General features: G+C 28.1%; 1 protein-coding gene and 1 pseudogene across 1 annotated transcript; both read left to right on the top strand.

Annotated features, from left to right (window-relative positions):
* Positions 1 to 37,001: 37,001 nt before the first annotated feature.
* LOC145834534 (laminin subunit gamma-1-like) lies at positions 37,002 to 86,317 on the top strand. The gene is made up of 27 exons (XM_082941979.1): positions 37,002 to 37,559; positions 47,994 to 48,148; positions 50,395 to 50,541; positions 56,486 to 56,616; positions 60,311 to 60,477; positions 64,515 to 64,700; positions 65,391 to 65,508; positions 66,161 to 66,265; positions 66,481 to 66,617; positions 67,811 to 67,927; positions 69,093 to 69,286; positions 69,623 to 69,773; positions 70,515 to 70,733; positions 71,012 to 71,209; positions 74,692 to 74,925; positions 75,819 to 75,905; positions 76,923 to 77,132; positions 77,335 to 77,472; positions 78,965 to 79,168; positions 79,725 to 80,172; positions 81,394 to 81,598; positions 81,879 to 81,980; positions 82,198 to 82,312; positions 82,523 to 82,722; positions 83,215 to 83,373; positions 83,678 to 83,777; positions 84,221 to 86,317. The coding sequence occupies exons 1-27, from the start codon at positions 37,172 to 37,174 to the stop codon at positions 84,475 to 84,477; spliced, it is 4,872 nt and encodes a 1,623-aa protein (XP_082798105.1). The 5' UTR covers positions 37,002 to 37,171; the 3' UTR covers positions 84,478 to 86,317.
* A 21,951-nt stretch (positions 86,318 to 108,268) lies between these two features.
* LOC145832910 (peroxiredoxin-2 pseudogene) lies at positions 108,269 to 109,345 on the top strand (annotated as a pseudogene).
* The last annotated feature ends 34,834 nt before the right edge of the window (positions 109,346 to 144,179 follow it).

Genomic DNA, 144,179 nt, shown 5'->3' with positions numbered 1-144,179 from the left:
AAATAAAAACGTAAGCAAAACTTACTTTTTTTTTATTTATTCGAAGCTTTTTAGATTTTTTTGTACTGCAGTGTTAAAAACATTTCAGATATCGCTATTTACCATATTTAACTATTTTGCTGTTTTAAATTATTTTGCAAGTTTTATGCTTATTTTGAAAAAGTTCTTACTTTGAGTACATACAAGACAATTAAATTTTTTCGTTCGAAGTTTAAAGTTATTCAATACATGTAGGTTTACAATTTAGCTCCGCTGTTTTATTAATTTTGAAATCTAGCGAATATTCTAAACTATGTTTATAAAACAATACTTTAACTTCAGTTAAAATGAAATATACTTTTGTTAACTTATTATTGTTTCGTTTTCTTGAGTTAATCGATGTACATTAAAGTTTTGTAAACAGTAGAAATATTTTTTGTTTTGATTGTGAGCAACTGCTTTCTTTAAAATTTATAGAATTTGCAGCTGCACACACAAACTAAATAATTAAAAACATATTTTTATCAATTTTTCTACAAAATAAAATATAAGTTAGTACAGCATGCTATTTAATAACTTTAACAAACCACCAAGTAAGTTTAGAAAAATTGTACATATTTTATATTTGATTCAAATATACAATTATAAGCTAGAACTAAACTGAATGATTTAATAGCTATACACTAAAAAGCTAATATTTTTCATGAAGTAATATTTCGTTTTTGTTTTTTAGTTAAAGTTTTAATTTTTATTAAATTTTAAATAATTAAATAAAATACTTTGTATTTTTGTGTGTTTCTTGTTAAACGTTATACAAATAACTATGATAAGCTTTTTTTACTACCTACTATAACAATCAGCTAGTATGGTATAAAAAATTATTAACTAAGCTTCTTTGTCAAAAACTAAAAAATAGTTTTTCAAACAATTAATGTAAAATATTTAAATTTTTACTTATTTAACCTAACATCATGCAAAAAAAAATTAGAGCTTGTGTTAAAAAAACGTAAAAATTAAAATGTTGTTTTACTATCATTAAGTTCTATGGAAATAAGTTATTAGAAAGGTAACTAACGTTTTGTTATTTATTTAACGATAAAAAAAACTTTTTACCTAGCAATGAACTTTCTAAAAAAGAAAATACAAATTTGGTAACAATTAATAACATGTAAGTTTTAAGACCTAGTTTATGAAAAAAGTTTAGAAAAAGTACATTTAAGTTAAAATCGTAAAAAGCTAACTTATTCAAGTTTTATCTTATAGAAAATTATAAAATTAATGATAAAGCGTCATTCGGTTTAAATAGTTTTAAGGGTAGGAGGTGGACAGAAAATGCTTTAAGTTTTTTATATAATAAACTAATACAAAAGTTTTATAATATTAGTATATAAGCCAGTTATAGTAAATAAAGACTTTTAATTTTTTTTATTTCTTTGCTTATCAACAACTTTTGGGTTTTTTCTGCCAGTTGAAAATTTAAGCTGATTAGAACTAGTTAAAAAATCTAACTTTAATTACGTAGTTTTTATAAATTAGTACTATCTTATTTTTTTAGAAACAACTTTCTAATAATGGTTTTAAATATTAAACCCTTGTCAAGGGCGTGTTCTAATCGTTTTTAAGAGCTTGTTTCAATAAGCTTGGTGCAACTTAAAAAAAATAAAGTTTAGAAATAGCACTAAAAACAATGTTTAAGAAAAATTTTCACATGTTGCTCCAGTTCTATTGTAGTAATTATTTAAAAAATAAACTTTAAACTCAAAAAAGTAAGAAATCATTAAATTATATTATTTACTAGTGCTCAGCTTGTAATTATCTATAACAATTTTAGATAAAATTGCAATGTGATGTTTAACTCAAATTAAACCTTTTGAAAGTTTAATTACATATAAGGAAGTTTTTGCTTAACTGCATAAAACTTCCAACTAAGAACGAAAAAGTAAAGAAAGGATAAATTTGCATTGTTTTTAACTATAACCCTAATTTTTTTATTTAATTTTTAAGTTTTATTTGTTTAAGTTTAATTTTATTTATTAAGTTGTAGAATTCAAGTATATGTGAAGCAAACTTTTATCTGATAGGATATAAATGAGTTGAAAGTTAAAACATATTTAAACAAATTCTTAAATACTTTTTACTAGAAATATATACTTTAGTCTTTATTAATTGTTAGTTTTAATGTTGAAAGTTTATAGCTAACAAAAATCTGAACAACCTATTTTAACTGCTCGACCACGAGGTTTATTCAACATTATTCTATTAACATTCAAAATAAACTTCAGGGTTGCAACTGATGTAGACTAAGTTTAGATAGTTTTAGCTTTTTAATTTTTTTTGTGAAACTGTTTTATTTTTAAATATTATTTAAATTTAGCAGTATGTAACTTGGTTAAAAGATTTGGAAAAATGTTAAGGGTATAGACTGGATTAATCTTGTATACATCTTTCAGTAAACTAGAAATAAATTTTTCAAATTTGTATAGTATTGAATCAAAAGTATATGCTATTAAGATTATTGTAACTTTTATAACATTAAAATTTTATAAAGAAGTTATACATATATATGGTATGTATTAAAAATCAAGTTTGTTGTACATTAATTTTTTGAGTAGTAACAGTAAACCGTTAAAAAAACTTGTATAAAATCGAAGATAGTCTTGAAAAAACTTACCTAACTATTATAAAAATAATTAGCTGATATACCAAGTTATTCATATAAAAAAAATTTTATAGTTACGTAAAATCTAAACTTATACTAAGTACTGCAATATCCCTTTTATATGACAATGATAAAAATAAAACAACAACCTCAGATTTTGAGATGGCCTCTTTATTTTATAGAAGTCTTCAAAAAGTATTTAAAAAAGATGATAACTACAAAAGTTTTAAGCTAGGTCAAAAAAAATATAGTAAAATGAAAAGATTTTTTTAAAGTTATGAAAACACTAAAATTTAAATTGACTTTCTAAAAGATAAAATCAATAATACCCCGCCCTATTTTTTAGGTATGCAACTCCATCAATAATTTTTCCTCTTTCATTGATTTTCAATTGCTCGATGGAACTAGCTGAAGTACCAAAACGATGGAGAATATATTTTGTCTTTCCAGTCTATAAAAAAGGTAACAAACACAATGCATTAAACTATAGGCCAATATCTTCAACTAGTAGCTTTTCTCGAGTTTTCGAACACATTATATCTATAAAAATTCTTAACCATCTTTTTGACTATAAGTTACTGTCTGATAAACAATTTGGTTTTTATTCTATTAACATGCTTACACTCATCGATAGTTCCTTATCTCAAAAACAAATGTAATAAAATAGTTTACAGTGATATTAAAAAAGCTTTCGATTCAGTATCACACAAACGATTATTTAAAATATTGAGTCTGTATGGACTACATTAATCCTTAGTGAAGTTGTTCAATAGTTTTTTAATTGGGATATCACAAAGATTGGTAATTAATGATACGCTGTCAGGACCTTTATCGATATACAGTGGAGTACCACAGGGTAGTGAAGTTAGTCCCTTCTTTTTTTACTTTATGTAACGGATATTAGTTTCAAACATTGATATTAAAAGAGATATGAACTTATTTGCAGATGATACAAAAAAGATTTTAATGGGTCAAATATTACATTCTATTTTAAATTATATATACAAATGGCTAAAAACAATAAAACTCGATTTAAAACCTTAAAAATGTAAAGTTCTAACAATTAATTAAACAAACCTTTTGACCCGATTGACCTTTTAATCAATAACACTAAGATACAAACAGTTAAGGATTTAGGAATCAATATCTCTGAAAATTTAAAATGTAACGAAAATTGTTTATATAATATTGCACAAGTTTCATCCTATCAAATGTCAAAAAGTTTTAAAGATAATTCAGCTACTATTATGACAAAACTATTTAAAGTATACGTTCGTCCTAAGCTTCTATTTTAAAAAACAATTACAAAATCGAGTCTATGCAAATAAATTTGACCCGTTTGATATGTAGATGTTGTAACATATCCAATACATCGTATAATGATAGATTGGTTAAACTTGGATTGAAATCTCTAGAGTATAGAAGATGGGAATTTGGTTTATTTACGCTTAAATAAAACTATTAATGGCAACTTTAAGGTTTTTTCAGTCAATTTTCTAATTTTTCCATAATAAATATCTTTTAAGAGGAAATATTATAAAAATAGAATGTAAACACGATCTTAACAACAGTCAGTGACAAGGTTCATTTTTCACAAAGCAAAGACTATGTGGAACAAATTACCACAGGATGTAGTAATGTGTTAGAGGGTGGAACGTTTTCGCTAAAAAGTAACAATATGTGATTTGAATGGTATAAATATCAGTAAAATTCAGTAAGTTTCCACAAAAACAATACAGAAAAATAAATAAATAACTTATTTATAATATTTTTCCTATCTAAATTTACTAGTAATTTCTTCAACTTTTCTAAATATAATATCAATTAGTTTTTATTTCCGTGCACCTCCCTCCTAACAGACTATTAATTTAATTTTATTAGTTTTGTGCAAATGAGTTTTATGAACTAAATTATCGCTTTTTTTATCAAGCTAATAACTTTAAACTTATTAATGACTTTTTTTATAATTTTAACTTTGTTTATGTTTATTTTGTGTTGAATATTTATTTTATTTTTTCTCATTGTGTGTCCTATTTAAGTGACTTAGATTTTGATACCTGAGTCTGACATTGCACAATAAACAATATAATACTACATTTGCATAAGATATCGCCAGTTTAATGGTAGACTATCGCAAAAATTTTGAAGTTAACGAAAAAAAATTTTTTAAGTATTAAAAAAAAAAGACTTATAAGTCAAGCACAAATTTTTATTCGAAATAAATGCGATTAAAGATCAAAAAAAGAAAACGATACAAAAAAACGAACAGATTAAAACTGCCGACGATTTTTAAAAGATTTTAGAAAATCGGATGATTTTTTTAAACTTAGGCTACAGAGGAAATTGCAAATAAAAATCAATCCAGGTACTAATATAAAACTGTATTGTAAAAAATATCAAAGCGAAAATGAGAATAATTTAAACGTATAAGAAGTGAACTAGAAGTTTGCAGGGCCTTTTAAGTTGCTGAGTATTTGAAAAGCTTTTTTTGAAGTTTAATAAACTATAGCAGGGGCGTGTCTAGACTTTTTTCAAAGGGGGTTCACAATTTTTTTTAGTTCTTAATTTCCCGCTTAAGTACGCATTTCTTAGGTATGCACTGCCAGTTAAGTACGCAATATTTAGCCGAAAAATGCTTTTTTCTGCTTAGAAATTAGAAAAAACATATAAGAAGTAATGGGAAAAAGTTATATATTTTTATTTATTATACTGTACTAAATTTAGATAAATTAAAACTAAAAGAGCCAGAAAAAATATATTTATAATAAAAAAGATTTTTTAAGTAATATAAACTATAAATATTTAAATTTTACTAAAAAAATGATTAATTACCTAGGATGATGTCGCAGCAATATCAAGCTGAATTTATATTAATTCAATGTTATTTTTTATTAATTATAGGCTTAAAACTTATATTTTATAGATACATAAATAAAACTTATTCATTTTTAACCAATAAAACTTATATATAAACTTAACTTCTTTTCATTTTAAAACAAAGTAAATGATACATAACTTATATACATTACTATACTGTAAATTAAAATAAATTAAGTATTTTAGTTTATAACAAATGAATTTAATTCTAACTATGTATTTATATAGCTTGTTTAAAACGAAGTATAATTTTAGATCAAACATACAAGGCTTAAAATATTGATTTTAAGCCTAAAATTATGGTTCAAAAAGTTATTAAACACAATATAATTTCAGCTTTATATTGGTGGAACATCATCCTAGGTAATTACCAAAAAGTTTTAAGACTTATACAACTAAATTAAAATATCTTTAAATTATAATTAAATATTTGTCTGATGGTGCAGGAATTCTAATAATTATTTTGAAATCTCTCTGAGTTAAAAATTTCAAAAAATCAAGAACAAAATTTGTGGCTAACACATATACAAAAATAAAACAACCTAAACAAAAAAATATTGAAATAGCAAAAAATGATAAAAGAATAAATTGGCAGGTCTAAAGATAATTTTGAAAACTCTATAAATTGAACTTTTCAAGGTTTAAACCCAGTTGGTTGACACATAAACATAAAATATAAATTTTAAAGTACAAAAGCTTCACACAACATTATTATATACAACCAAATTAGTAAAATAAAATATTAGTGATTATATTGTATTTTTTTTTTTAACTAAAATTGTACTTACTAGTTCAAAAACAATACTGTATTAGAAGTTATTTACATTAATTAACAATTTTTAGTGGAAACTAAGAGCATCATAGTAAAAAGTTTCCTAGAAAGAAAATGCTACTTTAAAACTTTTACCTATAATGACGTCACAGTTGAAATTTTATTTAAAATCTAATTCAGCTGGGCAAAAAAGATCATTTTTTTAAGGAAACTTTTTTATCTTTCAATGTTATAAATTCAACATTCATTATTCAAAGTTTATTTTTTAATTTATTTATTTACAAAGGCTACAATGTTTCTCCCCTAAGGGATCTTCAGGCCTTATTCAATATTTTTTAAATATTTTATTCAAAGTTTATCAAATAACCAAAACAAAGTCAATAAACAACGTTTTTAATGATATTCTAAGATTTTTTTTTCTTTTTTCTTTTCTTTTTTTTTATGGGGTTCACTGGAAACACGAAACCAGTCAAAACACGCCCCTGAACTATAGAATTTTTAACTTACAATTATATTTAATATAAACTTTAACATAGTTAATTACAGAGATTTCGAAAACTTTACAACAAAAATAGCCACACTATAAGCAATAATAGTCATTAGTAGTACAATTTGCTTTTTTTGCAACTAAATATAGTACAAAAGTACATATAAATCTTGTAGAATATTTTAAAATTTGTGGTAAAAAATTTTCAGTATATTTTTAAAATAAAAAACAGCAGTCTAAAACTTTTGCATTTGAAAAAACCTAGCCTTTATCAGGTTATTTTAAAAACACCATTAATCTTGGAAAACAATTATTTAAAGTTAGTTTTGATAAAAAATATTTTTTCACATTGTAGTAATTTTAATGTAGTTCTGCAAATTATTGTTTTAGCTGATTAAAGTATCAATAAAATAGTTCAGTTAACATGTGTGTAAAAGCATAAAAGAATGTGAAAGTTTTAGTCTAATCAACAAATATGATGACAGATTTGTTGAAAAATAAAAGAATAAAGCTTAAATAAACAATCAAGCTTAAATAAGAATAAAAAGTAATGCAATTGAATTAGAATATACTAGTTGACCAAACTTATAGTGTAAATTTCCTTATTGTGTTTAATAAACTTCAGCTTTAATTACTGACTAAAAGTGTTGTATAAATAAAAAGTATAAAAATAGAAGACTGAATTAATGATGTGACTTAATGAGATATATAGGTATAGGTAATATAACTTTATAGGTAAATATGTTTAAATGCAGATTTTTTTTACATATTTTCTTAATGTGCTTTTTTAGAATTTTTTCCGTTTTTTGACCAGAGTAGCGTATTTAAATCAAATTTGTTTTTATTTTTTATACAAAAAAATAACAAAAAAAACATTTTATTCAAAAATTGATAACAACCATTTTGTTTACATTGATTAAACAAATTATAGTTTGTCTAAACTAAAAATAAAAAGTCCTTTAGTTTTTTTTTGATTTACACTGGGAAGTTATTGAATATATTTAAAAAACTTAACACAGTTTAATCTGCTATAATGTAGTTGAGAAATTATGTTGTGGTACAATAATAAAAAAATCAATTTATTGAAGCTTATATCTTCTATGTCCGATTAACATTAAATTCTAAACTTTTGTGAAAGTAGTAATTAGTTTACAGTTTATGTAGCAAAATATTGATTTTAATGTAAGCGGGTAAAATTTACAAAATAATTAGGTATTGAATAAAAAATGGTAATTAAGTGTTGATTATCAATACGTTTAGTACTATTTTTTTTCTATTAAATAGAAGTTATATACACGTAATTTATTTTAATTAGCAGTTATTTTTTATAATAATTGTAGTTTTTTCTTATAATAATGTGAAATGTCTAGACATTAAGGGTATATAAATAATAAGTAAACTACATAAAGTTAACAGCTTTTGAAGTTTATAATTTTTTTTTCAAAATAAATTGTTTGTCAGCATAATTAAAAAAATAGTTAGTTTATATAAAAAATTAAACTTTTATTAATCTAATAAAAAATGATATAAAAAAATATTAGCTAAATAATAGTATAAGATTACTTTAGTTCAAATAATAGCAGAATTACAGATGATAATTTTGTTTAAAGATAGTTAACTTAGATCTTTAACTGTTATCATTTAGTTAAATAGTAATAAATCACCTAAATAGAGTTAATTTAATTCTGCTTGACAATATTTTTTTGATATATTTAACAAATAGAACTACTTAAAGATTATACAAACATGAAGTTTTCGGTAGTTGTATCAATTCTGTTCATTTTTGTTTGTGGAAGCAATGCTGTTGAAAGTAAGTTTCGTTTGTTTTAAAACCTATTATATAGATGTTTTCCTACATATAGTAATATGTTTTCTTTTTTTATGGCATTTGTTTATTAAATAAAATTACAGTTCTTTATACTTTGTTAGTAACTACTTGAAACTATTTTTAACAAACTCGATTTCAAATACAGGAGGGGATGTTTAAGTTTAAAATACCAATTAAGAGAGATACACATTGTAGATATTTATATTATTAAACAATTTTGACAATGTTTAGACTTTTCATCAGTCATTTTCAAATGAAAAGCTATGCAAAATAACTAAAAATTAGTGTTAAAACAACTAGATATATGAGATAACTTAAATAATAAGGTTAATCAGTTGTATAACAAAATTATAAACTACAGTAAAATTATAGGTTACATATTTTTTTTTACATTTTAAAGGGAAAATATACATAATTAGTCTAAAAATCTTAGTGTGTGGGTAATATCCGGTTTAGTTAATTGTTTGTTCAAAATTAGATTATAAGATTTGATTAAAAAGCTTCGCTGATCAGGGTCTCAAGTTTGTTTCTACATTCTTTTAAAGCATCAAAGTTGTTAACAGTTATATTTTTTATTTTTACAAATGTTACAATTACTAATGTCGTCAGATACAGCTGTTTAAACATTTGATGTTCTTTGACTTTTTCTACCAGTGGTCTCGATGTAAATCCAATGTTTTCTTTGAGCATTTATATTCGTAGATCACATTGGATTTCAATTCGTGAGGTGTTTTGTCCTTGTTGCTGAAGTAGTTACCTATTTTGCTTGTGTTAAAAATAACTTTGAAGTCTTCAATATAATTTTTTAATAGTTTTTCAAGTTTCTTTTTATACTTAGTACTTGGTTTTCCAATGTACTAATTTTAAGCTTAATAGTTTAAACTTCAAAAATAACCTGGAAGTACCTTACATAGGAAAACCAAGTACTGAATATAAAAAAAACTTGAAAAACTATCAAAAAATTATATTGAAGACTTCAAAGTTATTTTTAACACAAGCAAAATAGGTAACTACTTCAGCAACAAGGACAAAACACCTCACGAATTGAAATCCAATGTGATCTACGAATATAAATGATTTAACAGCTGTATCTGACGACATTAGTAATTGTAACATTTGTAAAAATGAAAAAATAACTGTTAACAACTTTGATATTTTTAAAGAATGTAGAAACAAACTTGAAACCAAGATCAACGAAGCTTTTTTAATCAAGTCTTATAATCTAATTTTGAACAAACATTAAGTAAACCGGATATTACCCACACACTAAGAATTTTAGACTAATTATGTATATTTTCCCTTTAAAAACGTAAAAAAAATTGTAACCTATAATTTTACAGTAGTTTATACTTTTGTTATACAACTGATTATATATACCTTATTATTTAAGTTATCTGGTATATTTAGTTGTTTCAACACTAATTTTTAGTTATTTTGCACAGCTTTTTATTTAAAAATTAATGATAAAAAGTCGAAACACTATTAGAATTATTTATTAAACTATAAATCTACAATGTGTATCTTACTTAAATGTTATTTGATAACTAGAACTAGCTTTAATTTATTCAAGTTTGTAGTTTTAAGAAAAGATAAATTTTAAAACTTATACATTCTAAAACATTTTATAGCTCTTCAAAAAAAAAAATAATAACTGGTTAAACTTTTAAGTCTATTCTATCAGTATTAGAAAAAGCATTATAAACTTATCAAAAACAAACCAACTTTACTTTTAAATTAGTTGCAGTAAAATCTATAACAGTTATAACTGTTGTGTGCCTAAATAAACAAAACTTAGTATTTTTCGTTTTAGGTTTTTATATTTTTCTTGTAAATACTAAAGACAAAAATTAAACGAACTGAAATAAAAAAGGGTGAAAAATAATTATCTTAACAAATTTTTGTTAATACGCATTCAGTAAATACTTTTTTGCAAATAACTAATAGCTGAATTTTTTAATACATTTCAAGCTTTAAAAAGTAAAATAAGCAGTTTATAATTTACTTTCTGTATATATATATTTTTAATACGGAAGAAAAACCTTTAAGTATTTATTTTGATTATAAAAAAAAGTTGCTTAAGCATACATTTAAAATGTACTAATTATATACAAAAATGTTAACTCTTCAACTAATTAACAAATAGTTTATAAACTTTTATAACACTTTTACCAGTAGATCTAGTTATTTAAAAACTGTATTTTATAAATAGTAAACCAAACAAAAATCATTTAGAATGCATCGATGGTACCAATAAAGTTTGTACTCCTTTTGAATACGAAGGAACAGTATACAATGATTGTCAATTGTGGATAGGTTACTGGTGTTTGACTAAAGACCAAATTCCGTATAAAGTGGGTGATTACAGCATATGTGGAGAATGTGTAAATAGTACCAGTGAGATTGAGTATGAAAACGACCAACCAAACATCGTTGCATCTACTACTTTAGCTGTACAAAATACTTCGACAACAAAGGTTTATACAAGCAAAAGTTCAAACACAGTTTTTGAACAGGAATATGAAAGATCCGTAGCAACCCAGAAAAGTGAACAAAAAACTGAGGAAGTTACTGCTAAGCCATTAAGCTCTGCTGAAAGTACGAATACTGTTCATGCATCTACAGAAAATAATGAAGCGACACATATCTCGACTACAGCATTGCCAACAAATATATTGCATAGCACTTTGAAAACTTTATTTTCTTCAATCAATAGCGGAACAACCTATAAAGACTCTAAAATAAGGTCTTCAGAAAACAAGAAAACAGATATATACCCTCGACTAACCGAAATTGCAACGAATAAATCTAATAAAGTTGGAACTAATGGTGTCACAACAAACTTTACAATTAGAACAAATGACACTCAGTCATCTAAGGCTACTGTTCTGCAGCCTTCACAAGAAAGTTCTTCAACTGACAAAAACCTTACTAAAAAAGATACTACAAAAAGTAATGTTTAAGTCTTTTTTAATCGATAGAATAATATAATGAAATAGAAAAAAAAAAGTTTCAAAAGCGTGTTGTTTGTATATATAATAAAAAAAACAGTTAAAGTCTTAACAAAAAATCACTTTTTTTTAAGTTATGCTTACTGTTAGGTTTTGTTCTTTTTTCTCATAAGTTTTCGATATATTATAAATAGTTGCTACGTTTTTAATTTTAAGTAAGAAAATTTTATTTCTTTCAAGCTAGTATTATTTAAAGTTGAACCGTGTTTAATAACTTAAACTCTTAACTTAATTAGCTAATAAAACTGTTTCAAAAGTTCAAAGTTAAAAAACTACAAAGATAATGAAAATAAACAGTCAATGTAGGACCTGATGGAAATAACTTTTGTTAACAAAATAAAAATAGTATGATATATGTAATTAACTACAACATAAAAATTTTCACGATAAATTTTACAAAATTTTAAAGTACCTTTTAATTGGTACAAACTTGACATAGTTTTATACTGTGTATAAAAACGATAAGTTCTTTAACCCACATTTTACATTCATTCATAGGTTTGTAATTATTAACTGTTTTTAGCCACATCAAAATTGACCAAGGGACAGAAAATAGCAATTGGTGTATCTGTTGGAGTGGTATTTGTTATTGGTGTGGTTTTTGTTATATGCTGCAAGTAAGTTTCAACACATTATTTTATTGTTTTCAAACAATAATATTTACACAACTAGCATGAAATTTATAGCCAAACAATTTAAAAAAAAATCTTTTTCAAATTTCATCAATAAATTGTAATTTTTTAGATAGGTTACCATTAAACATAATAAACATACCCTGTTATTTAACATTTTATCACCTTTATTAAAAATCTTTTTATTGAACGTTAATAAAAGACTTAATGTGTTTCAACAGATTTGGAGGGAAAATAAAATCAAAGTTTGCAAAAAAAGATAGTATTTATGCAAACGTTAGTATTCATCTTGATAAAGAACTTAAAGAAGTTAACATGAACAGATTATCTCATTTAAACAAGTAGTAGTAAAATATTTATTTTGTTTTTTGTCTTAGTTCAACTTAAAGTTTATATTAACTTTTTTAGACTTTTTTTATCTTATTGTCTTATTTGGTATAACTTACTATTGTGTATAAGTTGTTTGTTGTTTTGAAAATATTGCGCAAGTTTTTTGCTTTACTTGATAATATTCTTATTTCGTGTATGTAACAAACAAACATATATTGTTTATTGAACAACAAGAAAAGCGCTCAAAATACTTTTCCAAAGGCCTGGTGCACGAAAAAAACCTTTCGGTTGTCGAGTCATACACCACGATAACTTTAATTTAATTTATTTTGATCACAGCTTTAAATTTATTGAAATCGTTAAGGTCTACAAGTTAGCTTCTGTAATTTATTAGTTTTCAAACTTAATAAATTTTCTTAAGTTTAATGTTGTTAGAATAATACTTTTCTTTAAATTACAATTAAATATATACCTATATTATTTTATCTGTTTCTTTTTCTTCAGTTATTCAATATTTAATTAAAGGCTTGTTAATAGTAAAACTGTATTGTTTTTAATGTGAGCAACTAATACTAAACATTTAACTGTATTTTTGTTATTTTTTTTACCACAAAATAAATTATAAGCATGTACAGCACGCTGAACATTTTAAATGTTAATTAATAAACTAAACAAACTATCAATAAACTTAAAAACAAACATAACTGTATATGTATTTTTTTATTTTAATTCAAATATACATTCACAACCTAGCACTAAATTTTAATGATGTAACAATTATGCCTTAGAAAATCTTAATTTATAAAGTAGCTCTGAATTAAAATTAAAAGTTTTATTTGGAAAAGTAAAAGACTTCGACTAAAAAATAAACTATAAAAGTAATTTTTTCCAAAGACTACGTACTATAATAATCAGCTAATAAAGCATAAAAGATTCATCAATTAAGCTTTGATGAGAAAAAACAAAACTTATTTGATAAATAATTTAAAACATTTAAACTGTTTCTTATCATACCTTCTTATTTTCTAAAGCAGTAAATAAAAGTTTGGTTTATGAATAGTGACATGTAAGTTTAAGAACCTGGTCTATGCAAATTATTTAGAAAAAGTACACTTTAGTTAACACTGTAAAAGGCCATTTATTCATGGTTTTAATTTAAAGAAAGTTAATGGTAAATACTATTGACTTAAAACAGTTGTAAAAGAAAGAGATAGAGCTAAAATTCTTTAGAATTTTTTATGTGTTAAATATAAGTTCATAAGTTCTATAGTTTTATTAGATGAGCTAGTTATACTAAATATATATAGTCTTTCAAAAGGGTTGATCATACCAGTTCGATCATCAGTCTCCGGTAGACTGAAAACGGTTTCATCCCGATTAGGACTCATCAGTCAGAAGTCTACCGAAGGCTTGTGGTCTGATGGTCGAATGGTTATGATCAGACACTTTGTTAAACTTGAGCTTGTCTCACGGCATACGAAAGTGCAGGCATCTGCTCTTCAGATTTTCGCTGATGTTTTCGTTTAAAGTCTTTCAGACTTTTATTATTTAAAAAAATTACTACTTTCGTGCTTCCAGCTAATTAAAACTACTCTGAAAGCCCTAAGCAAAGATATAACTATTAAACCTCTAATTACTTTTAAATAGTTTTTTTTTAAGTAGTACTATTTCGTTTACTTGAAAATTATTTTATTAAGTCGTGTTAAGATATTGTCCTGTCAAGGGCGTGTTTTGATTGGTTTCTTGGGGCTTGTTTGGATGATCTTGGTGCAGCTCCTGAAATAATTTAAAAAAAAGCTTAGAAATAACAATAAAAATTTTGTTTAAGAAAAATATTTATAAATTGCTAGTACTTTTTGAATAGAATTTTAAAAATTGAACTTTAAACTTAGAAAATATAAGAATTTGTCATAATTTCATTATTTGCTGGTGCTCAGCTTGTCACCGACTGTAATAAATTTTAATAGTTTCAATAAAAAGTTCAATATGATGTTGAAGTCAAATTAAACCTTGTGAGAGCTTATTCGTATAAGGGAGCTCTTAATGAGTTGCATAAAGCTTGCAGTTGGAAAATAAATAAATGGTTATTATGCACTGTTTGTTAATTTTACCCGAAACTTTACTTCAAAATCGTTCAATGTTATTACTGAAGTTCAATTTTATTTAGTTACTTGTAAAATGTAAATTTATGTGAAGCAAACGTTTGCCTATTATGAAGTAAAGGAATTTAAAATTAATATATATTAAAGCATACTCCTAAATATCTTTAACTAAAAATACTTATTTAAACCTTTGATTATTTTCTTTTTTTTAATTAAAACTTGACAGTTTAATAAAAGCTGACAATACCATTTTTACTCCACAATATTTGTGTAGTTTAAGTTAAACATTCTTCTAAAATGGCAACTTACTAAAAACTAAAATTCAGGGTTGCAACTGATGAAGACTAGGTTTAGACAGTTTTAGCTGTTTTCTGAAATTGTTTTATTTTCATATTGTCTTTGTGTATAGCAGTGTGTACGCTAATCAAAACAAGATACTAAGGGTATAGACTAGATTAGTGTCTTTTAAAAAACTAGAATGACATACTAATAAAAACTATGCACTATTGAAACAAATGTATATGCTTTATTAAATTATTATAGTTTGTTTAATACTTATGCACTATAAAAAAAAAACCTATAATGTGTTCGTTTGAAAAAATAAAGTTTGTTATAGTATTGTTTATTGAACGACAAAAAATACGCTCAAAAAATTTGGTCCAAGGACTTGGTGTACGAAATAACCTTTTAGTTATCGAGTCGTACACCAAAACAGTTTAATGTTATGTCCAGGACATAATAAATTTAAGTTATAACAGTGAAGCATTAAAAACTATGTATACAATCAAAGAAAGTCTTAAAAAATCTTACTTAGCTATTATACAAATAACAAATAGTTATACTTCATTTTAGGAGCACAGATGTTTTTTTTGAATTTAATGCGCTTAAATATTGGTGCAGAAATTTTTTAAATAAAGCGATTTTGGAGAACTATTTGTGTTTCAGGCCAGAAAAACGTATTTACACCAGTCTTATGTTTACTTTTTATATAAAATAATTATTACAAACTATATTAAACTAAAACTGATAATAATTATATTGTTTACTTTGATCAAACAAATTAAAGTTTGTCTTAAACTAAAAATCAAAAGTAATTTATTTTATGCTTTAGCTATTTGCTTTGGAAAGTTATAGAATATGTTCAAAAACCTTAAAATTTTTCAACTTACTATAATGTATTTAAAAATTATGTTGTGTTACTTTGTAGGAAACTTGTGCAAAATCTTACTTTTTTGCTTTAAGTGTCCAAATTCAATAAATCTTTTTTTTTTTATAAAAACTGTAAAATTATTAATTTAATTGAAGTATCAAAAGTTAATTCTCTTTAAGCAAGTTCTTACAAATAAAAGACAGTAAAAGCTAAGTTCATTTAAATTTTATTTTATGTACTAAAAATATACTAAAGTAAACTTTCGAATAATTCATTGAAAGTATGTAACTTCTATGTTTCAGTTAACTTATATGCGCCGAACATCATTATATATGGTCTCAAAAAGCGTAATACTACACAATGATCAAACAAGTATAAATACGCTCAATCAGAGCGGGAATAAGTTTCCTCAGCAAGAATCGTTACCATATCGCTCTCAAATGTGAACGATTGTCGCCATTTTACAAAGCTGAAGCTACATCATCAATCCTCTACAGAGTCAAGATATTATTTTCTAACGAATCAGCCCACGCACCCGGTGGCACCAGTCCAGCTGAGTATCCAGCATCAACTTTTGAGCTCCATTTTCCTGCCGAGTGAGCCCAGCGCTGACATCAACTTTACAACAGACAAGCTGTTTTTACTCAATCTTTTTGTCAGGACATTTTTTTTTTTTTGTTTTAGTAATGTTGTACATTTATCTCAACTTATCGATTACTGACCGGAACAGCCAATGGACTAAGTAACAGATGTCAACACGAGCGAACCACTATGAAGTCGAGTGCGAGAGACTTGAGCAATCAGCCCGCAGTAGCGCAACAAGGAGAAATCAAAGAGACGTTTCTTTTCCTTGTTTAGTTGTGTTTACTATATTGTACGAAATAAAACTATAACACTCTTATACTAGACCTTCTAAGTATATAATAACATATTCAACTATACATATTGATAGAATATGTTGCTGAAGCCCTTAAAAATGTTTTGACGGTCAAACAACTCCTCGAACCGAAGAAAGTAAATTAACTATCAATTTTGGCTCCTACGAAACCACCGGGTCCGAGACAGTTTCGAAGGAAACTGGTGACGTAACTGGCCACAGTAGCAGTGACACTAATAAAAATATTTTATTAATGTATATTTTATTTTCTATGTCGATACATATTATTTTTTTAACTTTGTAAAAGTAATAATTAATTTAAAGTTTAAACAGGAAAATATTGAAACTATTTTAAACGGATAAAAATTACTAAATAATTATTAAACGTTCATTAGCAAGATTTCTACAACTAATTATTTATTTATAAAATATAATTTGTTTATACATAATTTATTTTATTTAGCAGTTCCTCTAACAAAAAAGCCGCTTAATTAAGTTAATCCTTACAATAATGTTAAGTATTTAGACATTAAGGATGTATAAGTTATAAATTAACTGTATATTGTTAGCAACTTTAAAAAGTTTATTTACTTTGAGCTAAATGACAGATGTAAACGTGTATGAACTAAACAGTAGGAAAGTATTAGTTTAATTTGAGTAATTACTAAGAAAGGATTTTAGTTTAGTTTTTAAATTGTTAACTTAAATATTTGACTGTAAATCACTAAGCTAGTTTGTTAATTAACAAATTAATGTTAATTTACTACTGCTGAAAAGTATTTTTTATATATTTAGCAGACAAAAATATTTAGATACTATATAAACATGAAAGTTTTGGTAGTTTCAACAATACTGTTTATTTCTATTTGTGGAAGCGATGCTGTTAAAAGTAAATTAAGTTTATTTTAAAGAAAGAATAAGTTTGAATATTTTTCACCTTAGAATAAAAAAATGTTTTGCTTTTCTTGTTAATATACACATTTTTAAATTATTTTAATTTTTTTTTTATTTTTTTTAATTTTGTTATAATAAAAATATACATAACTAAAGTAAAAGACGTTTTTTTTAACTCAAATTAGGTTTGTTTCGTTTAGCTTTGTAGTATTTATAACATTTATAACTCTAAACTTCTGAACGTTAAATAGATTTTGCTAATATTTTTTAAAATGAACAATTGATTTTTTTTATTAGATTAATTTTGTAGGTATCAAAACAAAACTTTATTGTTTTATCAAAAAACTGAACAAATTTACTTTTTTTAAATAGCAGCAACAGATTATAAAAAATCAACTGTATAACTAAACATTCAATAAGTAGTATGTTTTGTTTTTGGCATTTTGCTTTAATACTTGAAGCTTAAGTTCAAGAAACTTGAATGAAACGGTTGAAAAAAAGATGTCTTAGTATTTTTTTAGCTTATAAAGACACTAATATTTTTGTAAACAACTAAAATCTTTAAAACTAATTTAAACTTTTGAAAATTAAAAATGAGTTCAATTTATAATCAACTTTATCTTATTGTTTTATAAAATATACAGAAACAAAAACTTTAGTATTCTTAATTTAGCTAACACAAAAGATTTTTTTTAACCATTTAGGTACAGATTTATAAAGTACAAATTGCAAACGAAAAAATTAGATAAATTATTTAATAAAAAGTTGTATAAAAATTTTGAAAAAAAGTTATATAGTAGACGTAGTTATTAAAGAACTGCATTTATTTTTATAACTAACAAAACAAACAAAAACTATTTAGAATGCGCCGAAGGTACAAATAAAGTTTGTACTCCTTTTGAATACGAAGGAACAGTGTATGATGATTGCGAACCGAGCTGGGTATATGGAGACTGGTGTTTGCTACCAGACCAGATTCCGTTCAGAGCTGATACAAGTTATAGCTCTTGTGGAGAATGCGTAAATAATACCATTGAGATTGAGTATGAAAACGACCAATCAAGCACCGTTTTATCGGCTACTCTAGCTGTACAAAGTTCTTTAACAACAAAGATTAGTACAAGCAAAAGTTCAAACACGGCTGTTAAACAGGGATATCGAAAATCCATATCAACCAGAAAAAGTAAACAAAAAACTGAGGGAGTTACTGCTAAACCATTGGGGTCTGCTGAAAATACGAATACTTTACATGCATCTGTTGAAGCTACTGATTTCACAAGAAACTTTACAACTCAGAAAAATATAACTCAATCATCTAAGGCCACTATTCAGTATTCTTCAAACAAAACTTCATCTACTGACAAAAATACGAAAAGTACGAAAAAATTTACAAAAAGTAAGCACCTAATGTTTTCACACCATTATAAAAAATAATGAAACCTATGAAAAAGTGTTTAGTAGCGTGGGGTTTATGCATTATGTTAATAAAGTAATCAAAAAATTCTTTGGTACAAAACTCAGACGGTTACTTATAGTTAATAATTTTGTTAATTTTGTAGCAATTATTTTTCAAAATAAGAATCTTCATCTTAAATTGACAACATTTGTTAATTTTATTTCAACCACATAATTAAATAAACTAATCAACTATATTTGTAATATACTATTAACATATTATTCATTAATATATTAAATTTACTATTAGTTTTCGTTATTAGCTTTTCTCATAAGCTTTTGATTTATTTTGATACATACAATACTTTAGTTTGTTAACTTAAGTAAGCAAAGTTTTTTTTAAGCTTCTATCTTTAAAAGAAGAACCGTTTTTATTAGTTGAAATTTTTTATTTGTTAAAACAGCAAAATTTTTAAAAAAATCCAAAAATAAAGAAGTAACTAAAATAAAGGAGCGGTTAATGGTAGAACTAGTTATTAATTATAAAAAAAAAGAGTTTAATAACTGTTTTTAATGAATTATTAAAAATAATAAATAAGTTTTATAAAACTCGAAGTACTTTAAGTTTGAAATGTTTTATTAAGTATACAAAATATATAAGTGGTTAAATCTTTGCTTTATACTATTCAAAGTTTTTTTTTATATCTATTGTTTCTAGGCACATCAAAATTGAACAAGGGACAGAAAATTGCGATTGGTTTAACTGTTGGAGTTGTATTTGTTATTGGTGTTATTTTGCTTACATACTTGAAGTAAGTTTTATGTATAACCTATTTGTATTTGAGAAAAAAAGTTAGATAACTAGCATTAAACTTTTGTTGAAACAGCTTTCAATAAAGAAAAAAACTAAAATCTCTTTAAAATTTAATCAATTTTTGGTTATTTTTTATTTAAATTTGCACAACAATTTACTATAAAAATACTCTCTTACCTAATACTTTATTACCCTAAATATAAAAAGTTTTTAATGAGACCGTATTAACTGTTAAAATTTATTTTAAACAGATTTGGAAATAAAATTAAATTAAATTCTACCGAGAAAGAGAATATTTATGAAAATGCTAGTATTTACCTTGATGAAGAGTTTTAGGAAATTAATAAAAACAGATTATCTATTTTAAACAAGTAGTAGTAACTTTTTTGATGCTGGTTCAAATCGTCAGCAAAACTTTTTAAAATTCAAAATGATTTATTTACACCTTGTTTCGTTTTTGTTGTATTGTAAACTTTGAAATTTTGTTAGATATAACTATTTACCATGTTTATTTTTCAATTTGTTTTTATTTTATTAAGAATTATTTAACTTTAATTTGAAGTTCTCGTAATTGTGTATGATGAAAACAAATTTAATATATTTTGATTACAACTTTTAAGTTATTCAACACAAAAGTATAACAGTTTTGCTTTTGTATTTCTTTAATTTTTGAATTGAACAAATATATTAAAACTAAAATATATTGTAAGAGTTTTTTTTTCTTCAGTTATCAATGCTAGCGAATACTATAAAAAATATATAAGATTTTTTAGCAATTTTCAGTATATTTTCGAAAAGTGTTGTGCAAATTATCTAGTGGGCACGATAAATTTTTACGAGCTGGACTTTTAAAATTATAGAATATCTGAAAGATAGTGATACTAAAACAAAACTTGTTAAAAACTATAATACTGTTAAATGTTTGTTTAGTAAGCACTTTTTACGTAATTAAAGTCAAACCATCAGCACATTTTAAAGTAAATATTATTAAAAGCTCCATCTATTTGAAATGTAGATGGTGTTCTGTAGCTAATAATACGTCGCTAGACAGTTATTTTGCTAGGCAACCGATATTTTTTGTTACTAAAACGTTATTTAAGGAGTTAACTTTGTGTTTATCCTCTTTAATTGTATCTTTTATGTTGACTCAGTTGTAGTTGATGTTGTTTTAAAAGTTTTAATAGAGTATTAAAGTGGTAAACTGCTATCAAACAAGTTAGTGTACAGCTTAGTTACGCACATTGTGTCCACAGAAAAAATGCGTAAAGATATGAGAGGTACCAAATATACTTACTATAATGGCTGTTTTTTGATATTGCTTCTACTTAAAAGCAGACTGGAGACTTTTCCACTTTTAAAAATTCGTTTACTTTATTTATAAATATGAAAACGAAAGATAAAACTATACACATATTTAAAAAAAATAATTAAAGCTAATATAAAATATTAAATAATACTTGGAGAAAAATTCACTAATTTTAATTATAAGTAGATTTTTAAGAAATAGAAAACTAGTGAAATGTTTACTAAAAAAAACAACTGAGATTTTTGTTAAGTGTAAGCTCTATATTTAATAAGTATCACTGCTACTTTTTGCTGGGAAGTTTCATTAGATTTCTTTTTTAGATGTTTATTCATATCTAGGGCAAGGGTGCTGTATTATTTATTAGTGTTTTAGACTCTCATTATTTCATTATACTTCCATTATTTAAGACAGTCATATTTATTTCATAATTTTATATTAATCTTATATTATTAACACAACTTCTGATATACAGAGGTATAACTAAATGTTTATAAATTAGTAAAGGAACATAAATTTACAAAGTCTAAAGATATAAAGGTGAGTTAGCATTTAAAACCATTTTTTAAATTAAAAGTATACATCAAACCTATTTTTTGCAATATAAAAAATTAATTAAAATTCTATTTTTTTTTTTAGAACTCTAAAATGCGTAACAAAACAAAAGTGCGTAACGTCATAAGTGCGTAAAGATGCGAGAGGTTACTGTATAGAACAAAATTGAAATTGATGAATGTAAATAATTGAAACTATTTTATAACTTACCTAAAACAATGCGTTCAGCAAAAGTCACTTCATACCAGGAGCTTTGCACAGTTAACTAATTATAAATTATTCTGAGTAGGAAAGAACAAAAGTGCATGCGAATTTAATACTAAATCAGTTATTACTAAGTTTAAAGTATTTCTAAGATTTTAGAATCTTATAAAACTTACAAAAGTTTGAAATTAGTTATGATAAATAGTTATTAAAAATTTAATATTTTGCTTCAGCAGTTTACTTTGCTTAAATAACCGAAACTGGTAAAAAGTATTGAGTTAAGAAATACAACAAAAATATTTATCTAATTTATAAGAAAAAAAAAACACACTTATAAGACTTATAAGCTATTATAATCACAAATAGCTTAATATATCACTAACTAATTTACAAAAATACATTTATGTACAAAGTATAAAAATTGTCGAAATTTTGTTAAAAAGTAAAAGTTATTACACTTAAATATATCGCTCGATTTAGAGCAATACTAAAAGTATCTAAATTAGTTATGAGTTTTTATCTTATTTGTTTTGATTAAAAACTTTTGCTGATTTCATAAATTTCCATTGCAAGTGCATATAAATGATATTTATCGTTTTTTATGGTTAGTCAAAGCATGATGGTAGTGATAAGTTTAAAATCAGTTTCACTTAAACAACTGTTTACAACACTCAAAGAACATTTGCAATAAAGGTGCTACAGATTGAAATTTAAAATACGTTTAGTTATGCAAAAAGACATTTTCTTAAATATACAAATTAATACTAATCAAAGATTAAGTTTTAGTAAACGTTCTAATGAGTACGAAACTTGGTCCTGAATGTGGGTTGTTGTTGATCGGCTCCTTGTGTTATTGGTCGGGTGGTAAAGTTTGAAAAACCTCAATACACTAATCATCGTAGTACAATTATGGACCAGGTTTGTTGTTTGGATGCAATTCCAAAGCCAAAACTAGGTTTGTTTACAAAGTGGAAGCAAATTTAAAGGCAACTAAATTTATTCCTATAAACTTATAATAGGTCGAACCATATTAATAACAGTAATCTAAACATCATTTTTACTTCAACTTTTGACAATACTAAGTGAACAAAAATACTAGAACATTTTCATATTAATATTAATTAAACGACAATAAAAAAACGCAAAAATGTTTGGGCCTAGAACCTTTCAATTGTTGAGTCGCACACAACGGAGTGGCAACGTCTTGTCCAGGAAAGATATAAAAAAGTATTTATTTATATAAAAACTTAAAACTTAGACACATTATTTTTAGAAAATAAATGACACTAGTAAATTTGACGTTCCTACGGTTAGTTATAAAGGTGATGAAATCTGCGATCTAATAAGCAAATAGCTTATTATTTGATTTACATTTCGTGAACAGTTTATTATTTTTTGGTCTGTATCTTGACGATGGTCTGGCTGTTTTAAACAGGTCTAAATGCAAAAACGAAAGAAAAACAAAGAAAAAAGAAGCATATCTAAATCCCACGGATTTAAGACTTCTCTGAAATGTAAATTAATCTGGACAGATTTTATAGATATTAGCATAAACTTGAGTAGCAACACTTTTGCACCATATAAAAATAATAATTCTAACGTAAAATACATACACAATGGGTCTAATCATTCTAAAGTAATAAAAAAAGGTATAAACTCAATGATTAAAAACAGACTAAGCAAACTCTCTAGTAACAAAAAGATATTAAATAAAATTGATAAGAATTATAATGAAGCATTAACTTCAAGCTGACACGATAAGCTTATAGGGTATGAAAAAAAAACGGTTTAAATTTTAGTTATAAAAAACTAACATATTAATAAAAATCATATATTTTAATCCTCCGTTTTGCAATTCTGTAAAAACCAATATAGTAAAGGTATTTTTTAATTTTGTTAGTCAAAATTTTCTTAAAAACAATAAATTTTATAAAGATTTTTAATAATAGTACAATAAAATATCGTACAGATGTCTGCCTAACAATTAAAACATAAACAACTCACACAATAAAATTATTTTAGAAGCAACAAACAACACAAACAAAATAAGCAAAAGAATACTAAGCTACTAATGACTAAATTCAATAAAATGATATTTAAACAAAGTTATAGAAAAAAGTATATACAATCGTCTGAATAAGTTCATAAATAACTACATTCAAAATAACGGGAACCGCACACAATTCCTGTCTGCCGATCAAATCCGAGAAGCGCTTACCAACCATGTGTAAGGGTTAGGGGTAACAGCAATAATAAAAAATAAATAAAACAAAACAAGTTGATAATAAAAATAAAAATAATAATAAGTAAATAAACAGAGAAAAAAGTAGGTGGGAATTGTGCGCGGTCCGGAATTGTGGGTATAGTAAAATAACGAAACAGCTTGCAAGTTAATGTATTTTGTACTCTATTGGTTGTTACAATGAGGGCTACCAGAATGATTACCAACTAAACATAAATTCTTCATAATCGTTAGTTTGTTGTAACTTAAAAAGGCATGCCGAAGTACTTTTTTTTTATTTTATAATATTGACAAATGATATGCCTAGTTACATACAACACAAACATTACTTTTTTATAACTAAAATTCAAATCAGGTTGGCGTTAATACTTTGAGTCCTAGAAATATGAGCTTTTTGAAAAAAATCCTGGCGTTTTTAACAAAAGTAGTAAGAAAACCTGAGATTTACTTTTTTTTTAACAAAAGTTTTTTTACAACCTTAGACCCCTATCTTTAAACAGAAGCAAATATTTTTTCAAACAAAAATGTTTAAAAATTACAAAACACTTTCTTTTTATATTTAAACTTAATTCCTTTTTTGGTTTCTAAATGTCTTAATATAGAAAAAAAAATATTTTACTGCTGCTATTGTAGTAAACTTCAACAATTTTAAAGTTTTTTGCTCTCTAGCGCTACAAATTTTAAAACAAATTAGCAAGATCTTAGTGGGAAATACAGCAAATGTGTAAATGCATGAATAATTTGAAAATATTACAAAAAAATAAAAATTAATAATGCAGATAATGAAATATTTTTGGACATCAAGTAAAATTTTAACTCCACAAAAATTTTTCATAAGTTTTTTAAAAGTTTACTATTTATTTCTTACTTTTATAAGAAAATTACACTAAAGTTTTATATCAAATATAGATTTAAACAGATTTAGTAAATGTATTTTACTACTCATTAACATTAAACTGTTTATTTATCTTCTTTGTAAAGTAGTTTTTTATTGTTTTTTTTTGTATATAACACACAATAAATCTAAACTAGTTGCTACTTGAGTATTACATTTTTAAATACAACTTTAACAATATTTTAGTAGGATTTACCTACTAAGATATTTTTCTTTTTTTTCAGAAAACTGCTGAGCTAAAAAGTTATGCAAAGTCAATATATTTATACTTAAAACAATCTTTTTTAATAAGTAAAATGTTCAAGATCTTTACGTTTTTATTTCATAAAACTTGTATTTAATACTTTTTTGCCATATTATTTTTAAAATAATATAGTGGAAATAAATCAAAGTAACCTTAGACTGAAGAAATATAAGTAGTAGTTATAAAAAATTTTTACTACTGTCATAAAAAGTTTACTAAAATGTTTTTTGTTTTATATGCCATACTATTTGGGACTGCAGTCTAACTAAACATTACTTGTTGTTAGTCAAAGTTGACTGTAAATTTTTGTCATTAATATATATACAAATAAGTTAATATAGAAATTTAGAGTTTGACTTTTCATTTTTTTAAAAGTTCAAAGTTTTTGATGAAAAAAAATTAATACTTCAAACATTTCTTCAGATTTAAAAAAGTTTTCTCACTTTAATTTACATATTAAAAAAATAACATTGATGTTAATATACTGTGTGATAAAACTACCATTTGCTTTGTTCACTTTTAAACTATTTAAAAATTAAGTTGAATGTTCCCAACAAAAAGTTATTGAGTGACAAACTAACTAAACCAGCGATCTTCAAAGTGTGCACCAGTGACAACAAAATCTATTTTGGGGTGCATGAATCGTAACTTGATATATCTTATACTATGAAATTTTTTCTTTATATTCTAGAGTTGATGATCAAGAGCAAAAACAGGTCTTAAACGGTTTTTATGGTCGTGTTTTAAGAAATTTTTTGAAAACCCTGCACTAGATATTACTGAAAATTTTAAACTTAAACTAGATTTTCGCACATTGGGTACACAGAATTTTAATTTTGCAACTTAGGGTGCACAGATTTTGATAATTAGAAGATCATTTAACTAAAAAACTTCTTATTTAAAGGTAACTTGTTTATAAAATGAAAAATAATTGTAAAAAAAAAATTATGTTGTAAAGGCTTTAATTTAAGTAATTTATTAGCTCCCATAATAGCTTGTTATGAAAAGATTTATATAGAATAACTAGAAACATGATTTTCAACACTAGTTTTCTCACTTTGTTAAATATGAATTATAACTTTATAAGTTTATTTAACTCTTTTGTAACATTTTTAAATTTCATTCATTGCCTAAAAATTTCACCTATTTTAAGAGTAGTATGTATACAATACAATTTAGTAATCATCTTTACAAGGTTGCCACTTTACCTGGAAATCTGGAAAAACCTGGAATTTGTGAAATTATGAAAAAAAACTTGAAGTACCTTGAATTTTGAACAAAAATCACTAGAAAAGCCTGGTAAAACTTGAATTTTAATAATTTTCATATGTTCAGTAGTGAAATTTCGATTTGACTCAAAAAATATATCATATAAATAAAAAAAAACTTATCATCGTCAAATTTTTTTATCTATAAAAAACATATTTAAAGTAGCTTTACAGTATCTTTTTAAAGTTTTTATACTATTTAACACAGTTTCTTACCTTAAACTTAATTTAAATTCAAAATACACCAAAAATTGTGTACTTTTAAAAACCTGGCAGAAATTAGAAAAACTGGAAAAACGTTTTAAAAAACAAGTGGCAACCTTCTACTTAGATGTATATTTAATTTTAAATTACAGCTTTAAAACAGCAAAATAACTGTAACTTAAACATTTTTCAAATATTAACAAGATAATTATAAATAACTAGCACTCACATATGATTATTTATCTTTAACAGTAATATTAATAAGAAAACTTAACTAGGATAAAAATCACAACCATTTAAACAGTTTCTTATTTTTGTAAAAGATGCTGACTGCTGTAGGTAAATATTACAAATATTTGTGAGTAACAAATTAGTTAATTTTAAATTCGAAAATTGCGTTTCATCTGAAAGGTTTTTATTAGAATTGGCCAACCTTACCTGTTTTAAGTTTTTTTTAAATATTAGACTTATTTGAAAATTTATTTGAAAAACTCAGGCTAGTTAAGATTTTTACCTGAGTTTCAGCTAGTTTGGATGATTTTACTTAAACTATTTTCATGAAAAAAATTATCTTACAGAGTAGGAAGGGACTAATTTTTTAATAGGCTGTCCAAAATTGGAAAAAATATTCCTTGGCGGGCCGGGACATTTCAATTTTGTTAAATTTTAAAATTTATCAACTACCCAAATCATTTTTACATAATGTAAGCTTTATTTGAGCTTTCTTTACTATAACTAGTGTAAGTTTCTAATATCCCGTGCAATGTACTTGGATTTTTTTTTTTGTTTGCCCTTCATTTTAAATCCCACATTAAGTAGTGAAATTTTAAAGTTCGGTTCAGGAGACTAGATTTACATTATGGTGGACCGCAGTTTTACCTCTATCGCGGGCAGAATTGTACTTAAATTTTGAGAACATTAGCGGTCTGGTCATTTTTATTAAACGGTCCGTAAATTGTTAAATCCTATACTAGAGTGTAAGTAATGCTGTTTTTATTATACATTAATGTGTTAAAGCTTTATTTTTAGAATATACTGTCATATGAAATACAATCCTTTATATTTTTAATTTATTTTTTAATATATATTTAAATTTATAGTCAACTCAAACTGACTCGGAGTAGTTTAAATCGCTCAATCTTTCTTTTTCCTCATAAAATAACAACCCTGTGTTTAGTACTCTATTCGTTTTTGTTAGAAATATGAAGAAACTATTTTTTTAAAAGACAAGTATGTATAGCATGCAGTTGTAGAAAATTAGTTTTTTTATTTTAAAGTAAAGTTTTTAATCACATATTTTGAAACAACGAAGTTGTTTATGTAAACTGAGTATTAAATGGAAAAGTTTAGAAATATTTCATTCATCCAGAACAGGGTTTTCAAAATTTTTTTTTCAAAGGGCCCCTTTAAAGAAATTAAAAAGGCTGTGGCTCCCTCCAACAAGACTACTTACAAAACTAACATTAAAATATACATAAGACCTTTTTTTTTGTTCTTCATCAACAACTCCAGAATATCTCGAAGTTTTAAAATACTAATAAATACTTATAACCTTTTTATTTTGCTCTTCATCTGTAACTCAGGAATATCTACTGTAAGTTTCAAATTATAACCTCATGGCCCCCCTGTGGCTCCTTTACTTCTCATGGCCCCCCTTTAGCCTTTTTACTGCTCGTAGCCTCCTGAGTATCTGTCATAGCTCACTTTGTGAAAGCCTGATCTAGAATCTTAGTTCTAGAAAAAAAAGTTCTATCACAGTTATGAATGCTAATGACTTACTAACTTTTTCTTTTTCACAACATTTTGAAAGATATTAACTTGATAAGTATCATAAAATGTTTCAGACATCCACTAATATACGACTAAGTGTTATAACTAATTATACTACTTCTTTTTAAATTATGCTGATCAAATGGAACACTAGTTTTAACTAACGTTTAAATTTAATTTAGTTCAGTGTTGTCACAAGTTCAGAAAAGTCAGGAAAATCAGAAAAAGTTAGGAAAAACAAAAAAAATGACAAAACTCAGGAAAAAATAGTAAAAACTGGGTGTGTTTGAAAAAAAGTCAGGAAATTTGACAAAGTTTGAAAAGGCATCAGACTTGGTCAGTTTATATTTACAAAATTCCTTATTTTCCAAAGCCATCAAATGGTAGAAAATTAATTAAAAATCCTTATAGTCAGACTTAAGTTGCAAAATTTACTTTTAAATTTTCTAAATAGCCTAAACTACAATGCCTTATTCTGGTAAGAATTGATAAAATATCCGTTATGAAACTACAAAATTTATCTATTAACATATTGAACAACTACTCTACTTTAACAAGAAGTTTTTGTATGCTTTTTAGTATCGATGATCTGTGGTAAGGACACTTCCATGTGTTTTATGTTAGAAATACATGTATTTTGCTGGTAAAGCTGTTTATTGCAAACTCATCAATCATACACAGATAGTTCAAGTGATGTAGTGGAAGTTAGATAATTGAATTCAGCAAAAAAAAACTGTTGTTTTAAACTGATTAGAAATAAGATTAAAAGCTTTATATAGTTTCAAGTGTTTGGTTATGTATTTTGGAATAAGTTTAAATTAAGAGTTTAATTTAAAAAAGTCAGGAAAATTCAAGAAATTTTCTCAGCTTGACCTGTAGCAACCCTGTTAATTAACAACTTGTTCAATTCATGTTATGTTTGAATAATTTCCAAAGAAATGAACTTAACATTTACAGACTAACTAACAACTAAATGTCTAAACTTTCAACATTCATCCTGCTGTCCCTTGCTTTCTGCACCGCGTGCATGGGTCAGTCTTTTGTTGACCACGACAACCCTCCGGTGCTGGTCACCCCTTGGAGATTGGTCCAATACGGAACGTACACTCTGGAGTGCCGTAGCAAGTTCCCTGCTTACCACTACTACTGGTTCTTCAACGGAAACCTAGTGGACTACATGGCTGAACTCCATTTAGGGGTGGAAATAGAAGGAAATTTGCTGCACATAAACCACTTCACCACCAGGGGTAGGTGGCGCTGTTACGCGAGCACGTTTTTCGGGTTCGGTTTCGGTGTCCCTAGCAACGAGGTGGAACTGAACTTTTCCTTCTTCACGGACTGGGTCATCGCCCTGCTGGTTCTAGGGGGCACCTTGGTGCTGCTGCTAGTTTACTTTTTGTTGCGGTTGTTGGTGGCCTGGGTTTCTTACAGATGCAGGAATAGAGGAGTGAGGTATTCGCAGGGTTTGAACTCTGGTTTGAAAAGGGAGCTGGCTTGATTAGTCTTGTTTTTGGTAAAAAGGTAAACAATACTAGCTGAATTTAAGGAAAGTTTTTATGTAAACAACATATTCATCATTTTAAACTTGTTTATTTTTCTAAATAGCTCAAAGACTACTTGAATTATTTCTTAAGTTTACCTAATTTAATTAAATTGTGTATCATTTCTAAAAGTATAACTAGTCTTGTTATATTTAAAAGGTTAAAAAGTCTAAAGAAATTAAGAAAATGTTTTTATAAACAGTGTGTTAATTGATAGGAAAACTATAATAGCTAATTTAAATTTCATATGCAGTTTGAATTTATTCCTCATTATTTTTTGATTTTAGAAAAACTTATTGTATGTTTTGATTTTTAATATTTCTTTTTCAAAAAATATTTTTCTATTCAAATTACAATTTTAAGTTTTTAGATACTAAAGTGGTGGTTTTTAAATAGTACTTAAAACCTCTGTTGTTTTATATATTTATTAAAATATTATTTTACATCAAACTAAAACATTTTAGTTTTTAACTTAAACATTGCTGGAAAAGAGTTTAGATACCAATTCCATTTACATATAGACGTAAAATATATATATTTGGTTTTATTTTATTGCCTAATTGCCTTCGTTGGTTGATTTCGTGTTCTAAGTTTATTGGAATGCTGTTGTATTATAATTTTCCATGCCTTCTAATAAAAAATTATTTTAGCCTAAAAGTATGAGCTTTTTTAGTCAATACATTTTATTTTTTGTAGTTTCAAGCTTAATACTAATACAGGATCTATAGTTTATCTATCATTATCAATTTTATTCAAATTAGAAATGCTAGCTTTTTAAAAATTAGTACTAAGGTTGAAAAAAAAAGTTAATTTGAATGTATATTAAAATTAATTATGTGTTTACAGCAACAAAACGAGAAAAGAAAACCAAAAGAAACTTGAAATACTTAAAAGACTAAATGAAAAAAAGATTTTTTTCAAATCTTACTTAAATGTGTGTTTTGCTGGTAAAACTAGACCACTATCTTAGTTTTATATTATTTTATACTTTTACACTCCTAAGATAAGTATTTCATTTTAATATATAAATTTTTGTTGACCATCAGCACAAAATAATATAAATTCAATGCTATCTTTTGTAATAAACTTAATCGGAAATACAAAACACAACAAATTAAGTTAAGAATTCGTTTGTATAACGAATCAAAACATATTTATCTGAATTTTATTTCAAGGTTGTGCGTAAGACATAAAAATGTTTTCATAGTAAAACAATGAGAAAGCTAAAACTTTTGTTAAAAGATAAACGAAAAGAATTCTTTAATAGATAAATATTTAGCAATTCATTTGAGTCACATAGAATGACCAGATATATATATATTCTAAAACTATCAGACTTAATCTTAGTGTAAAATCCAAACTTGGATACAGACTGTCCGACTTTTTTACTGTAGAACAGTGGTTCATAACATTTTTGTTTTTACCTTTTTTTGGAAAGTAATTACCTCTAATAAGAATATTTTAGGTAGTTTTGAGAAAAAAAATGTTAAAACTTAAATTTATATTAAACATGATAAATTAATAAGTTAGTTTTACAAAAAAAAAACAAATAAGTACTAATTTATAAATGAAAAATACAGCTAGAAATTTTATTTTTACATAACTTGTAATGAAGAAAAATTACCTTTTGAAGTTAAGGAGTTCACCGCCAGGAGTAAATTTACCCAAGGTTAAGAATTGCTACAGTTGAAGGTTCATATTTAAAGATCATTAAGCTAGCAAGTTTCGCTTAAGTTTTATGAAGATATATTAAATTGCCAATATGCACATCTATCATGGTTTTTACTTGAAACAAGTACTGTGTTATATTGATTTTAATTAAAAAACTAAAATATTTGTTTAAACTAGAACTTAAAACTGACAGCATTAAATAAAAATACCATACTTTTGGGAAAAGCAACGGATGTTTTTGATTTAAACTAAAACTGTGTAAACTAAGCTGTATACAGTCTATAATATTGGTTGTTTTACAGTTTGCAATTAGCACTAGACTAAAACAGAAAATAAAATAGCGGAGTTCTCACAAAGAATAACTTTTGAGAAATAGATAGCTATATTAACTACTAAGTTTTTAACTCTGTTTTAAAACTTTATGGTTAAGCATAAACTATTAAAGTATTTATGAACTTTTGTTTAAAGCTACTACAAGTTGTTTTTTTTTTATATAATTTAAGTTTTTACTGTTTTTTAAAACAATACTAACTGTGTACCTTAAACGTAAGTATGTATTTTGTTTTTCTTCAAAAATATTGTTAGTTTATCTGGAAAATGTTTTAAAAATACGAAGTTGGTAAAACTTAGTTATATATTTAATCCAAAATAAACTTGATACTATTTCAAAATAGATAATTAGTTTTAACTAAAACAAAAAATTGTGTGTTTGATGTATAAAAACATATAATTTGATTCATTTGTATCTAAATGTTTTGTTTACTTATATAAATGTTCAAATAAAAAATAATAATTTGTTGTTTTATAAAGTAAATTAATATTTAATTACTTTAAAAAGCATCACTATAATTTTAATTTTTGCCCAATGATACTTTTTATTATTTGATTACTTAAATCTTCAAGTTTATAAGAAACTATGCGTGTTTTAAAACTACATCATAAAATATAGCAAATAAAATTTGTTCAAGGTTTTAGAATTTTTTTTGATTCGCATAATAATCTTACTTAGTATTTATTTATTAAGTTTATTAAATTGTTAAGAAAGGGTTTTGTAAGATTTTTTTAATTTTACTATACTGCTGTTAGTTATAAGTAATTTTTAAGTCTTTAAGTATTTATTTATTCGATAACAAAACTTTTATACTCCTAAAATATAAAACAAATCAATGCAAACTAAAAATTTCTCATGTTAACTTTAAAAGTTCGTTCTTGTGTATAACTGAAAAAATCTGACGTTGCTAAAAAATATTTTTATTCAAGCTAGATTTAATTACCACTAGTATTCTGCTCAAGTTGAAATAATTGGTTGAAAAACAAAACTAAGTAAAGTTGATAGTTATTATCAAAATAAAAGTAAAACTTAGTTCAAGTTTAGCACTATTAAAGTAAATTTAAAGAAATTTTAAATGTCTTTAACCTTAAAAAATCAAAGTTACTTGATGAAATAATAGTAATCAGTGAAACTTTATGACTATAAAAATCTCAAGCTACTATTAATACTTACATTTTAATAAAATAATAATAAATATACAACCCTATTAAAATAAATGTTTTCTTACTTAACATTAACACATCAATTTTTTATTTTCACAAAAGTTTGATTTTAGAAAAAACAGTTTTACCTCTTTAAAAATAGATGTTTAGTTTGTTTAGTTTTAGAACTCCTAAAATATTAATGAAATTAATTACTTCTTCATCTGACATTTTTAGGGTTTACGTTTTATTTTCAGTAACACAGTATTTCGCTTTTATTTAAAAATGTTATTACATAAAAGCTTTTTGTACCAAAAAATTCACTGTTGTTATTCAAACCAGACTATAAACTTTGTTTTATAAAGCTGATAGTTTTGAAGTAAGTAAATTTATGTTAAACTTATAACTTTACACGAAAGAAATTAAAATCAGTCTTCTGTTATAAAAAGCTTTGTTAAACTTCAAAATAATCATGTAGACTAGTAATTTGCTACAGTCATAACAGCCTTTATTGATGACTTTTTAAATAGCTTCCAGATGATGTCGATATTTTTTCTCCTAATGGCGTATTAAATATAACTATAGTTATTTAAAACTTTTCGCGTTGTTATTTCTGTTTTTATTGTTACCAATATCTATATCCTATATTTTCGACATGTAACACAAATAGTTTATTCAAGTTTTTTTTTTTCTTTTAAAGCTTACTATTAAGTTAATAGATTTTTTTAAACAATCTATAAGAAGTTTTTTTTTTTTAATATCAAGGATATGTTAAAACACATCTTTAGATTTTCCATTTTAAAACTTAAAATAAGAGTTCAACTTTTTTGCAAGAGTTTTTTTTATACAACTTTACTTGTTCAAAATTATTATGTTTGTTTTTGTAATTTTTAATAAACTTACAGTGATTTGTAGCAGTGATTTCCTTTTTATTATCTTTTCTTCAACACGTTTCTCTTATTTATTTTACATTAACGTGTCTTAATTCTTCAAATTAAACTATCAACTTCTAAGTTTTAACCTTTGTTACACTTGTACAAAGCTAACAATGTATGTTTTATTCAAAAATTATGTTTAAGTTGATTTACATCAAAACTGTTGTCTTATTTTACTGAATAATCATAACTTTGCTTATTTTCTAGCGGAACTGCTTTAACAATAACGTTATTTCTTAGTTATACTTTTTGGGTTTTATTTAGTTTTTTTTTTGAGCTTATAATGTTTTATGCTAAGATTATCTAACTTTTTTAAAGCTTTTATCTGCAGTTAGTAAAAAGTATGTTAGTCTTTATTTTAATGATAATAAAAGAACTTCTAAGTTTTTAAACTAAAAATATTTTTTTATGTTCTTTTAGCTGGTAGGTTTTGTTTAAAAACTACAATCCCTTACTCTGAAACCAAATCGTACATTTAAATGTCTTGTTTTTAGATTTCATAACCAATAACTTTTCTTTAATTATACTTTTAGAACCCAAGGTTTTATGATTAACATAAGTAGTTTTAAATCGTTTTTTAAATTTTTTATTCAAAAATAATCACAATAGTTTATATTGCTAATAATATAAGTCATATCAAGTAACTTGATTAAAAGGGTTAACTTAAACTAACAAAGTTTATTAAAAAGTAAGCAATTAATTTTAAAAAACAGTTTTATACGTACAACTAAAAGTTTAATAAATCGTTGTAATTTGTGGCAGCTAGTATAAATATACTCAAAAGTTTAAAAACAAGTAAACGTCTTTTATAACACTAAAACAATAATTTACAACAAATTGCTAAACTGTAAGTATATTTTGGTATTAACACGAACATAAATACATCAAATTGTCACATTGTAAATAAAACTAATGGAGAAAGTTTGTTTTTAGTTGTACTTAAAAACATAATTAGTGCATTTTTCTATTTTTTGCAATCTTAATGAGAATAGTTAAACTGCTTTCTGACTTTAACTGTTTTCAACTGTAATCTGAGAGAAATTTAGTAGTCTAACTGAAATCTAATAACTTATGTACTAATTTTGTTCTTAAAACGTTCAGTAATTTAAATTTTATAAGTTAAGTAATTACAAAAACAAGCTCCTTAAATAAAAAGTAGTTTTATTAAACTTATAAATTTCTAAAATTTTAATTTTTTTAATCTCTAAAAAATTCTTTAACAGAAACGAACAAAACTTATGTTCGCTAACACATAAAGTAGCTACAAACTATTACTTACACAACTAATAAAAACTTACTCGTAAATATTAATATTAGTACTTTAGGTAGATTTTGTTATAGAATATGTTTTTTTTTCATAAACTAACTTCTTCACTACATATGATCTTTTTAGTAATGAAAAAATGAACGTTTTGAAGTTTTAATGAACTTGATACTTTATTGTCTGATAAAAACTAGTATAATAAATAGTTTGCACTATACAAATTTTAAACAATTAAAAAAATTTGGTTTACAACTATATTGCATTTACTGTTTTAACAAAGTTCAGAACTAATTAAACAACCAATTTTTGTTTGTTCAAAGTACTAATAAATATTTTATCATTGAACACATCAAATTTCAACAATTGTTTTGCAATATTTATTATTACAATTGTCTGTAGGCGCCTGTGATCAAATTAAAACACAATCAAATCCGACCACAGGAAAGTTTCATTACAGCCGATACAGTTCGGTTGAAATAAAGTTTCATTGCATAACAGCACCGCAGTGGATGAATACACAATGTGTGTAAATACCGAACCATGTATATTATACATATGCTTTGCGTATCTAAGAATTTTTTGGTTCTGTTTCAAAAAAAAAACCTACAGTTTAATCATCCTTAGTAACAAGAAAATTTAAAAGTATTCACGTTTGATAATTTTTCCATTATAATTTGTTTCTTTCACTCTTTATTGCAAATTTATGTGTCATGTGCTTTTGGTTTCTGAAAGCGTCTGAGAAACAAAAAGAAAATTGAAACTTTTTTTTTCTTTAAGAGAAAAAACCGACGTCTGACGGCGACGTATTTATTCGAACACGATGTTTCATGAAAAAAAATTCTGCGGCCGAAATTCGCCAAATTCTTCCTGCATTTGCAGCTCCTCATGACGTCACAGGAACGGTTTCCTACATCAAAGTTGAAAGCGAGAATGGAACGGAGATTAGAGACCGTTTTCTTATTTTCTGCTCTCTCCGTGCAACATCAAATTGGCCGCAGGGTTGGATTTCGTTACTGTTATTTTCTGTGCTTTTACTTCTCTGGTTTCGTCCGATATTTTAATATAAACAAACGGAAACTGGTCAAAGTGCAGATCTAAAGTATGGCTTTTTGTATATGTTTGTTTGGTTTGTAATTCACCACCGTAAAAGCTTATAAGCACCGAATATTCATACACAGAATGTAATGAATTTACTTTAAATTTAGTATTATTTATTTTTATATCAAAATAAAATCCAATCAATTCAAAAAGGCGACGAAAGAAAACCTTAATCAGCGCGGCGCTGGCAAAATTATCGCGAAAGATAAATAAAATATTCGAGAGAATTGGAAAAAAGCGCGCGCGTGAATTTAGAGAGAGCTCGTTGTCTCTTGGTCGAGAAAAAAGGCGGTGACCACTGAAGCGTAGCAGGCTTCATTTCGGCGACATTTAGGCTGCCGCGAAGCTTCAAGTGATTTTTGTTTCTGGTTGTGAGCGCAGTTATTTTTCTTTGCTGGCACGATTTTGTTGTGTGAGCAAACAATTAGCAGTGGAGCTTTGTTTTATTTTTAGCTGCGTTTTTATCTGTTTTTTATTATTATTTAGCATTTTGCTTATTTTATTTTTAAATGTAATTTTTTTCAGAATTTTTTAGAGCGTTACGCCGTGACAACCGTAGTCAGATCGACGTGACATTTTTCATTTCAACGTGGAAAGTCGTCACCGGTGCTTTCAGATAGAAGATTCGAAAAAAAAAAGGCGCCAACCAAAAATCAGAACAAAAAACCCACAAAAAATTTTCACCTTGAGAAGCTCGAGTATGAGGCTGAGAGGTTTTCAACTGCTCGCCGTCGTCCTGGCAACGGCCCTGGTCCGCGCGACCCGCGGGGAGATGAGCAAGTGCGAGGTGCAGGGCGAGGCGCAGCGGTGCATGCCCTCGTTCGTCAACGCCGCCTACGGACGGCTGGTGGTGGCCAGCAACACGTGCGGCAGGCAGGCGGAGGAGTACTGCCTGCAGACGGGGCGGCAGGGCGTGACCAAGTCGTGCCACATCTGCGACCAGTCGCGCGAGAGGCTGAGCCACGACGCCAAGAAGCTGACGGACCTCAGCGAGGAGATGAACGCGGAGGACGGCACCTGGTGGCAGTCCAACTCGATGATCTACGACGTCCAGTACCCCAACACCGTCAACCTCACCTTGGACCTCGGTTAGTCGCGCTTTTGTGAGATAATGTGTGAGTTAATATTGTCTGAAAGGTTTTTGAACTTGTGATTTTTTTACGTTTGTAATCAACAAAGTTTTCGTTATTTCAACGTAAAGTTGTTTTGTTTTATGTTTGCTTTAGAATTTTTTTTGACTTTTTTAAACAATTGTAATTGATTTTGCTACTATTCATTTGTTGGAAGCTTTCTGTTATTTTCAACCGTGTTTTTAGTATTATTTTTGAACTTGAAATTCTAAGTATTAAAAAAACTTTTTGATAAAACACTTCCACTGTTAACTTAACTTTTCAAACATTCATACACTTCTCGTTGTTGGCTTGAATTTTTGCTGCAAGCCTCGGGCTAGGTGTGGCCTGTAGAGCTTGTATATACTCATTGTTTCATCTCTGCCTGTTCTAGTGCATTCTTGTTCTTAATTTGTTTTGTAACGGCAAATTTAGAGTCGATTTTTGCTTTTTTGTCGTTTATTTGTGTGTGTGAGTAATAAGGTGTTTTTTCTGAGTTAAGAGCTCGTGAAACAAGCTAAATAAGAAATTATGACAATTTTTCTGAACGTTGCGCAAGCAGTAATCTTAACGTTACGAAACGATTTCTAACATTCCTCGAATTATTACTGCCCTCAGCACTGTAAATTCGAAGGTTTTTTATCAACTTGTGCTATTCTGTGCAAAATCGCTTCAATTTTTTGTTATCATGAGACGCCACTAAAGCTCTCAACAAATCGCCGACGACTCTGAGTCACTGATGACGCGAAAAAAAGTCTGAAATTTTTGTTATCTTTGTGCTAATGAACGCTAAATTGTGTGAAAATTTTTGTTTTCTGCTCAAAATTGTGTATTTTTTATGATGTAGCAGCTAAGGAAAAAATTGCAGTTAAAATTCACATGTTTCCGTTCATCTATTATCAAATTGGTCAAAAAAACAGCGTTTAAAATTAATGTGATGTTTGCAGTGTATTTTTGAACTTTTAGTTAATGCCTAAAGTGTGGTGATTAAGCTTTACTCTTTAAGAATATTTTTTGATCATGTTTCATACTTTATTAAATCATCTAAATTAGTTTACTGTTTAGTTTGTACAAATTGTTGAACAAGAAAACTGTTGTTTGACCTTTTAAGTTTACCTTTGTTAAAAATAGTTTGAATACACCAATAAAATGTTTATTACAAAGCAATTGAAGTACGTCATAGTTTTAAAGTTCAATGCTAAGTTTAAGTTGTTTACCGACCCACGAGTAAGTCAAAAAACAAAACAGTTTATAAGGTAAATTTTTGGCTCATACAAAAAACATTTTCTATTTTCGTTCCCATCAAAAACAGCACTGCCACAAATTCCCTTTTTGAAAACTTCAATTTGACTTGAAGGGCCCACTAAACGTCAATCGCGGCAGTAATGGAGCTCAAATCGCAAAAATAAGTCGAAATTGAAGCAAAGTGCCGTCGAATTTTGAGCTTTTTAAGAAACGAGCAGCTTTTCAAGCGACTGTTGATACGCACTTGAGTGTACAGTTGAATTGAAGACGGCTTACTTTCGAATAATGGATGTGGTCATTGTTTAAAAAAGCTGCTTATGCAATATTCAGCCCCCCCTATTATTTTGAAATTTGTATCTGCTCAAAGCAAGTTGTTTTGTTCTGTGTTAAACTGACTTTATTTTCCTATTTTAACCTAACTACTGAACTAAAAAACTATCTCAGCTTCTGACTGTGCTTTATTTAAAAGAAAATTTTAGAAAGCTTATTTTCTGGTGTTATAAATCAACATTTTTAATATAAGATGAATGAATGTTATTTTATACCTTCTTTTCTATATTGAAATTGACACACGATTAATTTTTAATTTCTTGTTGAATTAGTTTAATTTATAACCTTTGGTAATCTAATAGGATGTTGCTATTAACAACAAATGCTAAATTATTAAATAATGTTATAATGTACTTATTATCTAATTCAGTGGAGATTAAAAACTGTGTGTTAATTGTACACAATGAACTTTGCTACCTATTGCTCTTTTACTCAATACCACTATTCTGACTTAACTTTTGATTGAAAGTTTAACTGTGACATTTAAAGTTAAGCTTGTTTATTTTTATTATCCTTTGCTGTATGAGAATTGAAAAATATTATGAACTTTTCTGCTATCTGTCACAAAATTTGATTAACTACTGAAAGTTTAGCCTTTACTATCAAGCTTGAACTTATTTTCTGTTTTACTATACACATCTAAAATAAATCAAAACCTATAAAAAAGCTAATAGTTTAAAGTTGTTTACTAAAATATTTTGTAACAGCGAAATAGATAAGGCTTTCTAAAAGTCTTTTCCTATAGCTTATAGATTAGATTAATATTTTTTTCAACTAGATATTATTAAACACTTTCAGCATTCACAAATTATCTAATTTTATATATTTCTCATTTTAACTATGCTTTACAAATTTTACAAACAATACAGTATGATTTCATTCAAAAAATTTACTAAATGTTGTTTTAATTTACATAAGCTAAAAGCGTATATGATCAGTTTTATTTAAACATTTTTATCTTAAAAATCAAACTTAAACTTACATTAAAAAAATACAGCTTACTGTCTGTTACAAAATAAATATCTAAAACAGTATACTTTTGAAGTTTATACTTTTTCCTATCCATTTAACAATCTGCTTAATTAATAAATTGTTTTTAATTTGTCAGGATATTTTACATACTAAAGTAAGTAAACACCACAAAGATTAGTTTTAAAACTGTACACTGTTTCTCATCCATAATACAATCTTTTTGATAAAATAAAGGTTTTAATACTTTGATGCTTCTTAATTTAAGTAAGTAAACACCATAAAGTACTTGGAAAGCAAGCTACACTACAGACTATGAAAAATTAGAATTTGTTCACCTGAGATTTAGTTCAGAATAAGTTGCTACTCGAGTTTCAAGTTATTATGACGTCATAGCAAACGAAATACTTTTCAAAGAAGCGGCGGATCAAAAGTCTCGAGCTTGACGGATCCAATGTCTTTTTATGACGTCACAGAGAGGTTTGAACTTTGAAGTGCCACCCAAGCTTTTTGTCTGCTCTGTCGAGTTGAGGCTTTTATTAGTTTTTGCGGTTTGTATGCATCAAATTTTTTCCGTCGTAAAATAAAACGTCAAGCGCAACATAAAGAGTTGTGTGCAAATTGAAAACTCTCTTTTAAGTGTTGGAGTTCAAAATAGTACATTTTCAACTTGACTTGAAGTTGATTAATATTTGAAATTAGTTTACCATACTTTTTATATCTTGAAGTAAAAGTAGTTATAACTAAGTTTATTATTAAGGCTTTAAAATGTATTTATTTAAAGTCCAAAGTCCAAGAAGCTCTCAAAATAGCTTAACAACACAAAAACAAAACCGATTTTGATCTAATTTAAAACTCAACTCTTAATTAAACCGCTCAAATCTCTTACAAAAATTCAAAACCCCATTTTCCTAGACAACCCGTTTTTCTAATGCCTCGCTGCGAACGGAAGCCAGTTGCAAGCAAATAAGCGGTTTAGAAGGGCCAAAACAAAAATTAGCAGCCGAATTTCACGGGTCGGTGGTTTCACCTGAGAGCGAAAGGTAGTAGTAAAATTAGTTGGAACCTTCCAAACTTTTGTGTTGTTTTTTTGCTCTCAACTGCGCAAAGATCACCGGAAGTGGCGAGGATGGCCGCGGGGTGAACTATTGCCATGCAAACCATGTTGCCATGCAAACAAGCGAGCGTGTTGCTATGCGCTGCTATCACGGCAACAACATACCCTGTAACCCCAAGTTGAAGTTTCAGGGTGCTAATTGTGTTAAGATGACCCTTTTTAGCTTTTTTAAAATAACTTCATAAAAAACACATGTTCATCATTATAATCAATTCTGTAAAAGTTCGAACAAAAACTAGATACGTAATTTTTTTTGTAAGTATTAACTAACTTGCCTTTGATAACTAACTTTTATTAACTAATGCCTTTAATGCCAACATGTTTACGTGAAAGACACAACAAGGCATGTAATCCCCCTTTTAATTTCATTTAGTACTTCTCTAATCTGTTTGTTTGCTCAAAAGCTCGCCAGAGAAAGTTTCACACACACGAGCACAGAAAAATCCTCAAGTTAAAGGCTTCAAGGGTGAGTGAGCCTGGAGACCGAAGAATCTCTGTGCAGTTCTGGCCGGTAAGAGCCACTAAAGCAGATTAAGGCAGACCTTTGAAGTAGCAGGCCAGTTAATAAGTTAGCTTTATGAGCGGCGAGGGTCAAGCAAGTTGTTTCAGTTGGCAAGTACAAGGCAAGGAAGGAGAGATATCTCTTTTAAAGGAGAGAGGTCATTCGAGATTAGCTTTGATTAAATTGCTAAGTGGCTTGAATTCTATCACATCGCTTCTTGAACAACTTTGTGTTTCGATTTGTGGACGATAGCAGATATAATCGAGGGAAAATTAAACTTTTGTTAACAATAATTATAATGAAAAATAAGTTTGTTGAAGACACTACTTTTATTGAACTTTTTTATAGTGTTAAAAATTGTTGCTTAGTATCTTAATTTGTATTCAAAGCAATCAATACAAATCACAATCTGCAATTGTAACGTGCCTCTGCATTGGTTTAAAGTGCCACCAGCGAACCCGGCATCGACACACTTGAAACAAGCAGTAACAACACTCGAAAACAAAATAAATACCAATAAAACTCAAAAAAAAAAGAACAAACACAAATAACACTCGAGCACATGACGGAACATTTTCAAAGGTCGTGTTTGTTTGTGCTCTTTTTATTTTGTTTTTTTTTTTTCGCGGGCTTCCAACGAGGAAGTGAAATCGACAGCGAGACAAAGACTCTCGAGAAGCGCTTTCTTCTGAGAACACAACCGAAGTTTGACGGAAAAACAAAAAGAAAACCGCCCATGACTTCAAGTGAAAAGTTCACGCAGGGTCGACTGGATGGCAGTGTTTAAATCAAACTCTGGTTTTGTTAATAAAAATTTACGGGGAAAAAATGTTTACGACCTTTTTAACCTCAAAAGAAACAACGGAATGTTTTTACTGCAAAGTAAATAAATCAAACAAAATGCTGCAAATACATTTAATTGGGTCGTGCGTCGAACTTGACACTTGGGATCAGCGGGGCACGGCCCTACCCGCCCCCGTAATCTCCCCGGTCGTCGTAGTAACTACGAGGATGTTGTCGTGACGACCTCTTTGAAGTAGCCGCCGCCCTTCTTCATAACAACCATGCATCACGCGCCCGAATGCATTTGCGACGAAAAATAGAAGCTTGTGACGTCATAATGCAAAATCTGTGGCAGCTGCGAGGTTTTTTAGTTTTGTGCTGTGAGTCAGAAATGTTTCTGCCGTTGATTGAAAATAAGTGGTGGTTTTTTTTTTTTTGATTTAAAAATAGTTCTAAAGAACCTTCTGTTGTTATATGGTGCTATAAATAGAAAGAAACAAGGAAACAGCTTTTAGTAAACAATTTCATAAAGAAGCTTCTTGAAAAGTATTTGAGAAAAAAATTAATCATGCTTTGAAAACATACTTTTGTGTTTTTAGTTGTTTTTCTGTCTGTGTGAGTATTTTTTATTTTACACTTTTTCCTTATAAGCACTTTTCATCAAATGTTCTACAAAAGAGTTTAATTTTTTTATACTAGATAAGTATGTGTTGATGAGGTATTGCTTTCGAAAAACAAAAGAACACTTTTTTATATTTCTAAAATGGTATTAAATACACTAAAAAATTAAACTATATGTACAAATGGTCGGTAAAGCAACAGCTACAATCAACCGCTAAACAAATGAACTCAAACGCAATTATTCTGTTGCAAACTCGAGCACAAAAAAATCAGCGAATTGTATATGATAAGATGAAAGCTCTGTGCTGCATAGCGATTAAGTAGCCAATAGAAAAATAACAGCTCAATTGCTTCCGCTGTGTGCGATAAAAACATTTGAAAAAATTTCCTTCCATCCCTTCAAACTGACTTTTAATTTTTTTTCTGTAAAAACCAACTGCGTAGCTTGAAAAATAATAATTGATATGATTTAAATTTTGTTTGTTTAAGAAATTAATTACTTGATTTTCGTGCAGTCGCTTTCTGCTTGATGAATTTATAATTTAAACAATTTTTTGATATCTTGGGTGGAAAGGCGTAAACATTTATGAAAACGTTCTCTTTTGCACAAATATAAAAGTTGGCATTAAGCTTAATTTTTTTTTCAAAAACCCATGATTAAAATGTTTTAAACCAAGGTGCTGGATTTATTTTTTTCAAGATTTTTTTTCTTAAGCTATTTTTTTTTTTTTTGATTAATTATTTAATTGAAGCAGTGAAATGTTCTTTTCAAATATTAATATTTGTTAATTTATTAATGAAAATACATGTATATATATTTTTTTTAAACTTAAAAAAAGCACAAAAGGGTTTTACTTATTTTTAAACAAATATTCAAAAAATTTGACTTTTTTCATAACTATATCTTGTCTAAACTTTTATTAGTCGTGTAAGCCAGCAAAACCATTTTATAAAAGCAAGTTAATTAGAGCATAAACAAAACAAAACCGAATGTAATCCAAAAAAATACAAAACAAAAGTACGACCCAATAATTAACAGAGTTTAAAACGAGAAAAAAAACGACCCAAATTAATCACCAGAGCGACCCTCCAAGCGCGAAGGTGCTTCTACTTTGGTATTTAGGAGAAACTCACCGTCGGCGCAGACACACAACTTCCTGTGTCGCGTGTTGCCTCCAAACTTGCTCCTGCTCATCGGCCCGCTCCTAAACATTTCACCTGCGCGCCACCTCCCCACACTCTGTTTTCGCCAAAATCGCTTGTGTTTGCCGCTGCGTTGGTGCTTGAAAGCGCCTGGCGAGTTTTCGTTGCGCGTTCCGGACGCATTTCGGTGTTTCGGAATCAGAGTTTGGTTCGTGGTTTGTTGCGCAACCGTGGTGAAACTTGATATACATGTTATGCTTTAAAAAAAATGATTTTCTGTTTTTTATTCAAGTAAATAGGTTGATGTTTATACTTATTGGTTAAAACAACTTCAACTTTCGCAGTACTTGCTTGAAAAACGTTTGTTTGGTTTTAAATTGTGTGTTCAAATAACTTTTGCTCACCATTTTTAAAAGCTAATATGATTAAGCATTGATTAAATGCTGTGGTTTCGTAATTAGTCGAAACATTTGTTCGTTAAAGTTTTCATGTCAGCAAGGTATTTCTGATAAATTCTTTATTGTCTTAAATTTACAGAAATGTTGCTGCTTTTTACCTGGTGTGCTATTAAAAATAATTAAATTTACATTTGACTCAGAACTTGACTTTTTATATTTGCTAAAGTATTCAAAACAAACTAAAGTTTGTTCTATCGGTTATTAATCTGTCAAACTAATTAATTAGCATTTAAATAACTCACAAATGTGAATTTTTTAGATTATATTTCTTTTAAAACATTCAGATACTAATTAGTTTTTACCAACCAAAATAAAACGTTTTTAATGGTATTTTCTACCATGTTGATTTGTTTTTATAAAAATTTGCGTCTTAAAATTAGTTATTTATGTTTTATTTAGTTTCTATTTTACTGATATTACCAACAACTAAGTATTGGAAGTGCTAGTTCACATAAATTTTGTTTGTTTTTCATTGAGTTCATTCAAGTTAGCTTCTTTTATGATATCCTAACAAACAAGACTTAAACCATAATAATTTTTTCTCCAAGTAACAAGACAACGAGATACTCTGAAAATTCTTTTTTTATTTAGTATAAATCTATAAAAAATTCTAAAACATATAACTTATATAAAACCAACACAAACATTTGTATAATTTTCTTTACAACTAGTTTGTATGTATGTATGCATATACATATATATCTCTTTCCTCAACGGCTGCATGACAATACAAAAATGTTCGCCTCGTGTGTCAGGCCGGCAAATAATGGTTATAAATGACCTGAATTACAATGAACAAAATAACAAGTGTGTCAAACCGACCGATTTATGAAGAGCAAAGAGCCATTCACATCCTTGTTGTTGTCATTCCGTCGAGGGCCTGTTTCGTTGCCAGGACCCGATTTGACCTTGTTGTTTCGAAGAGGGTTGGAAAAGGGGTTTATCAAAACTCCAAAGATATTTTCTTTATTTTTAAGATTCATTCAAGCTTCGTTCAATTTTTTTTTTCAATATATGACCAAAGTTCGTTTTGTATGTTCTAAACCTTCTCTTACAAGTAAATGCCATGTTTACGTTTATATTAAAATTTTGACATAATTTGAAATTTTATTGTTTTTAATATTAACTTTGATCATGATTAATTTCATACTAATTACCTAACAAGCCGCGCAAAACATTTTTAATATAAAATCCCACAAAATACTTGCCAAAAGAAACAACCGCGCATAGCTATCAACTATTTATTTGTTTGACAATTGATTAGCATTATTGATGAACAATATGTCGGATGTTGGGAGACTTGTCAGCTTTTAACAAAAGGGCTGGGGGCAGATAACGGTGTTGTGGCGAACAAAAAGGAAAAGTTTAATTGAAAGTTGTTTGCCACTGTTTTGTTGTTAAATGTTCACTAAAGTCGTTTAATTTTTACCCTTCTCTACTTGGAGGTGTCTATATTTTAAACTAACTTTTCTGCTTTAAAGTATTATTTTGTCATGCTGTAATAGTCTACAGGGCTTTTGTCAAATGAAAATGTTAATAGATTTCGAAATACTATTTAAAATGTACATTCAATTTTCTTTGCACACTCAAAAAGCTAGTTTAACTTCCTTTGATGTCAGTTAACAAATCAGTTTAACTAAAGCAATACTAGTTTATAGCAAAGCAAAGTTTTGTGTTAAGTTGTTCGAATATTTAATAAAAATGTTTATATATTGAGTGCAAGACTGTGTTCGTAAAACTATGCTTAAACATGAAATAAAAATCCATTTAGTTTTTTTAGCTGTTTCAAAACTTATAACAAAAAAGTTTTCTGTAATTAGAAACATATAAAAATTAATAATATTGGCAAAAATTCTGTAGCATTTCTCTTTCTTAGTGTTATAAACTTAAATGAAATTTATTTAAGTTTTATATTACTTAACTTAAATTTTATAAAATAGGCATGATTCATTTAACTATATTTTCTCATTTCAATGTCCACTAAAACCATTTTACAAAAGATTGATGAAAACTTAAACTTTTAATTCTATTTTGAAAAAGAATTAGCTCACTATAGCTTTAAACGTAAAAATAAACAATCTACTGATGAGAAACAATTTTTAAAACCAATATTTGTTAAGTCGGTAGGCTCATTAAAATTTTAATTGTCATTGAACTTAATAAAGATTCTCAAAACAAAGATTTTTTTTAATATTTAAAACATTTAACATTTTAGCTTCAAAGGTTTCTAGAACACAATAGGTTTTATTAAAAAATGAAGCCTTGTAGATTACTCTAAAATTTATATGCACATGTATACAAATGTTTCAGTTCAAGTACTGTTAATTAGACACTAGCGTCATTGTTTTCTAAAACTTTCAAAGCTATAAAACAATTGTTCACATACTCAACTTTTATTCTTTTTTCAACAAAACAATTTTTAAGATAAGCGAAAAAATTAAAATCGCCTGATAAAGTGTTTCCGCTGAAACTTTTTTCAAAACAACACAACCAGCAGAATCTGAAAAATAATTGGTTGGACCACACAGCGAGCTTTAATATGACAAATTGTCGGATTAACTGACTCTGCCTTCCTCCCATTACCAACTTTTCAGCGCCTTTCTTTTGCTTTTGAAAGTTTGTTGTTGGGAAAATACGAGAAGGTGTTGCAGCTAGTGGATACAGTCAAGTGATTAATCGCTGTTTGTTTACAATTCGCATCAATCACCACAAATATGAAGAGCGTTTTCTGGCTGTGTAATTTTGTATTTTTTTAAATCTTTTTTTTTTTGGAGAAATTTTTATTCTGTAACGGCTAAAATGCGATGATGATTGTAACTTTCTTAATTGACCTTGGCGATCTTAATTGCAATGTTTTTTTTATGTATATGTGTTTCCCCACCCAAAAGTGTTATGTTTTTTATTAAATGTATTTTGATGTGTAATTGTCTGCTACAATAATGTTTTTTATTAAATTTAATTTATCACTTTTTCTCACAGTTAAGATAATTTAGAAACTTTAGCTACAAAAATTTACTATGCAATTAAAGCTAGACTTTAATTGAAAATAAAAGAAAGTTTAATTTAGTTTTGGAATGAACACTGTTTTATTTATATAATTTTTTTTTCGTTTTTGTAAAAATCCAAACCTTCAATTTCAAGTTAGTTCAAAATTTTGATTAAAAAAAAACAATTTTGGTGTAAAAAGTCGTTTTTATAAATAAAACAAATGACAAGTTAATTTGTTATGTTATAAAAATTTGCAGGCAAGACTTTCGACATCACGTACGTCCGATTAAAGTTCAAAAGTCCCCGTCCCGAAAGTTTCGCAATTTACAAGAAGAACTGCTCGACGTGCGACTGGCAGCCGTGGCAGTACTACTCCGGATCCTGCTTTGCCACCTACGGAATCGACAATGAGGTTAATAATTGAGTTAATTAGAAACTTATCGGCTGTCTTTGCATCATGTCCCTAAGGAGCTGTTATCTTTTTTTACAAACTAAAATTGCTTAAACTTGCTCAAAATAAAATTTAATTATATTAAGAAATAAGTTAAAACTTAGTGTCAACAAATTTTTTACAGTTATTTGATTAAGTTCTATTTAAAACTTTTATTATTTTCTATATAACAGGTTATTGGTCAGTTGTAAAAATTCTACGTGTATGTTATTTTTTTTTGTAATTACATTGTTCAATTTACAACCAGAAATATTTTGCCTAGTCTTCAAATAAAATCACACTCTGCTTTGCACACCTTTCGTAAGTTTTCTTGGTAAATATATTCTTTAATTAGTACTACTTTGAGATTTCGATCTGCTTCCTGCACTTTAAGCTCAAAAATAACTTTACTTTTAATTAACTGAACGCTGCGATTCTTTATCTAAATAGACTCCAGTTCAGCTTTCACAGAACTTAATCCAGCGTCATTAAGAAACTCTCTCAATCTTGCTTACGCGGGATTAACCGGTTCCCAGTGACTCAAGGAAAACTGTTTGTTTTGGACTTAACCAAAAACTGTACAAAACTAAAAAAGGTCGGTGCAAAAAAAAATCAATTAAACTTTTTTCTGCCACCCGACACCTTGATGGACTCACCTTCTAGGTAACCGGATATTAATACAAACAAAAAAGCAACAGTCACTGCTAGAAAGGGGGAAGAATTTTGTAAGTGGACCCGCGAAATACCCGGCGCTCCTATTCTTTGCATACAAGTGGTATTATTGTTTTGTTTCGGATCAAGTTTTTCTTTTATTTACCGGAGAAACTCACGGCAACTGTTTCAACACAATGAGTTGCGATAAGAGAGTTGAGATAGCGGTAGCAAACAATTAGCATTTTCACGGACAATTAGAAAGAAATGTAAACTTTTCCCAGATGCAATCTTTAGTTTTTAGTTTTATACTTGATGAATAGACCTCTATATTTTTATTATATAATTTTTCAAAAGTAAAAGAAAAATGAATATTTAAACATTTTATTTTCTCTTAAACAATAAATATGTATTTTAGATGATAAATTGCTACACATATATCAAACTTTAAGAAAAATTATAAAGGCGTTTAGCTTTTATGTTAATGCAAAAGATTACTTTTAAAATTGAGTAGTTTAATTTATTCAAAAATGTATTCCAAAACTGTAAATCTTTTGTTCTATATTTTTGTATAATTAATTTAAACATATACAAAGGTAATAAAACTTTTTTTTTTAAATACGTATGTACTTTAGATGATAAATTACTACACATGTATCAAACTTTGAATAATTTAAGTTACTACGTGCGTTAAGTTTTTACATGAAAGCAAAAGATCACTTAAAAAATGTGCGTAGTTTAAGTTCTTATTTAATTTATCATAAAATTGTGAATTATAACAATTTCTTATAGCGTTTTTAACTTTATTACCAAGTTTAGTAAAAAAGATAACTTTAATCAGCGTTAACTTCTTTTAACTTGATCAATGTGCAGAACTTTGATGGAACTTTTTCGATTAATCAGCCGAACCATGAGTCAGGCGCAATTTCGATTATGACGCAATAAGCGCGGGGATTAGTGTCAAACGAAGCATCTGTTTTCGCAAACAACGAATTTCGCACCTGGTTCGCGTCTGGTCAAAAAAGTTGTACTTTCTGAGAACTTGTTAAGAACTGATGTAGTTGATTTTGATTGGCGGCTTTTAAAAAAAAATTGCATCTAAAATTAAAATTCTGGTTTTGAAAACGTTCCTGTCTTGACAAATTTGTTTTCCGTATTTTTTTGTTTGTTGATAAACTCACGATTTAAACTTTTCAATTTTCACAAATGCCTGGTTTTCGTCACGTTTTCCATTCTTCATGAACAGCTTTTTACGTTTAAAAGTGGTTCAGACAGAAACGATCCGAGCACGAATAATCGTGAAAAAGACATAAACTTCATCTCGACCGAGATCGATTTATCTCGACACAATAATCTGTAATACATAAGTTAAGTAACCCCAAACTAACAGATTGCTACACGATTTTTTCTATTGTCAAAAGCCTGTTTTAAAGTTTGGAATAATAAAATATCCATACGATCATAAATAGGCAAGAGCTTTTAACTTCTATCAAAAGATATCTCAATTCAACATTTTGCAATGAATAAGCATGACCTAGTTGAATGTATCTCGATTTAACATTATTATTATTTCACAGGAAATAGTGACCGCTGACGACGAGCAGAAGGCCCTTTGCACGGACAAGTACAGCGACATCTCGCCACTGACGGGCGGCAACATCGCCTTCTCAACACTAGAGGGCAGGCCGAGCGCCTACGAGTTCGACCAGAGCTTGGAACTACAGGTTAGCAATCTTTTTAAAGTTAAAAAAATAAATAGAAAATTTTAAGACAAAAAATAATACACGAGTCTGAGACTGCAAAGTTTTATTTTTTTTTACTATGTATGTTAGATAAAAGAGTAAACACTTTTTTAAATAGTAAGATACGAATTTTATGTTTGTTTAAAAAAAATTGTATAAACATATTCTAAAAAAAGAGATAACATACATTTTGTAAATTTATTTTAGTTTATAGTTCACTAGAGTTATTTAAATATGTTTGAAAATTAGTTTTGATGTGACAAAATTTAAATCTTAAAAAAAACTATTTTTGTTTGTAAAAAATGTCTATCGCCAGTATATTAGTTTTACTTTACTAGAACTATAAACACAATAAACAATTTTCTATAGTCTTTTTTCGAGTAAAACTTGTTAAAAGATATATTTTATTTCTTGAACTATTATTTGTACACAATCGATTTAATGTATACGAATTTCAGTTTACAAAACTTGAAAAGTAATATTTTTTAGCAAATAAGTCATATAGAATACACTATAAGCATTTTTGTGTTCTTTGTATAAAAAATTTTGAAATAAAAACTATAACAAAATTTAGTCTATGCTTTTTAGCTCGCCTCTTTTTGCTAGTTCGGCCTTTCAAGTAGTAATTGAGTGCCGAATAACGCTTATTAAAAAGATATACCGCCGCATAGCAAAGTCTACAAATAGTAACTAGTTATAAGCAGCGCAGTGACGATGGTGCTCTTAATTACTTTATTGCTTTCGTCAAATACTTTAATGGACCCAACTCATTCATGTAGTCGTAAAACTTTCTGCCGTTTTTTATGGCATTTAGCAGCAGCAGTAAAAAGCAGTTTCACTACAGAAGCAGGTAACAAAAGAGTAGATAAAGCAGTAAAGAATATTGCATTACCCATTGCTTTCACACACCGCTTAAAAGGGTTTTATTTCACAAACATAAAGGAACGGTGAGATTTAAATTGGCTAAATTGGTTACCCTTATGGGGTCGGTTTGATTAATGGTTAGTTAAGTTAAAGAAGCGTTAAATCTCATCCATACAAAAAGTCCCCTGAAATCTATAAGTAAGCCTGGTTTTTTCTTTAAAAGCTGCCCACAGTTTGCGACTAATAGACGGCTGATAAATATTTACTCTCCAATACATTACAGTGCTCTTTTGCCCGGGTGGTCCTCATTGTCTACTCGCTTGACTTGATCACACTGGCCAGCCATTAGTTAGGAATTTTCAGCTGAAAGGGGGCAATTGATAAGTTAAATTCAAACATGTGCTTGATTTTACAAACCAATGCAGTTTCAGACTGGTTTTGTTTTACGGCGTAACTTAAATAATTAATTAGCCATACGTCAACTAATGAATATCATGTACGTTTTTCAAGGTATTTAAACAATCGTTGTAAGTTCAAACGAACTTATGCGAAAGTAACTTCCAGAGAAACAATCTCTGCCTTACTTAAAAGAATGTAAGACAATTAGTATTGTTGTTTATGAAAAAAACACAAAAGACAGCTGGTTCTTAGTATTTTCAGCAGCAAAAAATACATGTAATAACAGCTGGAAATGTAGAGCAATAGTTGCATTATTACGGAATTAATTGCTTGTAATTACTTTGGATAAAAGAACACAAAATCAAAATCGGAAAATAATTTTCTTGTAATGTTGAATAATCATTTTATAATCTACTGCGGTTTACGTTTTTCTGCACTACACTAATGTGATGAATTTGTTGATTTACATACTCTTATCAGTTAATTTTATTGCGGTCTTCGGTAAAGTTAGATTGCGTTAAAGATATATCAAGTTAAACATAATAAGCAGTTTACAACTTTCACAAGCTTTTTCGCACTTTCTTTTGAATATTTTACAACGCTAGTAATGGTTATTAACTTCCAATATAGTTATAAAGCTCTTGCTGTTCTGGGCTGTTCCTACCATTGAAAGTTTGTTTGTCCAAGGAGTGCTATTAAACTTGGAATATTATACAAATACTCTGTCATGTTATATAACAAATGATTTATAGTGGAAAACTAGTTTAATTTGTATATTTTAGTACTGTAAGTTGTAAGCTTAAGCCAGTCACAAACTAATTTACTTTCAATAGCATATAAATGCTACAGTTAGGATTTGCAGTTAACTTTTTTACAAACTAGTACGTTTTAAGCTACTTGATACTGTCTTACATGTGTATTTTAAAGAAGATACCTGTAACTAGAATAGAGATAATAGTTTTTAAGGCAACTAATTAAAGAATTATACCTAGACTACCGTAATACCTCAAATCCTGTTTAAAATTTGAATTATGTAGAGTAAACACTAAATACTAGCCTCTATGATATCAGTTGAGCATTAGATACAGAAGTTTTACGTAAATCAGGCAAAGTGCTAGAGTAGGAAACTGGTGAAATATATAACAAAAATACACAGAAACTTACTGTATTCAACACAGACAACAAGTAGTTAGTAAGAAACTGATAAAACGAAAACACAAACTTACTATACACCACTCCACAAACACTCAATTCATAGTATCTTTCATCCTTTCATCGCCATTCAACATTCAGCTGAACAAGCGGTTTATCGAGGGAGTGAATGGAACTGTTGATTGACGCATCTACACACACACACATTGTGTAGCTTGATGCAGAAAAGTCAATGAAAATTTTTCAACATTCTGTTTATCAGAAGTAACATTTTTTAGTCGGTGTGCAAAGGATCAATTGGCTGAGCCGATGATTAGACAATTTCGTAAGATTGTTTACTAAGTGTTAGGGGTATAATTGATTAGTATAACAAAAGTCATGAAACTAGTTTTTGCTGAAACTTTTTTTTTTAATAAGTATGCAAAATACAAACATTTAAATATCTTTAAAGAACAAATTCTTCATTGTCAATCACCATTCAAGTTATAATATAAACATGTAACATCCTTCTAAAGCACTAGAAACTAAAAGTGTTTGAAATAAATTGTGCTAAAATAAATTGTCTTTTGTTCAGTAGCACTTTATTTATAATTTCAACTATCTAAAGGAAACAGTTGTTGAAAAAATAGCCATAAATAATACAACTATGTTTTTTTTGTAATTTCAACAAATATCAGTTGGATAGAATAGAATCCTTAAAATTCTCTGATATTCATAAACTCCTGCAATAGACAAAAAACATTTTTGAAATAAACTAAAAATTTCAGAAACCTCGCAAGTTTTCACTTTTTCGCGAGAAGCAGTCGATAGAACATATTTCAAAAAAAAAGTGAAACTTTTCAAAACAACCGGAAGCAATCTTGCACGCTCGTGGCCATCAAAACAACACAAACAAAAAAAAAGTGAAAGTTTTAGGTCACGGCTGCCTTTATTGGCCATCTATTGATCGTATCAATTGCCTCACTGAAAACTTACCTACTCGCAGTTCTATATTTGTAACCCACCAGTTTCTACCTTCGATATTTATTTTGAAGTTTTCGGTCAAAAAACTTTTGTTCATTTGAGATTATTTACAAACCATGGAAAGCTCTAACAGAAATAAATTTACGACACACCTTATTACAAGTCTTACGTTAGTACGTTTACATAAATTCAACGATTTGACACTAAATATACTTTGTTTTTTCGGTCGAATATACTTAAAGATTTGCAAATCTGAAGTTAATTAAAGTTGTGAGTTCTATAAAGCTTATTGAGCCACAAACTAAAAGTAAAAGTCATAATTTCACTAAACTTAGCTTAACAACTAGTGTTTTGCCATCTTTAGCATATTTGTTAAATTTTAACCCTTCTTCGAATTTATTTATTAAGAACAAGAACTAATCAACAAATTAACCGAGAATTTTGTCTCCCCCGTAGAAATTCAAAACATTACTAGTTTACTTCAGCTCAAACCTCATTAATTCCAATAATTTTACGGAAGCTCCAAGCTCGGTCAAGCTATTTTTGAGTTTAACACCAAACGTTCAAAACAACAAAAATCGCAGCCACAAACCCATTCATAGCGGTCTGCAATTCACACAACAACGACTAGTTTCCTTTTCCAACAAAAACGAAAAGTTTGGAAAACGGCGCTTGTGTTTTGACAGGCGCTCGGGCCAGCCGAACGAAGCACAAAAACAACATTTCGTCTCCTACGAAGTGTATATGCACAGGCGCATCTTATCTCTTCTCTTAGTGCAAAAATACCTGAGGTCGCTTTGAAAGCGGCAACCGACATCAAAGGCAGGGTTTCGCGCAACACGGAGAGAGATGTGTAAGTAGGGAAAGTGTTGGATAATGGCTTCGTGTAATTTTAGTTTTTGTCGCGCTCTTTGTAATACTGCTTTGTTGGATTTTTGCGATTTTTATAAATTACCAGATATTTGTTTTACGGAGAAATAAAAAGTTGTGCGAAAGCGACTGTACCTGACCTACTTTTTCACCAGGTATTTGCATAAAGAGCACCAGAACTATTAATTATTACAGAAAACCTATTTGAGTTTTTCAATTAGACTTTTTGAACACTCCTTAGAACTTTAAATAAAACAAGATAATCAGTTTGTGCAAAGTGTGCAAACATCCACGGCGCTAAATTAAGGCGTTACAATGTATCGGCTCGACTGATGTGGTTTTCGCTGCAGTTGAATAATTGGCAAGTGCTGGCAACTTATGTAATGGCGCAAAAGAAAGCCGTAGCACATCTCGTTCTTGAAAAACATCCGACTTTGGCACCTCGAGCTATTCGCTCTCCAACATAAAACTTACCGGAAAGCTCACGTTAGCGACACTATAAATACTTTGACACCATCAATAAATGTTGCCTCTGACATTTACGCGAGACCTTCTTATTGTGGCGTTAATGCGAGGGCCGTCGCTTTGACAGGGTGCATGCTTTATTATTTCCTTTGTCGCGGAAAATATCATCAACAAATATATCTAAAAAGAATTTAATTCGCTGCCGCGGTCGCCAATCTTTTTTCCTGCTCGCGGTTCACTCTCTCTTTCTTCTGCCCCTTCGGCGCTCTTTCTCGCGCGCGCACCTACCTGGGTGTGGTCTCCGCTCTGTTCTCGTCTTCGGTGGCTTTGCACAGGCGAACTTGAAAGTTCCTTTGTTTAATTCTTGATGTTTTTCAACTTTTTCCTTGTTGCGATTTTTCTGTGTGTTTGCTCCAAAGACCCGATTAGCTCTCGAGTGCTTGGTCCGCTCACAGACACGAGAGATGAAAGCCGGCTAATCGAGGTGACTCTTTCGAGTATTTGCCTTCGTAATTAAGGCCTTCGAGCATTCACCTTTTCGATTGTGATGAAAAGCCAAACTTTTTTTGAGGACAATGACGCTCATTCTCTGTTTGGTGAGTCATTCGAGAGTTGTTTAAAGTCGGAGCCGAACAAAAGCCGTCTTTCGAAAAAGCCGATCAGCCTTCAATTCAAGCTGTAGTTACTTCTCTGTTGAAAACCGGTTATGTGTGTGTAGAGAGGTACGTCGAGCGAAGTGGGTTACATTTGTTGTGAACACCAATAGACTGATTTACAATGTTTTGGGTGATCTGCATCGTGAAATTAGAGATTCGCTGTACATTTTAAAGCAAATTAAAAAGAAGTCGGTCAAATATTTTGTTGCAGCAAAATGTTGTTGGCAAACTTGTATTTGATGTTAAACATGCAAGTTTTACAGATTGAGGTAGTCTGTAAGTTTCATTAAATAAAAACTGACTTTTTTATTTACACACAATAAAATAACCAATTTTTAATAGTATATAAAATTAACAATGTTTTTATACCAATTAATTAATTAGTACAGAAAACAAACTAAAGTGTCAAAACTTGACTCTTTATTTGTTATGTAATTTCTACATATAAGAAATCAATTTTAAATGGTTTTTTCTTTACTTTTATTTTAATTTTACCTTTAGAACTGGGTAAAAGCTGTTGCAATCAGAATATCTTTTTATTTTAATTTTACCTTTAGAACTGGGTAAAAGCTGTTGCAATCAGAATATCTTTGGATCGTCTGAACACTTTTGGAGATGAAGTCTTCAAAGATCCTGAAGTCCTCAAGTCGTACTTTTACGCCATCTCTGATTTGTCCGTAGGAGGAAGGTAAGATAATTTGTTTTCTCAATAGCTATTGTCTTTTAGCATAAACTTAAGTAACAAATTGCCATTACTGAGATTGTTTGCACGCCGACAACACCAGAGATTGTTTGCTTGCTTTGAAATCAAAACTAAGTAAATATAATGTTATAAGTTATAATATTTAGATTAAGTGAATTACTTAAAGCAAAATAAGCTGATAAATGCAAATACAACAAGTTAAGAATATAGTTTCTAAAACAAAAACAATTTTATTACATGGCGCAACGTAATTATCATCAACTAAAATATTGAATGCTGCTTTGCATTGCGTCTCAAATACCAAGTGGCAGCTACACGAATGTCAGTTACGAACGTTCAAGGCTTCTTAATGCGAAGATGCGAAGTCTTCATTAAAAAGCTGAAACAAATCACGCGTGACGATCACCAGGTGTTACCATGACAACGAGCTAGTTGCTGGGTAACGCAGTGCTCGATTGCCACCCAAAATAGCTGGGATTGCTGAAGAATGGTTGAAATATGAGATTATGTGTGAGACGAGAAATTTCTTTGAAAAGTATAAGTTGAAAAAAAGCGTATCTAACTTTTAACAGTTTTACAAGCTTATTAATAAATTAAAAGCTTATAGTTGAAATATAGTGGTTTCTGAGAACATTATATATAAGCTTATTCAAAGTATAACATTGTGTGAAAACAAATTAAATCGAGAAGTAGTAAAAACTTAAAAAATTGCAAAAGAATGACTGTAAAACTGCAACTTGCACACACTTACTGTTTGCAACACAACTATTTTCAGCAACAATACTGTTTTCAGCACAAGTTGCTCGCTTTATACACGGCTTTGATGGTCTCTCTCGAGGATTAAACAGACAAGAGCTAAAACAAACAAACTCTCAAGTGTGTCTGCGTTTGATAGCAAACATTTTTACGATGTTGAAACCGTGTTTGTAGGCGGCCTGGATAACGCCAGCGTGTTCAAAGCAAAAGTTTTATCGGTGTTTGCTTTATCCGCAACAAAGGTATCAGTTTCATATTGAGTTGTGTCATAAAAATTTTTTGCATCTACAATATCAAAGAAACTCGTTGTTGGATGTTATGCAAAATTATGATAATCAAAACAGTCTGGTTTTGATTGCTTATGTATTTTTAGATGCTACAGTAAGTATGTACGTTTTCTTCTCTTATTAAAAGAAAATACTTTTGTTTAGTTTTACAAACACTTGCACAAAGGTCTGAATACCTTATTGTAATCACACACAAGAACCTTGAAATAAAAGCGGAAACGAAATGGCAATTTCCCTTTTAAAATTTCTCGTTAACCCCGTAATTACGGTTTTAAGGATGCTGAAAAATTTAAATTATTGCTTAAACGGTCGCTTCGGTCAGTTGTAAGTGCAGCGCTCATTTTTCTTATTTTTCCTCAGTATTCCTCGATTACTGCAATCCTTGATGGAACGAATGACGCAATACATAGAGCTTACGCAGTCATTGTGACGTCATAAAAGGTTTTTCAAATCGTGCAAGGAAAGGGCATTCCAGAGTTCCAGAGGTTCACACGAGCTGGTGCAAGAAGCTGCAATACACGCAGCGAATTCCTGTGATTGCAGTGTACATGCAATCTCGAAAAAACTGAAAAGCTCACAGTGGTGATTAATGAGCCTTTATTTAGCGCGTGATGCAACTTTTGCGCAATGCAAGGCACAGACAAGCGCCGCGTTTGATTTCAACACGACATCGGTTTGAATTGAGCATTTTTTCTGATGGTTTTGACCTAAAACACAGTTTTTAGGAGGTGTTTGATTTGTCAAGGAATTCAGAGCAGTTGGGCTGTGAAATTTTATAAAGCTGAAATTTATTTTAAGTCGTTTTTCGGCAAGGTATTCCTTTGGTGTGGTTGGTCTAGCGTTCAAGTTTTTATACAGAACTGATGTAAAACCTGGCTGTGATTTTTACTTATGCTTATATGCTAACTTTTATAAAGCGGATAGCGAGTTGTTTTCCTTGCCTAACTACACCTTTTAAAACTTTTTTTCTTAAAAAAACATATCAAATTATACAACCTGATGTTTTACTTGATATTCAAACAAGTGTGCGTGCGACAGTGTGTCGTTTGAAGTCGCACCGAAGAGAAGTGTAAAATAAGAAATGACTGCAGCGCGTCAACAATGCGAAACCGCAATGCTACAATGCAAATTACAGCGACAATGTATATTCAAGGGCATGTATCGCTACTACAATGTTGCTACTTGTGAGCGGTCGCATGTAAACAAATTGTAAACAAACTCTTGCTTGTTTGCATTTCGGCGGTTTTCGGTTCAAAACCGATTTGTTTGCTTTTTGAGCGGTTTCAAAAACTGGGAGCACTTTTTTAACTTTAAGTGCTACTTAAATTTACACAATTTTTTACATTTTTAAACTTGTACTAATATTTACAAATAATCTTAAACAAGGTTTTTAAGATAAGACTGTGCATCAATTGAAACGGTTTTTTATAGCATAAAAATGCATCATAATTTTCTAATTTTCTCTGTGAGAATTTTTTGTAAACAAAATAAATTAGCTTTTATTGGTTTTTTGATTTTTTTACACATGTTTTTTTTCAATTGATAGACATCTGTGAAAGTTTAAAATTTCAATGATAGTTTTAAGTCATTCAAGTTTCTCAAATATCACTATCACCTATTTAAAAACATACAAGTTTGTACGTTTCAAACAACTTTATGCTATATTTGTATGGTATTTGTGTTTAGAAATAAGCATTTTATAAATATGATTGACGGCAACTAATCATAGCTATTGAATAATTTCTATATAAGTCGATTTTGTTTAACTCATTTAAAATTTTTATCGTATTAACTTTTTATTTCACGTGGTTTATTTTCACGGTTAAAGTTGTTTTGTTTTCAACTTATTTTTATTGACTAGAAAGATTTTACAGCAATTTTTTTCTCTCAACAATGAACAAAGGCATTGTGTTTTTCATGTTTGAAGCAAATAGGTTCTGTAAATAAAATTTCTCAAAGCTTATAAGATTTTGAGCTTTTTTCATAAGTTGAAAAATGTGTTTTATTTTAAAACTCGTTAACTTTATTTAAGGCATGTCAATCTTAAGTTTTAATTTTAGAATCGTTAATAAAATACAATTTTTTGTTTATAACGACATCTTTACACAACGTTTACATTTTCATACTTGTAACATTATTTACAAATAATCTTGAACAAGTATTAAAAAACTAAGTAAATATTTTCTCACAGAAAGTAACATGTTAAAACTTGTTTACATGTATCTTGTTTAAGTAACTAAAAACTGCCCTAAGTAATTAAAAAGTTTCGAAACTAATAGTTGCTTACCAAAACAAAAAAAAATCCTTTAACAAATTTATTTGAAAACTGGTCCGAAAATTCAAGAACTTTAAAAATTATTGAATTTAAAAAAAATAAATTACATATCAAATTTTTTATTTCATGTAACTATTCCTATAACATTTACTTTAATTTTATATTTTTAACTTGTTTGTAAAATTTTAAAACTTATACAATTGCCTAGCTGAATACTGAGCATATAATGGTTATAGTTATTTAAAACAATTTATGGTTCTACAAATTTAAAACCGCATTTGTCTTTAACATTGAAAATCAAAATCAAAGATTTTACCAACTTACATATAAACAACTTTTTAAATTTCTTGTTTTTCAACAGGTGCTCCTGCAACGGTCACGCGAACCACTGCTACCTGAGCGCCACCGAAGTCCTGGTGTGCCGATGCCAGCACAACACCGCCGGTCCGGACTGCGACAGGTGCGCCGACGGGTACAACGACCTCCAGTGGCGAGCGGCCACCCGTGACGATCCCGCCGTGTGCCAGAGTTAGTTTGTCTATTTTCTAAGAAATGCAAGTTGAAAAAAATTGCGTTTTCTCTGTATACCAGTGGATAAAATAATCGAATAGTTCTTAGAAAAAATGTACAATTTTTTCAAGACTTGAGTATTATATTCGCTTTATAAGTGTTGTTTGTATAGCAGTGAAAAATTTATCTTGGATTTTTTGTGCTGTTTAGACAATGAAAAATGTGTATTAGCGATAATCTGTTGTTTGGTACTAAGATTAAAATGTAGTCTTTATTTTTTTTTAACTTTAAAAGCAAAGTGTTAGCAGAGATCTTGTACTTACCAAGCACTAATGTTTAGATAACGTTGTATTAGTGGATATTTGTTTTACAAACCAGTAAAATTGGTTGAGCTTAATAAACTAAAACGTAGTAAGGCTAAAACTTTATGTATTTACATTAAAAGCTTCGTTTAATTATGTTAACTCAAGCCTATGTATAAAAGTCTTACATACAGAACAGTTTTATAATTTATAATTTCAGTTAAAGTCAACTGCATACTCAAAGTCAAGCCTAAAGTTTGCGAGAGCTCACTTTGCAGACGTTTGTCGCAAAAAACTTATTTATAACTTTATTTGAGCTGCAGATGTCGTTTAAATTACAAAATATATTTAAGCTTGCTGTAAACAAACCTTCAGTGCTCGTATGCATGTAAGGGCGCGTTTGTAGTTATTGCTAGACAGGTCACAAGACCGTTTACATGCCTAATTTCAATCCCGTCTACTTTTCTACCTTAAACTTCCAGCCTCTAGTTCAGACGTCTAAAAATTGTTTTGTTTCTCGTTGAAATTTTTTACTTGTTTTTCAAGTAAAATGTTTCCAATTTGATCACCGGGAAACACTTGAGCGTCGCAAAAATAAACGCCAAGCGCTCACATTTAATGTTGCTGTATTTTCGCTGCTTTTTCGCTTCAAACACTTTTAATGGCTAAATGACCTTATACGCGTTTTTGAAGTTGAAGCTTGGGTCAATTTCCAAATGCTTACGTAAAGCAATTTGTCAATTTTAATCTTGTTATATTCTTTTCAATAAAGGTAATTTGTATTTTTGTTGAAAGGCAATAAACTTCTGCAACAAACATCGTAAAAAATGACTATAGATATTAAGATAGATGCCCTATTTGTTTAATGTACTGACTATAGATTATACTTTTTTTTCTCAAATAATTATAATACTTTTCTATGATTAAAAGCAAACATATATGTAAATTGAATTGATCGTCATATACAAAACAGCTGTTTATCATAGTAAAAGTTGTAAATCTTACTTTCAGCAACAGACATCAGTTAGACCACTAAAAAAATATTTTCTTAAAACTATACATATTGTTTTAAATCATAAATCAGTTCAAAACCAACTTTTAAATCACTGAACAATTTTTAACTAAAGTTATTGCGGCCAAAAGTTTAACAAAAAACTTCCACTGAAGGTTTTTTTTATTTCAAGCCTTGTGACGTCACAAACACGATGGAGCGGAAGCAATGAAGAACCGTTGCCTTGACGAATGACGTCACAATTGTTTGTGAGGGGTGGCGGTGCGTTTCGGGCTATTTGAACGAAGATATCATCTTTGAGATACCTTGATTAATAATCAGAATATTTTTTTGAGATAAAAATTTTTTCAGACTTAATTCGACCGTAAAACTTTATCTGCGACGTTTAGAAAATGATTGAAAAAATAAAAAATAAGCTGAAAAATCAACATTGTATTTATTCAATCAACGCATTGTACATTTTTCCTATAAAGGCTTTAAGAACCGTCTAATTACAATTCAGAAGACTTGACACGATTTAACTCAATTAAACATCAAAAAACGTCGTTCTTCTAAAGCAAACACCGACAAACAAAGTTTTTTATTCCCGATAATAATCTGTGTTCGTCTGACTAATAAAATTCGATGAGAAATTGGCTGTGACTGGCGTCGCCATTCGCCGGCAAACACACAAAACTTGCGATGATTTGACAATTAAACCTAATCAGCGAGCGAGGTTTTTCTATGTGAGAGATGGAGACATTTTTCGTTGCGGACGCAAAACCGGAAACACGGCTTCCGGGAAAGCCGCACGAAAATAAATGAAGTAATACGAAAAACCGTAATCCGAATTGCTTGAACAAAGAAGTGAGGTGGGTGATGAAGTGGTTTTGTGCTGAAATAAGTGAGTGTGTTATATGCACAGCGTGTTAGGACAGTTTTGAAGAAATTTGACCGTGTTCATTATCTTGGGGTTCTAAACAATAACAGAATATTTAGCTTTAAGAAAAAAGTGTGACAAAAAAAAAGAAGAATAAAGTAACAATCAAAGGTGTCTTTATAAAAAAAATTGTATTTGAAGTGGTAACTTCAATACTTTTTTATTTAAATAACACGAGTGTAGCTGATTTTACTCAATTGTTATTTAACTGTTAGCTTTGTAACTTCTTTAACATTTGCTGTTGTTTAAGGTTACAGCGAATGGTATTTAAGAAAACTTTGCAAGTTAATGCTATTGAATAAACACAAGAGAGCTAGACATTTCTATCAAGTAAAGTTATTTTTCGTTATCCTGTGGTAGACAGATTAATTTTTATCTAAAACTTTGCTTTATTTACTACTTAACATCAGTAAAATTGTTGGTAATTGATTTAGGAGACAAGTTAATAAATCAAACCACAGCAAATTATTTTTGAATTGTTTTCAAATATCAACCTTCTTAAAGAACTAGTAAATACAAACTTATGTTAAAATATTTCAGTTTGTTTTTCAATCAACTTATTTTAAATTTATAACATGTAAAACATATACCTGAAGCTTTTATTGTTTAAAAACAGCCGACTATTTTTTATTTAAAGTTACCAAACTCAAAATATTAAGAACAAAATTACTTTTTGAAAACTGGCTGATACAACCAACTTATCTGCCTTCTTCCTTGCCACCCAAAGCAGCAAAAAGATACACATTTATTCTGTTTAAAACAATCAATCATCAGTACATTGAAGAGCAGCCCCTGCAAGCAACAATTACCGTATTAACGTGAGCCAATTAGAAGAAAGAACACAAAAGTCTAGACGGCATTTCAGTGGGGATGGCACACACAGCATATGTGTGCTAAGAAGAAAACAAAGCAGTGTCGCTACACACATGCGCTCAATAAACGATTTAGCGGGAATTGCTTGATGCTGGAGATTGCGGTCGAAACCAAACATGAAACGCACATGAAGATCTCTTGTTTATCTCGGGCATAATTGCCAGCAATTTCGCGTGTTTATTGTGTAAATAGTCGCGAAATTGCGACGCAGCTCGGGCGATTTTCTCGCAATGAGGGCAGGCAGTTTTGGTGTGATGCGGGGCAAGAAACGTTTGTTGCTTGTAATTGCCCTTGTGACGCAATAAAGGGATGTTCTGTTGTGAAATTACTCGAGATTGTGTGTAAATTACAGTACACAATTTTACTAGATTATTTTCCTGTGACAATTGTGTAATTATGTAACAATGCATTGAAACTAGTTCTTTTTGTTTCTTCAACATTTTTCAATGTAGGTTTTATCAGTTCTTATGTTAAACGTTTGATCAGACCATGTTCGAACATACTTGTAAAAATATTCAAACATAATAAAAGTTTCTTTGATGTTCTTTGCCACAGCTGTAGACATTAGAGAATTACCTATTGTAAATGTATTTTCACATACTTCTTGGAAAATAAATACTTCAAATTTGTAACACATAGCTGCTAACGATGAACTTATGTTTCAGAAGAAAATTTTGTAATCGTTTGAAACTTTAGCTTTAAAGTTATTTTAACCACTTTTTACAAAATACTTAAGTCCTGATGTTTTTTACAATAATGTTTTGCCAAAACATGGGCTTTAAATATAAGTTAATAAAATAAAACATCTATATATTCATTATTTACAATAACTTCAATAAAAATTGTTTCTTAAATTTTAAACTTATTTATCCTGAAACAGAAAACAAAGTAAAATAATGCTTAACTACATAATTTTTTTAAGTTTAAATGTTTATTTTTATTTTTTCAGAATGCGAGTGCAACGGAAAGTCGGACAAATGCGAGTACGACCACGACCTGTTCGTGGCGACCGGGAGGGGAGGCAGGTGCCTGGAGTGCGCCGACAACACGGACGGACCCAACTGCCAGCAGTGCCTTCCGTACCACTACAGGGACCAGGACAACTACTGCACGGCGTGCAACTGCGACCAGATCGGTTGGTTACTCCCACCACTATCCGTTATCTTTTTATTGCTATCTCTGCTGGCATTTATGTGTGATATAAAAGTGTCATCTTGTACTGTAAAATATTATATACTTTTACACTGACCTTAAACTTTAGTTTTTTTTTTTTATTTGCAACTATACAAAAGTGAACTTTAACCTTGAATAAACTGTTACAAAATGATAAAACCAATAATGACGACACAACAACTTTAATTTTTGTTTTAATTAAATGGGAATGTATAACTAGTTTGCATACAGTGGTTTTTTTTAATTTTTGATTAACTTTATCCATCAAGTTTTAATCTTTTCATATAATAAAAGAGTGAAGCCGCGTACAGCATTTAAACACAAATACTAGAGTTAACTGAAAGTTCAAAATTTACTTAAGCTGTCAAAATAGTTTCAAACTAAAAACAGAAACACAAACAATAAAAGCAAAAAGTAACAAACTGCCTAATATATTTGCACACAAACACCGAAGTGATACAAATATTACAGACAGTTTTATGAAATAAAAAAAGTTTTATGTATAAACAAAATAAAGTCAAAATAGCAGACACTGTCCTTTGACACATACCTAATCTATCATACTTGCACAAGACAAACTGCGTTCTTTTTACAATGGCAAACATTTTGTTTTATTATGAATTCGCACACACTAATCTTGTATTCACTTCAGGTTCAAAGAGTCAAGAGTGCGACGACCAGGGACAGTGCATGTGCAAGCCGGGAGTCGGGGGAAAGAACTGCGACCAGTGCTTGGAAGGCTACTACGGCCTGAACGAGGCTGGATGCACGTGAGTTGTTACGTCACGGTATAACAATAAACACGTCATAATAAGGAAGGAAGTGACCATCCTTAAATGCTACTGCCGCGTTTGAAGTGTATTGCGATTATCGTTTGTTGTGTGCATAAACACATGATAAGAGTGAGCTCTCGGATAGAGCTCGTTTTTTGAGCAGTGCTTATGCAATGTTACAGCGTTTAATTTTATACAAGGCATTTTATTAATTCTTAAAAGTAAAATAAATTTCAGTAGACGAATAAGTATAGGACAGCAAAAACAATTACAAAGTTGATTATTTATTAAAAAAAGTAAAGCAAAAACGCATTAATTTATCAAGCGAATTTAAGTTATTTGCATTTTTATGTTTTATTAACACGTTGTTTGTCAGACAATAAGCTGCTTTAGCGGGCAACAACAAATTTAGGGATCAGCAGAAGCTTTGTAACGAGTTTCGCTGTCGTCTTATCAAAGCCGATCATTGAAGCTTTGTTTACTGTTAAGTTGTTTTCGTTTCAAAAAGGCGCTCAAGTTGTTTGTGCAAATTTAATAAAGCTATGGGGATAACGTTAATTCGGCTACTCTTGAAGGTTATCTGCAAATGTAGTTGACAGCGCCTTAGTTTTTAATGCAGTTGATCTTGAAATTTTGTTGTCTTTCGCAGAAAATGCACTTGCTTCGAAGACGGAACAGTCAACGGCACCACGTGCAACATTGAAACCGGACAATGCGAATGCAAGTTGAACGTGGAAGGTCTCCAGTGCGACAGGTTTGATTTTGTTCATAGTAGTGTTTGAAAATGATAACTTCTTATTTTTATTTTAGATATAAACTTTATTTCAAATAAACTATATTTTAGAAAATAAAAATAATAATAATAATACAGGCTTCTTTTGCAAAGTAATAACAAAATCATGGGATATATATCTAAGGTAAACACTCTGACTACTAAATCGTTTTGTAAACAACAGTACTTCCAAACAGATGCAAGCTGGGCAGCATGGAACTGAGGGGGAGCAACCCTTACGGGTGCATCTCCTGCTTCTGCTTCGGACACTCCAACGTCTGCGAGGTTACAGACGGTTACGTGAAATCCACCATTTCCAGCGACTTCTTCACAGGTTTGAACTAATAATTTTAAAATATTTAAATTTTCTCTAGTACTAAATCTATTACCTTGACGATTGGTTTTTTAGGGTGGATATAGTCAAAAAAAAAATTAAAACTTTATAAAAAATTTGCGCATTTCAATGTGTTATAAGATTTTTGTTTTTAGTTTTCAGTGGATTAGTTTCATCTAATTCGGTTTCTGTTGTACTGACCTTGAAATATTTTAAGACTTTCAGACTTTTAATTTTAACAGCTTAAATTCATATTAACTTGACAGTGGGACAAATATAAACAAAAATTATTTACGCTGGCTGACTACGCGAATCTTAAGAATTTTAATTAGTTCTGCTAACAATGTTTATGACCGAAAATAAATATTTAGCTATAAAACTGTGACTCATGTTACAAATTTATAGTTAGTGGTATATAAGAAAAGCATTTAGTTTAGTTTAAATTAAAAAAAATAGTTAATAACTAGAAGTTTAAAAAACAAACTAATTAAACAAAGCTTCTAATTTCTACAAAACTTTATTATTCTCAAAATGAGCAACGAAAATAAATTCAAGGTAGAGTTCTCACAATTTTTAATTATCACGGCGTCCTAAGCCAAGTAGCATTTATGCCTAATACCGTGTGATTGCCCTCACTAAATATTTTGACACTTTTTTTCACGCCAATTTCACCCGAGTCTACCGACGATTTTAAATATCGAAACTCAAAACCATTCGAGCGTGAATTTCTACGTAATCGCCACGACCATCAACGCGTTTATCAGCAACGAAATCTCTACAAAGTTTCAAGCTTCATTTGAAACAATGCTTATCTGAAGAAAAATTATTGTGTTTATACGAGACAAAATGATTGTGTTGTTAAAGGGAAATGGCTGTAACTTTGCACCTAAAATGCTGCCCGCCTTGTTTATTGATTAAATCTTTGAATCGGCAGTAAAATAGATAAATTAAACATTTTGTTTAAGGTCGCGTGTTTATGTTTTAATAAAAAAAAGTCTAATGCGTTTTATTTTTCATTTTCGAAAACTTTTTTTTTGTTTTCAATTTAATCTAAACGATTTTTGCGCTACTTTAAGTTGTCTTCACTGTTTAGATTGCGAAACTATCAACATCACGCATCTTTTAAAACTTATCGAATAAAAATAAACTATTATTTGATTTCTCATATGATAACCTATTATGACGTCACACAGACCGGGACGGATGGAGCGGAAGTGCGTACGGTGATGACGACATGGACATGGAGTACAAGAGGGGTGACGTCAGCATGTCTCCCGACAGATACTTGATGACGTATTTCGTCGCTCCAGGTATAAAAATTATAAGTATATATATATATATCCATATAAATTTATACAAAATATGTTTATATACATAGCTTTTTTTATCATTACTTTAAAAATCATTTTAATTTTACATATGATTAAACAACTTAATCATATTGAGCTTTTTCATGTCTGATAAATTTTTATGTTAAAGTTTTATCATCATGCTTTCAGAAATGATAGAGTTTGACTTGAAAGCATGCTTTTTAATAAATGTAGTAACATAGGTCATCTAACATAACTTTTTTTCAAAAAAGAAAAAGAGGTATAAACTTTTGAGGAAACCTTCAAAGAATCTTAGACCATTTTAAGCTTTATGTACGTAGATTAATCAATCATAACCAAAACTAAAAATTGTAACAAGCGAACGCTACAAGTAAGTAGGTCATCGGTGCCCTTTGATCTTAGTGGCGATTTACAAAAGTTTATTAAGTCCGCAGTCAATTTAGTTGAGTGATTTATCGACCATTTAGCTAATTACCTGGTTTTCAGCTGGCCAAAGAAAGATGCTTTTTTATGATTTATGCCTCGTTATCAGACGTATTAGTCTGGGAGACTGAAATATTTTGTTTAATTTACAAAATGCCTTTCAACGCAGAACTTTTGAGCTCATTTAGTTGACTCAGCTGCCGGTTTCAGTTTTTCTTTGTTTCTTTTTAGTTTTACTTCAAATTTTTAAACTATAAATGTTGCAACTCATTATCGTTAGCATTTTAAGAGATTAAGTAGCGCAGGTTAATTTACAAATCTCATAATTAAGCGCGTTTAAATTATCGATGCATTTTTTCGAGCAATTAGAGTTGCTACCTCTCGTTAAGAGATGAGTTAAGTAGCAGTTATTTTCTTCTCAAGTGTTTTAAACTGTTACACTGTAAACATCTCGTTAGTAATTGCCATTAACCTTTTTATAGTAACACAAGCTGATCAAATAAGATAAATGCATTAGTCAGTTTCAAAGGAAATTTTTAGACAGTAATTCGACCTTTTGCATTATATTATATTTATTACAGAAAATAAAAAAGTACTATTACTAATATATCTGTTTCAACTTGTCCTTTTATTGTACAACTTTTAGTTTGAACTTTTAAACAGTTATCAAACCTTTTATAACCTTTTACCTGACTAATTTTTGACTAATGAAAACTTGCAGAAAAGTTTTTGGGAGACCAGCAGAAGAGCTACGGTCAGGTGCTCAGCTTCGACCTGAAGATGCGAGAGGACGAACCCTCGGTGGCGTCCGGATCGAGCGGGGAGGACTACTCGAGACCGAGGCCCCGCCTCAGCAGGCAGGACGTCGTGCTGCAGAGCAAGGACCACACCGTCGGCATCACCATCAACGCTCAGGTAAGCGCAACTCAAGTTTATAGGACTGCTTGTTTAGATTTTTAATAAAATAATTTATATCATTATAAAATCTTCGAAGAAAGATCTCAATCTAAGTTTTTTATAAATTTATAAGCTTTGTTTTATCATACATACAATCTTTCTATCCTAATTATCATTTTTAAGCTGAAAAAACTTAAAGTATTTTACCGGACTATTTCAAAATATTTCGATTAAAGCTTTACTTTAACAAACTTTTAAAAGTTCGTTCAAAACTAGTTAATCATTTAAAAATAAGTAAGACCAGTATAGACGAAGTTTAGCATTATTTATTTCAAAACTGAAATTTCAATGTAGGGAAATCCCGAGCCGAACTACAGGTGGCAGACGTTCAGGTTCATGCTGCACGAAGCCAACGAGTTCACGCCCCAGATATCCGCGTTCGAGTTCCAGAAGATGCTGTTCCAGCTCACCGCCCTCAAGATAAGGTCCAGCTACGCGCAAGGAAGTAAGTGTGTAGAATTAGTATGAGTTTTTCAACTAATTAATCACCATTTAGTGTCACATAATAAGATGTATAGTAACAGTATAATCATATTAACACGTTAACGCACATAATCTTGCAAAGTGTATTTAGCTTTGAAATGTTCTTAAAAAACTAAAAGAAAACACATTTGTTGTTATTTTTGGACTGTTAATACTTCCAAAACCAAATAAGTACTCAACACATATGCGTTTTGACTTACAACAATCAAAACACAAACAAACTGTTGACCTCTTTGACGTTTAATACACACCGGTGCAGTGTTTATTTAACAATCCAGCCGGTTCATTGTGTAATGTAGTGTGAAGGCACGTCATGTCAAGTGAAATCTCGAGTGCGTTCAGCCTAATTAGCATGCGCCACAGTTTGTACTGCCGACCGTGGGAATTTTCAAAAGTATATCGTTTTACATGCTTGCACTTTGTAAGCCTAATTTATTACCATCGTGATAAAGACGTTTATGGTTGAGATAAGTTCAGATTTCCTCTTGAATTAGTTTGTGTTATCTTGGTTTACTGTATGGTTATTAAATTTATTTTAAGTCATTTTTAATCATTAGAGGACTGTTTTGATATTTTTCAGTCATAATACGTACTTCTCAGCTTTACTTAAAGTTAGACCTTTACCTAAAAGTAAAACAGAAGTTACATTTTAAATTAAGAATTGCAGCACATTATTCTTTTGGTAAATAAAATAATATTTCAGCACGGGTTCACTTGGACAACGTCAGGTTGGAGACGGCGGTCGAAGGCGACGAAGGCGAGGTTGCCGATTGGGTCGAGGTTTGCGAAGCTAACGGGTACAAGGGTTCGATGAACTCGTGCCAGGAGGGGTTCACGAGGGACCCGCCCAACGGCAGCTTGTTCGATAAGTGCGTCCCGTGCAGTTGCAACGGCCACGGGGACATGTGCGACCCCGTCACTGGTTCGTCACACTTTAGATGAATTAGTTTTTTTCAAATGCTGGTACTGATTCACCCTTTATTGTTAACGAAAAATAGCTTAAATAAACAAACAAAAATTTACGACTTAGAATTGAAAATTATTAAGATAAGAACTAAATAAAGAATTTAAACAAATATAGAAAAATCAACTACTTTCTTCTCAAGTACTAAGAATTATTTGTTTAAAATCAATTTTAAAATTTTTCACCCTGGTATAAAACTACCTTGTGTTAAAAATAACAATATTTTTTTCACACAGGAGTGTGTGAGTGCATGCACAACACGGTGGGCGACCACTGCGACATGTGCGCCGAGGGGTTCTACTTCAACGGGGACGAGAAGAGAAGGGGAACCCCCCAGCAGTGCCAGCCGTGCCCGTGCCCAGAAAAGTCGGGGTGCGCGATGATAGAGGGCTCGGACGAGGTCGTTTGTGTCAACTGTCCGGAAGGATATGCTGGTCAGTGTAAAATGTTTAGAGCATTTATTTAAAGTCGTTTGTTTTATTTAGTAATGAATGATAAGTTTATCTTTTTATATTCGGTTTTTAAGTGCTAGTTTTTTAATATCAAAACTTAAACTTTTAAGTTTAAGCTTTAAAGTAAATTTTTGGTAAGAATAAAAGTTAAAGTTTACTTTGGTTAAAAAAATAACTGAATTTAAAAACAACTTTATCATCATTTAATTTCTCAGTCACTTATTAGTATTACGGTATAGGCGAACTAAATAACTAAGGTAAGAAAGTTTTCGTTTGCAGTCACACCCGACTGCCTTCCCCTTTGTGTTTCTGCACAATTCAGATTAAGCCTCGTTGTCTTTGTGCGGTCGTAACTTTTCCCATTCTTACAAAATCAAACCTAATAAAAGTGATTTATGCAAATCGTTCGCCTCTTCCACATTCAATACCACTGTAGCTTGAATTTTCAATTTGAAAGTTCTCTTTGTTGCGGTGAAAAAATCTTCTAATTTTCACTGTAAGTACGAAGTTTACAAAAGGTTTAAAATAAAAATAAAAAACTTAAAATCATTATATAAGAAAACTTGATTAAATTAAACTTTAGGTGACTCGTGTATTTTAAAAATTTTTGCTTCTAAAAAAAGAAAATAATCCTTTCGCAACTTGTTTTAAAGTGATAGTTAAGGTTAATTTGTTTAATTTAAGTTCACATGAAATAAATTCAAAGCAGACATTATTACAAGACAAAGGCTTATGCGTGGGCATAGATGCTGCTGCATACTTTGAATATTTTCCCGCAAGCACATCCTTGTCAAAAGTAACCGAACGCTATGTGCTTACCAAGCCTTGAAAATATTGAATTATACCGCTGAAAGCTAAATTTTACATACTGTTTTTCTGTTGAATTTGCAGCTACAGTCGAGTATAATATGCTAGTTTTTCCTTTTTTTTTTCTTGTAACTGAAAAATAATTACCAAACTAAACATATACTTATATATATATATATAAGTAGCCAATTAAAAAAAAGAGTATATTAACTTTCTTAGAAAAAGTTTATAAGGTGTAGCTTAAAATAAAATGTTTACTGAAGTATTTTTTACAACCATTTTTCTGGCACAAAAATATGTTTCATAGATAAAAATAAATAACATTTTTGTTATATGCTGCTCGTAAAAACTAAAAAAGGTCAAAGAAAAAAAACAGTTATGAATTAGTTGTTCTTTTTTCTCTGAACTTTATTAGATTTTATTCCTTTCATGAACATTTATTCACATAGCTATTTACTAAGTACTAGTTGTAAATATCAAAGATTTTAATTAAATTTTGAACATTACAAAAAAAACTTTTCTCTATTTTACCACACATATAATTGCAAACAAATATCAACCATTTAAACCTTGCCAGTCGTAAAATACGTCGGTTTCCACAGGCAAACAAGAATTTGAACTTTAAATAAACAAATTCTCTTTTTTTCACTTTCTTTTGTCTATTGTTTGCGCATGGAGGTAGGTTGTGGCAGACGTCTGTTTTCAAAATATAAAAAAGTTTTCAAAACGTTTCCTCAAACGTCTAAGGGTTGAATACACACGATTGAAGTGCAAAAACCGGATGATGATTTATTTTAATTACTGTTTAAAAAATAGTTAAAGTTGTTGCTACAAGTCTTGATGTACTATTAGCTAGGCTTTCTATACTTTGTCGATGCAGGAAAAGTATATACTACTTTGTTATTTTAATTTATCTAAAACAAATATCTTCACGAGTTTGCTTTTGTAAACCAGAAGAAAAAGAAAACGGTAGCAAATTTTAAAAATCTTTACTGAGAAAAACAAAAGCTGTTCTTCAATTTGCCTTAATCTTCACCGAAGCACAGATTAGACTAGAACAACAAAGGCTCTTCATAAAACAAAACTATAAGTGCCAGGTGAACACAAGTGGAAGGAAAATCTCTCCAGACACAATTGTTTACATTGCAAAATAAACAGCTCCAGAGTTATTGTTGTGACCCACATGAGAGCATGGTGAAAAATTAATAAATAATAATTCGAACTCACAGACGTGAGAAAAGCGCAATTCTCACCAGTGTGACGCAATAATACCTGGCAGGGTTGGCGCCTCACATTTGCGTTGTCATGGAAACTGGCTGGCAACGATGACAGGTTAAGACGCGTTTGAGTGATTTCATTGCGACGACTCAAAGTGCGAAAAGTAAATGATTCGTTCGGCTTCTTTTTTTTATTTAGCTATTTTTTTTTCACGTTGCAGTCTGTGTATAAGGAGTTAAAGAAGAATAAAAACAACTTGATATTTTGAAAAAATTGTTATGTTCAAAAAACATGTTTTTAATAAATTAAGTGATAGTTAAGTAAAAATTTGTTACAACAACTATTATTTTAAACCAACTGATGTTGTTCATATAAGAAGACTTACTTAAGCATTTAAACTTTTGGTTAATTTTCTTTATTAACTAAATTAAGCTTTTATTGAACATCCAGATAACGATCAGAACCAATAATTGTAGCAATGAAAGTTTATGACACTTTTGTGTTTACGCAACAGAAGCGGGCGTAATTGCCAATTTAACTTTGGTGTAAAACACGACACCTCTCAGTGAGAAAGCGACTGCTAATTTAAAACGGAGAGCACGCCCTGCCGGACAATACAAGCCGCCAGAGTAAAACAAGACGAGCTTTTGTAATTACTTTTTGAATTCAGCGAAAGTATCTGGTGTGCCGGCACTTTTAATGGCCAAAAATGTTTGAACAGTTATGAAGTGTTAATACAAGTTAATGCAAGCTTTGAATTGGCTTTGGTCTTGTGTTTTAATAAATTAATAACTTAATTAGCATCGGTTGTCACTGGAGTTTTCAAACACCATAAGCGTTAAAAAAAACAAATTTAAACGTTTTATTAAGGTAATTAGTTAATACAGGCTTTGAACGAACTGTAGGTTAAGAATATGTAAAATTAGCTAGTATAATTAGTTGGAGATTACTGTGGTGCTAATCATTGACACGTTAGCTTAAACATGAATGACCTAATTAGTGTTAGATCATACTTAGTTGTCAAACATTTGCAATATTTAACAAATATTTTTATTGTTGAAATCAACGAAAAAACTAAAATACTTGTTTTTATACATACAAGATAACTAAGTAAAGCTACAAAATCAATTTATTGTTTGATTAAAAACAAGTTTACATAAATGAGAATAACGTTTAAAGAGATTTTTGTACATTTCTTTAGTTTTGATATATATATAAGTAAACAAAGACAAAATAACAAAATGTCAAAATTTTTATACTATATGATTCACCAAAGTACTTGAAAACTTTAGAAACATAGTATGAATATGAGTTCAAACTACAAATGGTTAGATTTTGGGGGAAAAACTGTAAAAATTTATACATAAAGTTTTAATGTAGCAAAACTATGTAAATGTACTGTAGATTATAAAATAATTCTTAATCTACTCATTTCTCAGGACGCCAGTGCGAGATTTGCCAGGACGGATGGTTCGGGGAGCCGAGGGGCAGGGGTCCGTGCCAGAGGTGCATGTGCAACGGAAATGTGGACGACAACAACGTGATGAACTGCAACACGACCACCGGGGAGTGCCTCAAGTGCGTCCACAACACCACGGGCTTCCACTGCGACAGCTGCTTGGAGGGATACTGGGGAAAACCCGTCACCAATAACCCAGACGAGAGGTGCCAGCGTGAGTTACTTAAAAATTAAATAGTTAAATAAGTTTAGATAAAAGTTGAATTAGTTTTTTGATGAAATATTCCCCTTATATTAAAGTGTAAATGTAGTATTAGTTTGTGCTTAACTTAATTTAAAATTTCAGCCTTAAATAAAATTAGTCAAGAAAGATAATATATAAAAAACTATATGATCGCTTTAAGTTTACTTATGGCTTTAAAAGCTACAAAGACGGCTTAAACAAAGCACTTATGGCTTCAAGTTGCTCTTATCAAGTATAATAAAATTCCATATTTTCCGCTGTAACAACAAAATCGGCCGGCGAAACTAAAACAAACTCGAGTGCTCGAATGGGACTAACGGCCGGCTTGGAGAAGAAAAGAGACAACTGCCATGGAAAGTCCAAAAGGCGCGACTCAGCAGCGACGAACAATCTCGTGAGATTGTGAGTAAGAAGCTCGCAAAGTTTTCATTCACACAATGTTTACGTCTGTCCTCTCGTAGGAAGTCGCCGATTGAGATTAGAAGAGAAAATGAGTCACAACTTGGATCATCCCATACAGCTTCTATGCGACCTTTTTAATGCTCTTCGGCTCGTAAACACGCGTTGTTGCAGGTGATATTTACGGGATTACGTCGTTCCGTGACCTTGAAAGCTCATTAAATGTTTTTTGTTTGCTGTTGATTGGCTGATTAAAGAGTTTGCTGACAGCCTGAAGGTTAAGCTGATTTCATAAAGCTTATTTTGAAGTTCAGTTTGCAGTCAACAGAATTAAAGAGAATTAGAAAGCAACTTTGCGCAGTATTGATTGCTGTTTGTCAGTTGTAATCGGTGGAACGGTTAATTGTTAAATGTATCTTCTTTCTTCATAGTTTTTTTTATTAAATTTAATTTTTTACTCACAGCTTGCGAATGTGATGCCATCGGAAGCCGTGAAACCGACTTGTGCGAACCAATGACAGGAAACTGCGACTGCAAGCCTTTCGTCATTGGTTAGTTGAAAAAAGGAAAAAATAATTCAATTTATTTAGTTGAAAAAATTTTTATTAAGTGGCAAATCACTTTTGTATACTCTATATAAATTTCATACAATTTAGCATATATATTAGTAGCTTAAACGTGTTTACGTTTTGAAAGAAACTTTATCTTTAAATAAATTTAGCTTTAAATCAATTTTATCAAAGCTGTAATATCGCTTAAATCTAGTTGTGCATTACTATAAATAGAAAACTTGATTAAACTTGATGATATTGAATTTAATCCGGATTAGTTAGTGAATTTCTTAGTGTCGCGTTATGTCATGAGCAGTATATTCTAATAAAGATTAAATTAGCAAACCCATATTTACTTAATCAATTAAAGATAATCTAATTTATCTTTCCGTTCGTCTCTTGCCAAGGCTTTCATGTCTACCATTGAAATAAAACAATTTATTATTAGAATTGTTAGCTAAGCATTTTTATTTATTATTTGAAGCTTTTTTTATATATTTCTTGCAGTATGCAATAGGCAATAAACTTAATACCTAAATCTCTACAAATTAGCTTTTAAGCTTTTTTAATTCAATCAACAATAGCTACAAAACTTAAAACTTTTTATAAAAGTTTAACGTTATAACTTTTTTTTTTGTTTAAATTGACAGCTGTTGAAAACATTTAATGAATATATCTGTTTAACAGAGTAAACAACTTTTATATATATGAGACTTATTTACTCCCTTAGAATAAGAATTACTAATACTTTATGTCAACTTATTTTTTAACTTTACAAATGCTATCATCAAAGCTTTCAAAAAAAAAGGCATTGAATTATACCAGTGTGCTTAACTTATTATTATATAAAATTAAATCTAATGCTCTTACGGAGTAATTTCTTAAAACGACAAACAAATTTCTCACGCTCCGCTGCGCACCAACTTCAAAGGCGACCGGACTGTTTTCGCTCCCACGGCGACCGCAACAAAGCTGGAAGCGCCGACCGTTTCGAAGTAACGCGTTATGACGTCACAGGTCAGAAGTGCGACCAGTGCCAGCCCGGGTACTGGAACCTGGTGTCGGGCGACGGATGCCAGCCGTGCCAGTGCCACCCGTTGGGGTCGGACGACGAGGGCAAGTGTGACGAGGACACGGGGGTGTGCACGTGCCTGCCGGGTGTGGGGGGCGACAAGTGCGACAGTTGCCTTGACAACCACTACGGAATGGACGGCAACGGATGCAAATGTTTGTTTAAAAATCTTTTTTTTTATTAGTGATGAAATAACTTTTAGTTTTCGAAACCAAAGTTCACATAAAAATTTTAAGTCGCTATTTTAAAGCATAAAACACATCTTTTCAATTTATACATTTCGTTACTTTAGTTATTGCATATGTAATTAAAAATTTGTTTTAATTGTAATTTTCTAACTTGATAATAAAAACGCAGCATGTGATTGTGATCCTGACGGCAGCGTGTCCCTGCAATGCGGCGAAAACGGCAAGTGCATGTGCAAGGAAGGCGTCCTCGGACTAAAGTGCGACATGTGCCAAGAAAACTACCACAACATCAAGGCTGGATGCGTTGGTAAGTTGAATTAATAAAAAAAATCAGAAAACAAAAATTCATCAGTATGAAGAAAAGTTTAGCTATTAAGAATGTTTAAAAAATTGAAGCAAAAAGCAGTGCTTTATATCAACTTTTATATTTATTAGTATATATTTTTTAAGAATAAACGAAAACATAAAACAAACTGTTTTTTTTCCTTATAAGTTATATCCGATAAACGCATTACTTTTAAATATACTTTTTTTTCAATAAATGTAACAAAACATTACAAATACTTTAGTATCAAACTAAAGTCTAAAAGCTGTTTCCAATTATGTATTACAAAAAAGATCTTTTAATTTTTCAATTGCTAATCATGTAGAAATTCCAAAAGGTTACAGGAACAATTTGCCAATCTTTTAATACACAGAGAATAAAAAAGATTACAATGGATATAAAGAAAGCTGAAAATAATACTAGTATAATGAAGTATTTACAGTTTTTTTTTCAGATAAGATACTTTCTTTGTACAAAAACTTTCAATAGGTGTAAATTGGAATTAGATTAAGGATAAAAAACGAGTTTGGCTGACCTTTTTATGACATGATATTCCTGGACAAAAAAAATATTCCTATTGTACAAAGTGTCACGTCAAATTTGGAATTACTGCTTAATAATATAAATGTTTCAGTTAAATTAAATTTATAGTTATAATATAGTATAAAAGCTTAAACCCCTGGCTAGAAGTTATTTAAAGCAAAATTAAACAACTAAGATAAACTTTAAAAGATTCTTGCAGCCTTATTTTTCTATCAAAATAACACTGCAAGATATCTAATATCATTTATTCATCAGATACTTTTATAAGTAAAACATATTATAATAAAAATAACTGACAACTATTTAATACTTAATAACAATACTGATTATAATTGCTACGTCACTTAGTGTTTATTAAAAATGTGTAAACAAACTTAAGGAAGTGGTAAAAAGTAAAAACTAATATCGCGCTCACAATTGCGTGACTGAGGTCCATTGGGAAATTCACGAAAAGGTCGTGGTTTCGAACAAAAAGCAATAAACTGAGCATAAGTGAAAGGGATTTATACGACTTTGTCAGTAAATACTCAAGCGGAAACTTGTTACTTAATCTAAATTAATTTTATGAAGTATTTTTCATTAATAAATTAGATCATTCGTTATTGAAGGCATTTAATGCAGCGTTTGGAACTTGGTTTAATAGTGTAAATATTTATTATGGTGTATAAATTTACTGACAGATTTATATACTTCAAATATCAAACAAAATCTTTTCATATGTGCTCTCAATATACAAGTTTTTAAGACACTTTTAAAACAATAAAACAAACACAACGAAAATTTAAAGTTTCAGATAACATAAAAAAAAAGCTAGTATAACTATTTTTTTTCACAGAATTTTAGCAATAAATACTTAACCTGAAAAACACTCTAAAATACACAAGTTGACAAAATGACACAATCATTATTTATCAAACCACATTAATCGCAGAGTGCCCGGCGTGCTACGGACTGGTCCAGAACTCCGTGGACGAGCACAGGACCGCCCTGGCCAAGCTGGAGCAGATAGTCAGCGACGTGGGCAACCAGACGGTGGCCGTCGGCGAGGACGGGTCCAACAAGGAGTTCGAGGATCAGCTCCGAGCTCTCAACTCCACCGTCGCCGATCTGCTGCTGAGCGCCAACGAGAACTCTGGTGAGATTTAATTGTCATTTCTAAATAACATAACAGCAGTTAATATAAACTTAATTGTCATTTTGAAAGAATATAACAACAAACTTTGAATTACCCTCAAACATTTTTGTCTAAGCACATGTTTCAATTTTTTTTAACTTTTTATAGAAATTTTATAATTTAATTTTTGATTTTAGAAGTATTGAAGTTTATTACTAACTTAATAGTTAAGTAAAATTTTAGAAATTAATTAATCCAGTGGTACGTTTTTAAAACTAGTTCTTTTTATATCACCCAAGTAATGCTTGTTTGCACAAATACTTTTTTTAAGTATTCCTACGCAAAAACTGTAACGTAACCCTTTATTTTAACGAAGACGTACAATTAAAATACTTCAGCCTTTCAAAATTCCTTTCATTCCATTCTAAACGAGCTTATATTACTTTTTCATTCTGTGCCAACTAAATCGCAGACTTTACAACGAAACGCAACATTTTTTTCTAATTCTAACTCACGCACCCACCAGAGCGTGTCGAAAACTTCCACGCAAAAACTTTATTGTTGTGACGTCACACAGAGAGGCAGGCCGAGCTGCGCGACTCGATCGACCGGGTGTCGGACGAGCTGCACAAGGTGTTCAAGAAGCTGTCGCTGATCGAGAAGGACGTGGAGGAGTGCGCGGAGAAGGTGGCCGACGCCGACGACAAGACGGTGCAGAACGCGAACGCCGCCGCTGAGATCAGCAGCGCCCTGGAGCGGGCCAACAAGAAGCTGGAGCAGGCCAGGTTCGACCTGGGCGTGGCGAAGGAGATCGCCGACCAGCAGAAGCACAAGCACGAGAACATGACGGAGCTGGCGGAGTTGGCGGAAGAGCTGGCCGTCAGGGTCGTCAACGAGTCGGAGCTGGCCAGCCAGACGGCGCAGCAGGCCCTCGACAACTCCCAGAAGGCGAAGGACTCGATCGAGGAGGCGTTGGACGTCCTGAACAACCTGCTGCTGAAGCTGAGCGAGTCTGAAGATGCCGAGTTAGTTTTGCAAAAAAAAAAATTGTGTTTGCTTTAATTTCCAGTTTATAGTTTGTTTATTTTATAAAAGCTTGCTGTTTTTATTAGGCAAAAGCTAGTAATGTAATTTTTTTTGTATAATTTTAACCACAATAAGTAATGGTTTAAGAGCTGCAGATGATTTTTAAAACTAAGTTTTACATATTAATAAGACAAACAGCCATAGCAGATAAGCTTTTTTTTCAATTTCAATCGGTATTTTTCAATTTTTTGTTCTTAAATTTTGACTTAAAGTTTTAACAAGTTTAAAAGAGTTCGGATACTATTTAGCTGTTGTTATAGCAACGGGTCTATCCTGCCGTACAACGCAAGCGAAGCGTGTCACTACCCCCACTATCCGTACAAAATTCCCCAAAACATTTCAACGTGGTTCGACCACAGGTACGTTGTCAGGGCCCCGTTTTCTTGTTGCTATGGTAGCACGTGACGCGGACGAACCTCTGTTATGCGGGCCACAACTTTGTTGGTGGGGGGCGGTCCGAACTTTTGTCTTTATAACGTCATCATGAACTTCATGATTGCGTCCGACTTACAAACTCTCTGCTAGATGGCGTTGTTCCATATTACTCTTTTTTTTTATTAATATTCTTTATGTGTTCCTCTGTAGGTGTATTGAAACTTTATTCATACGGTGCAATTTTGTTCTCTTTTAAAAGTTTTCAATTCATTTTAATTTCTTAATAAATATTTTAACGAGTTTTACTGAGTATCAATACTATCTTACAATTTTTTTTATAACATTCTATTTTAAAATGGTAAACAAAAAAGTTTTTGCTATACAACTTATATTTTTCTTTTAACTGATAATTGAAACTTTAAAACAGTTTACTTGCATGTTAAAGATATTGTCATTAATTCCATATTTTTATAAATTTAAATACTTAACACTGGCAATCAATTCACACGTAAAAATTACTTTGAACATTTATTTAGTTTTTTAATGTTATTCATTGCAAACTTATAGAAATTTACAAGATACTAATAGTTAAAGATAGTTGTTTATAACTATGCCTTTGTAATACAACCAAAAGGTTTTTTTGTACCACAGGTCCTAGGACCAAATATATTTCGCTTAATAAACTATACTTAAGAGTGCATTAATATAGCAAAATTTAATTAAACAAAGCACTAGAATATCTTTTTTTATATCTTTTACTAATACATGTACATTTTCACCCACAGAAGCAAGATTCCAGTCGCAAGAAAACTGAAAGGCGAGCTGGAAGAGCAGGCTGTGATGATCAAGGAAGAAGCGGAGAAGCAGAAGACGGAGTCGACCAACTTGTTCTCGGCAGCCGAGAAGCTGAAGGTTCCGTCGGTGGACACGGACACCAAAGACCAGCACGCCACTGAGCTCATCAAGCAAGTGGAAGACCAAGTACCAGAGGTATGTAGTTTGTTAAAATTTGTAGAAAAAAAGTAACTGTTTTTGTTTGTGTCTAAAACGGTTGAAAAACCTAAACTAATAGCTGAAAATTCCCTGGCATATATTTAATATTCAAACATACGGTTTAGCAACATGGCTTAACTTATTTTGTAATAAACTTAATGATTTAATAAAGAAGCAATAACAAAAATAAACAAAGTTAAAGTAAAACAAAGTTAGACAGACACAAAGTATAAACTTAAAACAAAAATTCAAAGTTTATCTTTTTATTTGATAACAGGTTGAAAAGTTGAAGAAGAAGTTTGATGAAAAATACTTTAAGTTGGAATCAAATATTTACAGTGCAGAGACAATGTACCAAACAATGCATGCTAATCAACAGGTTTGAATTTAATTAATTCAAAGTTGTGAAGACGTATTAAAATGTAACTTCCAAAATCTAAATTCGGATTGGTAAGGAACAATTTAAAGAAAAAAATTCATTTTAATTGTCCTTAAAAAATTTAAGTATTTTTTTTCAATACAAAAAAAATTGAAAGTTCTATACCAAATACTTTTTACTGCATTGAAATCTTGCTAACTTTTCTTAACTTCAACAGTCAGTTGATCAACTGCTGGCTAAGGCAGATGCAGTTGAAAAGGCAGCCAAGATGGCCGTTGAAAAAGGAAACCAAACGCTCACTTCGCTCAAACTGCGAGTTGATACCCTCAAAAGTTTGTTTTTACACTGTTATTGTTTAAAACTTTGTTTTATACATTTGTTTAGAAATGATGTTGTGAATATAAAGTTTTTCACAATTTTCAAACTTTTTTTTATTTTTGTTTTGAAAAGTTCTTGAGCTCTAACTCAAAAGCATTCCGATTATTTCCAAATCAGTTTCAATATTCTCTTTCAATGCATGTGAGTTGAGTTCTAAACTTCAGGTTTCGACTTTGAGATCGAGCAGAACCGAGCCAAGGCCGAAGCGGAGCTGGCAAAGAAGGATGCCATCGAAGCGACGATCGCGGAAGCGAAGAACGTGACGGAGCAGGCCAAGGAGAAGCTGGGAGCTTCCAAAACGGTGGCGGTTTCGGCGAAGAACAAGGCGTTGCAGGCTCTCGACATCGCCACTAGTGTTGAAAATGTCAGTGTTAACTATTTGCGCTCTCTTGTTGTATTTACTTGGCAAATAACTGGCGTGTTGTTTATCGCTGGAGTGCAATGCTATACTTACTAGATAAGCTTTAAAATGCAGCCATTAAATTTGATTGCAACTTTTTTTTTGAAAAACTTTACTTTGTTACTTGGTTTGCTTTGCAAATCATTACTATCTGCAATTTAGTTTTAGTTTGAAAATAAAATCATAATTTTTAACCTATTTATTTTAGTGTAGTTTAGACTATCTTTATTTTTATTGTTTTTTTTTACCTATGAATTATACAAGTTCAAATAAAATGATTGGTAAGTTAATTTGGTTATGATAAAAATTTTACAGAAACTAAATGAAACAGATATAAAGCTTTATTGTAGTCTTTGCTCTTAACTAAAAGCTTAAAACCATTACTGATACCAAACTTTTTTTTTGACATTTAAAAATTTAAACAACACATTTTAAATTCTTTTTGACAACAAACAGGAAGCTGAGAGGATCCTAACAACTTCGGAAGAAGGCAGAAAGAAAGCAGCTGAAGTTGAAAACTCAGCAACTTTCCTCAAACAAGAACTTTTGAGGATCGACGACATCCTCAAAGGAGCAGAGAGCAAAGTTGAGCAAGACACCGATGAGCTCAAAATGGTTGGTTTAAAAAAAATCCAGAAAGTATTTCAAAATGACATTTAAACACTATAACTAAAGTATCAAAAATTTTAGTGTATGTACATATTGAAAACAAGATAGATCACTGCCCTCAGTTTACACTATATAAGAAGTTAACACTCAATTAATTTGCTTTTAGGTTTTGATGTTTAGTATTTATGTTTAACACATATCTAAAAAGTTAATTTATTAAGAGTGTAGCTTAAATTTTGAAAAAATATCAACTTATATGGACAAATTTTTATGTAATTTGACATTTATTAATTTTGTTTTTAATTCTTAGGCGATAGCAGAATCTAGCACAGCAGAAGGAATGGCAAAAAATACTAAAACAAAAGTCAACAATGTGTTGGCGAGACTTGAAGACTTGTTAGCAGATCTAAGTGAGTTTAGTCTGATACATACGATTAGTAACTTAAAATAAATTAACTTAAATGTTTTTTTTCAAAGCAACAACAGTATTTCTATACTGTCAAACTTTTATTAACAAAGTATAAAAAAGAACTTAACCTTTAATAGCAGGTACATTTTAAAACTTTGTTTTATAATGACATAAACAATTCGCAAGCGTAAAAATAAAAAAAAATCTAGCTTCACTTTAAACAACAAAAAAGTTATTAAATCTCCTAGACGGCACGTTGGTTTCAAAAAACTTATAGTACTTTTTTTTTTTGATGCAATTATTAATGCAATACATAAATTACTAGAACTATAAGTATTAAAGTGGGAGAAAAATTTAAATCTTTTTAAATATTTTTGCCATTTTTGCTTTAAACAATTTTGCAAAATCTTTAAAAAAAACGATACAAAATCTCGATCCTCGCAGACAAGCTGGTGCCGGGAGACAACGAGGAGATGAGCAGGCTGGGAGACGAGCTCACCCGGCTGGAAGGCGAGTACGCCGAGCAGGGGCTGGCCTCGAGGATCGCCACGCTGAGGGCGGAGACGGAGGAGCAGAAGGCGCAGATAGCCGGGTACGAGGCGGAGATCAAGGCGCTGGAAGCGCAGGTGGCAAACCTGGAGCACATCGGGGACACCATACCCGAGACCTGCTCGGCCACCCAGGAAGTCGAGTCCGAATAGAGAACTTTTTTTACTGTTGATTTATTTTAGTTGGTTTATTCACGCGCGCCTCGAGTGTTTTACGTCCCCCCATTTTTTTTTATCACCCCGTTTTTTTTTTCGAAAGCCTGTTTCTTGCTTAAAAGGGTTGACCCTGGAGTTTTTCTTTCTGTGAAGAAAAACTTGAGACACGTTGATCGTCCGAACTTGGAGTTTTGTTTTTTGGCGTTTACCTGAGAACGAGCACTTTGTACCATTTGCCTTTAAAAGTTTCTGCAGGAGAAGTTAATAAGTGATTTTGGACGCCTTACACATTAAACCTTGAATACTTAAATAGCAGCTTGTTAAAATAAACCCGAAGTGTTTCAAAACCGATCCAAAGTAATTCAGCTTTAGCTCTCTCTCCATATTTTGTACATAAACTCTCACACGTAAACACTTTCTTATTGACCAGACAAAAAACATTTCTAGTAAATAAAAACACCCTAAAATGATTTTTTCCCCAAGTATGAAAAGCTAGCTGAAAGGCTCTACCTCACCGAATTTTTCACCACAAAAAAGTGTCTTACTTGTCCGTGATGTTATTAAAAACTAATTAAACTAAAAACTATAAAAAATACTCCAGTACAGCACTGACAAAAGCTTTTTTTAGTTAAAAAATGAGAGTGTATGTAATAAGTTTTGCTAATGACAGCACTATCTAACAGCAAAAAAAAAAACATAAGTACAGAAATTAGAACTAAGTTTTTATGAAAACATGAGGTGCTTCAAAGTTGCACTTTTATTTATTGTTTTGTACGTTTTTGTAGATAAGTTTAATCGTTGTTTTTTTCTGTGTTACCAACACGACGCCTTGTTTGTCCTTGTTGGAAAATTCATTTGCCTTCTCGGTAGTCAAAATACAGCAGCAGCCTTAGTAGCAGCCAAAGTGCCGGAAAAATTAAATGTTTTGTTTTTCGTTTAATATGAATGTTTAACTTCTGCTTCTTGACGAGTTTTTCAATTGAAAAAAGCTCCCAGCATCTCAGTATTGATTGAAAGCTACCTTTTTCGAAAAACTTTTTGTAACTTTGTAAGAAACAACCAATTGTCAAGTATCACCTCTCTTTTTTTTGTCGTCATTACTGATAAAAGTATTTTTTGTTTTTTTTTTGGCTCTGTTCAGCTATCACGTAATCAGCATCAACATCAGTTCTATCTACAGGGAGGAAAAATTCACAACTTTCATTTAACTTTTTTTTTCATCTCGAAATTGTCTCTATTCCTCCCGGTAAATCCTCATTTTCAAATTATTTTTTGTTGCTTTTGTTCTTCCCTCGATCTGAAATTAAAGCACCGAAAGTGGTCGGAATCGCTTTTGACCATTTTCGCGGGTTTTTGTTTTTTGTCGGGGAAGTTGAAAGTTTTGCTGCATGTTGCAAACCGGCGCGAAAGGGACCCCAGAAAAAAGTACACCAGTAAGAGAGGAGAAAAAAGATTAAAGCTCTTCCGAGAGCACGGAATCTTTTTACAAGTTTTCTATCGTGTCTTTTCAGACTTTTTTGAGGTTCCTTTCGCGTTCGGGTTCTTTTTAATATAAGAAATAACATTTTTTCTCTGCTCTTTTTTTTCGTTTATTTTAATTGTTTTGTTCTTTCTAGCTGCCCCGGAAAGAATTGTTTTTATCGTTTATAGGACTTTTGAATTTATTACTTGTTTTTGTTTAAAAAATAAAATAAAATGTAGATTAATCTTTTTTTTTTGACTTTCGAATCACACATACATTTAAAGAAAGGTCATTTTATTAAAAATTGTATACATTTGCTTTTACAGTTTATTTCTATTTTCAACGTGCCTTTGAAACAATAAACTTAAAAAGATATTTTTTTTTCTGTATAGTTTATGTTAAGTTTTTAAATTACTGATTTTTTTTGAAGTAACTAGTACTTGATACCTATATTGTCTTCTTAAAATGCTAGACAAACAAACCCGTTAAGCTTTTTATTAAAATTTAAAATCTCAAACAACTATCAAGGTGACAAAATTGGTTATAGTAACTAATTGCTATTCTTAATAATTAAATCTAGTTGACTACTTGGGGTCTTCTACGTAGTTTTGAAGCAAATTTAAAACCTTGATTTTTTTTTACAAAAGTTAATAAACTTTCAAAGTTTTAATTAGATTTACGTTTAAACTTTATACTATCAATAAGTCAATAAAGTGCCTTCAAAAAAGTTTTATTTTGAGAAGATAACATAAAGTCGTAGATAAGAGATAAAAATTAACATTAAGGTTAGATTTAGAAGTGTAGCAAAATTTTAAAGTTAAAGTTTAACACTACATTAATAAAATTACAAATTTAATGACATTTATTTATTAAAGTAGTGTCTATCTATCAAAATAGTTTTCTCAAAAATATCAAACAAACAAATCCGTTAACCTTTTTACTCAATTTAAAAAATCACACAACTGTTTAGCTGATAAAACTGATTCCATTAACTAATTGCAAAATGTTAGTACCTAGATCTAGTTTACTACTTGAAAACTTTTCTTTCGTTTGAATAAGTTATCACACTTAATTAAATTTATAAAAGTTAATAAATTTCATTAGAGACTTGACTAAGTTTGTATTAACAATAAGTTAACAAAAATATTAAAGAAGATCTAATAAAACCTTAGATAACAGATAGAATTTAAGATTTAGTAGAGAAACAAAGTTACACGTTAAAGTTTAATAATGTTTTGATAACAACTCTAAGTTTGACAATTAAATGTTAAAGTAGTATGTAAACAAATGCTATTTTAAATTTTTATGTTTTTTTTATGATGTTTAGCTGAAAATGAACACAACTATAGTAATTTATCTAATCGTTAATTTTCAAGTTAACTTTTAAAATTATACTATTAAGTTATTTTTTTAAAATCACAATTTACTAAGTCTAAACGTTTATGTATTTAAATGTCATGAAACAGCTGTTAAAATTCAAGCATACATGTTAAAATGTACACTTTCAGATTAATAAAGGTCAAAATATAGCATTTAGCTAAGTTTCTAATGAAAATTTTTTTGTAGCTTTAATTTTTTTTATTTTATAATTTTGTTATCTACCATCACTAGGTAAATTAATCAAAATAATTTTCAATAAGCTTCAAATTAAATTAAGTATTAATAAATTATTTTTGACTTAAAGCAGGGGTCGGCCGGGACTTGGTGGTCGCCGGTCAATTTTTCAAAATTAAAAAAATTGGCGAGCCGCAGTGGTAGTTTTGTTTTTAACTCTTCTTAAAGACCCTAAATATCTAGCGTAAGTTTTAAATTTCTTTTAAACTTTTACCTAAAACAGTTTTTTTTTTGTTTTGCTCTTCACTTTAAACATCACAATATCTAGTGCAAATTTTAAGATTTTAATCGATGGGCCAAATTTGCATGTTCGCGAATCGCAGTTTTACCTTTCATTGGCTGCATCCTATTAAAAATATAAAATGTTTTCGTGGGCTGCAGTTTGCCGATCCCTCATTTGGAATCTAAAATCATTGTGAATTGTTGATTTTCATAAACTACTAGTACTTATTAGTTTAAATTTATGTTTACTATTTTATAGTCTTAAAGTAACATAAAAGTATGTAGTATAAAAAACATTAGTAAAACAAAATTCAAACTAAATTAACTATATTTATTTCGAAACTAATAAAAATTACCACAACGTTTTGTACTTTAGTGATAACTTACATGGTTTTATATCTAACCTTAGTAATTTTACAGGATCGACAATAAAAACTAAAAATACAATTTAAAAGGCATTTAAGGAATATTTTCACAAATTTAAAGTGTTTTTTATTGTTTATATTATTGTTTTATAATGACGAGTTCTTAAAACAGTTTTCGTTTAAAAACTTTATGGTTTAAAAAATGCACTAGTACAGTTCAAAATACTTTTATTTGATTTTTTTAACACAAATAAATGACAATATTGTTTTAATTAGTTAATAAGAATTAACTTTACCTATTACTTTACTTAGAAAACGTTTTTTAAAGCCTATTTTATTATTTTTTTTAGTTCTACAAATTACTTTAAATCTAACCATTGTAAAGTTAATCATTTATAAAATGGTTGTGTTCACCATTTAAAGCTGGTTTTTACTAATTTTAAACGTCTACATACCAAGTTACACTAACTGTAATCTACAAATTAAAGCTAATCAGAAAAAGATCATTATTTGTTAAACTATATTAACAATAAATCGGTTACATAAAAAGTTTCTAAATGCTAAAACACTTAAGTATTTTTAACTATAAATAGGCAGTTAAATTCTAATTTTTTATATAAAACTAAACTGCTTACATATTTAGCTTAAAGCAAAATTATTTATCAAAATTTAATAAAGACATCAGTGTTTTTACTTAAGAGATAACAACTAATTTAGGTTAAAAAACTAAATTATAATTAACAATTTTGAAAGGAGAGTTTTGATTTGTTTTTATAAAATTATTTTCTAATCAAAGCAAATTTTAATTTTGTTAACTATGTTCTAGAATCTTAGCTGGGTATGTTAAATAAAAATACTTTTTATTGTAAATTACCTTTAAACTTATAAATGATCTTAAGTTAGAAAATAAATGATGAGGTTAATAAAAGTTTGAAATGAAAACTATGGGAACGGGTCAAAATTGCACGAAAAAAAAATTGCACGAGGGTACTAAATTGCACGAAGGGTCAATTTTGCTCGAAGACAAAATTGCACGAGTTACAATCTAGCAAGGAGGGTAATTTTTGCACGAGAGTAAAAAAAATAGAAAAAAATGTACATAAAAAAGTATAAACCAATAAAAAAACAAAAAGAAAAAAAAGTTACTGAGAGGGTAAGGGTTGGGGGTAGCAGTGATAGTAAAAATAAAAGTAAAAAAATGACTAATAAAACTATTATTTAAAAAAACAGAAAAATTAATAAATAGAAATTAACTAACTAAAAACTGAAAAAAAAACTATCGACCGAGGGTAAGGCTTAGGGATAACAGTGATAGTAAAATAAAATTAATTTAAAAACTAAATTAATTATAAAAAAAATTAAATTAGTAAAAGTATAAAAATGTATAAAAAATCTAATCTGTTTGCTCGTGCAAAAATTTCTTCGTGCAATTTAGTTCCCTCGTGCAAAAGTGTCTTCGTGCAGTTTAGTCCCCTCGTGCAATTTTTTCCGCTCGTGGAAATTTGACACCTCCCCAAAAAATATATTATCTAAATTCTTAAGTTTTTGTAGTTCTTAAAGGTAAGTTTGATCATTTAATATGCTTAATTTAAAAATAATATTCTAACCTTAGTATGTTAACAGGTTTTAGAATGAAGTTTTTATTAGTGTTTGGTTTAATTTTTGGGTTTAGCTTTTTGGTAAGTTTCAAGTTACTTTATAGTTATAAGACTAAAATAAATTTATTCAAAAAATTGTTTTGAAAAATTCAATATTAAGTCCACGCTAACTACTATAAGGCAAAAAGTTTATTTAATTTTAATAAATAGTTACCGTCATTTGTAACAGTAAGTAATTAAACAAATAAATAAAACAGACAAATAAAACTAAAAAGTAAAAAATAAAAGTTTTTAATTAGTTAATATTTACAGCAATCGAACTGTGCACCTGTGGAATTCAAAGAAATCACAGAAATATATGTTTCTCAACACAATGGCTACAAAATCGGAGAAGATCTACAAAACGCATTGAAGTTAACACAAGATTTCATTGCAGAAAAGTTTAACACAACAATGATAGTAAGTAATATGTTATAAAATTATGAAACTTTTTTCAATTGAAAAATTTAACACATTATTTTAGTCTCTCCGAAACATTATATTACAACAGCAACTTTACTAATTTATATCTATATAAAATAAATATAAGTACTTTAAGTATCATTTGTTCCTTTTTGATAATTTTGCAGCACAAAAGCACGCCAGCAAAATTGTAAAGACAGTAAAATTTTGGTGAACACGTATTAGATCTCATACTAACTTTTTAATATTAAAAAATACAATGAGCTAAGTTTAATCGATGAAATATTCAAACTGTAACTTTAAACTTTGCTAAGCAATTCGTCTTAATGTCTAGATTAACCGGTTTCACCTGTTTGTGCGAATAGAGGACAATATGCCGTTCATACTGCGAGTTGACGTTCCTAATGACACAAATGACACATGTGCTTATCAAGGAACCGACAATTATGACACATCAGTCACCGCTGACATACAACTTTGCCCTGAAGTGGTAATACATTGCTAAAAAGAGTTTAATAAGCAGCATTTATTGACTATTTGTTTCAAAACTTTTTGTTCGAAATTTAGGTTTAAAACAAAACTTAGTAATTTCTTTTTTAAAGTATAGTTGTGTTTTAGTTCACAACTAGTTATTTCAGGTTTAAAGTTTATTTTCTAATATTTAAAACCATTCTTAGTTTTATTTAAACTACTTTTAGTTAAAAACTTTGAGATTTCTTTGTCCCTATATCTAAACAAAAAAAAATTAATTAAACTATATTCATAAAATTTAAGTACTGGCTTGTCGTTATTCATTTGAAACTACTAACTAATTGATATTTTTTATAACGTTTAAGGTGTTCTTAAAAGCAATATAACTAGATTTACGGTCATGAAATACATTCATATAATATTTAAATTTTATCATTTAATTAAAACACCAAATAAAAAATTTTACAGACATTAAGCATGAGTGATGGAAATACTTACAAGCTACCTCCCAAAACATTAAAACGGTCTAAAAGATGGACTAGACGGTTCATACATAACACAGGTGAAAACAACTTTTATATACGGGCTATCACTTTTTTATTTCACTTATTTTTTGTTGTGAACTCTTAATAATTAAGTAGACCCTGAAATTGTTTAGGGTGGGTAGTTAGTGCACATGTTTTTCGAGCCTGTTAAGAATGTTTACGACTTGTGCTTTACAGCTAAAGGTTTTTATCAAAATTAGTACTTTGAGTTTTAATTACTGTTTTGTTATTAAATATCTACAATATTTTGATTTTAGTATATTCTTTAACTAATTTAAAACACTTCTATTTTTGTTGAAGTACAACACTCATAAATTGACTCAAATTATGTGCGATCGTATTTCAAAGAAAGCAATACAGAAAAACTGAAAAAACCGTATAAAATTTCATCACCAAGACTTTTTTTCATTATAATCTAGAATAACCCGCACTAAAGTTAGTTACAAACCAAGTTTAATTAAATATTTTAAATTTTTTAATTAATAGCAGTAAATATAAATAATTCATCTAATTAATTTGCATTAATCTTTAATAATTGTTTATGATATTCCTGCCCGGGCAAACTCTGGAGTTTTAGACTAATTTAAAAATTAATAAATTTTAAACAATTTTAACTATTAATTTAAAGTCCTAAATAAAAGCTTCATAATCTACACAATGCACAGCGTTTTAGCAATTGTTATCAAACTTTATTTAATTCTAATTAATTAATTTTAAAATTTAAATTTTTATACTTTGATTATATTTATATTTCCTACTTGCAATAATTTTTTAGTTTTTCTGAAAGTTTCTGATAATATGCTTTGTTTGATTGTAAAGTATTAAACTTGAAATATACGTTAGAGATTTTTTTACATACATTTAAATATATTTATTAAAAAACAAACAGTAAATCTGAAGCAAACAAATAAAATTTAAAATATATGTAAAAATAAACTAGTTTTGTACCAAATAAATATTGCTTTACTTATAAAGTATTTAGCACTTTAACAAGTTTCAAACAAAATATCATATCATCATACTTGTGTCTATAAATTACTCATATACGACTAAAATTTTTAAAGTACACAATTTATTAACACGTTTTTCTATGATGGAACGCATTGTAACAAAAGTTAAAGGTGCGTGTAAAGTACAAAAATAAAAAAACAATTGGACTCGAGTATGTCCTTCTAAGTAAACTTAGTTTCGATGTATAGTTAAAATTCACATCAGAGCTTAAAAAGTTATACAAAGAGAACCTTTAATTTTTAAGACATAGTTTATAATTCGCACAGAAGGTGTTAATGTAAACTCTTTAAAAAAAATAAAACAATATTATTTGAACCTCAGTAATGATATTTCATATGTGATCACTCATTTCTTTTTCATGGCAGTTTCATCCATTGACTCATGCATGCAACAGTGGTACATTTGTATGCACACTGGGTTGCTGCAACCCGGATGTAGGCATTGCTTTTTTTGTAGCCTTAAACTCAGCGGCATTTACTAGAGTTATGCTGGATTTTTTTAATATGTTTGTAACTTTAAGTACAAATACTGACGTTAAAATTAATTGGCAGGTGATAAATCGAAACTTGTTTGATATTTAATGATAAACATATTATAAATAACAGTAACTGTTGATTCTCTCATATTCTAAGAAATGTAAATAAAAATTATATGAAAGTAAAACACTGAAACAGCGCTCAGACTTGGCAAATCGTACAATCAGCTGAGCAATGCCGACCTTTACTTCAAACAAAAAAATCTGAAAACAAAAAGGCTAAACGTTATGTACATCGTGGATTATGAGACTGGGCAGAAGCTGAGATCGAGGTCAGTAAACCAAGAAAAGTGGGTATGGGCTATACATGGGCAGGTAAAACGAAAATTACTTTGTAAAGACAAATAGAAAGGGTTTAATTTTGTCCTAAACAAATATTTTTCTTTTAGATTTCTTGTAAGCTTTTCAGTTAGTCCTGTTTTCAGTTAGTCCTGTTTAATATTGGGTATAAAACTACATGTTTTTAAATATTTCAGTTCAAATACCTGATGAGACCTACAGTAAGTATAATTTTTCTTAAGTCTAACCTAATGTATTATTGATTGAGTCGAGCTAAGCTTTAATATTTTTAAAAAAGTTTCTTATAACATATATACAACTTAAAATGTATAAAGAAAAGTTTAAAAAACAATATTTTGAATTTTTCACCTTAAGCATTCTAAGCTGTTTAAAATAAAATTTTATACTCGAAGAATGCAAAGTAGAAGCATCAAAATATTAAATAAATAAAATACAGTTTTAGTTGATGGTTTTTACATGTAACTTTTTAAAGTTTTCTAAGTTGGCTCAGCGTACAAATTAAAAACTTGTTAAGTTAGTGTTTCATTTTATTCTATTCAAATACATACAAACATATAACAATAAAATTATCTTCAAAACTTCACAGACAACTGGAATTTTATAAATACAATAACTTTTTAATTAAGAGGCAAAACAAATCTACTGTAGCTTTAAACAAAAGCTTTGCAAAGTTTTTTTAATTTCTAATGATAAAAAGAGATACTATTCGTTAGTAATTAGTAATAACAGTTCACTAGATTTCACATTATTTTGTTTGCGAAACTAACAACTATTGCATTACAGGTTGCCCACTACTACACCAAGTTCAACCGGCCTTTTGAAATAGAGTTGCAAAGTATCAAATATCTAACCAAGTCTGAGGTTAAACGTTTATATAGTAAATGAAAAATTTAAAATCGATAAGCTATGTTGAGGCTTTTATCACTCAGTTATAATTATCAAGAAACCTAAAAAAGTATTGTATAATTATTGCTGGTAATGCGTAAATTAATAAATACAAGTATTAAATGTACTTGAACTAGTGAAACTTAGAAAAAAAAACAGTGTGTTAAACTTTTGCCCTGGAGATTGTTCTATTTAAAATTTTTAACAAAAAATTGTATATCAACCAGCATAAGTTTACTTTGTTTTTATAAAAAGTCGTACGTTTTTTGAATTAAAAAAAAAACAACAGTCTGATTCACTTGTGCCCGGTAGCAGTACAATGAGGAAGGATCTGAACTTGCAAGGTTATTTTTCACCTTATGAAGTGAGCAGCATGGGCTACCAGGAGCTTCTTTTGAACCATCAGTCGGAAATCGGTTTGCCTAACTTCCTGTCCCGAAACAATCTGTTCGGTGATTACAGGAAAGCGGACGCGGTTATCTACTTTTCTGACGCCGTCCTCGGGGGAGGTACTCATTTATTTTATTTTCTATTTTTCTTATTATCGTTTGTTTTGTTCGTTGAGCTTTAAAACTTCAAAATATAGAAAATAATTTTCACGAGCTCGTAAAAGACTGTAAAAGCGTGTAATGCACAACTCGATAGCCGAAAGGTTCCTCACCAGATTCTTAGGCCACGTGTTTAGACTGTTTTTCTTATACCATTCAATAAACAACAATAATTCAAAATTTAATGATGATGACTTTATACAATAAATATTGTGTCAATCTGAATAATCAACTGTGTACTTGTATTAAAAGTTTTTTTGAACTTGAAATAAAATAAAACAGGACGGGTGGACATGATCGAGTCAATAGGCAACACGAAAGCCAGTGCTGTGGTCGGGGTTGGCGAGAATTGGAGCAAGTACGCCATAACCGCCGATATCACAGCTCACGAAATAGGGCACTTGTAAGTTCAACAAACAGTTTTAATACGTAATAGTTGAAGTCGCTTGAACTTCGGTAAATGAAACGAACATATTGTTATCATATTTAATGAGACTACATTTTTATTTGCTACATGTAAATTTCAAAACATGTAGGGTTTTGCTTTCAATGTTGCAGCAGGATACAATGGGAACGGGTCTAAATTGCACGAGGTTACTAAATTGCACGAGAACAAAATTGCACGAAGCCAAATTTGCACAAGGGCACAAAGCTCCCAAATTGCACGAAGACAGTTTTGCACCAAAGGTCAATTTTGCACGAGTAACATTTTTCTACAAGAGTAAAAAAATACAAAAAAAAAAGCAGAAAAAAAACTATAAAAATCTAATAAAAAAAAAGTTTCTAACCGAGGGTAAGGGTTAGGGGTAACAGTGATAGAAAAAACAAAAACAAAAGAATAACTGATAAATAATATAAGTAGAAAAAAACAATTAAGCTACCCACCGAGGGTAAGGGTTAGGGGTAACAGTGATATTAAAAAAAATTAGAAACAAATTATAATAACTTACCGACCGAGGGTAAGGGTTAGGGGTAAAATTGATTAAAAAAAAAAGTTTAAAGAGTACTGAAAAAAAAAAATAAAATCGTGCAAAAATGTCTCCGTGCAAAAGTGTCTTTGTGCAAAAGTTACGCTTCATGCAAAGTATATTCGTGCAATTTTGTGCAGCCGTGAAATTTTGTCCCCTCGTGCAATTTCGTACGCTCTTGCAAATTAGACAGCTAGCTAGACAAAAAAGCTATTTGTCATAAGTGTTTTTTTGTTTTTGACTACAAGTGACTACAAGACCTTAAACTTGAATGACATAAAATTAGAAAAACCTCTGAATATAAAGTTTCCAACTAAAGCTTATAGTTTGAAATGACAGCATTAGATTCTTAATTACATAAATCTTTTGTTTGAAGGTACGTCCTTCTTTATTAAGACGCAATAGTACTCAAGATAAACTGTACTGAACATTTATTTTGACAACAAAAATATTTCTCCCTTTTGGGTTTTTTAAAACAGCGAATTGAAAAAGAAATTGATAGTGTTTGAAAATCATTAACACTTTAAAATAAAACTTTCAACTGATACTCACAGTTTGTAATAACTGCACTACATCTATGATTGTGCAATTTGGTGTACGACTCGATAGCCGAAAGGTTCCTTTGTACACCACAGGTCCTTAGACCAAACTTTTTGAGCGCTTCTTTTATCGTTCAATAAACAATAACGAAAATATACTTGTAAGAGATGTATACATTTATGAGAATCGATAACTTCTGTTTTTCAACGTACACTCTTTTCAACAGGATCGGGCTGAGACACACTTTCGAAGAGTGCAGGATACCCAAGCAAACCAACGCGACCACCCACTACATCATGGACTACATTCCCAAGGAGGGAATCCTGAAAAACATCGGTTGGTTTACATTGATGTGTTTTTAAATATATATTTCTGTTAATTTTTATATTTATTTACAAAGGTAACAATGTTTCTCCTATAAGGGGTCTTCAGGCCTGCAAAAAAATAAATAAAAATAAAATAAAATAAATTTGCAGGCCTGAAGATCCCTTAGGGGAGAAACATTGTTGCCTTTGTAAATAAATAAATTTAAAAATTAACTTTGTCTCCAAAACCAAAATTGTCGAGACCTGTTGTGCCTTAAGGAATAATCCTTGCATATATATATATATATATATTTTTGTATTAACATATAAAGTAAATTACAGGCTGGTCAGATTGCAACAGACTCATGTTCGACTACTTTCTTCAGTGAGTTTAGTTTTTATTATTAAATTTTAAATTTTATAATTTGTTTATTACTTTTACAATTTTATAAAAAAATAGTGTATTTGTAATTTGTTTATTTACAGTTCGTTTGCTTTTATAACGATTTATTTTACAAGTTTTTTATTCAAGTTTAACTATTTTATTTAGTAAGTTCAGTTTTGTTTTAACATAAGCTCTTGATAATAAAATAATAAGATATATTAAACTAATCTGTTTCGTAACATCTTAAAAGTACTAAGGTAAAACTGCAAGCGAGTCATATTTGACTACTTTCTTCTGTGAGTTATGTTTTAGAATATAACTAGGTAATTAAACAAAAAATCTAGTTGTAACAGATTTTTTTGACATGGAATGTTTATGTCAGGCTACTGTAAGAATAAAATTTGTACAAATAGAAGCTAGTATGCTTAGTAGCATTATAATTTATCACCTTATATGATTATGGTGACAAGTACAATAATGAATTGAATAAATTAATCAAAAAATGTTCTACACTTTTTAATAGCTTTCATGGTTTGTATTTTAGATATTCACTTATTGTACAACATACAAAAAATTTTGCTTACAATCAACTAAACCAGTGAATTCCAAAAAATAAGCGACTGTGGTTTATAAAAATTAACAAAATGCTTTCTGATGAACAGAAATCTAAACATTTTTTTAATTAACAAAGCAAACAGTCCATCTATTTAAGTTCGCTATTTCAAATTTAAATAAAACTTTGTATTTTTGATATTTCATTTCTCATAATTTTTTGATAGGAAATACTTCACCAGTACTGATTATAATTTTGTACCTGAAAGAAAATTATTTTGATTTAATATTTATTACAGCCCTTACAACTAACAATTTTAATTTTTTTGACCAAACTATTTAAACATTATAGATTTTTTGACAACAGACAAAAAATACTTTCAATTTTAATCAAGCCCTTAAAACTTTTAGTTTTTATACTTTCGACAAAGTTATTACACTATGAAAATTATTTGCCAACACATAAAAAACTTTAAACCGTTTTCCACATCGCTTATAACTTACAGCCGTTATTTTTCCACAGCAAGTACTTCACCAACGGCCGGTTGTTGGCGAGAGACAGGATCGCATTTCTAACCCCAGTTCCGCCCTACAAGTACCCCGGGTCGAGAATCAGCCTGGACGCCCAGTGCAAGCTAGTGTCTCCGGACTACGTGTATTACAAAAAGGTGACAAGTATTTTTTTTTAATGAAATGAAACTATTGACTCAAGCTGATTCCAACTGCTTTTAAGCTGTATTTTCGATGCACGTATTAGCTTGCCTGATAAAACTTTTATGTTGTTTTATATTGAAAAACCACGTTTATTGTACAAAAAAAAGTAATACTGTTAATCAAACTACAAACGAAAAGACCTCTAAAATTTTGGTATAAAAAAGAACCTTAACAAATGTTATTAACTAAATTGTAAAGCTTTCACTTTTAGCAACTGATTACTTGTTAAACTCAACAATTAGACTAAAAATAAATATTTGTTCTACAAAACACAATTTACAAGCTCACAACAGAAAATAACATGCGAGCAAGCGGTGTGCATTCCAAAGTCGAGTGAGTTTGAATTTTACAAGAGGGGCGTGGAACTGTACCGGTACCCTTTTTCTTTCCGGAAAACACCGTCACGACGAGCGTTGCGAAGGCGTCATCGGAAGGAAATTACGGACGACCACTACGTGTTCGACCCGTTACAAGGGACCAAGTGCGCCCAAAACGGCGTAAGTTGTTTGAAAATATATTTTTACATTACAAAAATAATAATGATGATAATAAATTAAGTTTAATATTAAAAATCACAACTTTTTAAGCGATTCAAGTACCGTATGAATTATTTTTTGAATATTTATTTTGTTTTGAATATTTTAGTATAGTTATTTGTCTTAACTAAAAAAGGCTATTCGATTTACTGAATTTGTAAAGAGCTTATTTAACTTGATATTAAAGAATATTTCGCGTTCAAAATTTTAATACTAAGTTAAACATTATAGTACTTACTTTTATAAATTAGTCTAATTTGTTTTGAAGATTTGTATCGACAACGTATGCACCGACGAGACGACCGAAAAGGAAATTAAACAGCCCCCGTGGAGCGAGTATTTCGATTTTGACGTCACAAGGGACTACCCGTGCCAGTTCAAATGCGTGCTGACATACCAGACTTACGTGCACGCCTGCAGGGAAAAGTAAACAGTTTAATTGTTCAGTATTTCAATGTTCAGGTAAAAACTAATAACTTTAAATGTCATTAAAGCTGGTAGCAATGCTTACTCAAGTTTTTTCAAATTAATCGTCGTTATTGATTAGTATTATGAAATATTTAAAACAGTTTTTTTAGTAATTACAGATTCAATTAGAAACAGGCCGTTTTGTTAGAAAAAGTAAAAGTTGATTAGTCTACAAAAAAATGTTAACTTATTTTATATGTTTTGAAACTTTTTAAGTAAAGCTGTTGATAGCAGTAAAAGTAAACTCTGTATACTTTAGCAATATTTTTTTCGAACACAAACATTTTTAGCTACTGTTTTAATAAATAGTTATTTACTTAAAATGCTGATATTATTTTTAAGTCCTCGGGATGGGCTGAATAAGTGTCTCGGCAGATATGAAGTTGAAGAAAAGTGCAAGGAAATATGTCTCTGAAATTTCTTGTTGTAAGTTATCTAAACACTTTTGACTTATATTAGAGCATAAAATACAAAGTGAAAATTTTTATTTATATTTTTGACTTTTTTTTTTAATATCGTTATATATACTTTCTTTTTGTTTTACAACTAATAATTAATAACCAAGCTTATCATTTAGTTTTATTACTCCTTTTGTATAAATATTTTCTATTTTGTTTATGTTCTAATTTTGTTTTTAAATTATTTAATTCTTATGTGATATTTTTGTTGCTTTGCAGCATACATAGTATAATCATTTAACCTCGAGCAAAAATAAAATACAGAATTTTAACGTGTATGTTTTATTTAGCAACAATGTAAACAAATCAAAGTTAAAACAAAAAATACAAGTTTTATCTTATAAACTACCGGTCAATTAATCTCCTATTTTTTTTCTATTTATACAAATATATATCAAATTAAAAGCTTATACTCAAAAATTTTTTTTAAGATATGTTGAAATCTAATACATCAAATAAAATAGTTTAAAATAATAAGACTTTTTACACAACTGCATAAGCTTAATTTTTTAAAATTCTGTTATAACTATTAAGTGTCATTAAAAAAAAGAGCTTTGTTATATTTATTGTAATAGATGTTAAGTAAAGCATTTAAACTAATATATTTTTTGCCACTACTTAAACTATACTTAAAGATTTAAATAACTTTTGATTTGTACGTAAAACTTTATTTAGGCGTAAACAATGTTTAATAAGGTCATTTTACAAGTATTTTTATCTAAGGTAACATATTAATACTGAATAACACTTTAGGGTTAATTAATAGATTTAATAAACATAAACTTAGTTCTATATTTGAATCAGTGGTGCATAAACAAGCTGCCTAACTTAACTAACAAAGTAAAGTTGATTTTTATACTAGAAACTCTAAAAACCCAGTCAAAACATTAAAACTGGTTATTATTAATATCAAAATATTTAATAATAATAATTATTAAAATTCATGGTCCTCTTTCAAAATATTAGTTTTTGAGTGGCGAAGATTTTTCAAGTACTTAAGAACGTTTCAAAAAATAAAAATAAAAATTTCACGTATGTTTTAATGGTTTTATATATTACAAAAAACGGTATTTAGTTATGTTTTTTCGGATTTAGTAAATTGTACAAACATTTTTCAATAAGTTTAGTTTTGAGTTTTTGAAAGTTTATTCCTAATAACTGAGAAAAACCCTACGGTTTAATAGTAAGTTATATGCATTAAGTTAAGAAACCTTGATTATTCTATTGATACTACTTTTTTAATAAAAAAAAGTGTTTTACTGTGTGTATAAATTTAAAGATGTATAAAAACTTAAAAGTCAAATAGTAATATTTTTTTTGAAATTTTAAAACATTTTATATACATTTTGTGTATGCAGATACAAATATAAAATTTTCTGCTCATTGTCCGTTATAGCATCAAAGATAGTTGAAATATTCTTTTTTATAGGTTAAATTATTGCAGAGTACAATACTAAATAGTTTGCAGTTTGCACTCACTAAAATACGAGACAAATAAAACTAATATGTTTTTTTTTTCATTAAAAATGTTTTATGATAACAATTGATAAACTACCCAGACCAAATTTTTACTAAAATAGTATTTTTAAGTTCTGCGTTTTATATTTATATCTTTTTTAATATACAATAACAGTGTTATTTATCTGTATTTATCTATAAAACTTCACAACCGTACAAAACTATTTAGATACTTGTTTCTTATTGCACGCAATACACGCATTTTCTGTTTTTTAGAAGGTAATAATAACTTGCTTGAATTTATTCGTGAATTTTTTTTTTTTTAATAATTATATATTGCATATACGTACAACTTGAGGAGATGGCAAGAGCAAATAAATAAACAAATAATCGTCTGAACTTTTAGAAATCTTTAGTAAAAATAAGAGATTTTGTTTTATATATGTATATAAATTTATTTTTAATAAAAATAATATTCAACAAATACTTTACAAACATCATTTATGAAATAGATGTTTCTAGAACAAAAAACTTAAGAGAATTCGCCCTACTTAATTTGTATTTGAATTGAAACATTTAGGAATCTGACCAAATTTCAAAAGTTGGCTGCAACTTTTATGTTGCTCAAAAAGCTATGTTAGATGCATAAAACTATTGTAGGCTCTTGTACTTTCTTTGGGTTATAAATGCTAAATAACAGATGATATAGATGAAGATATGATAAAAAAATTAAATCTGCATTTCATTTATTATATACAGTAGTTATTACCCATGGTTTTTAATTTTTGCAGGAATAGAAAAAAAAGCAAAAGAATAATCTTGTACTCTTAAACCTATTGTGACAAGTTTGATTAAAGTTTTAAACTAATTCAAGCAACTCCTAATGGTTATTTAATATAATTATTGAATTTAACACTTAACTTTTGAAAAATTTCAAAATTATTTTCAAAAACTTAGGCTTGTTAAACTTTTAGTACAACTTGTGACCACTTTTAAAAGTGGACTGATGGCCCTTTATAAACTTCAATTTAACACTACAAAATTGAAACCCATAGCCCACACATAAATATAATAAAAAACTAGATAGATTGTTTATCTAAAATCTGAGAATGGTTTTTAGAACCTTGAAACCTTTGAAAGTTCCCTGGTTGTTATTGTTATGGTATTTATAAATGTTCATGCTTGATTAACAGTTGTTATTTTCATTAAGTAATGCACATATGGACTGTGTTCAAAGTGCATGCTCAAGAGGGAGATAACTAATTCTGAAAAGAAAAAAAAGGATAGTTTGATGTTACTCTTGTTTGTTTTTGATCACCTTAGCTGGATTTTTTGCTTCAAAGAGTTTCCACACACTTTGTGGCCTGTCAGACCAGTGTAAAGTTACTGCAAAATTTCAGGCTAAATTTAAATTTTGGCAAATTAAGGCCAGTTTTTATTTTGTTCATTAATTAAGGTATATTAAGTTTTCTTGTTTGAAATTTCAGTTAAACTAGAATAGCTCTTCCATTTAATATAACTTAGTTTAATTAGTTATTTATTTAAGGGCATAGAGAGTCCAACATTTATTTTTTTTTTACTAAAAATAACATTGGCTCTTATAATATTTGAAAACTTTAAGTACAAACTACAAGCCAGTTTTTTATAGAATTAAGGCCATGGGGAAAGCCTTATTTTTTACAAGTTGATCTTCTTTTATAGAGTTTTTCCCAAGCGTCAAGATGCTTTTTATCATTTTAAAAATATGCAAATTATTTATTGAAATATGACCAGTCAAAGTTGGGCCTCATAATAGGTAATCCCTATGAAAAGGGAAAACTAAAACAGCTGAAAAAGATTATTTTATTTAAAATCTATATCTTCCTACCTTATTCAAGCAATCTTCTTCAAACTTTAAAAGTAAAACCTTTATAAAATAACAAAAAAATGTTACTTAAGACTTCAAAAAATTTTAAGTAAAAATTTTTATTTTTTTAAATTAATAAAATTCAAAACAAATGTATATTTCTTTTAATATAAAGAATATTTGCCAAAAATCTGAAGAAGATTGCTTGAAAAATGAAGGAGATAGATTTTTAGTGGTTTTTAAAATTTATGAGAAAATTGACTATGAAAAATTTGCTGTCCGTATGTTTGTGTTGGAAAATTTTTACAAAAAATACAATATCTCAAAAGTTAAATGATATTTTTGAACTCTATAAAAACCGGCTTGTAGTTTATACTTAAAGCTTTCATAAAAAAGTCGAAGTTAATTTTCCTAAAAAAAGTTTTGGACCCCCCTATGGCCTTAATAAATCTTATTTAACTTTTGAGATATTGTAATTTTTGTAAAAGATTTCTAATATAAACATATATACTGTAAATTTTTGGGGTCAATTTTCTTGGAAATTTTAAAATCACTTTAAATATATCTTCTTCATTTTTTGAGCTAAAGACCTCAAACTTTCAGGAAACTTCCATCTATAGTTTAAAAGATTTTGAATGTTGCAATTTTAAAAAATATTAAAAAATAAAAACTTAAGATTAAAAAAAAAAACAGAAAAGTAGGTTATTATTGTTTTTTAATAAACATTTTATTTTTGGAAATTAAAATAAATCCTGCATTCAATCTTTTTAAAATTTAATTATAGACTTTCTATGAAAGTTTAAAGAAGATTTGTTAAAAAATGAAGAAGTCTTTTTTTTGCGTTTTTGTTTTGCGCCTTCCTATAGGAATCTATTGAGGTCACCAACTTTGATTGCTTTTATCTCAAAAAGTTTCTTTGAATTTTTTCAAGCTGTTAAAAATTCCTGATAGCTCAAGATAAAGTTCTATAAAAAAAAATTAACTTGTTAAAATTAAGAGGTTAATCATTTTTTTTTACAATTTGATTTTATTTTCTTGAGTTTGAACAAAGCTACAAGTTGCTTTTTACATATGTTAAAATTAAAAATAATTTTTTAGATATAGCTTGTCAAAGTCTGAGACTACAATACGTTCCTTATGGGAAGCGCAAACTAAAAGAGGAAAGATAGACTATTTAATTAAAAATTTATCTCCTCCTACATTTTTAGAGATAATGACCTCAAATTTTCAGGAACTGTTCCTTGCTATATTTCTAAAATTTTGTCTGATCAAATTTTGAAAAAATTAAAATTTTTATAAAAGAAATAATGAAGAAAAACTTCATTTTTTGTTCAAATAATTTTAATTTTTAATTTTTTTAAATTTTGTTCTGATAGAATTTCCCAAATTTTGCAAGGAACACTTTCTGAAAATTTGAGGTAATTATCTCTAAAAATGTAGGAGATAAACTTTTAGTTAAATAGTCTATCTTTCTCCTTTTAGTTTGCGCCTCCCATAAGAAACCTACTATAGTCTCCAAAACCTAGAAAAAAATTCTTAAAAACCATTGGCAACCCTGTACAATAAACCAATTTAAACAAATAATGGTCTTCTAAAATAAAATAATGTATTTAAATTTAAAAGTTTCAAGTTGATACTGAGTACTTCGACTGGACTTAATATTGACACACTAAATGTACTTAAATTCTTATTTTGTGTAAATTTTTTCACACCTTACAAGTTAAAAAAAATCTATAACTGGAAGACCTAGTAAAAGAATTGGTCCAGACTATTTCAGGATTTATTGGTTAAAAGTTTCGGTCTAATGTCCAAAAATTTCTTTAAAAGTGATAAAATATTTAATTTAATTTCTGTTATAGATTAAAAAAATGTATGATAATGTTTTAAATTAAGTTTTTTCAAATAGTTTGTAGTGTGTTTTGCAATATTTGTTTACACTAAGCTCTCTTTTGTATCACTCCCTTTTGAATTTATGATTGTTGATTAACAAAACATTAATTTTATATACTGGTTATAAAATAATATTTTTAATATTTATAAAATGTGTACTTAAAAAATCTAAACTATCTTATTTCCTGAGTAGGTGTTATCAAGGTTGCCAAAAAACCTGGAATTCTGGTAAAACCTAGAATTTGAATAACTTTGAAAATGTATAGAGTTTTGAACAAAAATCACTATAAATTTTTTAGTTTTCAAATATTTTTAAATTAAAAAAAAAAAAAATTATTTAGACAAAAAAAAAAATCTATCAAGATATTTTTCTTTTCATTAAAAAACAAACCTAAAGAAGTAGCTATAAAGTATCATTATAGTGTTGTTGTACTACTTTAGACAGTTTTTTTTTAACTTTAAGTTAACTTTTTCCTAAAAGAGACCAAAAAAACTTGTTTTTTTAAAACCTGGAAGAATTTTCTCAAAAACCAGTTGTAACCCTTCATGTAGTAGATTTGCCAAAATTATAGATGATAATAAAAACTGCATTCTAGCTAGCATTCAATAAGAAGTCTTTTTGAATGTGTGGATAAAACAAACTATGATATACCATAATAAATTAAAATTTTGTTGATTTCTTTTATTAGGTAAACAGTTTTGCCTAGCAGCTAAGACTGCTTTAATATATTATGTAAAGTTTTCAAATTTATTTGAGCTATTAATAATGTTTATCAATTGAAGAGGGGAGAGTGATTTTTAATGTTTTTTCACTGAAAAAGATAAAAATTTATAAGTGATAACATGACCAGTTTTGACTAAAAAACAAAATTAGTAAAGTTATAGCATCATCATTATGTTTATTTTTATATATATTTTTTCTAATTTAAATCATTTATGCTCTTAGATATTTTCTCAACCTTTATTTTTAGCAGCAGATTCATATACACAGACTGCTTAAGCTAGTTTCAATTTTTTTTGAAATCTCAGGGTAAAAGGACTATTTAACTGAAAAATTATCCTTTACAACTTTTAGGCAATTAATTTTTAAATTTTTTTAAATGGTGTTTTTTTTTAATCATTTTACTGGAAATTTGTTTTTTAACATTTATTTTAACATACTTTTCTAAAAGTTCCTGAAATTTTGAGACTTAAGATCAGAAAATAATAAACAAGTTAGATTTTGAGTGAGTTTTAAAGTTTATAGGAAAATTTGCAATGAAAAAATAGTGGTTTATATGTTTGTATGTGAATTTTTTTACTAAAATAAATATTCTAAAAATAAAATTTTAATGTCATATGAAAACTGATATATAGCTTATACTTCAAGTTTTCATTTAGAAGCCATTTTTTAGGGGGGTAATCACCTTTTCACAGTTTGATTTTATTTTATAGAGTTGTAACTTCGCTACAAGATGCTTTACTGATTTAAAAAATTCAAAATAGTTTTTGAGATATAGCAAGTTAAAGTTGGAGGCAACAATGGGTTACTTATGGCGGGTGCAAACTAAAACGGCAAGAAAAGACTATTTCAATAGAAATCTATCTTGTCCTAATTTTTTTGAGATAACTACCTTTAACTTTCAGTAATTGTTTCTTGCAATATTTAACAAATTCTGTTAGTTAAAAAAAAGAATTTTTTTTTTGTTAGTTCGCATAAAAATATATTTTATAATTTTTTTTCTTCCAACAGAATTTTTAAATATTGCAAGGAGCATATCCTGAAATTTTGAGACAGTTATCTTAAAAATTGTAGAAGATAGATATTTAGTGATTTCTAGTTATTTGCTGTTTTAGTTTGCGCCTCCCGTGAAGAGCTTATAGTAGTCTCTGACTTAGACCTGCTAGATCTCAAAAACTACTTTGAATTTATAAAATCTGTAAAAAGCAACTTATAGCTTTATTGAAAGTCAATAATAAGAATAAATTGTGAAAAAGGTGATTTACAATTGGATAAACAAGAACTTAAACTCAAAACTTTCCATTAAATTTAAACAGTTATCAAAAGCAGTTTGTTATCCTGTTACATAATAATATTAAATTGATGTTAAAACATTCCTAATCAACTTCTTAAGCTGAACATATTTAGCAGTAACTAGAAATGAATAGTTTTGACAATTAGGAAATACTGTGCTCTTAAATTTCACTGAAGCTTCAAGTAGTACACAATGTATTTTTGTAAAAGCTTAAATAAAGGCCTAATTTTTCAAAAACTTGTTAAGTTGTAATACTAACAATTTTATTCTTGCTAAAAGTTATTTTTTCCTATACTTTGGTTGTTATGGTAAAATAAAAGTGAATCAGGTAGCACAAAACTAAATTATAAAACAACATACAAATAATGAATTTTTTGTGACTAATTTTTACCAAGGTAGTATGTTAAACATATCAGTCAGTTAATTTTTTCAAGATTTTACAATTAAATTTAAAAATTAAGTTACCAGATAAAATAAGTATAACAGAAAACTGCATACACAAAATATTTAAGGTTATGAGGACAAACAAACAATTAATAAATTTAAATATTTGATTTAGGATAAAGAATTTACCACGATAACTAAGTCATTTTTTGGTTAGATACTTACAGTTTTAAGAAAATTTCTGTTATCAGTTTTAAAACAATTATGCCTTGAATTTTAGAAATAATAACTTTTTTGCCCAAACTCTCAAAAAATGTCCTTTAAGATATTTTTTTCAAATTCTCATACTATTTTATATGTAAACATTTTTTATTAAACAAAAGAAAGCTTAATGAAAACTGGTTAAAACAAAGAAACTAAAAAATTTAATTAATTTTTTTTTACCAAGAGTAACCTATTCAACTCCCCATGTTAATCAGCCATAAATACTAATAATTTAAGAATTTTTAAAAATTAAATGGTAGTTTTCATAAGAACGTTCAAATAAAATTATTTTGTATAACTAGTTGAGACAGCCTATAGCTTAACAAGGAGTTGACATAAAGATAAGTTTGAACGACTGCTCATTTGTTTTACTTTCACTAGGAAGTGGACATCAGTAATTGATTTGATAGAATAAATATTATAAACCAAATGTTGCATTATTGTTTTAATTGAAATTTTAAATGTATTAATTAAACAATTTGTAAAATTTATTGTATTATAGTGAAATTAGTAGGGTTATCTTTACAACAGTATTTATAAAAATCTTACAGTAATTAAAATATATAAAACATTTTTTTAATTTGTGTTTATTTTAACTAAACACTTGAAAAAGCCAACATTTGTTATACGCTTTAGTATACAATAATTTATAAAATTAGTTTTTACTTTATCTACTATATTATATTTAAGAACACATAACTAAGCGATTGTACATCACTATATAAAACATGAATCTATATTTTTGAGTTTAAGTTTTGCAACAGAAAACAAACATATTTTTCGTCCTATAATTAATTTAATTTTATTTAGCTTATTTAATCATTTAAACTTAGTCAGAACTAGTGTTTACCTTTGAAATGTATGTGTCAGAAAACAACATAATATGTGCTTTCAAACACTATTCATCAAATTCTTGTCCAGATAACTTTTACCTATCAAATTATAATCATAAAATTCTTATCAATATATATATTTATGTGCAGATATTTAAAATAGTTTGAAAATGGCAACTTCAGGCGAGGCAAAGATCCAGCATCAGGCCCCAGACTTCACCGCCAAGGCCGTGGTCAACGGGGACTTCGAGGACCTCACCCTGTCCAGCTACAAGGGCCACTACGTCATCCTGTTCTTCTACCCACTGGACTTCACCTTCGTCTGCCCCACAGAGATCATTGCCTTCAACGACAGGGCGCACGAGTTTGAGGAGATGGGCTGCAAGGTTCTGGCGTGCTCCACCGACTCCCACTTCAGCCACTTGGCCTGGACCAACGTGCCGAGGAAGAAGGGAGGTCTTGGCAACATGCAGATTCCCATCATTGCCGACAAGACCATGGAGATCTCGAGGAAGTATGGGGTCTTGAAAGAAGATGAAGGCGTCTCCTTCAGAGGACTGTTTATTATTGACAACAAGGGGGTGTTGAGGCAGATCACCATCAACGACATGCCGGTGGGAAGGAGCGTTGATGAGACATTGAGGTTGGTCAAAGCGTTCCAGTTCACAGATGAGCACGGAGAGGTTTGCCCTGCCGGATGGAACCCTGGTGATGACACCATGAAGCCGGACCCCAAGGGAAGCCAGACCTACTTTAGCAAGGCGAATTAATTGACCTACTGAGAAGGGGAGTATTTTCAAACTGGGCGTCTTTTAGCTTTAACTTGTCAAAAGCCCAGATTCTTCCCTTGTTTTTCCACTGTCTTTTCCTGTCGATACATTCACCAAAATTGGAACTGGTTAAACTGGACTTTTTTTTTCACTTTAGTTAATAGTTGTTTTAGTATTTAAAACCTAATCTTCATTAATTAAACACCTTTTAAAAATTTACCTGATTAAAATTGCAGTACTCTTATTCAATACAAAAGTTAATTTATTTCAATATTCATTTTTTTTGATATATTCACTTAAGCTTGGGTGTTACTTACCAGTATTTGATTTTTTTTCAAACTTAACTTAGTTTTTAACTTTAAATTAGTTTCATTTTGTGATTTATCATGACTGACATTACACTAGAGGTAATCACTTTGAATAAATAATTTTTCATTACACACGGTTTGTTTTACTTTCAGGTGTTTTTTTACAATAAAGTTGTCTTGTTAAATTGTTTACATATAAAATGAAATGAAATTTTCATATATTTTCTTAAAGTCAACATTTCACTGCAAGTATATTTTAATTTATTGAGTTTTTAAAAAATATCCAAGTTTTAACAAGTAAGTCTTAGTATTAATTTTAAAAGACAGAAGTACAATTAATTATTACAGTATTATTATAAAAAATATCAGATTAATTGTGAGTCTTTTTAACCTAAATGCAATTCGGTTAATTTTATCATATTAACAGGGTTGCTCGATAAATCTGTAATTTGTTAGTTTAAGAAAAAAAAGATCCTGAATTTAAGAAAAATAAGTAAATCAGAATTTCAATCATAACCACTAAAAAACCTGGAATTTTTAGCTATTTTTACATATTAAATAACGAAATTTCGATAAGACACCAAATATCTAGCATAAAAACATTTTTTGTTCTATCATGAATCTTTTTTTTAATTTTAAAACATAAATAGCTTTACAGTATATTATCCATGCTATTATAACATTTATTACATTAAAAACAATTTTAACTAAAAACTAAAAATGGATCAAAAAACTTAATTTTGAAAAGCTGTAAGAAAATTACAAAAAGCCTTTGGCAAGCCTATTTTAAGTTAGAATAGTACAACTTGGGCTTGACATAATATTGCAAAACTAGTATTATATATGATACTGCAACTAAATTAGAAAAGAATTTAGTATTACGGTAAATTATCTACATCAAAGTAAGAGTAAAACCTAGAGGTCCCTATCTATATTTAAAAATTATTTAGCAAAACTTAATGTTTTAACTGAAAAAACTATTAGTAATTACTTCAAAGACTTCTATACCTTATTTACAAAATAAGTTATTGTTACTCATAAACCAGTTAATTTTTCAAGAGGATGTTTGAATTTTTATTGGCTTATAAGTACTGCTGCCACATGTACAAACATAATTTAGCGAGAAATGTATATGCCTAAATATATACCAATATGAATGATAACAATAAAAATTTATAAGTTTTTGATAATGTCGTAAAAAAGTATAAAAGCCTTTGTGAATAGCTGCTATTATTAAAAGTGGATTATATTAGGAGAATTTTACTTTTTATTCAATTGTATGTTTTGTTTACATAGCTTGTAGAACAATAAAACCCTTGATAGAATACTGTTTGGCAGATTATTTGTTTCTAAGCATAAAAAATAACTAAAAATTTTTAATTTCAAGCCCCTGAATTGTTTAATCAGTTTTAAAAAAAATCTTAAAGTTTGTTTCAACAAAATATTTCAAAAGACTTGAAACTTTTTTCACTTACACGAGTATGTTTTTATAGTACAATGTGGTTTGATTTTGCACGTGAGTCATCATCGACGAGCAAGTATTCATATTTGGGAAACCTCAGGACAATCCAGTATATTTCAAAGCTGGAAGCGACCAGTCCAAGTTATGAACAACTAGTAGTCATGACAGCTGCAGTAGTGTGACCCAGCTTTAATTAAGATGTGGTTTAAGCTTAGTGGAGAATTGTCAGAATGTTATTGTCTTCAACTGGCTGCTCTAAACTAGCAGATATTTACGTAGTTTTGTTTTGATAAAAGTTAGAAAAGCTATCCTGGGGGTTGCCAAAAAACCTGGGATTTGAGAAAAGTTTTGAACAAAATTTAACTAGAATTTTCAACAATTTTTTAAATGTTAAGTAGTAAAATTTTGGTTTGACACAAATCTTATAAAAAAAGAAAATTCATTAAAAAATTTTTTGGAGTAAAAAGCACATTTTAAGAAGCTTTAAAGATATCTTTTCAATGTTATACCTTAAACTTAATTTTAAACTAAAAATAGATCCTAAAACGTATAGTTTTATAAATCTGGAAGAAATTTTCCAAAAACATTTGGCAACCCTGTTTACTAACATTTTGCTTAAATAAGTTTGAAAGATGAATTATAAAGTGAGACAATTATAAGCACATCAAACGTTATAAGTAGCACTCTACAAGCTACTTACTAAATTAAAGCTTAATTTGCCAAGTCTATATTCTTTATAACACTTTAAGAATTTCTAAATTAAAGAACATTAAGTTAAATTCGTTGGAAGTACATAACTTATTTATAATTTTTTTGGCCTTATTTATGATTTATATAAAATCTTAGTTCAATCTTGACCAGATGCCTGCCGAGTACAATGTACTAGATTAAATTATTTTTTTTGATTACTGGCTTATAATTGATAGAGACTACAAAAATTTACTGTTGTTTTTTCTTTTTATTACTAATCAAAGTGAATAAATTATAACTTATAAAACTTTGAGCATATTTTCAAAGATCGCAATGACGCCTTCCAGAAAAACAAGGGGGAATCACAAAGCCCCTAATATGGACTACAGAGATTTGAAAAGCAGAACTTCGTAGCAACAACCCACCGGTGATTGCTTAGCAACAATATCAAGGTGGAGAGTAAAAGTAACTATGGCAACAACACCCTACTTTCATGTTGAGTTTCAAAAAAAAGTTACACTTAACTTCTAAATAAAAACTTTAAAACTATTATTTTGATTTGTTAATAACCAGGTTAAATTTGCCAAAATAAAAAATTGTCAAATTTTTTTGTCGTTATAATTCCGCCTATAGCTTATGTGTAAAATTACAACTATATTTACATACTTGAATATAAAAATCAATAATCAAGAAATCTAAATTAAAACTATTATACCACAACTTTGTCTATCTTTAAAAGCTAAAACATTATTTCAACTTTATAAACCTCTTTTAAGTTGTTTATTCAATTTTTAAATTTCAAAATTTATAAGTGTATAAATCTTTCATTGTTTATGTTATATGTCTTGAAATAAGTAGCTGAAAATTAATTCTTTCTATCAAATTTAGATAACAACATTAAAGGCTGAAATTACCTTTTTATTACAACAAAAAACTTTATATTAACTTAAATTCAGAAAATTAATTTAAAGAATAAAAACATGAAGAAGTGTATGACTATTTCCAAAGTCAGTATTACAGGGCTTGTGGTCCAATGATAAAAACTTAATTATTCAAGTACAAAAGTTATTAAATGTTAAAAAATAAATTAAACAAAGTTCTTGAAAGTTAATTTTGGAAACATATATCAGAGGTTACTGTAAAAGTTAATATTGTTTGTTGTATAACATCAGTAGAAAATTAAATTACCTACCTAGCTATAAAAGTCTAAAGATTAAATAAAAAGTAAAAAAAAAACATAAACATCATTCCAATACTTTATGTAAAACAGTGTTTTTTTACCATATCAAAACTACTATTGTTTAATTAAATGAAGGTAAGGAATAATATTTTATCCAAATTATATTACTTTTAGATTTTCTCTAACTGCAACTGTTGTAGAATTCCATCAAAGACAGCTTGTGAACCAGAAATTAACTGGAGTAAATTCTATAGAAGAAAAGAAGATTGAAGTTTTCAGTTTACGCCTTTTCTTTCGTTTTTTTTGTATTTAATTTTTCGATGTGCGTATATTTTAGCATATATTTTAGAACTGTATTTTTCGTTTCATTAATCTTAATTAAACTTTGGGCTTTAAATATTTTCTAACTATATTAACATTTATAGTTTTAGGATAATTTAATTTATGCGAACTCTTATTAAAACTTTTAAAATGTTTATTTTTAAAACACATCTTTAGCTAGGCACTTTTTGAAGCAGGGTTTCCCAAAGGTGGCACTTGAGAAATCAAGCTGCAAAGGAGGGGCGTGACTAGTAAAGGGGTCATAATTTAAAATTCGTCTACATATTCTAGGGTTAATAATGAAGAAAAATAAAATATTTTAGGTTTATTTTAAGGTTAGTTTTTTAATATATTATATTGTTTTGTATCTTCAACGAGGGCTTCATGAAAAAAGTCAGCTTTGTCATTATCTTCGAATATTTAGTATAGATGTAGGTTGTTTAATAAATTTTGGATGGATAAATCATCTATCCTATGACAACTTTTGTAGTCGGTTGGCCAGATTAAGTCCTCGCGGATCGTAAACTAAAATTATAATGAATTTTTTACTACCGTAAAGTTAAGAACACCCAGTTTAACATTATTTGAATACGGTGGTTAATATTCTCGTCGCGTAACTTTGGTTACCACCCCTGTATATTATTTTGTGTAAGTTTTGAAATTTTCGAATCCTAACGTAGTAGTCTGAGTTTACTTAAATTGCAAGTTCAAACTTTTTTGTGTGGTATGTTGCAATGATATAGTTTATAGAAATAAAAGTCTTGTGGACAGTCCATAAATAAGTTGAGAACTAATGCTAACCAGGTGTAGAGGACAATTGGTAAAAAATGTTATACTCAAACATAAAAATTTAAACTGAATACAGCTTTGATTAGAACGCGCATTGTACAAGACTCATGCTAAATAAGGTTTTTGACATTTTTGGCAAAATTTCAAGTCCTTAGAATTATTAAATTTTCGTTAGTTAATTCCTTATTAGACATAGTTCTACATATACATACTTTGTCGTATCCCATTTCCACTATGTACTCTATATAAGAACTTGAGAATCGTTTAATTTTAAGTAGTTTATCAAGTTATGAGTTTCTTTATGAAAATATAACTCGTGTAGCCTCATTATTTTAATAGAAGCAAATTCGACATGTTTTATGTTAAAAGTTTAAGACTTTGATCACTTCAGTCATGTGAATCACTGCTGTATGTTATATGTTTGTTTAATCACCCATATTCACTGACTATAAATCCAAAACCAAGGTTTATAATTACTAAGGCTTATGACGATTTACTTGTTTTTGATATGGCCCGCAAAAAATCTATTCCTCGTAAATCCTTCTGTTCTAATGCAGTGGTCCAGTGTGGAAGAAGTTTATTTTGGGATGCACTAAATTTTTATTGAAACTTACAGTAAATTTCCTGGAATTTATAATAACATAGAAAAAATTTCAGACATATAAAGGAAAGCTTACACTAGAATTTACGGTTAAATTTTTTACAAGGTTACTTAAATTTTCAGGAGTTTTAAGCTTGGGGTGCACAGAATTAGGTTAGTGTAAACATATTTAAATTATCGTAAAGAACACGGCTCTTATGTAGTTTAAGTTGTTAAAGGAACTTAACACAGTAAGCAAAAGGTTTCAAAGCTCCCTAAACAAGAGAAAATGAAGTCTACTTATGAATACAATTTAATTAAGCTTATAATTAAAATTTACTACATTAATAATTTGCTTCTTTTTATAAGTCTAAATCAAAACTAGTGAATCATTGTAGTAGTTTAATCTTAATTATGACCTAGTTCAATTTTATCCCTTGAAAGTTTTAGTGCTTTATATTGAAAAAATAAAATTTTTCACATTTTACAAATCGTTTTCAACTAAATAGATAAACTTAAACTAATCGTTTTATGTATTGTGATTGTTTTTCAATTTCAACTGATAAAAAATGCTACTCTTTTAAAATATATTTATGCCTTATGTTATATAATATATTAAACTTTAACATTTTACTTTAAATAACATTTTACAGTGGTAAAATGTTATTAACAAGTTCCTACTGATTATATTTTATAGCATTTTACACATAGTTGAAACATTAATCTAATAAACTCATTGAATCAAGTAGAAAACTACAATAAAATATTTAATTAAGAAACACTCTAAATTTTTAAAAAATGCCTATAGTTATTTTTAAACAGATAGGCTTACAAGTACAAATATAGCAACAATAGTAATTACTAGTTTATTATCAAACTACGAAAGCTCTACCAAAAATAACATTTTACTTCGAACATGCATTAACAATCTTTAAGCAACAAATACAACAAGATAGTTACACAATTCAGTTACAACAGTACAAAACTAATAAAAGCTATATAATACATTTTAGAAAAAAATTTACCTACTAAAATTACCTATTTATACTTGTCATATTACAACAAAAGCTTAGCATGACAAAGCTTTAGAAAAATTACTTAAAGTACTGTTGGTTAGCTCTCATTCTCCTGTTTTGCCTATCTAAAGTCTTGGTGATTTTGAAACCATGACTTTTGTCCTTGCAGCGACGGTTCTGAAACCACGTCTGAAAATAGATGGTTTTGTTAAATGTGTAAAATATAGCTAGTTTTGTTTTAGAGTATGTACATTTTTTAAAAACTTTTACATAAATATAGTGTAACTCGATTAATATTTTTGCATCTTTCAACATTTTAAAAAATTTTCTGCTTCGTTTTTACAAAAGTAAATAACAACAGTCAAACAAGTATTAAAAGTTTTTATGCTTTCAAAGTATTTTTGTAACTTTCAAAATTTTACACAACCTGTAAATATTTGCAAAAACATATTTACAGGTAATGTTTACTAAAAATTAGTTACAAAAGAGTTAATTTGATCACCTTTATTTCCTTCACAGAGAGACCAGTGATTTGCATGAGTCGAGCAAATTCGTCACTGTGAGGGTACCAGGTTGAATTCAGGTAGAAGTTCAGTAACACGTCAGTCTGGTGACCGCTCAATGTGATCCTTTTCCTGTAATTATGTTCGTTTAATATTAAGAAAAGAAAGTTATGTTACTTTAATGTATATGATACAAATGGATTTTGTTGTTTGAAATGTAAACAAGCTTTAATTGTAATTACTTTCAAAAAACAACTATTTAGTTTTAATCTATAGTTCAAAACTCAATGTTTTCCTTATATTTTTTTCTGTGTCCATTTAAATACTAAACTAGTATGCAAATGTAATTAGTAAGACATTTTTAAAAGTTAATGCCAAATTACAAATTGTAATTTACAACAACTAACTTTCTTGTTTTCGCCGAGTTTTCACCAAATGCTTGTTTTTCAACGCTTATCAACGAGTCCATAGCGGTCTGCTTTAAGAATGAATAAAATGTTTAATATTAGTTCACTTTCAATCAGTTCATTAGTTAATAAGTATTGAAAAATTTTGTGTATAGATTATATAACGCTTCAACAAAAACTTTCGAAGTAGTAACTTAAAAAGTTTTGTAAACAAAAACTTCTACTTGTAATAAAACTTTGCTCAAATTAAACTTAAAATTTAATTAAATATAAGCATACTATTTTTTATGAGTATTTATTTTACAAATCCCAAAAAAAAAACCATAAAAATGAGCTAGTTAAATTTAAACTTAAGATTATTTATTTTTATCAATAATTATATACTCAAGTACTTAATCTATATAATCTTTTAATACAGCTTAAAAACTTACTCTTACAAATTCTACTTGGCACACGTTGCTTACAGTGGTAGCTTCTGTAAAAATAGTTAATTTTATTTTACTTTGTGCGCTTTATTATGAAACACTTGATTTTTTGGATACTTTTTAAAGTTGAAATAAATTAAAACCGATTTGATTAAAGTTGAAAAATGATAACAATTTTATAAAACTTAACACATAACCAATCATACTTAAGTAAACAACTTAATGTAACAAACCTTTTTTACGTTTCAAATATTTTTTCGGTTTTAAGCCATTTTGAGCTATCTTTAACTTTGCTCGTCTATTTTTGAACCAATTCTAAAAGTTGTATATTTACTTAAACTATAATAATTTAAATAGTAAGCTAAGATAACTGTTTCAAGCAAACTTAAGTTAAAAAACCTCTTTTTTTTTGAGGAAATCAAAGAAAAAATCTTTTTTTTATGTTTGCAAATGTTTCTTGCTTTCTAATATTACAGTTTTAGACTTGGACAAGTTTAAAAAAATAAAACTATATTTTAAAATAGAAGGAAATTTGCTGTTGTTAATATTATTATTGTTAGAATTATTATTGTTTTTTCTTATTAAGAGCATAAGTTACACAGTACTTATCTTCATATTTTTATTTCTAAAAGATAAATTCAGTTATTGTAAAAATCACTTCTTCAAAATTCTTCAAAATTTTAAAAAGTAGTTTATCTAATTATTCAAATGTAAAGTTATTTTTACTGTTCAAGTTAAATTAATAAATAAAATAAAAATTACCTTTTTAGCACAAAAGTTTAGTTCTTATGTTACTAAACAAAATTCATAGTACATTATCAAACACAAATTTCAGTTAATTTTCGTTTAGTTTTATTTTCTTTCATTTTTATTTTCGTTTAACTGATTGTTTTATTACTGAAGATTTAAATATTTAAGTGATAAAAACTATGTGTAATAACTCGTAAGAGACTTTATAAGCATGTCGTGTACGACTCGATAACCGAAAAGTTCCTTTGAACTCCAGGTCTTTAAACCAAACTTTTTGAGCGCTTTTTTATCGTTCAATAAACAATATATATAACTTTATTAAAAAAAAAAATAAAGATATATTTTTGAACTTTTAGCTTTAAGTTTTCACTTACATACACTACAGCATTACTGAGCCCAGTCTCTTTACAAATTTTCGTTTTAATTTCATCATTAAGGTAATTTTGTAGCCTGAAATATTGCTCTAAAACTTCAACCTGGTAACTTGAGAAAACAGTGCGAGACCTGAACAAAATTAAATTATAACAAATCAAGCTTAAACAGTATTTTTTGTGGTATTATTATGATAAACACATATCTCACCTATAAGCAAGTTTTCTATTGTTTTTTGATGCAAAGTCACAACAAGCGCTTTCTTTTTGGTCAGCTGAAAAATAAGCACCACCTGACTGAAATTGATTAATGATATAATAAGTATAAAATTAACAATTAACTATATATTTTAAACTGTTACTTTATCGTAATTGCTGACTGTTGTAGCTTCCAAATCTTGTTTCGCAAAAGCAACATCTGTTAGTGTATCTTTTTTACTACTATAATGTTGATTAAATATCGTTTTTTAATAATTTGTACACTCGCTATTTATAAACATCAAAACAAACCATTATAATTCTGTTGTACAGAATTACCATCATTCAATTGCTGATTGTAGCAGTTATACTGATGTTGACCTATCTTCTGATGTTGTGCTCCGTAGTAGTCTTGCAATTGGTACTGGTTTTGAGCATTTTGATCATACAAATTCGGTTGTTGATGACCAACAACCTGACAGGTTTTCAACAACTTGTCGTGGTCTTGGCAGGCATAGTTCTTTGGTGCATGTTGGTTTGAAACAACATAATCAGAGCTGTTTTGTTGATAGTAGCCACAATGAGGTTGAACTTGAGTGCTCTTTTGGTTCAGAGATTTTTGACACTGATGGTAACTTGGCTTCACATCATGACCAGTTTGACCAAAGTTGTCGATGTTTTGCACACTACCCTAAAAAATGCATTCAGATACATTAAAAACTTTAGATAAATATTTTTTTTTCAAAATAAAGTTTTTAATCGGATATGTCGAAATTCAAGTAAGCCGTAAGTCCGGGGTTAGAACAAATGCCAGTTAGTTAATAATTCAGACAGTCAAACAATTTTATCTAATCATAAAAACTATATAGCTTAGAAATAAACTTTATGATGAAATACAAACCAAACTATTTACTCACAAAGCTTTCATCTTTAATTTGACATTTTAAACGTAGTAAACGGCTTATTCAAATAGCTTTTCTGATTGAAATGCATATGTTATATCCAAAATTGCTAGAAATGTATGATTACAATATACATCAAAAAAATAGTTACTGTTTTATTAGTTTAAACTTGCTTAAAATTTTTCAGGCTTATTTTTAAACGTGTTTATCTTTGTTTAAATTCAATTAAAGACTCAATGATAATGTTCACCTGATAACAGCTCAAGTTGTTAGAAGGATCAGAAGTTGCAATTCCTTGCTGCAACCCAGTATCTTCCATCATTCCATAGTCACAAGACAAGCTTGGCTGAAAACCCCCTTTCTGATTTGTGACGTCATAATTTAAAGCTTGACCTGTATCATAAGGCACTAAAGGTATATTCTGACCGTCTCCTTTCAACAAACCCACCATTTGGTTTGTTGAGTTTTTCAACTCCATTAGATACAAACAAATTTAAGTTTCTTACAAGTGTATTATAACAGATTCTGGTAACTTGTTTCAGATATTAAATTATAATAACTAATTTTCTAAACATTTAAGCTACAAGAACTGTTCAAAAATTCAAAAGACTAATCTATGTATTTTTGTTAATAAAAATAATTAGTTTGATATATTTTGTATACTAAAAAGTACCGACAACTGCACAAAAACACTACATTCTAATAGATGTTTACATATGTATTTCTAAAACTCAACGCTTGCAAATGAAAGGTAAGAAATAAAAGTTTCTGTCTATAAGTGCATAAAAAATATTAAAACAAGTTTTACCAGTCATTGTTTAAACAGTAATCTTGGTAAGATTATATTACCAATCTTGGTAAGATTATAATGAAAATCGATACAATTACTAATTTCTATAAGCCATAAAACCGGTATCATTTTACTAAAACTACATAGCTTTAGTATGTATGTGCCTTACTTTTGTAATTAGTAATTGTATCAAATTAATGGCAATATGTGCCTTGAGTAATTTTTAATCAAAAAAAGGTTTTATTTAGATTCACAAAATGAGTCATTACAGTTAGCTTAAAAAATCGAAATAACATTATTTAAAATAAAATACTTCAGAAATCTTTTTGTGATTTTATAAATTGTTCGCTGAATTCTCAATTAGATTTTGAATTAATCGCTAGACAAAAATATCTATAAAATAAGTTGAAAAGTTATAACTGACTTGTTTATAATATTTTTTCTCTATTAGACAACATTGTTAAAAAATATGAAATCATAGAAGTTCTTTTATTTTTTAAAAGCTTGTAATTTATTTACTTAGAAGTTCTTACCACTTTGACTTTTTTCTAATGAGGTTATTCTTAATATTACGAAGGTTAAGTTTTTGTTTTAAAATTCTCTTCGATTTAACTACACCTAAAGCAGTTTAAGTTTAAATAGAGTTGGAGTTAAAAAAATTAGAACTTTTCTACTTTAAGATCTAAAAAGGTGTAAGTCATTAGAAAGTGATATACTCAAAATATATTCATATAACCATTTTTCTTGCTGTTTTACTATTGCAAAAATAAACTTTAAAGTAGCTAACAGAACTAAAAACAAACTATTTATTTCGAATAAAAAATATCTGATGTTTTTGTATTACAAACTGTTTTTATTAAAATGTAGAAACTTTTTTACTTTACTATAAATATTACATCAGTGTTCTAGAAGTGTGCATCTGTGTTAACTGTATAGTGTAGAGTGAACTTATTATTTTTACTGTGCACTGAAAATTTCTAGAGTTATCTGAAAATATTAAGAAAATTCTACCTATTGTATCTTAAAAAGTTTTTGTCCATACATTTTGTCATTTCTCAGTTATTTGTAAAGTGTTTTGTTTAAATTCAATTTAATTTTGTTAAATACTTTTTAAAAACTATTGTTGCATTTATTTAGTTGCGTTAGTTTTTAATCAATATATAATGTTGTACCAATATCAACGAACTTTATTCACGTACTTTGGTTTTTTATTAAGATTTTTTTCTTACACTATTTTAAACAAGATAATATAGTAAGTGACCCACATAGATAATTGTTTTCTAAATCGCGTGTAAAAACATTGGACACGAGTAGTTTCAATTTAACTAAGTAAAGGCCTAGTTGGTGTAGGGACAAAAAAATTTATTTACAGCGCAACAACTTTTGAAATTATGAAGCACTCCTCTACATAGCTTTTACTTGTGTTTCAAACATAGTTGCCATAATTTATGTCTTATTTGTTAATTAACATGTTCGTTAGTACATTTGTATGTGTACATTAGTATATTTTTAATTTAAATGGTTAGAGAAACAAAAAAAAATAAATCAAGAAAACAAGTTGCTTAACTTGATTAATAGTTTATTTTGATTTTTACAACAGCAGTTAGATCATCAGAGGCATTTGACGTATTATTCAGCAAAACTGTGGCGACAAAAAGGCGGCATCGGGACTTAAAAAAATTGCCCCTACCGATTATGTGGTTAAAAAATTACCGGTGACGTCATAACTGTCATGGACGCGTTCGCCAGAGCGTGGTTTGTGACAAACTATGATGATGCAACCGTGATTGGCTGCTTTTAATTGTTGAACAAGAACAAGGGGAAAACCCTATTCGAGTGGCACCACAGTCTGGTTACTGGTGCAGGTAGTACCAACATTTTTAGCAAGAAGCTGCAGCAGACGTGGCGAGACCCGTTACTTACCGTTGTCATGGAACCGTATAACTTAGGGATGGGCAACGTACGGCCCACGGGCCGGATCCGGCCCGCAGACTGAAAATGACCGGGCCCCGACCGTTTTTTAAACTTTAATGGGATCTGCCTCGCGAGCGAAGTGACTGGCCCGCAAAGAGTCAATACTACAAAATAATTATAAAACTTTGTATCATATTTTTACAAAACAAACCTGTAAGAATTTGACTTTAAAAAATGCTGAAAATTTTTTTAAAAATTAATGTGTACTTATAAATACACCATTTTGTCCTAATATTTTGTGTTGTTGAAACTTAGTTGGAATATCTTTATGTCAAATTACCCCAAACAAAGTACTTTTTGAATTACGATGTTTTACATACGTACCTTTGTCAATTATAATATCAATTCTATTTATAGACATTATTTAAACATCTGACATGTCTCAATCTACATCTTAAGTTGTCAGATATGAGAAAGTTTTGTGAATTTGAAGGGTTCAAAAAAGTGATTAACTGTATCCATAAAATTAGAATCCGACCGGATCCGGATCTCGATTTAAAATTAGCATCCAGTCGGATTCAGATCTAAAAAGTCATTATTTGGCTGGATCCGGTAAATCACTAATTCGAAACGCTCCGTCCCGCAAAAGACTAATTTTTTCCGGATCCGGCCCGTTGATTTAAAAACGTTGCCCACCCTCGAAAGCCAGAAAGGTTAAAGTGGACGCTTTCAGAACTGAAAGTCAATGGAAAATTTGTAGCACTAAATCGCAAAATAGAATATTTAATCAAAAAAAACATATTTCTAAGATAAAAATTAACGACCTGTTTGTAATTAGGTTTAAAGTTGCAGTATGTGGTATAAAATAGTTTTAAACCCAGTAGCTAGTAGATCGTTAATAGTATAAACAAATAGAAAGCACAGCAGCTTTATTTGAATTAAAATAACAAAAAAAACGGCAATCATTTTTGATGAAATGAAAATAACAAAATAGAATAAAAATATTTTTTTCAAGCGAATCCAGCAAAAAAAAGAACATAGAACCAAGTTTGTTTTGTAAGTCTAAACACGTATCGGTTTTTAACCTATTAAAGTAAGCTACAAGAAGTTAGTAACCGACAAAAATATTGTTCATGTTTTCAATTCTGAAATCTTCCAACGTCTTTGCATCGCCCTCTAGAGGTTGAAATTTGCAGTTTCTGACGAGTATGAGCCTGATTTTCTGTGCATCAACTTCGAATTTGTCCTGCAAAATTGCCTTCAGTTCCGTTAAACTCGTGTCTTTTTGCAGTTCCAGACACTCTTTTCTCTTGTCTTTGAATTCGAAATGCAGGATAACTTTTTTTTCTGTCCATTCGTTTTTAAGCATCGTTAACGGTTTCAATTGAGTATAATTAGTTATAATGCTGGAAGAATAAACTTTTTTTTTAATATTTAGTGTTTTTTAAAGAAGTTATTTTAGCAATAACATCTTACAAATAAAGATTTCCATATACAATTGGCAAACCATTTAAATGATTTTTTTAGTTCTAACTAATTTTTAGAATAGAAATAATGTACAAATGTTTTACTACATTAAAACGTTTTACAAATAGTATTAACAATGTTAAGCGTATATTTTATACATTTGTATAAAACACAAACTGTTTACTGTAAATACTATTTTTATATTTGAAAAATGTTCAACAATTTAAGTTATAGAAAAATAAGCTATTTGACTAAAAGTTTTTCTCTGATTAATTTACAGTTAGCTATAAAGTATAATATTTTATAGTTTTAAAGACCGTTGATTGTCTTTATAAAAAGTTGTTGTAAATATATTTTTAACCTCGGACTATAATTTTTTTGTACAAATTAACCTTAAAAAAGGAAACAATTAATAATGATTATATGCATTAAATTTTAACTTAATCTACTGGAAGCTTAGTTTTTAGTGATAATGTTTAAAATTGTAATAACAAAAAGTTAGTTTAAAGTTAAATCAAAATATAGGTAAAATAAATAATACTTTTTACTTCGAACTATTGAGGCTTAAGTACCATTTTTTGTAACTTAAAATGTTTAAAACAATATCTGCAAACTTACAAGTTTTTGCTATTTATGGCTAGCAAAATTTATTTTTTATGATTGTAGTCTAAGTAACACATTCTTACACAAAACAATTAATTCACTTTTTAAAGCAAATAAAATACAGAAGCCTTAGAAATAACTCACAAAAGCAGCATAAGAATATTTTTTTGTTAAACAAATAACTAAACGAAATAAGCTAAGTAGTTTCAGCAAAAAAGGTAAACACATAGGAAAATAAGTTTTGACACTTGTGTGTTTAAAAAAAACTCGAGTAAATGACGTTTTATAAGTTTATGCAAACTTTGAATTAAATAATTAAATTGAAAAAAAATGTTGAATTTATATTGTGAAAAACTTGCTTATGAAGTACTAAAAGTTTTCACGTTAAATGTATAACAAACAAGTAATTACAGTACAAAAATAACTTATGTAAGACTTATGTAAGAAAAAATCCTCTATCAAAGAACAAAACTAAGTGTAATTTAAATAATGTTATGTGTTCAACATTTTGGTTATCTTATTATAACTTATACATTCGTTTATTATGTAGATAAATATAAAGTTCTTAATAACTGTTTCGAAGTTTAATCGTCAAATAAAGATCTTATAAGGTAAATATTTTTAACAAAGAATATAAATACTAGTAGAAAGCTCAGATCATTTTATAAAAGCTACTTTTTCTTAATCTATTTAATTTACATTAGAAACTAAACACACTTTATGCTAAATACAAAAAAAAAACATTATATTATGACATTTAGTTTTGCTTACCCTAACTTTGGTTAAATTTATAATCTAGACTTAATCTATTATTAGTTTAGTAGCGAATTGTTAAATCTAAGACATTTTTCATAACTAACTTTAATAGAATTTGGTGCACGAAATTTCAAATTAGGATAACTATAATTCCAAAGTTCAAATTTATGATAAACCTATACTATTTTTCGTTTTCTCTTCTACTTTTTTAGTATTTTTTAATATAATAAAATCTATTGAATAATAAAGTTAAATTAATTAAATATCTTGTAATATTGTTTTTATTTGAAATTTTTTTTAAGATATGGCTCCTTGAAAACTTTAAATTTGATTTGTCGTAGTTTAAATTGATACAAAAATAGTAAAATTATACTATTTCACTTTTCAAAAAAAAAAACTATACAATAAATACTTCTACTCAAAAATATAATCAACTACTACTTTAAGTTTTTCATGCTTTAAACTACTAAGACATAGTATTAAAAGAAAATGCGTATTAAGATTAAAATATTTTAAGTATTTATTTAACAGTGTTTAGGATTAACTTTTATTGTCCATTTAAGTAACTAACATTGTTTTATCATTACCTGTTTTCTAAACTTTTTAGAAGAACTAGGCTAAATTTATTTAACTATATTTAAGTAACTTTAATAACAGTAGAGTTATTACATAATTCGCAGTTATTTAGTAGGCTTCAATTTAATGTTTTAATAATAATATTAGTATCCCTATTACTATTACTTTTAGTGTTTAATAAGATCTACTTGGCTTTCAACTAACGTTTTAAAGACTAATTTGCTTACTACGTCGGTCAATAAAGCAATTTTGATAATTAAAAAAGAACTATTGTTTTAGAAAATTCAATATTTAGGTAATATGTGTTACAATATTTACACTTCTTTGTATTCTATATAAAAGTTAAAACTTAGACGCCTGAAAAACTATAAAAACTAAAAAATTGAGTTTACCACGACAATAAAACTACTAAATCTTGCTCTTTGAAAAACTCAGGTAGATGTAGAGTTATACTAATTTTACCTACTTATGTAAAAGAATAATTTCAAATAGTTGTTTAATAAGCTATTAAATTTATTGCTTTTGTTTGACAAATGTTAATGAAAAACATAATTCAATTAGACAATATTTTTTATTTGCTTGAACAACTTAATTTTTTTTTGTATAATTATAAATCTTCTTAAACTACAATAAATTAAACTATAGCTGCATAACCTTGAAAACGAATATTACATAATTTAAAAGGTAATAATTTCCAACTACTAATTAGCAAAAGTAATTACTTTTTGTATATATAGCTAAAAAGCTAGTTTTATCCTTTTCAATTTTTAAAAAGTTACAGGTCTCTCATAAATTTTATTGTTTATTGAACAACAAAAAAAGCGCACAAAAAAGTTGGTGTTATCACAAAACAAAAGAACCTAGTGAATGTAAAACCTTTCGGTTATCGATTCGTACAACACTTGGAAGTTCAACGTCATTGTCAAGGACATACATTTTTTTATCCAAAAAAAGCATTACTTACTCAATTGTTGTAATCTGATAAGCTACATATGCTAAAATTTAGTTTTATGAAGGCAAAAGTGGAGGAATTAAATTTAAATGACGATGAAACTTTTGAAAAGTTTACAAAACTTTTGGAAGTCCAAATGATGCAATTTGATTTGGTTGACAGAATTTTACCTATAACCAAAAAATTATTCAAGGAAGTAAACAAAGTAACAGATCAGGGATTGAAAGTACTTAAGTTCCTTCGATGGTGTTATAATAAGGTTTTATTAACTAATTATTAACAACGTTAACTTCTTTTTAATACCGATAAAAATTTTCGTTATCTTTCTATTGTTTAACTTATACTAACCGAATTATTAACTATTTATAGTGTTAAGATAACAAGAAATTTTATACATATTTTCTTCAATTATAGTCAGTAAAAAATATCTTGAAATATAACACTCTTTTAAACTTATAAAATTTGAAGTAAATTTATATGCAATTTTTTTTTCTAAACAAAATATACTTTGATGCACAGTGTGCACTATACTCACAATTTAATAAAAACATAAAAATATTGACTTTAATTTCAATTTAGAACAGTAAAGGCGAGTTTAACGTGATCGAGTTTGTCCCAAAAAGCTTGCAGAAAAAGAAAGTAAAAATGATCTTACTGTCCAGAATCAATCAGGAATCATTAAACAACTTTTCTGTCAACTGTAAAAGTTTAAACCTTATTCTTAAAGAAGGTTACCAACCGGAGTATAACCAATGGAGCCCGAAGCCCTACAACAACAGAAGCAGTCACAACAAGAAGATTGAAGTTGAGATGATAAAATTGCAAATTAAAATTGAAAGTATTTTGGCTGAACTGCAATGGAATGCGGAGAAGTCTGATACCAGTTTGCTAGATTAAAAAATTTTAATGCATTTTGTGACTTTTCCCAAAATATAAAAATTTACGTACATTTTACTGCAGTAAAGAGGCTCGATCTTTTATAGTAATTAGTTGAAAATAAACTGTCTAACACTTTTTTGCTAACCAAACTTAGTTTAAACCTTATCATCTTTAAATTTTAATCTAAGTAGAAAATATTTGTAAACAGTTTGCTGTTTTTTAGACATGCTTTATAGAAAATGTACAGCACTTTTATTTAAATTTTTGTTTTTATAGTTAAGAAACTGTTTCTATTAGCATTTTTTTTTAGTTTTCTAATTTAGCTTAAAAGTATAATAAATATATAGAAACCAAATTAGTTTGCTATTTCTACTTTGTAAAAAAGTTAAATAAACAAACTTTTAAAAGTAGTAAACTCCCTTTCAGGTCATATTAAACAATATAGTTAAGGATTTAAAAGTATAACTAGTCTAAAACTGACAAATACCTCATTTTCAGATGCTATTGTCACTTATATTTTAAACATAACTGTTTAAATTATTTTTTAATATAGTAGAATCGTGATAATATATAACCATTTATTAATATTAAAAAAAAATATGTTATTGGTAAATATAATTTAGTTATGCAATATTAAGTTTCTTTGATGGTGTTACAATAAGGTTTTAAATATTTTTTTAATTACTAACAACATTAACTGTTTTTTAACATCAATATAAAGTGTTCTTGTCTTCTTATAGTTTAACTTACACCAACCAAACTGAGTTTTTTTAAACTGTTAAGATAATAAGAAATTTTATTCAAGTTTTGTTTAATTTTAGTACGTAAAACTTTTCTTGAAACTTAAGATTATTTTAAACTTAGAAAGTTTCAACTAAATTTAAATACAAATTATTTTTCTAAACAAAATGTAATGCACAGTACAGTGTACTTTACACTCACAACCTGATAAAAATAAAAATTTAATAAAGTTTTTTATTTTAATTTTAACTTAGAACAGTAAAGGCGAACTTAACGTGATTGAGTTTGTTCCAAAAAGCTTAAATAAAAAGAAAGCAAAAATGATCTTGCTCTCAATAATCGACCAGAATTCCTTGAACGACTTTTCTGTCAACTGTATAAAAGTAGTAAACTCCTTTTTAAATTATATTTGACAATATGGTTATTGTTAAAGCTTTAAATTATAACTAGTCTTAAATTGACAAATACCTCATTTTCAGATGTTTAGCTGTTAAAGTATTTTTTAAAAGTTAGTAGAATCATGATAGTATATAACCATTTATAAATATCAAAAACTAGTTTAAGTTACTACTAAATATAATTTAATTATGAATTTCATTATAGTATTTTACTATTTTAAAATCTGAACAATACACAATAGCATACCTTTAAAATAATTTTTAATGTTAATCTTTAATTAAGTTATATTCTAGTGTAATAGTCTTTATTTTTTATGTAAATAAAACAACTTGTCAAATTATAGAATATGCACTTTAATATGATTTCTGTGTTTCACTTGAAAAAATGATACCATTGGATTTAACATTAATATACTATTTTTATAACATTTTATTATCATTGAAATTTTATTGTCTTACGCTGGACCTAGGCATTAAAGCCGGAAACATTAAACTGAAAATATAAAACGAGTAGGCAAAAATAGAACACTACAAAAAAATGTTTTAAAAACAAATGACATAATTTTATTGAAAATATATAGGTTAACACAAAAATCATATTCTTAGCATATAGAACTTACACAAACGAGCTTAGTAATGCTTTGAAGTAGAAGGTTTTTGCTTAACTTGTCTTTTTACCTCCTAATACGCAAATTTCATCATCAACACTTTTAATGATATGTTATTTACAACAATAGCAAACACAGTAGCACAATATTCTGTTATAGCATCAACTTCCAGCTTCTCGCTAATAAAAAAAATTTCAGCAGAAATCAACAGACATATTGAGACGCTCAAGTCAATTATTTCAATGATTTTGATGCAAAAACAGCAACATAGTCTGAATCACGCACTTCTACGTCTGAATAGAGTTTTGAGACATTTTTAATCAAGTCATTTGAAACATAACAGAATGCAGAAATTCAAACAAGCACTATAAATGAAAGACTGAATTTTCTTCTTGATCAAACATCCTGATAAACACATCCTGACTTTTACAGTTTGGTCACATTTGTGCAACCAAATTGATAGTTTATTGTTTTTTTATCCTTTTTTTTTTTTGTTTTGCCGACGCATAATCGATACAATTAAAACGGTACAATATCACAATTAAGGTACAGACAATTGTAAAAAAAACATCAACAACTTAAATGCATTGACTAAACGCAAAATTTAAAGCAAAAAGCACTAAGAGCATTATCAATAGAAAGGCCATTCTTACAACTTTTAAACATATCCTATTTTGTAAATCAAGTACATTAAAAAAAGGATTTATCTTTGATAGAGGAAAGACACTGATGTGAAAAATGCTTATTTTCAAAGTGAAAAGTATTTAAGATTTGAACAAAACAAGATCGTTTGAATTATCATAAGCACATTAGATTTACACATTTATAATTATTAAACAACGAACATTTATCATTAAAAAACTTACTATTAACAGTTAACATTATGATAGTAAAATAGTTATTATACTTTTTTTAAATACTTAATTTACAAAATAAGGTATATCAAAAAGTTGTATTGAGTTATATTAAATGTGTTTACAATAGATTAAGATAAATTAAACGATCGAAATGACAAAATGTTGGATTGATATTATTTTTCTAATTTTTATAATAATAGTTAGATTATCAAAAACTAAAAGAAAATAGAAATGTAATAAAAAATAGTTTTAACCTGCTAAGAACTTGTTAGGTTTTAGTAATACTATTTAAAATAATTTTTAAAAATTTTAACTATTTCACAACTTTTTATACTAATCTAAACGTTTTTTTTTTTTATGTTATAAAAGCGGCAGTTTTTACATTCTTGTAGAAATTAGTTGACTAACGAAAATACAATACAGAAATTTAAAAAAAAGTAGTTTAGTTTTGATTAATCAAATTCAAATAAGCTTAGTTTAACAATTTACATTAATAAGATGCAGTTTCAACAAAGTAAAAAGTATATTAGCAAAAAAAGATTGCACTTTTGTTTTTACAAAAATAGCTCAAATAATGAATTACTTAGTTATGATTAGTATTGTTTTTTAAACTTTGATACTTTTATGTGAAGCAACAAAAGTATTAAATATCTAACGATAAAACATAAGGTAAAAACAAAGTTTTAAACGAAACAGATTTAAGCAAATTTAACTAAACTAGAATGATTTAAATTTATAACCTTATTAAGTTTAGTTGTAAGCTTTACCAAAAATGGAAATTCACATTTTTATAACTAATGTTAGACAATTAACTTACATAGGTCTTTTTTGTCTAACATTTTCTTTTTGTGTAAAGTACTTTGTGCTTTTTTATTAAGTGCATTACAAGCAATATTATAATACAAAGAAGTAATTTGTGTAAAACAGTTGAAGGAATTTAAATTTCTTTTCTAAATAACAACACAACAAAAGGAGTATTTAAAAAAAAGTTAATAAACCTTAATGTTCGTTAATTTTTAGCATTAGTCATTTTCTTCATTATATACTAAGCAGAAGAATGAAATTAATAATTTTTTTAATTCAAACAAGAAAAAATAAGTAAGGTTTTTAAACTAAACGTAAAAGATGTATTAGATAGCTTAGTTTTAAACTATTACAGCTAAATTAAAGTTTATTTGAGTTATTGCATTTTTAAAGGCTAAACAAAGGTGTGCTTTTATACCAAACAATCTTTATATTGTAAATTATTAAATCTAAGTTTACTTGAGCTTATATTTTAAACTTAATCGAAAATTAGTTTAGTAAGTTTTTGTATCATCAAAATCTTTTTTGTTGTATTTAAATGAATAACAAAATTATTTAATTGCTTTTTCAATAAAAGCATTAAAAATATAATGTAAAACTTATAATTCTAAGTAGTGTCAGATGATACTTTTGAGTCTGTTGCTGTTAACGTTAAAGTGAAACTTATTATCAGAATAAATTTCAATAAATACTTTTGTTTTTCTTTTCCTATTACGAATAATGTGAGTAACTTTTAAAAAAATTTTTGATAAACTAAGAAAATATGTATTCAAAAATAGTTTACATTATTAAGATTGTTGTGTATAGGATTAAGTTTTAAATTTATTAAACTCTCATTAATTTACGATGATCTTTTTTTAGGAATTAAAACTAGTTAATTTTGTTAATTAGTTAGTTATTCAAAAGTAGAGCTTGTCGATAATTGAAAAATAAGCTTGGATAAAAATATTAATCTCTCACTAGATCTTGCTTGTATTCGCTTAAAATTTTTATAAGTTTACTTTGTAGATTAAAAAAGTTTAACTTTTAAACGAAGTGCATTGTTTTTTAATATATATTATAAAACTTACACCATATTTGCTTCAAAAAAAAAGTTTACAAACATTTTTTTTTAACAATACACTCTCAGAACTTATTTTACTATGGAAACGAAACTAATAAAAACGTTTTCTTTATATTCTGATGAAAAACCAGGTTTGTGCATAACTATGTTCATTAAAATTTTTGTTGAAAATATTCTTATAGTTTTTAAAGTAACTAAAAAACTCGATATTTTTTGTTGAACAAATGTTAACTTGAATTGGTTCTAGTAAGATTTTACTTTAAAAAGAGATATTAAGATTTTTATTTATAATTGTGATTGTGTTTAAGCCCTAACCAGTAAAAATCTAGCTGTATACTACATGACTTTGTTAACGGATAACACAGAATTTTAAAAGTTATACTTTTTTATGTTATTTTTACTCAAAAATTATTTCTTTGTAAAAACAACCAACAATTAATGATCAATCGTAAGTTCATAAACTATGTATTTTTTAATTATATTTCTGAAAACAGAAATGGAGAAATTAAATTTAAACGACCAAGACATTTTCGAAAAGTTTGCACTAATTTTGGAACTGCAAATGATGCAATTCGATTTGATTGACAAAATTTTACCTAAAACCAAAAAATTATTCAAAGAAGTAAACAAAGTAACGGAACAAGGTGTACTTGTAATAAAGTTTCTCCGCTGGTGTTACAATAAGGTCTGAAAACTTTAGTTTATATTTTATTATTGTAAGCAGTAGAAGTAAAAAGTTTTATTAAACATATTGTAACAAGTAAGGTTCCAAAGTACTAGTCTTTCGCAGGTAGTTTTTTACTTTTTTAGCCGTTCGTCGTAATTTTAGAAATCAAAAATAAATTATTTTTATGAAAATTTACGAAAAAATTTAGTTAGTATAGCCGTTTACTTAAAAATAGTTTAGGAGCATCTATTCAAATGGTTACTATTAAAAACCTTAACTTAAGCTGCTTTTTTTAAACTGCTTTCAAGCTAAAAATATAAAATGGGTCGGAGATTTCTATTTTGCTGGCCGCCTCTGTTAAAATAAACAATTAAATGTTTTCTTTTCTCCTTACGTTCCTTGGAAACTTTTTTCTTGGTTTGCATGTTTACGTTTTTTATTAATTTATATTTTTAAATTAGAAAATAGTTGTGTAACGATGTCAAAAAACAAGTTAATTTTTTTTAGACAAAAAGATTATTAACAATTGTACACAGCTTAAAGAACTAAACTTTGATAGAATTACATTTGTGTGTATGTGATTTTTTCAGGATGATGCAAATCTAACTCACAATTTACTTGATAGTAACAGTGAGTACTTTTCATTTCAGAACAGTGAGGGAGTGTTCAATGTAGTCAGTTTAGTTCCAATAAACCTGCAAAAGAAAGCGAAAATGATCTTGCTCTCCATAATCGACCAGGAATCGTTGAACGACTTCACTCTGAGCTGTAAAAGTTTGAACATCCACCTGGAAGAAGGATACCGACCCGGATACCAACACTGGAGTCCCAAGCCGTACAACAACAAGACGAGTCGCAACAAAACCACGGAAGTCGAATTGGTGAAACTGCAAATTAAAATTGAGAATGTATTAGACGAACTGCATTCTGGTGTTGAGAGTTCTGATTAAGAATCGAGCTAATACTGTTGTTCTTTAAATTAATTCTTAATAAAACGTACAGTTAATTTATGTAGTTTTTTACAATGTTGATCTCTATTGATTTTTTTATGAATAAAAATTAAATTAAATTTTTGGTTAACATTTCAATTTTTCTTTCATTTAGTCCCTTAAATTTATTTATAATAGACATTTTAAGACTATTATTTTAATTGTTTTGTTTTACTTTTAGTATCAATTACCTTATTTATAAACTATTAACTAATTTCTTAAAAGTTGTGCAACTGTATTATTACGTTTAAAATAATGTTTAAGTGAAACTTAGCTGAAAAATAGTGTTATAATTTTAAAACTTTGTTACTCTAAAATATGTTTTACTAATATGAAAATGTTTTAGTAAACTTTAAATTAAATAGAAAATTAGTGTTTTAAAACTATGTAATGTTCTATTATAATTTAAATGATTTGTTTCATTTTGAAAAACTTATTAAACGAAGTAGACAACAAACACTCATGTCTAAAAAATGAAGCATTAATTTTAATTAACTAAACTAAGTAGAGTTTTTAGACAACCATTAACTCACAAAACTAAGACAAAGAAAGCTCTTTATTAGTAGTCATTTCAATATTGGCTTTTTGAAATCCTAGATGCTCTTTACTTTCGTTTATTTTAGTTTATCAATCATGTATGTGGTAATAAACTTAATTCACCAGATTTAATTTTAGTTCATGGTCTGCCCACGAGCACGTTAATCTTGTCTTAAATTTGTTTAGAGTTAACAATAGAAATTGTTGGGCTTATAATTAAAACAAATAAAAAGGTTAAAAGAAAAATTGACAAGAGGTACAAAGATTACATTAGATTTTTTACATTTCAAATTCCAGGGTTCATTTCGTAATGAAAAGTGATAAATAATACGGCCGGCATTTTTTTTTTTAATTTTCTCATGATCACCAAATGCCTGCCGGTTTTTGTTTTAGTTATCTTTTTTTTGTTACTTACATAAACTTAAAAAGATTCTCAACTTCTTAATAAAATATATGTTACTCAAAAAATGTTAATTTAGAAGGATATCAGACCAGGCATGTTTTAATCAATATTTTTTTCTTTAAAATAATTTGTATTAAAAATGTTACGTATATGGATGCCGAAGTTAATTTTATATTAAGATGATTTTACAATACATTTAACTAAATTTTATGTATCTAATTTTTAATGCATGTTTAATAATATGTTGCAATTAAACTAAGCCTTTAACATTATAAAAAAATTTAGTATTACACTGCACTGTAGACTAAGTATTTATTTTCAGTTTAGTATTTTAGATTAAAAAAGTTGTATTTCAGTTAGCTTTAAATTTTGTTATTTTTATTCGATAAACACGGCATTTATTTGAATTACTCACGTAAAGTAAGCTTAAAGCTGCTAACTTTAATATAAAATCAAATAGAACCAGATGGTTTGAAACTGTGTTATGATATAAACTGCCTTTTTAACTTAAATATTTTTATTGCAACAAAATTGTTTACTTTAACAAAAAGTTCAAAATAAAATAATCATTAGTCAATATTGTTCTAATTAAAAGCCTAAAGTTTCCTTATGTTTTAGGACATTTAATAAAAGAGAGATTAGTCAAAAACATGTAATTATCTTCCACCATCTTATCTTCTAATAACCATTTTTTCTCAACTATGTCGTAAACATAGACTTTTAGTTGTTTTGAAAAGTTCAAGTTACAAAAATATACAAATTTGTTATTTATACTCAGTGCTTTAAGTTTAAGATTTAACGTATTTGAACCGGGTGTTTTAATCTTTAATATAGTAAACTTTCTAGAAATGTTGTCATATACTTCACAACATTTTGGATTTTCTTTACCTACTACAAACATTTTGTTACCCATGCTAACTGCAGAATGATTATACCTTCTTTCAACCATATCAGATAAACTGGTCCATTTATTTTCATGATGATCATATGCTTCTACAGATCGTAAACTTCCATTATAGTTACTACCTCCTGTAACAACAATTTTGCCTTCAAAGACTGTACAAGCTGAAAAACATCTTTCATTTTGTAAATCTGTAACTTTAGTCCACTTGTTTACTTTATACTTATAACAACAGTTTTCATATTTTTCAACATAACATTTATCACAAAATCCACCAGACTCGGTAGAACAATATTCATTGTATCCAAAACGACCACCAACTACATAAATACTTTTCCTAAATGAACAGACATTAAAATCAGTTAAACAGTCATTAGTGGATTCCAATTCCTTCCAATTGTTTGCTTTTGCACTATAAATTTCAAAAGACGACGACCAATCATATCCAACATATCCACCAAGTACATAAATATCAGTACCAATAACAGCTGTTCTGCCTGAGTGCCTTGGTGTTAACATTGGACTCATTTTGGTAGAAGTTTTAAAATCAGGACCTTTTATTTCAATAACTTCATTTTCACCTCCACAAATAACAATGTTAAAATCATCCTGATTGCAATAACGGTTTTCATACAAAACTAAAGGTTTATCTCGACAAAGTCTAGTCATTTTTGTATATAATTAACCGAAGCTACTTGAAACCTTAAAAATTGAGTTTTTGATTAACCATTTTAAATTTTATACATGCTAGTTTATTATTTTATTTGTGAATGGTTACAGTAAAAGAAATGTAACTTTGTCAAACAATTTATTAAGTAGTTAGCTTTTAAAATAGATGAACCATTTTAATAGAATATTTTTACAAGTAAAACAGTAGATCTTAAATAAATTAACTTAAACTACAAAATATTGAAAAAAAAGCTATTGTGTAACATTTTTTTTCGTTACAAGTATGTACTTTATAATCAATATAGTGTATATGTCTCATTTATGTCAAACTAATTTTTAGACAGCTCCTTTAATTAGAAACTTAAAACTAAACTAATTACAAAGTATTTTATATACACAAAAGAGCATAATCATTTAATAAAAACTAACCTATTTTTATTTTATTTTTTACCTATTTTGAGTTAAATTTATCCTCAATTTAAATAATTTTAATCAAAGTCAATAGATAATATCTATACATAGACTAGTATCTTTACAAAGAATTAGCCTAATATTAAAGTTATTGAGAAGTTTTTATTAATTATTCAAATAAAACTGTGATACAAAGTTACAACAAACTTTTCTATTCAATAATCTGTTTAATGCAGATTGAAGTTTCACAAACATTTAAAGTCTTCTTACATATTATTTTTACATAGGGTGTTCAACTAGCGAATGAAAATTTATTTAGATAAACTAAATAAATTTTCGAATGTAATAAAATCTTCTTTTAAATCTTTTTTTTCATTTATGTTTTTTTTATACCGCCTAAGCAAAAAATATAATATTTTATTAAGTTTTGTTTCAAATTTTATTTCCTTATTTTTATGTTACTTTTATATTTTATAGATTTAATGTTAGAAATTGTTATAACGCTACTTGAGTGTAAAATCTTGTATAACTTTTTTTAGTTTACCTTCATCTCAGAAATAAATTATAAATAACGTGTACCCTTGAATACAAGTTTATTATAGTTGCAGTACAACTCTTTAAAACATTAAATATTAATATACAGAATGTTTTACTTAAGATATTTTAGTCTAATAACAATCTATAAAGACGAAAACAAACTTCAAAAAATTGTTTATTGAAGTGAACTTAATTTGTAATTGTTTTATTAAATTTTTATTTTTAAACCTAAAATAATATACTTTGTCTATAAAACTTAAGCTGCTCTAAATATACAAAACACCGGTGAAAAGGTATCTTATGTTAGTATTTAGGTGAATATGCATTAGAGGAAACAATCGGAGTTTTACAAAAAAAAACTGCAACCAACTTTAAATAATAGATTTCTGTGATAGTTTAAAAATGCATGTGTATTCAAAAAAAGATATAAGTTATATCCCATACACAAATTTCAAAATAATATTTATTCATTCAAATCTTAAAACTACTATAACTTTCATTTGTTAAAATCAATGAGTATAAATAATGATGTCAATAGTTTATGCTTTCTTACACAAATTATTTAAAAACTGTACACCTATAGTACAAGACTTCTTCTATCCTAAATCAGTCTTTCATTCACTTACTCATAGTTCTACAGCTGATATAATTGGGTACCTTTGGCTAAAACATAGTTTTAATTAGTATAGATGACCAGTTACGTTATTAAGTTACAGTTAAATATAATGTAAAATAAACATATCATGTGTTATACTAACAATCAAGCTGTTTCATCTATGATACGGGTGGAGTATAAATATAAAAGTTTGTGCATAGTCATGCATTTTTTAGCTTGTACAACAACTGATATTTTTTAAAACATATATTTTAAAGTGTGATATCATTTTGATTTTTTTACATACAGGGTTGCAAAAGGTTTTTAACAAAAATATTACCAGGTTTTTTTTAAGTTTTTTGGACCATTTTGAGTATAAAATTAAACTTTAGGTAAAAAATTTCTTAAATAGTATAAGAACATTGAAAAGACACTGTTAAGCTGCTTTAATCGTGTTTAAAACACGTTCAAATATTATAATAGCATCAACAGTTTTAAAATCTTTAAATAATTTGAATCCGGTCTTAATACCATTTCAGTATAAACTCGCCATTTTATGATAAGTATAAACTCGCTGATAAGTAAGATAACAAAATGATAACTAACTAAATTCATATAATAATCTATTGAGTTTATGTATATTTAAATAGTACTTAATATTTTAACTTATACAAAATTAAATTATTAAAGTTAACAAGTTTAGTATTTATTTTAACTGTGAATATAGTATTATATGCACGTCATACTACTTTCAAAATGCTTTGCACTGTTTAAATTTTCTGAAAAAAAAGAAACATAATGAAGTTTATGTCGAAATGTTACACAGCCAAGTACAGAAAAAACATGTCGAAATTTTTGCTCACCTATAATGAATAATATAGGGAATAAAGTTAGAATTTCACAAGAAAATATTGATAGTGACATGGACTTAAGTACGAATCTAATGAACTTATTTAAAGTCGAAAATTTTGTTAAACTATTCCTATTTTGAAACTAAGAATATTTTAAATGATATTATGAGCATATTTAAAATATTGATGAAGAAATGCATACATACAAACATTTTTTAGGTGAGCATTGATTTAAAAAAGAAAGTTTAATAAGGTTTTCTGATTTTTTTAAAGTTTTAAAAACAACAAGTTTCCTTATTTTTTTAAGTAGAAAACTAAAATTAAGGGTAAAATGAATAAAGGTACAAATAAGATTTACTTACTTAAAAGTACTGCTACTTCAAGTGTGTTTAAAACAAATAAAATCTTAACCGTCTAATAAATGAAGATGAGATAGTATTATATCAAATAAAAGAATATAAATAGATAAAGATGATTTGTAGAATTACATTTGTACTAGTTTAAAAATAAAATAGTAAAAAGTTTCCCTCCTAATTCTTTTTTCCCAAAGCAATTCATAACTAATAAAAAACCACATTTATTAAAAAAAAATAAAATTAAGTAAAAAAATTGAAAATATAGAAATTAGTAAATTAAAAGAATTTTTAATAACTGTTGAACATTAAACTAAAAAAAATTATACACAAAAGAATGTTATCTTAAGAAAAAGCTTATGAAAAGTTACATAAAGAAGATAAAAATACAAGCTTAAATTTTAAAATCTTTCTTTAAATAAAAATATTTGTGGTTATTGTTTTGTGTTTACTGTCCTAAATAAAAATCAAGTACTTTTATAGTAATGTTTTTACTGCTTATTGTTAGTACAAAGAGTTTGTCTTACATTTATGAGATAGTTATTATAGTTAATTTTGTTTGAAGTTACTACAAATAAATTTTCTAGTTACACATCAGAGGAAATAAGGTAGTACAAAAAGTAGGTTCTCATTCACATTTACCGAATCAACAAAAATAAAGGTTTATCTTTTTGTTAATTACTGCTCAAAAATAACTATTTCAAATCTTAGATTTAATTCGAGCAGCTTTATTTAACAGGTACGTAATGCTGTTGAAGAGCTAAAAAACTCAAGCAAAACTGGCATTGTATGCAAAGAAAACTCTGTCAGTAGATCTTTGGAGGTAGCTTGGGAAAACTGTGGAATGCAATTACATAACAGAGATGCAATAAAACAAATAAGTAGGAGATCGAGAAAAAAAAGATGGAAATGAAAATGTCTTTTCGAAGAAAAACTGCAAGCAAGTATTGATGTGGAGAGTAAAACTGAAGCGTAAATTATATTTTAAGCAGTGTTTAAATTGGTTTAGAATTCTACAGCGTATAGAAGAAATACGTTTTGTTTGCTTGTAATTTTAGTATAGACGGTCATATAGTTGTGTATGTATAAGTTTTCATTATAACAGGCGTTAAGTTGTTTTCTATAGTTCTTTTAAGTATGATTTATTGATATAATTTTGTTACGTGTTTTAATAAATAAAGACAATAAATTACTTATCATATTAGTTTAAATAGTTTATTTCAAAAATGATAACCGAGGTTTGTGAAACAACTTTGACTGAAATGTAAAATTGACAAACTTTAAAGAATTTCAGGTATTATATTATATAAATACTTAACACCACCAAAAATGCAGGCTTGAATAACTTCCAAAAAATATTTTGTCAGCTTACAAAGAATACCTAGCAATTGCCTAACAGTATTATTAACAGTGATGAATGGGTGTACTATACATTTCCTTTATTAGAGAAACTTGTTACACAGTTAACAAACATTTGTATGGAGAGTAGTTCTCAGTGGGCTGGCAATTGGCTATTGACTATTTTCGCGACTAAACAGTTAAAGCAATTTTTTTATTTGATTGTTTAGAGCGGGGTTTAGTCTTTTAAAAACTGGGTTTATTTCTGTTCTGCTTAAAGTATACTTAAAGTTATGTAAGCTTAAATGTAGCCAAAGTTTCCTTATTTTAAGTTTAAAAAAGCCTCGAAAAATGCTAATAACAAAAAATAAGAATGTGAACTACAACAGATTTAAATAAACTAAAATAATTTAATTGAATTTGTTGTTACTCACATTCTTATTATTTTTTTTTTCTTTTATCAATTTTTTATCTTGGAAATGGCCGAGGCAAATGATAGTGTGATATACATCATTTTGATTTGGGGCCAAATCGTAAAAGTTATTAACATTATCTATAAAATAAACATTTAAGAGTTTAAATAACATGCAAAATAAGTGGAAATAAAAAAAAATTATAAAAAAATATTCATTTTTAGTTCTAAAGCAATAATAATGAAAAAAACCAAAAAAAAAATATTTTTGGAGGGACCCCATGAAGTAATTCAAACCCCAAACCAGACATGTTATAAAGCATTGTTTTTAAGGTTATAAAATCCCCGGTAGTAGGAAAATGATACAGTCAAGAAACAACATGTAATAACATTATGTTACAAACAAATTATAACTACAATTGCTAAAATAAACTAATTGATCAACACTAAGAATATTTTTTTAATAAGAAGTATGAATCCATACAATGTTGGTTTATGTTTTTTTAAATTATTTAAGGTAAAATAATTAAAATTAACAAATTTTTTGGTTATAAAATTTGAATAATCTATGGCTAGCAATTTTTGGGTTAAGAAACACATGTTTTTTTATATTTTTGTTATCTTAAGTTGTTCTTTATTTATAAAAATGAGTAAACTAACAAACATGAGGGTTTATAGCATAATAATAATTTTTATGTGTAAACTAAATTTTAAATGCTTGTTTATGTCACCCTACTTTTATTTTGATTTAAGAAATGTAGATATAAACACAAATTAAAAAAAAAATAATTAAAAATTAAAAAAAAAATTAAAATGATATATTTTTTCAGATTTCTAGAAATGTAAATATTTTATTTTAGGAAATTATTTTAAAGTATTTTTTTATCATTCTAAGATTTCATTTACAAAAATGAAATTGTCATTTGATTATTCTAACCCTACTTAAATTTATATAGTCATTATGTAATAAAGTCAATAGATTTTTTTTTGTCTAAGAGTTATTTTTTTCACCCTGATCTTAGATAGTGTTATTATAAACTTTATTGCTTTATCTAAATCCATTACAATCACTTCTGTAAATACAGGGTTGCCACTTTACCTGGAATACTGAAAAAACCTGGAATTTGACAATTTAGGCAAAAAACCTGGAAAAATCTGTAATTTGAGAAATTTTGAAAAAAAAACTTGGAATTTTGAACAAAAATCACTAAAAAAACCTGGAAAATCCTGAAATTTTAACAAATTTCACATGTTCAGTAATAAAATATCTATTTGTCTCAAAAAATCTATCATGTAAATAAACATTTTATGTCATCATCTAATTTTTTTCATCAAAAACATATTTAAAGTAGCTTAACAGTATCTTATAAATGTTTTTATAATATATAACACAGTTTCCTACCTTAAACTTACTTTAAACTAAAAATAGATCCAAAAGTATGCACTTTTAAAAACCTAGAGAAAATTTGGAAAACCTTGAAATAATTTTGAAAAAAAGAGTGGCAACCCTGTAAATATAAATATCTTAAATATGGTACTTTTATTTGAATTACATTTCTCAGTCTATTTAAATAAAATTTGTATTAAATTTAATAAATTATAATAATTCTGGCTACTTAAAAATTGTTGTAAAACTCGAATAACTTATTCAGGGTTGCCACAAAACCTAGAATCCAGGAAAAACAAGGAATTTGAAAATTCAGGCAGTAAAAACGTAGAATTCTTAAATGAAGTTTTGTGTAGACACAAAACATCTTTTAAACACTTCATTTTTTTTTGTACTAAATATTTTTTTAAGGATAAACATTTAGAGCACTAAAAGTTCTTAAATTCACTAAAACAGTGTCATTAAAGTAGTTTAAATCGATCAAAAAACACCTTTTTTAAGCTGAGATTAACTTGCAACAAAAAAGGTTCAAAAATATATGTAAATTGAACGATCTAAAAAATAAATTAATACCTTGATTATGCTAGTTTTGAAAACTTTTAAATCTTATGGTAGTTATTATAACTTTTAATTTAAGTTGTGTTATTTTTACGTCCTTTGGATATAATTTAGGTATTTTATTGTAATCTATAATTAAATTATATTAGTTTAATGTTTACTCCTACAACCTTTTATTTAAATTTCAATATAATTTAAAATACACCAAAAAAGTTGTTTTTGAAAAACCTGGAATTTGACAATTTAGAAAAATAAAAAAATTAAGCTTAAGAAAATTTGAAAAAAAATTGAAAAAACTTGGAATTACAAACAAAAATTATTTTAATACTTGACATTTTAAACAAATTGTACATAACAAACAAAAATTTTTTTTGACACAATAAATCTACGATTTAGATACATTTTTTTTGTTATCATCAAACATTTATTTATTAAAAAAACACATTTGAAGTAGCTTTAAAGTGTGTTCTTAATTCTTTTATGCTATTCAACACATTTTTTACCTCAATTTTAAACTAAATTTAGATTCATAAACAAGTACTTTAAAAAACCTGGAATAAATTTTAAAAACCTCGAGAAAATTGTCAAAATTCTGTGGCAACCCTGTGTTGACCATGTATCTTTTTGTATGGAATACTAACAGTTTTTTTTATTTTTGTTTGTAATACAGTAATTAGTTTTTAAGTTACTTATTTAAAAATATATCATAAACACCTGCTTCTCTGTAGGTAACAACAGTAGAAGTCTTTCTAGAAGGTCCACGAACATTAGAGGATTTACCACTTATAGATGTTTCAATACCCAAAAAACAAAAAAATAATAAGTATCTGAAATCGTGGGAATCGGTTTTAGAGTTCAAAGGTATGTTTATCAGTACTTAAGTTTAGTAATTGTAATTTATAATACAAAGTTAAGTGTTTATTTCTTATAAGTCAGAAGCCAAATATTTTTGATATCTTTCTACAATTATGCAATACCTAGCCTGTGTTTTTTTTTTTTTAATTTTATTAATGAAAAATTCTAAAGCTCTTGTTAAAGCATATCTAAGCTGTTTACTTGTTGCTTTAATAATTAATTTTTTTTTTTTTTTTGATGTTTAATAAAAAATTATTTTTTATGAATATTCCTATTCTACTTTGTACTTAACAAATATTTCATCTTTTGTGCTTTTAAATATTTTTATCTAACAACTAAAGTTAATTGAACTTTTTTTCATATCTAATTCAGTTTGGTTATACATAAACTTAGTAAAATATATTTTCAGTTCATCATTAGTAAAACATTAGTTAAACATTATTAAAAACATAATTGAACACTTTGTTGGTTTACAATAGATATTTCAAATATTAAAAAAAATCACGTAGTTGTAAATTTTTATAAAAGCTTGCTTTAATTACAACAAAAACACTGATGATTTTAATCATTAAAAAAATTGCCATAAGGTGTAGTTCACTTTTTAACTATAGAGTTTAGAACAAATAAATAGGACAGAGTTATCTATCCACTAGTAGAAGATTGATAATTAATAGTTTATTATTTTTGAGAATAAAATATTACTCAGTTTAACCGCTGAGCAGGTTTTAAAATTGTAAATTTGTAATAAAACAATAAAGGTAAAAATGACAAATAATAAAAATTTGGTTAAAAAGTATTAGAAAAAGAAATTTTATTTATTACAATCCCCCCTTTTGTAAACCTGTACAGACTAAAATTGGCAAACTTTTCCTGGATTTAGTAACAGCATCTACCACAAAATAATTAACAGAATTCTTTTAAAAATATCATACTGCTGAACACCAAATGTTATGGCCCTTATAAATTTACACAATAAAAAAACTCATGAAAAAATCACATAGAAACGCAAAACTTTGTAATTGTGGATTAAGATCTCAAAAAACTCATTAACATACCAAACTCAAGTAAGTGAAGTTTGGATGATATTAAAGACTTAAATTTTTTTTGAGCTTTTATTAAATCTGTATAAAATCAAATTGATTATAAAAACACTTTAGCACAAATACATTTTTTTAAGTAATTTCGGAATGCAAACATGATATTCATTTTATCAAACATAATAACATGTTTTGTATGAGCTAATTGTATTAAAATTAGTAAATGTTTTTCATGTATATACTTAATATTAATGAAATTTATTGTTTATATATTGAACTGAGTCTTAGATTATGTTATAAATAAAGTTTTAAATAATAATTTTTATTAATTATTTCATAGCTACTCTTTTGAATGAACCTAATTATCATACTGAAGTCAAAGAGGTGTATGAAAGTGTAGCGTTTTCTAACAAAGCAAAGGTTTAGCTTATTAAAAGTTCTTGTGTATATTCAACTTAATTTGATAATATCTTAACATAACAGTA

This window comes from Thalia democratica, chromosome 4 (assembly GCF_965202585.1).
Source record: "Thalia democratica chromosome 4, ktThaDemo2.hap1.1, whole genome shotgun sequence".
NCBI classification, from domain to species: Eukaryota; Metazoa; Chordata; class Thaliacea; order Salpida; family Salpidae; genus Thalia; species Thalia democratica.
Note: the sequence above shows the minus strand (reverse complement) of the source record. Positions and strands in the feature narration are given on the sequence as shown.

Excerpts from the sequence above, each read along its gene's own strand:
- LOC145834534 (XM_082941979.1), top strand. The coding sequence starts at position 37,172 with ATGAGGCTGAGAGGTTTTCAACTGCTCGCCGTCGTCCTGGCAACGGCC. Across the intron at positions 82,313-82,522 it reads GCGAGTTGATACCCTCAAAA|GTTTCGACTTTGAGATCGAG; the intron begins GTTTGTTTTTAC and ends TCTAAACTTCAG. Across the intron at positions 82,723-83,214 it reads TCGCCACTAGTGTTGAAAAT|GAAGCTGAGAGGATCCTAAC; the intron begins GTCAGTGTTAAC and ends GACAACAAACAG.